Genomic DNA, 128,653 nt, shown 5'->3' on the forward strand with positions numbered 1-128,653 from the left:
TAAAACGTAATCGAATTCTAGCACCTAAATTCTTAATATGCATTAATAGACAATATTTTATTGTTTAAAAAACCTATTCTAAGATTAATTTGTTTAAATCACGATATCAATATATTAAAATCCTTACTTTTAAAAATGAACATTCTGGATCTTTCAATAAAACAGAACTAAAAAGAAGGATTTTTCATCTATTTCTTATTAGAAACTAAATAAAAATCATTACAAAAATATTTCTTTTTAAAATATACTTCGTATTTTTTCCTATTTTCATCAAAATTCAAAATAAAAACAAAAAGGCATTGTTTTGATTGTAAAAAACTCAAAATAAAATTCAGGTAGGCAGCAGGGTAAATATATTTACAAAAATTTTGAAAACAAAATAAAAATTTTGGATCTACTGCAGTTCACGGTAAAATATTGCTGGTAACGAATATTGCTAAAAATTTATGAATTTTAAAGGCTGCTAGCTGCCAAACGGCTGAAAGTACAGATCATGCCCGCACACTGTAATAAGCGGCATAAGAAGGCCTACAAATAATCTGGAATAGCCATAAATCAATAATGCATAATTATCTCGCAGTGCAGAGAAATGCGCGAAAAAGACCTATTTTACGCGGTTTTTCTTCAGTGAAGCTTTCCCTGTGCATCATTGGATCTTGGCTATTCAAGATTATTTGTAGGCCTTCTTAAGCCGCTTAAAATGTTGTGCGGGTATGATCTGTACGTTCAGCCGTTTGGCAGCTAGCAGCCTTTAAAATTCATAAATTTTTAGCAATATTCGTTACCAGCAATATTTTACCGTGAACTGCAGTAGATCCAAAATTTTAATACTTTTCTGTCTTTTGGATATTTTAAACTAAAATGGATCAAAAATTTATTTTAATAATAAATATTTTATATTAACCCCTGTTTTCTTTTTTAATAACAGGGGTAAAATAAAGATAGAAAAAATGACTTTTATTTCTTATTTACGCCTTTTATCGTAGAATAAGAAAAGAAAATTTGTAAAATAAATATTTTTATTGATATGTTTACCCCTGAATGTCCTAGCGCACAATGCCGCGCTACTTTTTATAAACTATTACTAAAGACAGAGGTGCCGTGTGTCAACAATTTTCATATTTCATATCAAATCAGATATTATCCATTTATAAAATATTAGAGTAAAACACTAGAGGGAGAACTGTATCTCCCCATCACAAACGCCATGTGTAACCTTTCTATTGGGTCGTTGAAAATCAACCATTGGCTTATATTAATACAGCGAAGTAGCAGAAAATAATTAAGAAACAGACGAAAGAGGTCTCTGAAAAAGGAAGGGAGGTAGTTAAGTCTGTATAAACATCTATACAATAGATCTATTCATAAAAGTTACAGGGTTTGTCTGTTTGTAGTACAAAAGTATCGTAACTACTGAACTGATATGGTTCTTCTTTACAATAAAGCTTCTCATAGGTCCTGGTTATGGTTCATAACTATTTTGGGGAGGGTCTTTTTATATAATAAAATTGAATACAGGGGGTCTGCATTTTTCCCCATCGAAAATGCCCTCAGAGGCTTCTAGGGAGCGGAGCTGCTAATTTAAAAAAATATTAATTCTTAACCCAGCTAACATTTTCATTAAAATTCATTTAATTTTCATCTTTTTCGCTTACATCTATTCATTTTAAATCATCATGCCAGAAAAATGAAAATCAGGGATATTTCAGAATCAACTCCCTTCTAAAATGGCACCGATTTTGATGATTATAGAAATGAATTTTAAATGACAATCATTTTTGTGGAGACCTGACTTTTAAATGACAGTCATGTTTGTAGAGAAATGAAATTTACATGCCAGGTCATCTTTTTACGGAAATAATATATAATGTAAAGCAGCATCCGAGGACTTGCCACATGTACCTAAGTATGATGGCCAGAGATATTACTATAATAAATGTGTTGTAGATGGCACTGAATTTAGTCGTTTATATGACTAATTGAAATTGTAATTCAAATAAGATTTCTTTATTTTAAATGAATGTTCAAAATTCCTTTCATGTTCAAAAATATTTCCGTTATATTTTCTAATAACATAATAATTACTCAATTTTAATTAAATTTATTTTTACTTAACTTTTCCCACTTTTAAAATTAAAATTTGAGACCTCTAGCGGGATTTTTTCTAACCATGTAATATAGAAAAAAAGAATGACATGAAAATCAAATGAAAGTCATTTAGATGAAAAAAAGATGACAGGAATGTTTTTTTCATCAAAAAAATGAAAAGTAAATGACCAGCATTTATTTTTCATCTCTTAATGATATGAAGATTCTTGGCATAATTTGGAAAAAGTCAAACATGAAAATTTAATGCCGGGTCATTTTTCGGAAAATTACAAAAATGAAAAATAAATGCTGGTCATTCATTTTTCATTTTCAATGAAAAAAATATTCTTTTCATCTTTCTGGCATTTGGGGGAAAATTACAAAAATGAAAAAAAAATGCTGGTCATTTATTTTTCATTTTCAATGAAAAAAAGATTCCTATCATTTCTATGAATTTGAAATTGTCATTTAATTTTTTTGGAGAGATGACGCATGTTTGACTGGGTAATTAAACGTATACTAATAAATCTAATCTGTTTTTTTCTGTAAAATGTGGCACCTCTGTTTTTAATTGAATGGTTAGCTGACTCCTAAATAGAAATAAAGAGGACACCTCTTGTAAGAATTACATGTATTATCAACATTTTTATCATTATTACTTCTTTGTGAACTATTTTTATATGTATATGATGGTTATTTTGATAAAAGAAACGTCTTTTTTACTTTAAACCCTCGTTTTTGCAAAAGAGAATCTTATTATATAGTTAATATGTACCTAATAATTTTTAATATATATGATTATTCATTTTGTATAAATTTCAACTTTCCGAAAATGTTGAAATCTTAATTGTTTGTCTAAATAAATTTTTGGGCCATAAATCTGTATTTTAATTTAAATTTTACATGGGTAGTTCTTTTAATTTGCTTTTTAATGAATTTAAAAAAATATTGGCTTAAAATACTATGTAATTTAAATAGGTATAAATCCTATTTATTTTTATTATTACTATGGGGGAGGTAGGTTGTGCTAAAATTCCGTACAGGTGTGAGTTTTAAGGCTTAAACATAGTAGTAGAACGATAATATTCGTTAAATATTTTTTAGCAGGTAATATTTTTGGACTATAGTTCTTTAATTTCAATAAGGAATACACATATTTAGTGAATATTATCATTCTATTACCTACTGTTTTTAAGCATAAAAGATCACAACTTTACGGAATTTAAGCACAACCTACCTCCCCCTCTATATTTAATTCAGGATTAGAAATATTAAATTTTTTTATGTACTTTAATTTCAGGAAAAAAATGAAAATGGGGAGGAGTTATATAACAGGCTAGTGTGAAAAAAAGCCTTAATTCAAATTAGTTGTGAAAAATTTCTGAATAAAATAATATATTCGATGCCAAAGAGAAATACAATTGTTGTACCAAAATTAAAGCACAACTCTTAACTTTTTCACTGCCAGTGACATTGTGAAACAGTTCATTTTATATCAAAATATACCATAACTAAGTGTACCAATTTAAAATGAAGGTTTCAGCTGTTTTTGGCCTATTGTTGTTGGCCCTAGTTTGCTTAACCACTGCTGACGAAATGCAGTCCGCAGGGGATGGCCCTGTTACGAGCACAAGTGAAAGTGTGCTTCATCATACAGTTATATATCAGTCTCTGCCTGCTACACCCAACTACAGGAATGTTTATTGATTATAAAGATACCCACGTTCTTCATGATTGTTTTATTCTAACCGTTCTTATTGATAGTCAGGAGAAATCTACTTTTAGATACCGCTAAAAATGTGTTTATTACTCTTAGAAACATCCCTGAAAGCTAAAGTATCATATAAACATTTCTTTAAACATGTAATCATTTGAAATTAACTCAAAGCTCGATTATTTGCCTAAAATTGTGTCCTGAGTGTCAAATTCTCATAGACTTTTTAAAGCATTTGTCGTTTAGCATATATGAATAAAAAAATACCTAGCGTTAAACACTTCAAATTAAGATTTTGATATTTTGTTTAAATGAGCTTCTTGTTACACTTTTATATTAATCTTTATTTAAACCTTTAACTTTCTTTTCGTACATTTTTTTCTATATGTATTAAACACTTTTATAATTTTCCACCTAAAATATATATATCTAATTTTCTAATAGTACAATGAATACTTGCAAGGTTAATTTAAAAAGTTTTAACCAATTACCATTTCTTCTGCAGGAGTGACTCGACCTTCAATCCCATGGGCATGGAGCACGTCTACATGATTGCCAACCTCTTTATTGATCTCATCCAACGCGAACATTTCTTACCGCCGAGCCTAAATATCTCCATCATTGATAAAGTCGCAAGACAGGGAGAAAAACCAACCCAACAGCTTTTTATTGATCATTGGCAGGTAAGATTTTAAAATTCTTTGGAATTTTAAAGATATGAAAACATCTTTAAAGCTAATGAGCTGTGCAATATAGATTTTATACCAATTTTGAATTAACGATGATACCTTCCAAAAATGTGCTCTGTATTACTGCAAAATGTTATAAATCTTATAACAATAACAAATTGACTCATTATTTTACGTCAGCAAATTAGGTATAAAGATGTTTTATGATTTATTAATAAATTGAAACACATTTTCATTGTATTACGATTTTACAACTCATTAATCTTTTCAAAGATAGATTTTAAATCATTTTTTAATATCATTTAATGTTTTTAATTTAGGTATTTTTAACGAATTTTTCTGTTTAGGATATTATGATGCAGCATATTGGCGTCCTCACCTTATCCATCTTTGGCGTTGTATTGGCTTTTCTGTTGCCCTGTATTGGTCTCTGGTTCTGCTGTTGTCGCTGCTGCGGCCGTTGCGGTGCCTACCCCGACACTCACTACGACAAGAAGTCAGACGCGTGCAAGAGAGCCACCCTGGGAGTCTTTGTATCAATTTTTGTCATGGCCTCGGTGTTTGCAGTTGTTTGTGCGCTAGCCACCAATTATTACTCCTATGAAGGCACCAAAGAGTTGTCACCACGTTTTGATGATGCTCTGGACGATACGGGAATGTATATTGAACACACAGGATCTTCAATCAACACACTTCTGGTCACTAACTACAAGGAATTGGAGGCTGTTGTGGGACAAATTCTGGATGAGTCCGGTGTTATTCTCAAAGACAATCTTGCCAAAGTAACTCAAGCTATTGCCATTAATAATCTGACTGACATTGTGTCAGGACTCGGAAGGATTCGTGGTAACCTTAAAGATATCCTTACAGATACAAGTATCCTCGAGGAAAGAGTTGCTCAGCTTAGAGATGGTCTTAGCGAGTCTCAGATAGCATTAGGTCTTGCTCTAGCCGATTGTAATTCTAATTCAAGATGTAGGGAGTTTCTCAGAGAATATGATCTTGAAAAGGACCTTGCGTTGGCCGAAGAATTTGTCAGCTTTGAATTTAAAATGCCTGATTTAGACAGCACACTGCAAGAAATATCCCAACTTATTCAAAATAATATTGAGGAGAAAGTAACCAGGGGGAAAGAACAGTTTGATAACATAGAACAGCTCATTGCAGATTCTATTGATGACATCAAGCCCAAAGTTAAACAGGAAATGCGCAAACGTGGCGAAGAATTAGAGAATAAAAACAGTGACATCCAAGAAGCTCTGAAATCCATCGACATAGGCACTCTTCACAAGGATGCTAAACTGATGAAACAAGGAGATATTATATTTGAAGTAAGATTCTACATTGGGTTAGGATTAGCCTGCCTCGTGGCTCTGATACTGCTTTGCTTTGTGTTTGGATTGTTTTACGGCATGTGTGGTCGACGACCAGGTGGATATTATGAGGATGAATGCTGCAACAAGGGCACCGGAGCTAACTGTCTCATAACAGGAGTATACTTTTTCTTCCTTTTCTCCTTTGTTGTCATCCTTGGCATAACTGCCCATTTTCTGCTGGGAACAACCGCGGAGAAAGTCATCTGTGAAACTGCCGGCAACCCCCGCGAATCTGATATTTTTAAGCAGCTCGATGATGTCTACTTCAAGCCACTACTCAGGGATATGATGACAAACGGTGGCATTGAGAAGAACAACTACTCCTCAATTGACCTACTTGAGCGTTGTCATGCAAATATGACCATGTTCAAGATTCTTGACCTGGAAAAGGTTTATAATCTTGATCAAATCACAAACTGGAGAGAATCCTATGGCATTGGCGAGTATATTGAAAACATGAAAAACAAAGTCAAACTTGATGACCTACAAAACATTAGATTGTTATCAACAGAAACTGAAAGATATCTTATGGATCTAGCAGAGTCTAAAATATCTGACATGGACTTCTCAAAGTTTACAAGTCTGCTTGAGGATGAAATAACAAAGATAGATTTACGTGGATTTATTGATAAACTAAGGCAATTAAAAGAAGTTTGGAAAGAAGTGGGCAGTACCAAATTGTTCACACAAATAGAAAATCAGGCCCTGTGGCTCGAGGGAATGAATAAAGTTGCCATGGACCTGAAGGTCACCCTGCGCCATTTGAAGGCCAGTGTCGTGGATCTTGAGAAAAATATGAAATTCAATCATTCGTCGTTAAGAGAAGCCATAACAGCCTTGATCACTCAGGCCAACAGTGCCACCAAATATCTTCAAACTCAAGGTAAACTTTTTACTTTTACTGACAACAGTCATAATTACGAAAAGAAAGAAAAAGGGGGAGGTAGGTTGTGCTAAAATTCCGTAAAGTTGAGTTATAAGGCTTAAAAATAGAATTGGAACAATAATATTTACGAAATATGCGTAGGTACTGTTTTTAAGCCCTAAAACTCACACATTACGGAATTTTAGCACAACATACTTTCCCCTTTAATCATTTTAGTAGGATAGCTTAATATAATAACTATTTATTTTATCAGAACCTATGTCTCACCGATCGTTTGTCAGTCAAAAATGTTTCAGAGTCCCTTTGAAACCTCTTTCTCGTAAATGTACAGTGATTTATTTTTATGCTGTTATATCTAATTTTCTTCCTATTTTGATAATAGATTTTCTCGTATTTATTCAAATCCGATGGATTAGAACCAGTTCTCATTCATACGAAAAAAATATGTCTAGCATCGTATTATACAAAGTTTTCTACGAATACAAAAATGTACATCGGCATCTCGAGGCTAATAAACTGGTTTTAATCTTATACTTGTACATTTTATATCCGCGGAAAGCTGTTTATAAAATTTTTCAATCTTATACTTACACATTTTATAACCGCGTTAAGCTGTTTATAATACGATGCGAGAAATAACTATTCTGATTTTTTCAGAAGAATACCGATTCCTTTACTGCTTTACAGTTTATTGTTCTTTTACTTATAACTTTTGTTTGCTTGTTTAATTTATTGTAGTTGCGCCTCTCATTGTCAATCTTTGAAAAAGAAAGCAAGCCTCAATTGTAAGAGAAAAGATTATGTTACACACTTCTATATTTGTTCAGGACCAACATTGATCACCGAACTATCTGAGCAATTTTCTGGTGAAATCCTGGACCTAGTGGACGAATATTCGGACAGAGTTCATAATAAGATCCTGCATGAGGTTGGGTACTGCGCCCCTATCTCTAACAGTATCAACGCTACTATTGTTGGCATCTGCAATCAGGTAACGTAAAGGGTGTGTAAAAAAATGTGTAGATTTTAAAAATTCAAATTGCGCGGCTTGTGTTAATAGTAGAAAAATGTTACGCATACCGTTAGAACTGCTAAGAAGTCTTGGTATTTCAAGTATATTGAAATAAATGGAAATTTTCTCTAATGTTTTGCAATGAACGCGTTATTTATAACTTTATATTTTTACCTTAGTTTTATCTAAAATTCATCTTTTTATTATTTTAAATCTCATTATATTTTCAGATTTTTTAATTTTCAATATAAAAAATATAAGAACGATTCCTTGGCTACGTATAGTTAGGAAGCTACGTGTTAAAATATACCAACTGACTTAAAACTTGACTTGCGAGTAAAGTTTGGGACATTTTACCACCTAGCTCCTAGATTATTTGCCGCACAGGAACCGTTCTTATATTTCCAAAAATTTGAGATTATAGCGGTTCTAACGGCATGCGTAACATTTTTGTACTATTAACACAAGCCGAGCAATTTGAAATTTAAAATCTACGCATTTTTTTTGCATACCGTACCTTTTAGTTTAAGTGTACCTATAGATCGACGATTGGATGGATATTGCCATTTTGAAATAAAATTGTAAATTTGGGGGTGGGGGGGGGGGGGGGGGTTTGTGGAAGTAGTTTTTCGTATGTTTATTACATTAGGTTAGGTTATGTTATATTTGGTTGCCCTGCGGGGTTAGAGCCCACCTGAGAGGGTTAGGCATAGGCAAAAAAAATACGCCTCTTATTTTTTATTTATTTTTAAAATAAGGTAAGGGAGTTTGAGGCAATTTAATGGAAAGCACATTTTAAAGAATAAAGATAATAGTTAGTTCTTCTTTATAGACAGTCAGTAAGTAGATTATGCTAAAATTCAAAATAAAATACAATACATTCATATCAGGTGGTTGATCCAATGAACGGGTTTTGGGCAGCACTGGGACTGTGTATGTTCCTGTACCTGCCCTGTGTTGTTCTCAGCGTGTCTCTGGTATCCCTCTACAGAAAATCTGAACCTTATCCAGGTGAGAAATACCAACAAAAAATACATAATATCTACTCTATTATAGATTTTCTTTTTTTTCCGAAAGCTGGTCATCTTTTTAAGCAAGTATTGAAATAGAAAAAACCTACTATTAATTTGTTATGCATAAAAGAAAAATATAGTATATGTTTTTTTTTTTGAGGCGGGAGAGGCGATTTACTCACAAGTAAATAGCAGGGAGTAAGGGAGGGGACAATGGGCAATTAATTCAATTTAAGAGGGTTCGCTGAAAAGCAACGAAAACCAGATTTTTCAAGAAAATTTTACCAAAATTGTAAGGGGATCATGGTAACCTAATTTAGAACAAAATTAGTTCTAAGAAAAAAATCATTTACTTGAAAATTAAATTATCAACACATCACAATGTAGTAAACATTCTGTAATTAATCACTAGAAAAATCTTGTTTAGAACTACCTGAACCCTTCTAATATATTTATAACTGACCCCAAAATTCAAGCGGTTCTTAGATTATTTAATACATAAATATCACAGTAGAGTTTCTATACATGAAAAGACATTTTCTTGGGAAAAAATATTTGTTAAAACCAGCGATAAAAAACAAACTTTTCTGTCTGCATATTCAAAACTAGCTCAGCTAGTTAGCGGGGCATTGATGCGCAAGTCCCCAAAATCAGTAAGAATCTGCTTTATTCGTGCACATTCCCTTTAAGCCAGTCCCCAAAGTCTGAGACTACTTAAAAATTGAATATTCGATCCATTGTCCCCTCCCTTACTCCCTGAGTAAATAGCCTAAAATCTTTAAAAACTTCTTGGTCATCAGTCTTATCGTTGGATACATTTACTTTTTGCACATTTGATTGCAAATTTGTTACTTTTAATTTGACTTGTGCTCTTTATAATTATCTATACCTTTGAATAAGTAATTTAAAAGTAAAAAAAAAACATCTTAGAATATATTTATAAAATATCAATAAAATAAAACATGAATTTATTAGGTACTCCAGGAAAAATGAACTTAAAAAGATATTCTGATAAATGAGGGTGTAGAATATTATTCATCTACAAATGATCTCTCCCTTTTGAAAAGTAGTTTGGACTAGTTTCTTGTTTGCAAATTTGGGCTTGATATGACAATTTTACAGAGATATTGGAACATTTAAATTGGCTAAAAAACATTTTTAAGTTTAAAACTGTTTTGGGCTTTCAAATTTTTTTATCCTATAATTAAGTTAAATGTCTGTCTGTACCAAAGGATCTCGCTAACCGCTTAACCGATATGGTTCTCCTTTACAGTGTAGCTTCTCATAGGTTCGGAGAAGGTTTATAACTATTTGGGGTAGGGTACCACTACCATCCCAAGTGAAATCGCCCTTAGAAAAAAAATTAGACGATTGAGAACTGTCTAATTTGGCGAAAAAAGGCAAAAAAAATCGGCGGGAAATAGCATTTTTCGGCGGGAGCGGCGGTTCCGCCGCCGTTTCTTCATAGTTCCATACTGTTCTTCACAAAAGCAATTGCTGGGCCGAATTTTATAGCTATAACTCTTTTATGGACGGAGATCATGCGCGTTTTACTTTTGGTTTCAAAAAAAGTGGCACATCAGCCTCCCCCCTTTGTATTTATTGACTTATTCCTTTTTTCCGTGCAATTTCCAATTTAATATTTTTGCACAGAAAGTGCAAGCGATACAATTTCGATAAAGATAAAACATTTACCAAAATTATGCAAGATATCCAAAGAATTAGATAGTGCAGCTGCTAAATAGTTATTTGTTTCCTTTTATTTGTTGTCTTAATTAATGGTTATGTCCGTCATATTTCGTTCAAAAAATTTATACAGCTAAGTATTACTATTAAAATTGCATTATTATGTTTAACATAAATGACAAATGTGTAATTAAAAGATAAGATTTCCTTAGAAAATGAGTAATTCGGCAATATTTTTCTTTTTTTTTACAATTGAACACACAAGTTTTAGACTTTAACCCCATTTTCTTAATTTGCATTGCGATTTTTTTTTGTCTAGCTCTTTTTTTAGACTTATAATTTCAAAAGTAGAGTAGGAATCACAATCTAACAATAGTTTATAAAGAACTAGCGGCTTTGCCCCTTACTCTCTAGGGGCTTTGCCCCAAGAGGTTTGATCAAACCAATTTTTTCGTATTTTAGATTTTTAAAAAAATTGGGGGGGTATTTTTCATTTTTTTTTTTGGGGGGGGGGGTGTCCCACCCCCCAAGAAAATAGTTATAAACCTTCCCAGGACCTATGAGAAGCTACCCTGTAAAGGAGAACCCGATCGGTTCAGCGGTTAGTGATATCCTTCGCTACAAACAAACAGACAGACAAACAGACAAACAAACAGACAGACATCGTTCTACTTTGTATTATAGATTATGAATGGTAGCTAGTATTTTACAGTGTTGTACAATATTTTAGAAACCTTATTAAGGTCAAGGGCAGGTTTTAGGCCATTAGGCATAGAACCCGCCCCTAAGAAAATTAATCAAGAAAAAAATTAAAACCTATTTTTTTCTCACGATAACAAGTGGATTTATAAATAACGACCCTTTATCCTTTATCCAGGCGCGAATCGATTAGAAAAATTCAACAAAATCTTACAGTAAAAACTCAATAGTTCTAATCAAGCATAAAAATTTTAAACAATAAATTCAAACAAACCAAAAAAATCTACCAAAATCTAGTTAACAAATCGTTGAAAATTTTGAAAGTGATTTGGTATATGAAGAAAAATATTTTAAGAATACTCGCTTGATTGGAAGTTTGGAACCGGTCTGATCTGTACTGAAAAATCGTGTATCGTATTACAGAAAATTTCCGAAGTGATAAATTCTATGATTTGCTCTAATTTTTTTTTAGTACTTTTCATACTCTTCATGATACAAGGAAATAAAAACAGCTATAATTCTAATACCAATTTAATTCTATTTTGACCAATTGAATTCTATTTTGTTTGTCAAATGTTGATAATTGTCCTGTTGTAGGTCCCCTTGTTGAAAGCCAGCCACTCGACCATACCCATGAGCAGCCACCCAAGAGTAAGAGGAAGGGCCACGCTAGGAACCCCTCATCTTTCCTACCAGAGTATACTCACTCCAGACCAACGCCAAATTCACAGCAGAGGTTTGTATATTTTTAACAATAAATTATGGATGGATAAACAATATGAGGATATACATATTTACTGTTTGATTGCCTTTAAAAGTAGATAGATAATGAAAGAGAAAGAAGAAGAAAGGGAAAAAAATAGAAAAAATAGAAAATCACTAAACCATTATAAAAAAAACACATGTATTTTGTGGCATGACCGACACAGACGTGCGGTCTACGTGAGTTGTATACCGAATGCTTTTTTCGGAGGACGGGTTTTTTCACACAAAATCAGCAGTAAATTAAAAAGCAACCTATAAAAAATCACATTTCCCGCATTGCTTAACGTAGTGACGGATCTACGGACAGACGAAGTGAATTATAGAGCAGCTTCACTACTAAAAATAAATGGTTGGTGGTTATTATTCTGTTAAAATAAAAGAGAATTTGGTGCTTTGAAACTTAATTTCAAAATAGATTCCTATGGCCCATTTGGCTCTCAATTAAACCCCTCCCACTTGCCCTGCTTTTGCTTTGGAATTTTTTTTTTTAAGAAATACCAGTTAGTTCAATACTTAAATAAATATTTTTAATTGAATTAAAACTTTAGGTACAGAGATATCGCCCCACGAAACTATGGCGGCGGAAACGATGAAGTGCAGCCACCCCGTTACTCAAGCCACCCAAACCTGCCGCCAGAGGCCATCCCGCCGTCTTCTGACTACGAAAGGCCGCCGCCCTACTACTACCCTGGCCCCCCAAACAACTAGATGATTAATTCTGAAGTTAAGGATTCCTTTGTAGTCGAAACATGAGTGAAAGGGTATTATTAATTTAGGAAAAATTTTACTATGAAACTAGCTGTTCATGATTTTTGGCTATAGTAATGAGTCTAAAATCTTCAAAGCTCTTATATGAAATATATATAATGATACCCAGTTCTAGTATTATTAATTTTTAAGGAGATAAGATCTCTTGTACATTTTATAGTATTAAGACTTATTAACTAAATGTTTTCATTATAAAGGAATTTAAGCAATATAGATAAAAAAACTTTATTCTTGGTCAAAAAAAAAATTTGGTATTTGAACCAATTTTCGATTTGATGAATAAAAATTCTTCTTTAAATTTGATTTGTAATGTAATTCTTAAGGGTTTACTACTTTGTACAAAATTCTCAATTAGATTTTACTGTATCATGTTGTACTGTTATGTACATTTAGCTACACAGTAATATTCACTGTATAAATTTTACACATTAAAGTACATATATTGTTTACCATATCTAGATTATAAGAAAGTTAAATATAAAAAAGTGAAGAAAATAATGTAACAAGTTTTGAATGTTTTGTATTTCAAGGTGAAGTTTAGATAATTCTTAAGTAATTCATAAGTGTACATATAGTAGGTATTATTCTTTTTATTGAATTTTGGCGTTCTTAAATATTATATGTATATATATTGATAATATTATATTAATAGATCAATAATGAAAATTTATCAAATAAGAATTATAGAATCTCTGTTTAGAAAAATTTTTATTAAAAATTATCAAAAATTAGATCATAATCGAAACAAATTATTGTGTTCAAAATAAAATTATTTTCCTTTGCTAAGATTTATAACCATTGAATTATGTCCAATAAGAGCAATATTAATCATGACAATATTACAAAGGGGGAAGTAGGTTGTGCTAAAAATCCGTAAAGGTTGTGAGTTTAAGTTAAAACAGTAGTAGAACGATAAAAATTTATGTTAACTTTAAAAAAATAATTTTCTATAGTTCTTTTTAATAAGAAATACACATATTTAGTGAATATTATCGTTCTACTATTCGTTTTTAAGCCTTAAAACTCACACCTTTACGGAATTTTAGCACAACCTACCTCTCCCTTTTTCCTATTGAAGTTAAATCTTATTGACAAAATAACATTGTTTATAGTTGGAAATATTCTTGCATAAAAAGACCAAACCAGTTTTTTCGTTTTATACCTATAAGTATAAAAAGTCTCAATGAGACATTTTATTTAAAATGGATCATATTTTTTATATTTATTATTTGTTTGCCTTAGGTAGCTAATGGTGAAAAGAATTATTTATCAAGGCACCAAATAAATATAGAAATATAATTCATTTGATTTAGTAGCTTACTATTATTAACTTGATAGACTTTTTTCAACCTTTTGTGATTTTTAGTCGATACACCTATTATCAAATATGTTTTTATTGTAAAAATCAACAAAATTTTAATATTTTGTTGAAATAATTATTTATCTGCTTCCAAAAAATCTTTCGGTCGTGAAAGAAAACTAAATTTTTATACTCATTATATTATTTTTGTTTTGTATTTTTCTTGTGAATTTGTGTTAGTTTAATACGTTATTTCAGTGCTTATGTTTTAATCAAAATACTTGATATTTTGTGTTTTTTTTTTCAATCTTTTCTATTACCTAACGCTTATTTTGATCAAATATTTTTTTATATAGAAAATTAAAGTTTTGAAAATCAAATTAGATAAAATATTGTGTTCTGAATTTTTATGATAATTTCTTAAATAGTATGTATATATAAATTAGTTCTTTCATTCATATTGTAGTCATTATTTACAGAGCATTAGTTTTCATTTATGTTTTATTGATTTCCTAGGTATTTTAAAATAGTATACAAAATAAAACCAATCCTTTTTTATGATATACAAATAAGATTTTTTTTCGAAGCCATAAAGAAATTTTAACAAAAGAGAAAATCGGCACTTGACCAGTTTATAAGATCTAAATTATTTTTAAAAGTCCAAAAGGAGAAAAAAAAACTTGTTATAAGTAGAATTTTTGTTTGTACTTAATAAAGAGTAAATCAGAGGTGAATTTTAAAAATATTAGGACCGCTGCCTCGCCAAAATTGAGTTGTGAAAAATCCTCCAAAATCAGATAAAAAATCTACAAAAATTAATAACCCTTCTATGATTTTATTTAATTTTTGTAATTTTTTTATGTGAATTTGGAGGATTTTACACAAAAACAATTTTGGTGAGGCAGTGATGCAGCTATCCTAGGTTTTTAAAAATAATCCAACTCTTTTCTTGAAAGCTTATTGCCAGATCACAAAATTTTATTTTGTACAAATTTATCTAAAAGGGGGGAGGCGGATGTGCCACTTTTTGAAACCAAAACTAAAAGTCAACAAAGGAACTCAACTAAAAAAAGAGTTACGGGTCTGAGATTTTGCATGGCAGTTGCTTTATAGAGGTACAATATGGAACTGTGAAGAAACGGCGGCGCAACCGCCGAAAACCGCCGTTTCCCGCCGATTTTTTTTTGCAATTTCTCGGCGGTTTTCGGCGGATTCGCCGCCGTTTCTTCACTGTTCCATATTGTAACCCTATAAAGCAACTGCCATGCAAAATCTCAGACCTGTAACTCTTTTTTTTAGTTGAGTTCCTTCGACTTTTAGTTTTGGTTTCAAAAAGTGGCACATCCGCCTCCCCCCTTTAATTTAAGTGTTTAAAATCACAGAAGGATTAGGTATAATCATAAGATTTTATTAAATTTTTTGTAGATTTTTATTTTTGGGGGATTTTTTACAAAAATAATTTTGGTGATCTGGTGACCATCGCCGATTTAGCGATTCAGATTTTTTTTTAAAGAATCCACCTCTGGTCAAGTGCGAGTCCCTCTTTCATATAAATAAATGTAAAGAAAGCCTTCATATATCTAAACACATTCCAATTTCCCCTTTTGATCTCAACTAATAATAGCAGACAGGATTTTTTTAGGCCTATTAAAATTCCATGTCTAAGATTGAAAATATTTTTCATGCATCTTCCAAAAAATGACAAAAAACTGCCCAACTTTTTTACTGATCTCTCTTGATGTCTCTTTATTATTCCTTTTTTGGAAAAAAAATAATATAATAAAATCCTTTTAGCTCTCTTTTACAATTTAGAATAAAATTGGCAATAATAGTGTAATGAATTAAAAGAATATCTTGCCAATTTTAATTTTGTAGCTCTGTTTAATTGTATTACATTATGTAGTATATTTGTTCAAATCATAGAAAAAAAGTATAAATTCCCCAAATTTTATACTCTTTTTCTTGACTTGAATTATATTATTGATTACTATAAAAAATAAAATCCAAAGTTAATTAATTGCATGAAATTAGTGTATTATATGTAAATATGTAAATGTTCATTAAAATACCTAGATTTAAAATGGTCAAAGCGCTTTTGCTTTTCATACTTAATAAAATAAGAATAGATTAATAATATTAGATAGATGAAATATACCCTATAATAATAATAACACAATTTAAAATATTAAAAATCTTGGAAATGCAATAACAACCCAATGCATTTAATATACCTTTCAATTTTACATTTAACATAAAGGGACACTTCATAGTTTGAAAGATGTTAATATTACTTAAAAACAAATGTTTTCGGACAATAAACTTAGGATTTAATAATATTCTGTATTCAAAAAAAGGGGGTTTAAACTTAATTTTTTTCGCAACCACTCCCCCCTCGTTTTCTGCCGAATTCTGGGCTTACACCCCTACATCTAAACAAACTAATGAAGTGTCCCCAAACTTTTTACTAACAAGCATAACAAACTACATGCAGCGCAGCAAGACCTAATTTTAACACACACACACACTCTTGTTCCTTAATTCTAGATGCTAAATTTTGCCCCCTATTTTGTAGATTCCGCTGCACGCCTATGCTTGCAGTATAATAATGTTGAAGAAGGAGGGGAACAAACCAACCTTCCAGGAGAGATGGCCCAGCCTAAGGCCGACCATACTCAAGCTTCTCAGACAGGAATCGGTTCCCAGGTTAGATTCACTCTTATTTATAGTAGCGAAGCTACTCTATATTCACTGTCTGTGAGTGTCCATCAGTCAGTTATTTCGAAACACTATCGGGGTAAATATAATTTTCTCCGATGATATTTTTTAGTGAAGATTCCTATGACATATTGCGCATATGATCTTTACCAGTTATAAGGTATAACCAACAAGCGAAATTAATCTAAAATAATATTTGGGGGGCAAATGGAGATGTCGTCAATTTTACAATTGCCCCCCCCCCCCCCCCCCCCAACGACAGCTGAAAAATACGTATAGGTTTAGTGATTTTTTCCCGAATTAATTTCGTTATTGGTATAAGCTGAATCTTTACATTGCTTTGTTCGTCTGTCTGTCGGTCATGCTTATGAAGATATAAACTTTATTTGTTAAATGTTACGTGTTTTTCTTTGAATTTTTGTTTATTTTCTCTCTTTTCGTTGTTATGAGAATTGAACATCTGCTTTTTAACTCATTTTGTCCTTTTGTGCTTCGCTAGGTACTTGTAGATGTTGTCATCCTTGTTTAAGTAATAAACAGTCAGTAGGATGGGTTTTTTCTGATTACACAAAAAAACTCGATCTGGACCAATTTTGTAAAAGAACGTTTATTTGGTATTAAAATCTCCTGTCGATATTTATGCAGTTATTTCATCAATGCTATAGATTTTATACAATCTTAAATGTTTTAGAGCTGAATGGCAAGATTTGTTTTGGTCTGTTCACAGTTTATGTAATTGGGACGAGAAAAGTCCGGCTAAGGTAATATTTTGTTGTTAAAGCTGCTCTAATAAAGGGCGGAGTAGGTTGCGCTTAAAATTCCGTAAAGGTGTGAGTTTTAAGGCTTAAAAATAGTAGTAGAACGATAATATTCACTAAATATGTGTATTTCTTATTGAATAGAACATTTTTTTAAAAAGTGAACATAAATTTTTATCGTTCTACTACTGTTTTTAACTTAAAACTCACAACCTTTACGGATTTTTAGCACAACCCGCCACCCCCTTAATAAGTATAGATTTATATTTCAGACGCTATAAACTGATATTATAAGACCCAATTGAAAGTCGGCACAGAGTCCTCACCCAACCGCAAACTTACACTTATTTAACCCCTCCCCCTCTATTCTTTTACATCAATGCTACTATACGTTGAGGCTTTTGGAAAACTTATGCATGAAATATATTTTTTAATGGATTTAGTACTCTAGATACATAGTCAGACACATTTATTCGTCCAACTTTAAAAGGAATTTTTAGCAAATTTTTGTTTATGTGTGATCTTATATGACTAAGGTATCCAATAATGTGTACACTTTCAAACCAATGAAAGGGTCTGATTATTCTTACAATATTTTCTATAGGTCCAAATAAGATTTTGGTAATCTAGACTTTTTATATTTATTATTATATTCATATTGTTATTAATGCAGATATTTGTAAATTTTAAATTAAAAAAACATACCTACTTATTATTTGTTTGAATCAGTATTTCGTGATTTGACTTAATAAAAACTCATTAAGCATAAACTCATTTTTATTTTTTATATTGCCCTACTTTCTAAAAGGAAAAAAAAATTACCTCGCCTAAAGAAATTAGCTTATTTTTCGTATTCATTCGAAACCGATTAATATCCGGTGTATTTTAAATACCGGTTCTCATCCATACAAAAAAACTATGTCTAGCATCGTATCATATTCACGAATATTAAGATTAAAAATGTACAATCATGAGATTAAAACCAGTTTTTTTAGCCCGTGCCTTCGGCATCTCGTGGCTAAAAAAATTGGTTTCTCAGAAGAAATTGTACATTGTAATATTTTTGTAGATTTTTGCTGGTTTGAGAGAGGATATCCTAGTCTTTATAAATCAAGCACAAGAACGAGTTCTTTCACATCAGGTCAGCCCAATGTTTGAAACCATTTTTACAATTAGTTTGATAATAATGACTTTGCATTAAGAATCTTGCGTACCTAAGCATTTAATAGCTAGGTGTGCGATTTTTAGTAATCTATAAAAGTTGCAAAGCTACGTGAAAAAAATATTATTAATTTGTAGTAAATTCATTTAATTAATTGGCCTAAAAATGTTAGGTGCTTTTATCCGATCTTGATTAGTTAATAGAACCCAGTAGTGTCTATTTGCTTTTCCACTCAAAAAATTCTCATCATCATTGTAATGTACATTATTACGTCTTATTCCTTAAGATTTCCGGATAACATTAAAACTGGGTAGTGTAAACAAATAATAATTGCAGTGAACGTTTAAGCTAACTGTTTGTTTTTGAGATAATATTAGTAACCATTTAAATACATTTTCTCCTTGTTTATTAAATCAATATCTTTTTTTTTTGTATTTAGGAAGATCAAGCCTTGTTAAAAGCCTACATAGCAGAATGGCGCAAATTTTTCACACAATGCAATTATCTGCCTATGCCATTTGGTCAGCTAGAGTCAGCTTTAAACGTAAGTTTTATTTAGAAACTGGATTTATTTACCTAAGGTTATTTTATAAGAGTACCTACCGATTCTGCAAAAAAATATTATGTATTCAAAACAAAAAAAATCCCCCAACCCCCTTGTTTTGTTTGTTTATGTGGAAGATAATTCTTCAAATAAAAATACTGGCAGCACCAGTAGTACCTAATTTTATATTTTTTTATAACTACCTCTTGGAGCAAAGCCCCTAGAGGCTAGGGGCGAAACCGCTAGTACTTCAATTACTACTAGCGGCTACGCCCCCTAGAGGCCTCTAGGGGCACTTGAGAAAGAGAAAGTCAAATTTAATAATTCAATTTCTTATTTTAAATTTACAAAAAAAAAAATTATTTTGGGGGGGGGCGAAATTTTTTTTTTCGGGAGGGGTTTTACCCCCCCCCCCCCCTATTTTTTATTTTAGTTAAAAAATTAAAAAAAAATTTTTTTTGGGGGGGAATTTTTCATTGTTTTGGGGGGTTGGGGGTGTCCCACCCCCCAAGAAAATAGTTATAAACCTTCCCGGGACCTATGAGAAGCTACCCTGTTAAGGAGAAACCTATCGGTTCAACGGTTAGCGAGATCCTTCGGTACAAACATACAAACACAAACACACAGACAAACACACATCCTGTTACTTTATTATAAGGACTAGCGGCTTCGCCCCTAGCCTCTAGGGGCTTTGCCCCAAGAGGTTTGATCAACTTAATTTTTCGTATTTTAGATTTAAAAAGAAAAAGTAAAAAAAAAAATTTTTTTTTGGGGGGGATATTTTCATTTTTTTGGGGGGGTTGGGGTGTCCCACCCCCCAAGAAAATAGCTTAAAACCATCACAGGACCAGTAGGTATATTCCCTGAAGAGTAGAGCCCAATCGGTTCAGTGGTTACTGAGATCTTAAGCTTCAGACGGACAGACAGACAGACGGACAGACGGACAGACAGACGGACAGACATCGTTCTACTTTGTATTATAGATAACAAGAAATGATTTTTTTATCGACTTATTTTGAAAATATTGTACTGTAACTTATTCTATTTTATTACTAGCGGCTGCACTGGCCCTAGCATCTACCTAAAGATTTTGTATTCAAGGGGGAATAGAAAAGTAGAAAAATAGCCTAAAAACTAACCCAAGATGAAATTTGAAAAATGAAATAGCCTAAAACCACCACAGACCCACCACCACAAACCCTCGAATGGAGAACCCAATCGGTTCAGTGGTTAACGAGATCTTAAACTAAAGACAAAAAAACCTTAATACTTTTTACTATACTAGCGGCTTCGCCCCTAGCCTCTAAGGGCTTTGCCCCAAGAGGTGATAAAAATTTTTTTTTTGGCGAAATACGTAAAAGGACCAAGGAAATCTTCTTCAAAAAAAAATGGGGGGGGATTTTTTGTTTTTTTGGGGGGGTGGGGGTGTCCCACCCCCCAAGAAAATAGCCTAAAACCACCACAGGACCAGTAGGTATATTCCCTGAAGAGTAGAATCCGATCGGTTCAGTGGTTACCGAGATCTTAAGGGACGGACGGACAGACAGACGGACGGACAGACGGACAGACATCGTTCTACTTTGTATTATAGACTAGCGGCTTCGCCCCTAGCCTCTAGGGGCTTTGCCCCAAGAGGTTTTTCGTGTTTTAGATTTTAAAGAAAATAAAAATAAAAAAATTTGGGGGGATATTTTTTTTGAGGGGGGAGGATAGTCGACCCCACTATTTTAATTTTAGTTTTAAAAAGAAAAAAAAATTTGTGGGGGGGATTTTTCATTTCTTGGGGGGGGTTAGGGGTGTCCCACCCCAAAGAAAATAGTATGAACCTTCCCGGGTTCTATGAGAGGCTACCCTGTAAAGGAGAACCCGATCGGTTCAGCGGTTAGCGAGATCCTTTGCTACAAACAAACAGACAGACATCGTTCTACTTTGTTTTATAGATGATAATGAAATGGAATAATTTTAGGGCAAAACGGCAACAAATTCTGTGGCTAAAAAGAATTCTGCTGAAGAAAGTGTTGTCAGAACTCTGATGCTGGACTCATGGAATCAAAGCATTTTCTCTAATATCAAACAAAGATTGCAGGTAAATTTTGATTTTAAAAATGTTTTTTTGATTGAGTTTGCCCACATCATTTTTTTTACAAATATGGTTCGAATATATGTAGCCAATATTATCCCTATTTAGATAAAGAAATAGTTGTATGAACATGAAGTTCATTTATATAGTTAAGAACTTAAGATACTTGGAGTGGTGAGCCTTAAAATATATTTTAGCAATTGTATAGACATTCCATAGATAAAGTACTTATAGCAGTTTGAGATGCACATAAAAATGTCTAATTTGTAATTGATAAGGTTACCATATTATAAAAATTATTGCAAGCGTATCTCACAAATTCTAGCTCAATATTTAGATCATTTTGCTCACGGTTTACGGTCAGATGACATTGCGCACCCCCACCCACCCCCCTAGTAAATAAATTAAGTGCATTTATGGGTGTAAATACGATATTTCATCCAAGACGCCATATTATACTACTCTTTTATTTTAAAGGATTCCGCCATGAAGCTTGTGCATGCAGAGAGAAACGGAGAGGCTTTTGATTCCCAGCTTGTTATTGGTGTCAGGGAGTCATATGTTAATCTGTGTAGTAGCTCAGAGGATAAACACAAGGTGATTGTTTTGATTCCCAGCTTGTTATTGGTGTCAGGGAGTCATATGTAAATCTGTGTAGTAGCTCAGAGGATAAACATAAGGTGATTGTTTTGATTCCCAGCTTGTTATTGGGGTCAGGGAGTCATATGTCAATCTGTGTAGTAGCTCAGAGGATAAACACAAGGTGATTATTTTGATTTTTTGATTCCCAGCTTGTTATTGGTGTCAGGGAGTCATATGTCAATCTGTGTAGTAACTCAGAGGATAAACATAAGGTGATTGTTTTGATTCCCAGCTTGTTATTGGGGTCAGGGAGTCATATGTCAATCTGTGTAGTAGCTCAGAGGATAAACATAAGGTGATTATTTCGATTCCCAGCTTGTTATTGGGGTCAGGGAGTCATATGTCAATCTGTGTAGTAACTCAGAGGATAAACACAAGGTGATTGTTTTGATTCCCAGCTTGTTATTGGGGTCAGGGAGTCATATGTCAATCTGTGTAGTAGCTCAGAGGATAAACACAAGGTGATTGTTTTGATTCCCAGCTTGTTATTGGGGTCAGGGAGTCATATGTCAATCTGTGTAGTAGCTCAGAGGATAAACACAAGGTGATTATTTTGATTTTTTGATTCCCAGCTTGTTATTGGTGTCAGGGAGTCATATGTCAATCTGTGTAGTAACTCAGAGGATAAACATAAGGTGATTGTTTTGATTCCCAGCTTGTTATTAGTGTTAGGGAGTCATATGTCAATCTGTGTAGTAGCTCAGAGGATAAACACAAGGTGATTATTTTGATTCCCAGCTTGTTATTGGTGTCAGGGAGTCATATGTCAATCTGTGTAGTAGCTCAGAGGATAAACACAAGGTGATTGTTTTGATTCCCAGCTTGTTATTGGTGTCAGGGAGTCATATGTAAATCTGTGTAGTAGCTCAGAGGATAAACATAAGGTGATTATTTCGATTCCCAGCTTGTTATTGGGGTCAGGGAGTCATATGTCAATCTGTGTAGTAGCTCAGAGGATAAACACAAGGTGATTATTTTGATTTTTTGATTCCCAGCTTGTTATTGGTGTCAGGGAGTCATATGTCAATCTGTGTAGTAGCTCAGAGGATAAACACAAGGTGATTATTTTGATTTTTTGATTCCCAGCTTGTTATTGGTGTCAGGGAGTCATATGTCAATCTGTGTAGTAACTCAGAGGATAAACATAAGGTGATTGTTTTGATTCCCAGCTTGTTATTGGGGTCAGGGAGTCATATGTTAATCTGTGTAGTAACTCAGAGGATAAACATAAGGTGATTGTTTTGATTCCCAGCTTGTTATTAGTGTTAGGGAGTCATATGTCAATCTGTGTAGTAGCTCAGAGGATAAACACAAGGTGATTATTTTGATTCCCAGCTTGTTATTGGTGTCAGGGAGTCATATGTCAATCTGTGTAGTAGCTCAGAGGATAAACACAAGGTGATTATTTTGATTCCCAGCTTGTTATTGGTGTCAGGGAGTCATATGTAAATCTGTGTAGTAGCTCAGAGGATAAACACAAGGTGATTGTTTTGATTCCCAGCTTGTTATTGGTGTCAGGGAGTCATATGTAAATCTGTGTAGTAGCTCAGAGGATAAACATAAGGTGATTATTTCGATTCCCAGCTTGTTATTGGGGTCAGGGAGTCATATGTCAATCTGTGTAGTAGCTCAGAGGATAAACACAAGGTGATTATTTTGATTTTTTGATTCCCAGCTTGTTATTGGTGTCAGGGAGTCATATGTCAATCTGTGTAGTAGCTCCGAGGATAAACACAAGGTGATTGTTTTGATTCCCAGCTTGTTATTAGTGTTAGGGAGTCATATGTCAATCTGTGTAGTAGCTCAGAGGATAAACATAAGGTGATTATTTTGATTCTCAGCTTGTTATTAGTGTTAGGGAGTCATATGTCAATCTGTGTAGTAGCTCCGAGGATAAACATAAGGTGATTGTTATGATTCTCAGCTTGTTATTGGTGTCAGGGAGTCATATGTAAATCTGTGTAGTAGCTCAGAGGATAAACATAAGGTGATTATTTTGATTCCCAGCTTGTTATTGGTGTCAGGGAGTCATATGTCAATCTGTGTAGTAGCTCAGAGGATAAACATAAGGTGATTGTTATGATTCTCAGCTTGTTATTGGTGTCAGGGAGTCATATGTAAATCTGTGTAGTAGCTCAGAGGATAAACACAAGGTGATTGTTTTGATTCCCAGCTTGTTATTGGGGTCAGGGAGTCATATGTCAATCTGTGTAGTAGCTCAGAGGATAAACACAAGGTGATTATTTTGATTCCCAGCTTGTTATTGGTGTCAGGGAGTCATATGTCAATCTGTGTAGTAGCTCAGAGGATAAACACAAGGTGATTGTTTTGATTCCCAGCTTGTTATTGGGGTCAGGGAGTCATATGTTATTCTGTGTAGTAGCTCAGAGGATAAACATAAGATTGTTTTGATTCTCAGCTTGTTATTGGGGTCAGGGAGTCATATGTCAATCTGTGTAGTAGCTCAGAGGATAAACATAAGGTGATTATTTTGATTCCCAGCTTGTTATTGGTGTCAGGGAGTCATATGTCAATCTATGTAGTAGCTCAGAGGATAAACATAAGGTGATTATTTTGATTCCCAGCTTGTTATTGGTGTCAGGGAGTCATATGTCAATCTGTGTAGTAGCTCAGAGGATAAACACAAGGTGATTGTTTTGATTCCCAGCTTGTTATTGGTGTCAGGGAGTCATATGTCAATCTGTGTAGTAGCTCAGAGGATAAACATAAGGTGATTGTTTTGTTAGTGAAGGTTTCTACGTTTAGGTTCGGTCCGTACGTCATTATATGTATTTGTATGTAATGTAGGTACCTATCAATCCTTTTCTACTTTATTTTTTATTTATGTTAGGTAATGTTGACTTAATTTCTGATCTGTTTAGCTTTGCTTTTATGGATATTGTTAATGTTATACTTGGTTACGTTAGGGGGTTGGAGGTGGATAATACTACGGTGATCATTAAAATCTTAAAATAGAAATTGACCTTTAATACTGGAGATAACCTATAAACTGTAATATATTTTGTGACCATAGGTCCTAAAATTACATTATGATTTTGTTTTAGATTTACAAAGAAAATTTTGAAAGAGCTTACATACTCGCCACAGAAGCCTTTTATAAAGTACAAGCTCCCGAGGAGGTTAGTAAACGTTTTATCGGATCATGGAAAGAAAACGAAGTGGCGGGTTTCATCGTATTTTCCCAGTACCTTTTCTCATATTTCTAGTCCTTGCGGGGTTAATTTCCTAACTCTGCGGGGCAATCATCAACATTGTATTTACCTAATATAAATTTTCTATTAAAAGCTATTGTGAAAATACGACTAAACCTGCTACTTTGTTTTCTTTCCACAATCCGTTTTATCCTTTAAATAGGGTATGGTAAGAAGATAGATATGTTATTACTTGGATGTTGCACCAGAATTCGACAATCCATTTTTTATTTTAGATTTTTAAAAGAAAAGTAAATTTTTTTGTGGGTGTTTTTTAGGTGCAATTTTATTTCTCTTTGTAGGCTGGGTGGTACACTAACCCAAAATAGTTATAGGACACAAGAGCGTCCAAGCTTTTTAATTTAATTTTTTTGGGGGGGGGGTAAAAATTCAAAATTCAAAATTTTGGGTACGACACCTCCAAATTAATTTGGAGGGGGGGGGGGGTAATCACCCCTTTACACCTCCCCCCCTCCTATTGGACGTCCTTGATAGGACCTATGAGAAGCTACATTGTAAATGATAACCATCTCTCTCTTGGTTGACCGGCTAGCGAAATCTTTCGGTACACACACACAGACAAACACAGATCCTGTTACTTTATTATTAGGATAGGTAGCTAATGATATTTTTGTTTGCTAGTTGAGCCAGAATGGGGTACACAGTTACATGAAGTATGCCCTATTACTTTATTATTAGGATAGGTAGCTAATGATATTTTTGTTTGCTAGTTGAGCCAGAATGGGGTACACAGTTACATGAAATATGCCGATACTAAACTCAGGAATATTTACTTTCATTATTATTTAATTTAAAAAAAACTCTGCTAAGGGGGGGGGGGGGTAAATAAAAAAATTAAGAGAAATGAAACTATTTTTATCCATTTTTCTCCTTGGTAAAAAAAAACTATAATGATTTGTGGGAGGGGGGATAATATAAATAGAATACAGAGTTCTGAAATTTTTTCTAATTTTCCCCCTTCCTTGCTGGAAAAAAAAACCATGAGGGGAAAAAAATGAAAATTTTGCAGGAGGGGGAAAAATGAATCTTTTGCAGAATATACACCCCTGAAAGAAGATACAATTTTATTTTCAAGAAGAAGATATTATTAATATGAAAAAAACGGCTCTAACAAGCTATTAATTATTTCACTTTGTTCATTGTTTTCTTTGTTTCGCTTCGTTACCTATAAATGTTGTAATCCTTATAATTCTCTATAATTCACTTTGTTCGTTTGTCAGTCCGTAATAATTTTTTTGCTTTGCTTGGCTACCTATTGTTATCCTGGTTAAAGGTTTTGATGTTTTTTTTTATATTTATTATGTTAACTCTTTTCCTTTTCCTAATTTTGACAACTTATGATATCTGCTCTATAATTCACTTTGTTCGTTTGTCTATCCGTGATTTTTTTCTTCTTCTCTGGATGTTGAATGTATGTATAATCAGAGAGGAGGAGGCCCGAGCAATCAAGTACCTGGAAACTTCTTCTGGCAGTGTTCAGAATCTCACAGAATCTTGTGTTAGGTAATTCTTTTTATTAAAAGCGAAGCTTTTCTTTAATTAGAGTCGGTCCGCCCGTACTAAACTATTTCTGATGATTTCTTTAACAGTTAGGTACAATTTGGGAAGCGTAGCAACTCACAATCGTTACTAGTAAGTTTGTACGTCTATTTAAAACATTTTAATTTTCTACTTTCATGGCATCAACTTATTGTTTTAATATACCTTATAATCTTATGGTTATGACTTGCGCCTGTTTAAGGCTAAGGCAATACCCCACTATCGCTTTTCTATTGTATTAGCAGTTTGTACAGTTATTAATGTCTTTTCTTCTGACGCAGTTGCGGCAGAGGTTTGTACCCCTAAATTAAGAAGACAAAATTTTCCCGGGAGGGAGGGGGCATTGGGCTTTTTAATTTTATTTCACTTATAATAACTTTTTCTTATTCGTTGGCCTAACAACCTTTGGACTTTTACCGAATTTTGGTTGGTTGGTTCATTAATTTGAATGTCCAAACGTTTCAACCACTTGTTGTAATCTACAGAAGGGGTAATTTTGTCATCATTGGGGGATAAACATCAATTTATCGGCCATTGTCTTATCCCTGATATTTTTAGTGTGTTAGTGACAGCCTTCAAGGATACAATACTAGCCGAGTGTGCTGACCTCATCAAGGACAATGAGACTGACAAACTACTTCAAATGTATAAGGTAACTTATTTTCTTGTATTTATTCGAATCCGGTGGATAAGAACCGGTTCTCTTCCATACGAAAAAACTATCATTGTCTAGCATCGTATTATATCCAGCTTTCTACGAATGTAAAAATGTACAATCATAAGATTAAAACCAGTTTTCAGTACCCTTTTAGGAAGGGAAGTCCAATACGTCACACAGTGGCGCCGCCTAGTATTTTTTGGCAATTTCACTCTGGAGGTTGGTGGTACCTTCCCCCAAATTTTAATAAAACTAAACAGGCCCAATGTCAGCTACATTGTAAAGGAGAACCCGATCGGTTCAGCGGTTAGGGAAATCATTCGTTGAACAGACAGACAGACACACACCACATCCTGTTTATTTATTACAATGATTGATAACAGCGTAACTACTATTTATTTTTTCTATTTTAGTTGATGGACCGAGTACCAAATGGTGAGGGTATAGATCCAATGTTGTCTGTCTTAGAAAATCATATTTATCAGGTGAGATAACTTCTGTCATGTAAGAATGGAGAAGGGGTAGTTTTTTTTGCTGTAAAGGTAGTTGTTCTTAGACTCATAACATGAGTAGAATGCCAATATTTGGCATTGCAAATAATTTCATGGCAGGGATGTAAAGGGATAATTCAATGGCCAATAAATTGATGTACATCCCAATGATGATACACAAAATTGCCGCTCCGGTAGATTACAATTAGTGGTTGAAACGTTTGGACATTTAACTTAATGTTCCAACCAATAAAAATTCAATGAAGGTCCCCAAAATTTCAAAACTAATAAGAAAACGTTTAATAAAAGTTTTGGGACTAGTGTAATAACCAACCCATTGTCCCTTTACTTCCTGCTTTCATGGGGTAAAATGTGGAACTGGGAAGAAATAATTTCCCTGTAATTTTCCAGGGAATAAGGGAGGGGACAATGGGCAATTAATTCAATTTAAGAGTTTTCAAAGAAAGGCCATGAAATCCAGATTTATCCAGAAAAGGGGACTATCCACGAACGAGAGCACATGATTCTAAGTACCTTCCAGCATTGATCCTAAGTATTTTCTTTCAGAATATAATAGGTCACCATATATCATTAATGTATTAACGAGAAAATTTATGTTTCACCATATTTTTTTTTAGGTATTTTAATTGATTTTGAAAACTTTGATGAAGCTAATTCTTTTAATAAAATGGATATTTGATGATACATATGCGAATACTCGTGTTATATTGATTGTAAATTAATCCATACTAGCATTAATTTAAACATACATATGAGATATAGTAAAATGTGCTTTTAACTTTTTTAATTTTTATCATTTGACATCATGGACAATTAAAGACACCCCGAACTCAACAAAACGTTTGATAGAATTTTGACTAAAAAACCTAAACATTTTTTTACTTTTCTTCAACTTGAAGTGGTGAAACATAAATTTTCTCGTCAATATATTAAGGGGGGGGGAAGTTTGTACACTTATAGGAAATGAAATTCAGTACCAAAGTTTGGGAGGGACGTATGGGCTTGTTTTTAAAGTTATCAACCTAATTCTTTTTGTAGGCTCTCTTATATGACTTGATATACACGGAAAACTTTGAAAATTGAATTTCGGTACTTTCCTTCTAGGGGCTTGTGGAGCAAAAGACCCCCCAAAACACTAAAAATATGAGTTCTGACCTTATTTTTAAAGATATCGACCTGATTTTTTCTTTATAATACTTTTTAAACATACCCGAATCAACGAACCATTACAGATTTCATTTTGGGACTTTCCTTCTAGGGGCTTGTGGAGCAAGAGACCCCCAAAACACAAAAATATGAGTACTGGGCTTATTTTTGAAGATATCGACCTGATTTTTTTATAATACTTTTTTAACTTAACCGAATTAACGAACCATTACAGATTTCATTTTGGGACTTTCCTCTTAGGGGCTTTTGGAGCAAGAGACCCCCAAAACACAAAAATATGAGTACTGAGCTTATTTTTGAAGATATCAACCTGCTTTTTTATATAAAAATAATATTTAAACATAACCGAATCTACGAACCATTATAGATTTCATTTTGGGACTTTCCTTCTAGGGGCTTGTGGAGCAAGAGACCCCCAAAAATCATAAAAATATGAGTTGTGGGCTTCTCTTTTAAGATATCAACCTTATTTTTTTATATAATAAAAAAATACTATTTTAACATAACCGAATCTACGAACCATTACAGATTTCATTTTGGGACTTTCCTTCTATGGGCTTGTGGAGCAAAAGACCCCAAAAACACTAAAAATATGAGTTCTAAGCTTATTTTTAAAGATATCAACCTGATTTTTTTTATAAAAATACTATTTTAACATAACCGAATCTACGAACCATTACAGATTTCATTTTGGGACTTTCCTTCTAGGGGCTTGTGGAGCAAAAGACCCCAAAAACACTTAAATATGAGTTCTGACCTTATTTTTAAATATATCAACCTGATTTTTTTAGGAACACTTTTTAACATAACCGAACTAAGAAACCATTACAGATTTCATTTTGGGACTTTCCTTCTAGAAGCTAGTGGGGCAAAAGACCCCCAAAAAATATTTTTAGAGATATTGAGCTGATTTTTTTCATGAAAACTTTTTTCACATGTTTGAACTAGGTAGCCACTAATAATTCATTTTGGCACTTTCCTTTTAGGGGAAAGTAGGGTAAAACACCTCCAAAACAAAATAAATTGAGTTCTCAGGCTATCTTAAAAAATAAGCTCAGAACTCATATTTTTAGTGTTTTGGGGGTCTTTTGCTCCACAAGCCCCTAGAAGGAAAGTCCCAAAATGAAATCCTTAATGGTTTCTTAGTTCGGTTATGTTAAAAAAGTATTATTATAAAAAGATCAGGTTGATATCTTTAAAAATAAGCTCAGAACTCAAATTTTTAGTGGTTTTGGAATCTTTGCTCCACTAGCCCCTAGAAGGAAAGTCCCAAAATGAAATCTGTAATGGTTCGTAGATTCGGTTATGTTAAAACAGTATTATTTTTTAAAAATCAGGTTGATATCTTAAAAAATAAGCTCAGAACTCATATTTTTAGTGTTTTTGCTCCACAAGCCCTTAGAATGAAAGTCTTAAAATGAAATCTGTAATGGTTCGTTGATTCGGGTATGTTAAAATAGTATTTTTATATAAAAAATCAGGTTGATATCTTAAAAAAGAAGCCCACAACTCATATTTTTATGATTTTTGGGGGTCTCTTGCTCCACAAGCCCCTAGGGCCTAGAAGGAAAGTCCCAAAATGAAATCTGTAATGGTTCGTAGATTCGGTTATGTTTAAATATTATTTTTATATAAAAAAGCAGGTTGATATCTTCAAAAATAAGCCCAGTACTCATATTTTTGTGTTTTTGGGGTCTCTTGCTCCACAAGCCCTTAGAATGAAAGTCCCAAAATGAAATCTGTAATGGTTCGTTGATTCGGGTATGTTAAAAAAGTATTATAAAGAAAAAATCAGGTCGATATCTTTAAAAATAAGGTCAGTACTCATATTTTTGTGTTTTGGGGGTCTCTTGCTCCACAAGCCCCTAGAAGGAAAGTCCCAAAATGAAATCTGTAATGGTTCGTTGATTCGGGTATGTTAAAAAAGTATTATAAAGAAAAAATTAGGTCGATATCTTTAAAAATAAGGTCAGAACTCATATTTTTAGTGTTTTGGGGGGTCTTTTGCTCCACAAGCCCCTAGAAGGAAAGTACCGAAATTCAATTTTCAAAGTTTTCCGTGTATATCAAGTCATATAAGAGAGCCTACAAAAAGAATTAGGTTGATAACTTTAAAAACAAGCCCATACGTCCCTCCCAAACTTTGGTACTGAATTTCATTTCCTATAAGTGTACAAACTTCCCCCCCCCTTATTAATAGTGACCTATTATATTTTGAAAGAAAATACTCAGGATCAATGCTGGAAGGTACTTAGAATCACGTGCTCTTGTTCGTGGATAGTCCTCTTTGGAGGAAATTGTAAAGAGTGTATTAATATAAATTAGAAAACTATGAAATAAGAAAAAAGTTCCAAGAAAAAAAAGCAATCATTTGAAAATCAGATTACCAGTATATCAGACTGACGTAGCCATTCTGTAAGGGGGGGGGGGGAAGTTCTGACACATTTGCGTAAACGGTGATTATTGGCTTTATCTTTGGACTGAGAGGATAGGTTATTAGGGATAAAATCATTCTTATATGATGAATTTCCCCCAGATTTAAGAATTTTTGGATAGGCCTCCAGGTTCCGGAGCTCCAGGCCTCCAGGTCCTCTCTGTACAGGTAAAAATTAAAAAAATAATTTTTTTTTTGAAGAGTTAGAAGTCAACCTATGAAACAAAATATGCATATTTTTGAATGTTATTCAGATATTTGAAGAAAAAAACGCATATTTTGTTTCATAAGTTGACTTCTAACTCTTCAAAAAAAAATTTTTTTTTTTCATTTTTACCTGTACAGAGAGGACCTGGAGGCCTGGAGCTCCGGAACCTGGAGGCCTATCCAAAAAATCTTAAATCTGGGGGAAATTCATCATATAAGAATGATTTTATCCCTAATAACCTATCCTCTCAGTCCAAAGATAAAGCCAATAATCACCGTTTACGCAAATGTGTCAGAACTTCCCCCCCCCCCTTAATGACATGAATAATCTCTCTGAAACTCGTTCAACCCAAATTCCTAGATTTTAAATGCTAGGTACTAAACACAAGAATTTTTAGGTTGTTAGTTTAGGGTTCTTAGATTTTATATTACACAAATATCATAATAAAGTTTTTATCTAGGTATGAAATGATATTTTTTGGAGAATTTTTTTTTTTAACCAGCCATATCAAAACAAATTCTTCCGTCTGCAATATTCAAAACTAACACAGAGAGTAGCGGCATTTTATGTGCAGAAACTGCTAAATTCTGCACATTCCCCTTAAGCCAGTACCCAAAGTCTAAGACTCCTAAAAATTGAATATTCGATCCATTGTCCCCTCCCTTACTCCCTGGTAATTTTCACTGAATTTTCTTGTGGATGATATCATCCTTGTCCATCTGTTTAGGCTGGCTTGGCTGACATGGTGGCAGCTGCCGAGGCCATCACAAATGACAGTGAAAAATATGTTGAACAGCTGCTATTGCTGTTCAGACGGTTCAGCTTGCTGGTTAATCAGGTTTGGTTTGATTTTTGATTTGCTTTCATAAGGGTCACCTAAAAAAAGCAAAAATCTTTTGTTCCCCACCCCCTATAACTACAAGCCTTAAGGAGTATTTCCTTCCAACCAGATCGAATGGATAAGATAATAGGCGATAAATTAATGTACATCGCAAATTATTATAAACAAAGTTTCCCATCTGTTTTTTTAATTTATTAGTTTGAAACCATCCAATCAAAGTTCGATAAAAGTACAAAAGGATTGTTTGAAAACGAATATAAACTTTAGCTACCCATTAAGTAGGTTTGTTTTCCAACTCACTGAAATTTCTCTGAATAAGTCACCCCTTCATAAAATAGCCTAAAAATTTAGGTCTAGGGGGATACTGTGACAAACACAAACAGACATCCTATTACTTAAACATTTCCAAATAATTTTTGTTTAGGGATTCCGAGATGACCCAAGATTCTTGACAGCAAGAGACAAAGCTTATAAACGGGTTGTCAATGATACTTCCATATTCAGAGTGAGTCATTTACTTTTTTAAATTCAGGACTATTCATTTGTTATTTTTACTCATATGTAGGAAAAAGGGAATGTGATTCTGACAAACAAATCTCCATCTATCTTTATGTCAATCTATCTAACTATCAATCTATCCAACTATTTATCTTTATATCCATTGTCCATCTATCTTTCTGTTTACTTGTATGAATCTTTAAGTAAATCTCTTGTCTAAAAGATAATCAGCCTGAATATAATATCAATATATTAATCTTAGTCTATCTGTCTATCCATAATAGTCCATTTAAATGTCCATTAATCCCCATTTAGATGGACCTGCCAAGTAAATCTGGTGTGTACAGCAAGTGCCAGCCAGAGTCCAAGTGTCCAGAACTACTTGCCAATTACTGTGATATGCTTCTCAGAAAAACTCCTCTCTCTAAGGTACTTCGTTCACTTCTAGTTGCCCCCACCCCTCATCCCTTAAAGGAGGAAGGGGGAGGGGGGGTCTTTATAATTGCCTGAAACTACTTCAAGAACCTCAAATAAAAAAATCTGAATTTTTTTGCCATTTACTATATTACCTATAGGAATAGGCTTATCTACAAAGTTTCAAGAATCTAGCTCAATATTTAGACCATTTTGCTTACTGTTTAAGTTCAGATGTCATTGTGCCCCCCTCCTCCCCCCCCCCCCCCCACTTTTGAATGGTTGGTTCATAAAGTTAAGTGTCCGAACGTTTCAACCATTTATTGTAATCCATAGATAGGGTAATTTTGTGTATCAACATTGGATATTTACAAAAAAATTTCGTCCATTGTTTTATCCCTGTAGCAACTATCTATAAAACCATGCTAAAATTGATAATTTTTCAGAGACTAACCAGTGATGAAGTTGAGTCCAAGTTGAAAGATGTTCTATTAGTCCTGAAATACGTACAGAATAAAGATGTGTTCATGAGATATCATAAGGTTAGTCCTAGGGTTGGGCCGGATATCCGGATGTTCTATTAGTCCTGAAATACGTACAGAATAAAGATGTGTTCATGAGATATCATAAGGTTAGTCCTAGGGTTGGGCCGGATATCCGGATGTTCTATTAGTCCTGAAATATGTACAGAATAAAGTTGTGTTCATGTGTTATCATAAGGTTAGTCCTAGGGTTGGGACGGATATCCGGATATAAGCCCTGAAATATGTACATAATAAAGATGTGTTTATGAGATATCATAAGGTTGGTGTAAGGGTTGGGCCGGATATCCGGATGTTCTATTAGTCATGAAATATTTACAGAATAAAGATGTGTTCATGAGATATCATAAGGTTGGTCCCATACAATATGTATTACACAGAGAGAGAGAGAAAGAGAGAGGGGACAATGGGCTGTTTATTACACTAGTTCCCAAAGTCTTATAATAACGTTTTCTTATTCGTTGAATTAACAACTTTGGGAACTTAAGTAAATTTTGATCGGTTTATTCATTAAGTTGAGTGTTTAAACGTTTCAACTACTAATTTTAAATAGTTTATAGCTGATTTACAATAAGGATGAACTGAAAAAAATAGACCTAATTGAACTTTCTACCTAACCAATAATGTGATTGGATTGTTCTTAATAGTACAATATATTGCAATACTTTGATTGTTCATCTTTATGTTTATTTGAATTATCTTCTCAAGAAAAAAGAATGAAAATTGAATATGGTTCGACACTAGAATATGTTATCTTTGAATGGTTATTGTTTTAATGTTATTATAGGAAAACTTTGGCATCAAACAACAGGTTGGTTGTCTGCTTAAACTTGACAACTAACACTCGATACAGACATATAAGACATCCTGTTACTTTTGTATAAGGTTTACTTAACAGATTTTGTTCTAGGCTCATTTAACTCGACGATTGATTCTTGACACCAGCGCAGATAGCGAGAAGGAAGAGAATATGGTCGAGTGGTTGAGAGAGGTATGTTCTATTTCTTTACCAGCGGCTATGCCCCTAGAGGACTCTAGTGACATTTGAGGATGGAGGGGTGGGCGAGTCGAACGCCATTTTCAATTGTGGTTTTATAAAAAAAAAGTCATTGTATTCTGGAGGAGATTTCTCTTGGGAGGTTGGTGGTACCCTCCCTTAAAAGAGTTATAAACCTTCCTATGACCTAGGAAAAGCTACCCTGTAAAGGAGACTCATATCGGTTCAGTGGTTAGCGAGAACCTTCTGTACACACTCACAAACAGATATCCTTTTACTTTATTATATAGATTTATTACTAGTTGCCTTGCCCCCTAGCTTGTAGGGGAGGTGCGAGGGAGGTCAGGAAAATCGCCTAAAACCCACCCATGATATTTATAAAGCTGTTCTGAAAAGAACAACTAATTATAAACAACGATTTCTGAGATCATTAGCTCCAGACAAATAACTTACTACTTAATTTTACGTTATAGTGTCCTCTTGTGTAGAAAAAATTAAAAACTACAATAGGCCAATTTTGGTAGGTATTAGATTTTATAATTAAACTACCTATCTAGAATATTGATATTATAATATTTAGGTTGGAATGCCTGCAGATTTTATAAATAAACTACCTACCTATCTAGAATATAATATTATAATATTTAGGTTGGTATGCCTGCAGATTTTATAAATAAACTACCTACCTATCTAGAATATAATATTTTGATATTTAGGTTGGTATGCCTGCAGATTTTATAAATAAACTATCCAGAATATTAATATTATAATATTTAGGTTGGTATGCCTGCAGATTTTATATATAAACTATCCAGAATATTAATATTATAATATTTAGGTTGGTATGCCTGCAGATTTTATATATAAACTATCCAGAATATTAATATTATAATATTTAGGTTGGTATGCCTGCAGATTTTATAAATAAACTATCTAGAATATTAATATTATAATATTTAGGTTGGTATGCCTGCAGATTTTATAAATAAACTATCTAGAACATTAATATTATAATATTTAGGTTGGTATGCCTGCAGATTTTATAAATAAACTGTCTAGAATATTAATATTATAATATTTAGGTTGGTATGCCTGTAGACTTTATAAATAAACTATCTAGAATATTAATATTATAATATTTAGGTTGGTATGCCTGCAGATTTTATAAATAAACTACCTACCTATCTAGAATATTAATATTATAATATTTAGGTTGGTATGCCTGCAGATTTTATAAGTAAACTATATAGAATATTAATATTATAATATTTAGGTTGGTATGCCTGCAGATTTTATAAATAAACTATCTAGAATATTAATATTATAATATTTAGGTTGGTATGCCCGCAGATTTTATAAATAAACTGTCCAGAATATTAATATTATAATATTTAGGTTGGTATGCCTGCAGATTTTATAAATAAACTGTCCAGAATGTTCCAAGATATAAAAGTCAGTGAAGATCTCAACACAGAATTCAAAGGAAAACAAAAAAAATTCTTATCTCGTATTCATTTGAAACCGATTAGCATCCGGTGGATTCGAACCAGTTTTCAGCCTTACGAAAAAACTATGTCTAGCATGTTCGGCATCTCGGGGCTAAAAAACTGGTTATTATCTTATAATTGTACATTTTATATTCGCGGAAGGCTGTTTATAATAGGATAATCAATTATTAAGTATTATCTTTATTATAAAAAAATTACCTATGCTCTCCTTATTTCATTACATTCTGTATATCAAAGCTTTTATTTTATGTTAATATCAAATCAACAAGAACAACTCGTTCGCAGCGCATCAATAACAAGCTTCAACATTTGATTGAAAAAAATGTTAAGTGTTTAAATATAAATCAATGATATTTTTGTAAAAATTTTTCCAGTATCATAGCAAGCTAGGACAAGAGGCAATTTCTTCGGAAAATATCCTTTTTGACCATGATTCTGTCGAATTATAACAACGTTGACTTAAGCAAATTTGTTTCTTATTACAATTGTCACAAAAAGTATAAAATGTGAAATGAAGACTACTTAAAAAAAAAACACGAAAAATATCCGATAATTGGACCCACTTACCCTAGTCTTTTTATTTTAAGAAGTCTTTCGGTCGGATGGAAATATTTTGTTTTGTACAGATTACAGAAAACAGAATAACAAGGACATTCCTGCGGATTCTTTATCTATTAAGGTAACAAAATTTAAACATTTAACACCTTTTTCTATCCTTCCGATCAGATCAATCTATCTATCTATGTGTACGTTCAGGTTTGCTTGATTTTTATTCACCTGTTTAATTTGTAAGGCTTTTTTATTAAGTTCTTAATATAACCATTGCTTCGTCCCGTCGAAATAAAAATGTTGTTAAAATTCTTACTCCCACCAAATTATGGTTTAAATAGGTCAAAAAAGCCATGCACAATATTTTTTGTCGTGCAAAAATTTTGACAATGACACTTAAAGTTTCAAACAACTGCACAGTGCAAAAAGACCGTTTTTTATCCATTTTTAAAGCAAATTTTGGAGACGGGACGGCGTAAATATCTATCTATCCAAATGTCTCTAGTAAACTCGTTTGTAATCTATCTATCCATCTATTTGTAATCTATTTATCTATCTATTTATAATCTATCTATCCATTTATAATCTATCTATCTATTTATAATCTATCAATCTATTTATAATCTATCAATCTATCTATCCATTTCTAACCTATCTATCTATCTATCTATCCATTTATAATCTATCTATCCATTTATAATCTATCTATCCATTTATAATCTATCCATCTATTCATTTTTAATCTATCTATCTATCCATTTATAATCTATCTATCTATCCATTTCTAATCTATTTATCTATCTATCCATTTTTAATCTATCTATCCATCTGTATCTAGATATTGAATATTGGTGCCTGGGCCCGTGGTAGTGAACGTGTACCTGTCAGTCTACCAAGAGAATTGGAGGATTTTATACCTGAGGTATGTATTTAGGGAGGGAGGACACACTGGACTGTAAATTACAATGGTTACCAAAGTTTTATAACCATGTTGCCTTTAAAACAAGCTCCACATTAAGGCACATTATGAAACTAATGATTAATGTTCTATTGAGAAAAGCTTAAGATAAGGGGGATATTGATAGTATGTTAATTTCCTTGTCCGCATTCTCATCCATGATTTTTTGTTCTTCGCTAATTATGGATGTTGAATTTTCATCCTTTTTATATTTTTTTCAAGTACGGCTTCTAAACTGAATGATATCCGATGGATTAGAACCGATTTTCAGCCTTACTGAAAATCATGTAAAGCATCATATTTCAGACAATTTTCCACGAATATTAAAATAAAAATCATTACTACCAGTTTTGTTAGCCTAGGCCTTAAAAATTTTGATTTTGTAGGTTGAAGAATTTTACAAGTCTAAGCACAGTGGAAGAAAATTACAATGGCACCATCACATGTCAAATGGAACTCTCACATTCGCCAATAAGTAAGTTTATTGACAGATAGATAGATAAACAAATAAATAGATATATAAATTATTTCTTGGATGTCGCACCAGATTTTCATGTATTCTGATAAGGTAATATTTGCAGCTGGCTACAATAACGATACCAACATCACCCCTATACCCCACTAGCTTACCTTATCTACTGGATGAACGAACTTACCATTAAATGAGGTCCATATTAACAACCTAATTGACGACAAAGGGAGGAGTAGGATGCTCTAAACATCCTTAAAGGTGTGAGTTTTTAGGCCTAAAAATAGTAGTAAAACGATAATATTCACTAAATATGTGTATTTCTTATTGAAAAGAACTATAAAAAAAATTTAAGTTAACATAAATTTTTATCGTTCTACTACTGTTTTTAACTCACAATCTTTACGGATTTTTAGCGCAACCTACTCCTACCTTTTTCCCTGTCATAATATTTACGTATTATATCCTAAATCCATGAGATAAATAGATGGGATAATAGATATTAGATAGAACACTTACAAAATTATGAACCCATACACTGCATACAAGCTGTATAAAAGTAACTTTAAGTTTGTGGGACAGACGTTAAGGACTATCCTTGTTATAGAATAGCTGTGCTTCTTTTAATTTCTTAAAAAATGTATCTTTAAAGTAGGGTTGGGCCGGATACCGGATATCCGGCTGATTTCTAGTGCCAGATATGCCGAAAAGATGGCCAACGCCGGTATCAGCCGGATATCTGGTATCCGGATAGTTTAAATATCCGGTGTTCAGATAGTTTCAATACCCGGTATCCAGATAGTTTCAATATCCGGAATCCGTCCGGATATTGAAAATGGCCGGATATCCGGCCATACTGGATATCCGGCCCAACCCTACTTTAAAGTCTTTCTTCTGGTATATGAAAATGTTATATTTTAGAATTGGGAAGTATGACCTGGAAGTTACAACCTTCCAGATGGCTGTGCTCTACTGTTGGGAGAAAAGAAGGCAGGATATTGTTCATTAAACAGATCTATAGTATAGATGTAAATACAGACAACTACCTCCCTTCCTTTTTCAAATACCTTTCGTTTGCTTCTAAATTATTTTTTGCTACTTGGCTGTGTTAATATAAGGAACACAATTGGTTGATTTTCAATGACCCAATAAAAAGGTTGCACAAGGCGGTTGGGATGGGGAGATACAGTTATTTAACATTCAGTTATAATAAAGAAATTTAATATACCGAGGTACTAAAAATTCTTTTTTAAATCACGAAAACTTTATAACTGTCGTCTAAAGGTTGGCCGATAGACTGACAGACCAAGTTGATTATACACTGGATGCTCGTTGATACAAGGAATTGTCAACAAAAATCTTAAATGGCAGAAAATCACAATTCCCTAAAAGCGTTACGGACAGACTAACTCACAGACAAAGGAAGCAAAGACAGGGTAAAGTTTCCTTGGGTTAATTTGTGAAAAAAATTAAATCTTTAAAAAAACATTTGTGCCTACTTAGTCTTACCTAATACATTATTCTTTTTTTTTGTTTTATTATTTTATCAGTACGATGGTTAAAATGTTAAGATTACAAATAGAATGAAGAATATCAATGTAGGGAGGACCGAATCTCTCTGGAGAATCTGCGACTGGCCACAGAGTTGCCAGATTCGGAGCTCAGGAAAACACTCTGGTCACTGGTTGCCTTCCCCAAACTAAAGAGACAGGTATGACACAGGCTGCAGGGAGGGGACATTAGACTGTTTATTACACAAGTCCCCAAAGTTTTATAATAACGTTTTCTTATACGTTGCATTAATTGTAATCTACAAAAGAAGTAATTTGGTGTATAATCGGCCATTGTCTAATCCCTTTATATCCCTGAGTATGTCAGGTTTTGATAAAAATGGACTTGATAAACTTAAAAGGGGCATTTGCACTGCACACGATAAAACAGAGTTACCAAATTATAATTAATTAAAAATCTCCCTTTTTTTGCTAACCCGAAGCCGTTTTTAACGAAAATAACGGCTCCAGCTCCGGCTCCACCATGCCCATGCAGGGATCTTAAGGGATATTACAGTGGGCATAAAATTGACAAACATTCCCATTTCAATGATGACAAACAAAATTATCCCTTCAGGAGAAATAATTATTGGTTGAAAAGTTTGGAACCAATATTAATGAAAATCCAATAAAAGTAACCAAAGTTTTTAATATAAGGAATAAGATTAAGTTGATTACCAGTGGAATTTACAGTCAAATGTCCCCTTCTTCCTTAGTGACATGGATGAAAGAAATTAAATCTTTAATTTTTAAAAGCGAAGCTTTTCTATAATTAGGGTCGGTCCGTCCGTACGTCCGTAACAGATAGCTTTTTTCGTTAATTTAGGCATGTTAGAATTGTCCTATCGATTTTAAACTTTGCACGATGATTCCTTTAGTAATTAGGTACGATTTAGAAAGTGTAGCAACTCTATAATCATTACAAAAATGTCCGTACGTCCACTTTAAACATGTTGATTTTTTTTACTTTTTTACAAACAAATTTTATGTGATCTAATCATCCGATTGATCTGAATTTTGGTATATTGATTCCTGGGACAACAAAGTATAAAGTTATAAGCGAAGCAACTCTATAATCAAGTCTTAAAAATGTTAGTATGTCCATAAACACTATCTTGTATCAAACAGTTTTTCAACCAATTTACTTACAATTTTGCTCTGACTCTTATACAAATTTATATTCTGACTATTCAGTTCTGACACTATACAAGTGTTATTGTCCGTTTGTCCTATGTTTCAGTGCTTCGCTTTTATGGATGTTGTCATCCTTGTTTAAAGTCAGCCTTTCGGCATCATAAACTCTACAGTCTCTGCGTTGTTACTCTTGTTAATTTTTTCTAAAACTAGTACATTTTTGTTGCCGCGCTACTTATCTATAATACAAAGTAGAACAATGTTAGTTTGTCTGTCTCTCTCATAGGTCCAGGGAAGGTTTATAACTATTTTCTTGGGGGGGGGGGAGCACCCACAACCCCCCAAAAAAATGAAAAATCCCCCCCCCCCAAAAAAAAAGAAAAAAAAATTCTTTTTAAAACTAAAATTAAAATAGTGGGATCGACAACCCCCCCCCAAAAAAAAAAAATTCCCCGCCTAAAGAAAATTTTTTTCTCACTTTTTTTCTTTTAAATCTAAAATACGAAAAATTGGTTTGATCAACCCTCTTGGGACAAAGCCTCTAGAGGCTAGGGGCGAAGCCGCTAGTGGTTAACATATTACTGTTGTTGCAGGTATTACATTTTTCCCCCGCGGGAACCAAGTACTCGGAATGGGATGAGAACACGGTCTTCTGGGTCAACCATGAGTTTGGTCTCATCAAGAATGGAAAGGCCCAGAAGCGGGGCAGGATTAATCTCATAGGTAAAATATAGTTTTACTGTCAGGTTCGAGTTTAGGCCATAAACGTTAAAATACGTTAATAGTTCTTTATTACATCGTATTATAGACAGCTTTCTGTGTATATTAAAATGAAAAATTATAAGATTAAAACCACTTTTGTTGCCATGCTTCAGTATTTTTTTTAGTTTGGCTGAGAACCGGTTCTAGTTCTAAATCCTGATATCCGGTTTTCGGCCGGATATCTGGCCAACCTTCGATATCCGGCAAATTACCGGTTATCCGGGCGGATATTCGGAATTAGAAATCAGCCGGATATCCGGTGTCCGGATAGTTTCAATATCCGGTAACCGACCCGAGATAGAAATGGCCGGATATCCGGATATCTAACCGTATGCATTTCTTACTTTAACTTCAAATCTATTGCAGGACGATTACAGTTGAGCACGGAGAAAGCTAGAGAAGAGGAGAACGAAGGAATTATTCAGCTCAGAATTCTGAGAACTCAGGAGGCCATCAGGAAGATTCTAAAAATGCGCAAGTGCATCTCAAATGCTCAACTTCAGGTTTGTTTTTCATAATACTAGGGTGGGCAATCCGGATCCGTAATCCGCCCAATTTTGGAATCCGGATCCGGAATCCGTTTTTAATAGCGGATTCCGGATTCTTAATTGGTAGGCTAAAATTAGAGTCTTTTTTCTTTCAACTCCCGCTTTTTGAAGGCAAAAATTATCATCATTATATATAAAGTCTGGTTCGATTCTCGGAAGTGAATTATAGAGAACACCAAGAACATTAATTTTTTCATATGTAGCACTTAATTTAAAAAAAAGCCCTTTTAAATATTGCTAGAATCCGGAACCCGTATCCGGAATCCGCCATTTTTGTTGACGGATTCTTGTAAGAATCCGAATCCGGTCCAAAAATTTGACGGATTGCCATCCCTAGTTTTTCATAATACTTCTAAGGACTACAGTATAGAGATACAACTGTAGGATGGCTAGAAAATAGTGTAGTATTCCATACGTTTTGTAATGAAATGTTTTTACGGTTAAGCAAATTTATCTATAGCATCGTATATTAAAATGAAAGATTTTAAAACCTATTTTGTTACCCCCCCGAGGGTCCGAAACTGGTGAAAATATTGTAAAAATTGTCTGTAATACGATATTATACATGATTTTTCAGTTTAACTGTAAACCGATTCTAATCCAGCGAATATTAAATTGGTTTCGAAGCCATACTGAAAAATAATTTGAAATAATTTTTTTTATATCTTTCAGACTGAATTAGTGGATATTTTGAAGAATATGTTTCTGCCCAGCAAAAAGTTGATTAAGGTAAAAAATGCTAATTTTTTAAAGAAGCTAAGATGATACCTATATATTTCCCCATTGTACATTTGTTTTGGTTGCACATATACATAAAAAAATATATATTTATATCACGACTGTTAATTAAACTTTTTCCGCTTTTATTTAATCTTGATTAGTATGTACCAACTAGTAGTGACTAAACTTTTCAACCAATAACTTAAATCTACAGAAGTTTTATTTTAATTTTTAGTACATCGTCTTAAGTAGCACATTTTTAACTTTTAATTGTACAAAAATTTTGAACTGTTGTATTAACAAGAATATATATAAGCGTTTAAAGGGGGGGGGGGGGGGTGAAGTGAGTGGGACTCGTGCCACGAAATACCAGCCATTTTATTTTGGGTGTTATTCCCTTAGTTTTAGAGATAATTAGGTGAAATCTTTTTGATTGTGTCACTAATTACCCTAAGTTTTGGTATCTTTCAAAAAAAACTGCAGCGTGACCGCCTCTACCGCCGTCCACCGTCGTTTTCCGCGGAGTTGCTTGTAGGGGGAAATTTTTTTTTGGCGGCGGCGGAAAATTGCGGTTAACTGCTGGATTTTAAAGATACCCTAGCTTGGTGTAAATAGTGATACAATCAAAAAGATTTTTACCCAATTATCTCTAAAACTAAGGGAGTAGCACCCACAATAAAATTGCTGGTATGCCGAGGCACGAGTCACCCCCCCCCCCCTTTTATTGAAATATTCTTTATTATTTTGTTTTCATTTTCAGGAGCAAATAGAGTGGCTGATAGAGAACAAATACATGAAGAGAGATGAAACAGACATTAACACATTCATTTACATTGCATAATTCATCCTTGTCAACTCTGAAGGGTTAAATTTCAATCAATCAATCAACAAATAAAGAAGAAGAGAGATGTTCTCAGCTACTTAGCTGATCAGCTGATCAAGTCAATATACAATGAATTTAACCAAGTATAAATCATATATTATTTAATCTTATTTTCTTATTTGACCATTTTGTAAACTTGTTTTATATTTTAAACTGTAATTAATAAGGAATTCAATTCAAACGGCAAACCAGAATTTAGTTCTATTTGAATTAGGTTTTTTTCAATGATAAAATGCTTGAAACTTTTTTACCCAAAGATATAAGCGAAAAGGGAGTGTGTTATAAAGAAATTTTGTGTAGTTGTCTTCTACGATAGATTACAGCTTTCTTAGATGGTTATAAGTCTATTTTAAAGTTACCTTATTTTATTCTATAGGTGGTTGTTTTCTCATCTGAAACTTAAACTGGTGAAAATTACATTTGTGTTGGGTTATTATGCTCAAGTTCTAATTTTCTCATTTTTCTCATGTTTATGTAGTAATTCACCCTCCCATTCTTGAAAAGGGGGGGGGGGGTTAACCATCCCCCTCCCCTAAAAAGAAATGGATAGTTGCATGAAGTGCATTTTACAATTTTGAATGCTAGCATAAGTTACAAGAATACCATCTACCTAACATATTAGGTAATATAATTCTTTATTTCAATAAATAGCAATCAATTAGGAACCACCTAAACAGTACAGCCATTTATGTTTCATATATCCAAAATTTAGGATCTTCAAGTTTTGATATTTTTAAAACTACCTGGTAGATAATTGAGATTCTTTCAAATATTATCCTATACCTAGATGTAGTTTAAACTATTGAACAGAAAAAAACTGTACGGTTCACTAAATTCCAGTTTAAATGCACTTCGTGCAACTACACCTTTAGCATCATTCTTAGTTTATATGAGTCCAAATTATCATAGACTAGAAAACTAACTAAATTATGATGTTGAAAAAAATGAAATTGTCATGTAAGAAAATCTTACCAGTATTTTATAATTATCAATTAAATGTGATATTCATGATAAACTCGTAATTTTCTGCTAATGTTTAGTAAATATGTATATGTAGTCTGTACTGCGTTGTTGTTATGGCTAGCTATGTGTATTTGTACAACGATTCAAGGGGGTTGGGGCATATGTCACAATTTTTGTCAAAGTTCTTAATCTATAGATCTAAAGATAAGTTTTCTAAAATCATAGGAGGGGATTAACATCAGATTTTATTTAATTTTTGTAGATTATTGTTACATGATTATGGAGGATTTAAAATAAAAGAATACACCTCAGTATGTAAAATTCTTTGCTATTTAAGTATCAAAGTATTAGGAAGTTTCTTACTCAATTCTAATTTGATTTAATAGCATATTTAATCTTAATGGTTTAACTCAATGGTTAAAAGCCCCCGCCCCCCTTCCTGTAATAACTTCTGCCCAGTGAAAAAGTATCATTTATTTATCTAAAACATTTTGATAGATTTTTTTATTAAATAAGGCTTTTTGGTGAATTTTATTTATATTTTTTTTTGCAGAATTTTACTTTACATTAGCATTCATATAAATAAATAGTAAAAATATGTAACATTTACCATACTGTACTTTTATTTGATATAAATGAAACTATATATTTATTGTACAAAGTACATAAATAACACCACAGAGTCCATTTTTTTTCATATATTTAAAAATGATTTATAACTAACTTTTGCAGATATGACAACTAAAAGATAAAAAAAAAATGAAGATAATTTTCTTTTCTGAGGTTCGGGAAGGTAAGGTTTTATTTTGACGAGATATTTTATAATTTTGAATAGCGAACAAATGTTGGTTTTGCGATAAAATAGTGGTATTATAGTTCTACCATTTGATGGAGTAGAATATTATTATACGTGGATATTATTACAGTAGAAAAATTGTCAATTAAGGTTACCCTTTCATTTATTGGTCAATTCGTTCTTCCAAGAGAAGGAGGTTTGTTTTGTCTGTAGTTACAGATTTCGATCACTACTTAACTAATTGGGTTCTCTAATTTAGAAAACATTTACATATCTACAAGGATGGGTTTAGGCTATTTAATTTCAAGATTTGAATCTTTGGATGGTTTGAGGCTTTTTTTTCTGCCCCTACCCTACATTTTTAATACAGAGCGTGTAGAATTCAGGGATGGCATATCGGGCACTTTTTTAGATTACGGGCCGCCCGATTTGGGCACCATTATGGGCAAATGTCGTAAAAAGCATAGAAAAAGGTTATAAAATAGCCTAAAACCATACCGAGACTTATTAGAAATAAAATAGCCAAGAACCATCTCAGGACCTCTAAAAGCTCTTCTGAAAAGGAGAACTATATCGGTTCAGCGGTCAGCGAAATCCTTCTGTAGATACAAAAAAGCTTACTAATTTATATAATAGTTAATATCACCCAAAAAATAGGCCCGCCCCCCCCTCTTTTTTTCACCCCTCCCTAAAAAAACGTGGGATGCCCCAATCTGCCCAAAGGGAAAGATAAAGGGCGGCTTAAAACCGCCCGCCCGATATGCCAACCCTGGTGTAGATGATTGTGGCACAGCCGCTAGTTTATTATAAGATGCATCACAAATTGATACACACACCTAGGTACCTACTTATTCTCAATTTAGGTACCTAGAGAAATATTTTTATACCAAAAATTAATTTACATTTTTTAACGTAGGGTTGGCTGGTTTGTTTGAAGGGTTGACAGACAAACAGAAATTGGGTATAGCTGCAGCCATAGGCAATACATGCATTCTAAATGTAAAATATTAGATCCTTTTCAAGAAGTCCTTTATTTCAAGAAGATGGATTAAATAAGGGGAGGTGGGTGTGACACTTTATGAAACCAAACCTAAAAGCTCAAGGAACTGAACTAAAAAAAAAGAGTTACAGCACTGAAATTTGGCATGGCAGTTGATCTAAATATGAATATGGAACTGTGAAGAAATGGCGGCAGAACCGCCGTTTTCCGCAGTAATTCTTTTTTGTCTTTTCTTGCCAAATCAGACAATTTTGAATCATCTGAGATAAACTCATTTTTTTTTATAAAAATTTCCCTCATTTCTTTAATAGACACTTAGTGAAAATATAGAAACGGTGGTTTCGGCAGGAGCGGCGATTTCGTCGCCGTTTCTTCTCAGTTCCATATTGTACTTCTTTAAATCAATTGCTTTATGTTATGGGTTTATAAAGAAAACTGAGTTTTAATGCATGTATGGATCTAAAGGTGCTGGAATATGTGTGGGAGCTGGTGGCATTATTGTTTATCAAAGACTTTCAGAAGTAAGTACCTACAGTACACACACATTGTTTGTATATTGATAATTGAATCTTAACTAAATTACTAAATATGGTAAACTTACCTTTTCAGAAAGAATTTTACCATATATTGTAATGTAATAGACATTGCCTCTTAATAAGAGTTTAGAGCATCTTAAATGTTTCCATAATGTATTTTAAGTTTTTTATTAAAATATGTCAATTTTTAAACTTACATTGAAACGATAAATTAGAGTTAGCGAAATTTTTCGATAGATGTTCAAAAGCCAACACAAACGTCTTTATTACTTTAGACGTTAGATTTATTTTATATGAGTCACATTAAGTGCAGAAGAATGTCGATCGCCCTGGGTATTATTTATAGACATATAGCTTACTTCCACATACCCAACTAGCAAAGGTCGTGTAAACAAATAATAATTGAAAAGCGCTACGATGAGATGATAGTTATAGTTGATTTCGATGTTAATAATCTGTTAAAACTATTTTTTTTATGTCGTGTTTTCAACAAAATATATTTTTAGAATGTTTCCCGTAGTGTTGGCAGCCATGTTATTAACAAACTATTTATTTAGAATGTATCCCGTAGTGTTGGCAACCATGCTATTGACAAACTATTTATTTAGAATGTATCCCGTAGTGTTGGCAACCATGTTATTAACAAACTATATATTTAGAATATATCCCGTAGTGTTGGCAACCATGTTATTGACAAACTATTTATTTAGAATGTATCCCGTAGTGTTGGCAACTATGATAGTGACAAACTATTTATGTAGAATGTATCGGTAGTGTTGGCAACCGTGATATTAACAAACTATTTATTTAGAATGTATCCCGTAGTGTTGGAAACCATGATATTGACAAACTATTTATTTAGAATGTATCTGTAGTGTTGGCAACCATGTTATTATCAAACTATTTATTTAGTATGTATCCCGTAGTGTTGGCAACCATGTTATCAACAAACTTTTTATTTAGAATGTATCCCGTAGTGTTGGCAACCATGTTATTAACAAACTATTTATTTAGAATGTATCCCGTAGTGTTGGCAACCATGTTATTATCAAACTATTTATTTAGTATGTATCCCGTAGTGTTGGCAAACATGTTATTAACAAACTTTTTATTTAGAATGTATCCCGTAGTGTTGGCAACCATGTTATTAACAAACTATTTATTTAGAATGTATCCCGTAGTGTTGGCAACCATGTTATTAACAAATTTTTTATTTAGAATGTATCCCGTAGTGTTGGCAACCGTGATATTGACAAACAATTGTCTTCCCTGTCCCAAACTATTGAATCACTAAGAAGAGATATAGAGAGCTTAAAACGTAAGTACCTACCTAACATATAGTTAAAGATTAATGATAAACAAAATTACCCTTTCTGTAGTCTATAGATTAGATTATTGGTGAAAAGTATGGATAGGTACTACGAGTTTAAAATCAATAAATCACAATTCATTATAGGAACTAAAAGTTTTTTAGCCAACGAATAAGATTATGAGGGGTATTTACCCCTCCCAACAGATTTCAAGAGGGGTAATTACCCCCCCCCCCCCCTAATCTAAAGAGGACTATCCACGAACATGAGCAAGTGATTTTAAGCACCTTCCAACATTGATCCATAGTATTTTTTAAGTGAAAATACTAGGTTTATGTTAAATATTTGGTTTATCGACTAAAAAATTTATTCTTCACCATGGTTTTAAATGAAAAACAACTTTAAAATGTATAGCATTTTTAGATACAATATCGTTAACTGCTTTGTTGAGTTCAAAGGACAAAATAAAATAAAAACACCAAATGCTGTAAATTGCAAAAGTACATTAATTAAACTGTTTAAAATATTACAAACTACCAACCCTTTTCTAAACATACATTTTTAATCAAAATGATATACTTTTGTGTCAAAGCTTTTAAACAACAGTTTGAACTCATCAAAACATTTGGTGAATTTGCACCAACCTATGCTTAACATTTCAAAGTTTTTTTTTCATATAAAACCATGGTGAAACCTAACTTTTTAGTCGATAAACCAAATAATAAACATAAACCTAGTATATTCACTAAAAAAAATGCCAAGGATCAATGCTGGAAGGTGCTTAGAATCACTTGCTCTTGTTCGTGGATAGTCCTCTTTTTATCCCCCCAAAATTAAAAAGCTTCGACATCCTTGTTTGAAATTAATCTTTTTAGGTAAACCTGAACCCCCCTTGAAATCCGTGTTGAAACAGACCTCCCGGTACAGAGGTCTTGAGCTGGACCAGGCTGGTTATGTTATTGGGGAAACCAAGGAAATACTCGATCTTTCAGCTATTGATAGACGAAGGTAATATTTGTGGTTCAGTAGCATTGCCACTCTCTAGGTTATCATGTCTATCTGTCTGTCCACAATTCCTTCCGTCCTTTAATGCTGCTCTCTCTTCGGTTCTCTCTAACGTATAGAAATACCATAAAACCTCAACATAATTCCATGTTATTGACTTCTGATGAGGGTTGACTTAGCAACGGCACCATGACTTATTAGTAGCGAAGCTACTCTATAATTCGAAATGTCCGTCCGTCTGTCCGTCTGAGACAAATAGGGGGAAACGTGATTTTCTCGGCTCCTATAAAAGATAGACAGCTGAAATTACATATGCCCATCTAATCTATTCATTGTTTTGTCCATCCGTCTGTTATTTGGGGTGCTAGATCGATTCCTACATTTCATGTTTTTCTGATTTTCTCAACTCCTTTTGAAGATAATGGGCTGAAATTTTCAGGGATTGCTTAAATTTACATTTTACATATTTTCCTTAAGTTTTATTACGATTTTTATATTAATAGGGGTGCTAGATCGATTCCTAGATTTTTAGGTTTTCTATTGTTTTCTCAATTCCTTTTCAGGATTTGCGGCTGAAATTATCAGGGATTGAATATGCTTATATTCTACATATTTCCATCAAGTTTCATTAAGATTTGTTTATAAATTGTGGTGCTAGATCGATTCTTAGATTTTTAATTTTACGTGATTTTTAAAGGTTGCGTGATTTTGAAGTTTTCGCCATTTCCCTATTTCATCAAACATATAGGATGACACTGGTATATTGTAAATATATTCATAATATACATTCATAATTTCTGAGCTTCGCTACTTATGGATGCTGTCATCCTTGTTTTAATCTAATACGTGGTTTAAAGTAATTATGTTATAACATAGGAGTGTATATTTTCCAACATAGTTTTATATATACCTACCCCCCGCCGTTCTCTATCCCCAATTTCTTCTTCACTACCGCTGGGGGCAGTGGGTGATTATAAAAAAAACACAACCCCCCTGTTAAAACATTTAAGACTTAAACAAAAATATTGTGTTTTTATTTTCAGAACTCTATCGCAATCTTCATCTTTTACAACTGAATCAAGCAGTGGTGGAAGCACCGCCTACTATTCACCTATTAATTCAGATGAGGTAATTTTATGTATTATTACTTGGATGTAACACCAGATTTTCAGGTTCTCTTGTAAAATGAAGCTCGTAGTTGGCTAAAATAACGATTACCCCCTACCACCCCCTTAACCCCATTCCCTCCTCTCTTCAGGATGAAAGATCTAAACAATAAATGATGCCCATGTTAGTAACCTAAAGGGGACTATCCACGAACATGAGCAAGTGATTTTAAGCACCTTCCAACATTGATCCATAGTATTTTTTTAGTGAATATACTAGGTTTATGTTAAATATTTGGTTTATCGACTAAAAAGTTAGGTTTCACCATGGTTTTGAATGAAAAAAATTTAAAATGTAAAGCATTTTTAGATACAATATCATCAACTGCTTTGTTGAGTTCAAAGGACAAAATAAAATAAAAGCATCAAATGCTTTAAATTGCAAAAGTACATTAATTAAACTGTTTAAAATATTACAAGCTACCAACCCTTTTTCTAAACATACATGTTTCATCAAAATAATATACTTTTGTGTCAAAGCTTTTAAACAACAGTTTGAACTCATCAAAACATTTGATGAATTTGCACCAAACTATGCTTAACATTTCAAAGTTTTTTTCATTTAAAACCATGGTGAAACCTAACTTTTTAGTCGATAAACTGAATCATAAACATGAACCTAGTAAAAAGACAAGGATCAATGCTGGAAGGTGCTTAGAATCACTTTCTCTTGTTCGTGGATAGTCCTCTTTACGACAATTTTTACCCTGTCATAATATCCACATATATCCATTGATGAGGTGCTTGAATATACACCTTTTTAGTAGCGAAGCAACTCTTTAACTAGAGCATGTTCGTGCGTCCCTGAACAACGCTTATCAAAATGGTACACCGACAAACGTGCTACTCCGACAAACGTCCTAATGCGACAAACGTCATAATGCGACAAACCTCCTAAACGACAAACGTCCTAAAGGACAAACCTCCTAATGCAACATCTCTTAAGTAAAACCTCCTAAAAAATTAGGCAAATCAAAATTAGGTAAGTAGCCTGTACGTACCTAAATATGAAGAAACAAATAATTCGTTTTACTGTGTTATAATTTACTGTTTAGGAAAGAGCAAATATAGAGGAAGATGATAGTGAGGGTGGATTATTACCAAGAGTTGATCTACTTATGGAAGGTATACAATTACGTCTGTTGATATCCTTATACTAAAGTAACAGGATGTTTGTCTGTGTATCTGTGTGTCTGTACCGAAGGATCTCGCTAACCGCTGAACCGATCGGGTTCTCCTTTACAGGGTAGCTTCTCATAAGTCCCAGGAAGGTTTATAACTGTTTTCTTGGTGGGTGGGACACCTCCAACCCCCCCAAAAATGAAAAATACCCCCCCCCCCCAAAAAAAAAAAAAATAGTGGGGTCGACTTCCCCCCCCCCAGAGAAATTTTTTAAAAAACTTTTCCTTTAAATCTAAAATACAAAAAATTGGTTTGATCAAACCTCTTGAGGCTAGAGGCGAAGCCGCTAGTCTATAATACAAAGTAGAACGATGTCTGTCTGTTTGTTTGTTAATTTGTAGCGAAGGATCTCGCTAACTGCTGAACCGATCGGGTTCTCCTTTACAGGGTAGCTTCTTATAGGTCCCGGGAAAGTTTATAACTATTTTCTTTGGGGGTGGGACAACCCCAACCCCCCAAAAAATGAAAAATACACCCCCCCCCCCCCCCAACAAAATTTTCTTTTTCTTTATAGAACTAAAATTAAAATAGTGGGGTCGACTATCCCCCCCCCCCCCAATTTCTTCTTTAAATCTAAAATACGAAAAATTGGTTTGATCAAACCTCTTGGGGCAAAGCCCCTAGAGGCTAGGGGCGAAGCCACTAATACTTTTTAAAAAGTAACAGTATGTCTTCTACGTGTGATTGTTAATGTGTGTGTCTGTAGCTTAAGATCTCGTAAACTTTTGGACAGACTCCTTTACAGTGAAGCTCCTTTAAGGTCCAGAGAAGGTTTTTAACTATATTCTTTTTACCCTCCCGAGAAAAATCGTCCCTCCACCTAAAAACTTTTTTACTTTTTCTTTTTTAGCCAAATTTAAAGTGCTGTAGACTAGAGGCCTCTAGGAGCGTAGCAACTAGTACATTTTATAGCTATGTGTGGAATGTGGATCGATAGATAAGCTAGATAAACTTCCTTAATGTAACACGATCAGAATCTTCCAATAAAATATCCTACCTAAAGTATTTCTTATGTAGTTCATATTTTTGACGTTAGATATCGCAATTAAACAAATCTTATTGTAATTAATTTTGCATATAATTTAGGCCAAGCAGAGCAGCAAGCCGAAGCTCTTAGTCTTCTATTAGAGAACAGAGTTAGTGCTGCAGATAATCCAAGTAAGTCTAAAGAGATCTATAAAACAGCTATGTGTCTCAATGAATATAGTTAAAATTAATGTTAGACCGTGAAATAGAAATCACTCTTACAAAAAAAATTTTTGTAAAAAAACTAAGAATACGTATTTAATCTCAAAATGTATACTTTCACCTAAATTTAATATTTGATGCTTAAATTAAAATAGGTATACCTTAGTTTGTAATTTTACTTGTATTTTTGATTTTCTAGTATGGCTACGAATCTGATTGATATCCGCTGAATTAGAACCGGTTCCCAGACATATTAGAAAAATCATGTATAGCATTGTACTAATTTTCCATGAATACCTATTACAATAAAAAATTATAAGATTAAAACCAGTTTTGTTTATCCCGAGGGGCCAAAGACCCAGGCTAACAAAACTGGTATTAATTTTATGATTTTTACTGTAGGTAATATTCGTGAAAATCATCAGATATCGATCGGTCTCGAAAAACTGGTTTTAATCTTTATTTATTTTTTAAATCCGCGGAAAGCTGTCTATGACACGATGCGATAAATAACTATTCGTTAGATAAAATATCCTTTGTTCATTTATAGTTGCTTGTTTTATTTTTGATTAAAATTATAATCTTTTATTTTAGATTTTCTGTGGAGGCTGTGTAAAGCACAACATTTGATGTCGTTGCTTGCTGCTAGGGTAAGTTTAATATTAGTCGCGCAGCTATTTAAAAAATATGGTCTTTCTGAGTACATAAAAAGTTTTAGTTATACTTATACCTACTTGATTAACTGTTGTTTTACTGTTTTTTAATACCTATACCTTAAGGTTTTCGTTATTTTTCTGTATGATATTTTACTGTTTTTTTTTAGTAGCAAAGCTACTCCATAATTTATGTTGTCTGTCCGTCAGTCACTTTATTAGTCCGTCCATAACACTTTTGGGGGATTGTGTTTTTTTCCCGCTGCTATTAAAGATAGACAGCTGAAACTTTTAGTGAAGATTCCTATGACATATCTAATATATACATTGTTTTGTCCGTCTGCCTGTTGGCCAGGCTTTAAAAGATGTAATAGTTATTTCTCGTATTATAAACAGCTTTCCGCGGATATAGAATGTCTAATCATACGATTAAAACTAGTATTTTTAGCCATGAGTACCGAAGGCACGGGCTAAAAATAACTGGTTTTAATCTTATGATTGTACATTTTTATATTCGTAGAAAGCTAGATATAATATGATGCTAGACATAGTTTTAGGTTTCGTGATTTTATTATTATTGCGTATTCTCCCTTATTATTTCTTTGATATGAGAAGCTAACATCTGCTTTATAACTCACTTTGTCTGTTTGTACATTCCATGATTAGTACTTCGCTACCTCTGGATGTTGTCATCCTTGTTTAACGGGGTAGTTTCACGAAATGCATTTGAACTTAATTTAGTGAACCGCATATTGTTTGCTAGTTAATTGGTTAAACTATATTTATAAGGCATATATTTGAAAGAATTTCAATTTTCTACCACGTAGTTTTGAAAATTCAAGACTTGAAAATTGTCTTTTTGTGATATATGAAATTTAAAAAGACGATTTTAAAGGTTTGATATTTTAAAAACTACGTTGTAGAAAATTGAAACTCTTTCAAATATAAGCTATATAAATGTAGTTTAACCAATTAACTAGGAAAAATTTTACGGTTCACTAAATTAAGTTCAAATGCATTTCGTGAAACTACCCCTTTAAAATAGTATTTGCTAGTTGTCGATGTACTTCTTACAAGTTTATATTTGTATTCATTCTTATTAGGATTGGGCCGGATATCCGACAATTTTCAATATCCTGCCGGATACCGGATATTGAAACTGTCCGGATACCTGATATCCGGCATTAGAAATCAGCCGGATATCCGGTATCCGGCCATAAATGTATCCGGCCCAACCCTAATTCTTATACTAGAATCTCTACCTGTAATAATATTTACATAATATTGGTAGGAAGGAGATAATAAAAGAAAACAAGATCTTGTAATGGCAGCCGTTGAAGATGGAAAAGAAGCTTTAAGGTAATAGTTATTTATCGCACTGTATTATAGACAGCTTTCCGCGTATAGTAAAATGTAAAATTAAGATTAATTCCAGTTTTGTTAGTCCCAAAGGGAAATTTATGATTTTATTTGATTATTCGAGGAAATTTTTTTTGTAAAACGATAGGTACTTTATTTTTTAGTATGTCTCAGAACTGGTTGTATTTTTATTATTGAATTTTGATTAGTTGATTCATTATGTGGAGTGTCCTAACGGAATGTGTAAAAATAAATCAGCAAGTGGCTTATCCCTTTAGATCCCTGTGTATTTTGTACTGCATGATTAGTGCTCTACCTTTATTTTTTAATGCCAATTGTATTGAAATGAATTAATATAAATGACGCTCACCGCAGAGGAGCTTAAGATAAGGGTAGTACTGATATTATGAAGTACGTGAATATTAAGTATCCAAACTTACTTGATAATCCCCTTCTTACACAACCAGGGGAAGTTGCGTGAATGTATTCAACTGAGAAATTCGGGTTGCCACATGGGGACTAGAACTCGAACTCACCGTAACTCAGTTCGTTACCATTGAGCGTCATTCATTACAGTGACTTAATTTGGGACACCTGCCATACTCGGCGAGAGTAAGGTAATAATGAGTAGCTCTCATGAGATAGCGGGTCAAGTCATAATGATCTTGAACGTGGAGCTTGATAGCCCTAGTGGCTATACAAAAGTGGATCAGCCTACTCCATGACTACTTAGGTCCAAACCCTAAGAGACTATGGCTAATCAATCAATCAATCAAAATGAATTAATATTGATTGCTTGATAAAAGGCTTGTTGGGATAAAACTTGATAGTTGAACCTTAAATCATTTTATACACATTTTTTAGATTGGACGAGCTTAATGGTGAGGCACACAAGTGGTTTGCTATTGCCTTGGGAAGCAGAGGGGAGTTTGGAGGTGTAAAGGTATTACACATTTTCTAAACAGCCGTTTCATTGCACGACCTTTGTCTAAACGTTAAATTTAACATGGCATTACTTTTGCTTGTATTGGCAATCCTTTACGATAACTTAACTTCGTCTGAAAAAGTAGAAGGAAATATTAAACGCTTTACACTGTAAGACAAATTATCTTGTAATCCTTAAAATGTCTGTATGCTTGTATGTTTGTACCGAAAGATCTCGCAAACCGTTGAACCTTATGGTTTTCCTTTACAGGGTGTAACGGGAAGGTTTATAACTATTCTCCCCAGAGAAATCGCCAAGAATAAAAAAAAACTCCGCCCCGCGAATATATACCTATCTGATTTTAACATATATTGAAACTAAAAATTTTTACGTGTCCCTAGATGCCTCTAGGGGCGTTGCCGCTAGTGTTGTGTATAGTATCAGTGCATGCTTCTTACTATAAAATATCAAATTCTGTTTTCTTTCAGGAGAAAATTATGGATGGGTATGAGTTTAAGAAGCATATTGATAGAGCTGCTGAGCTTAACCCTAGGTGAGTTTAACATTTTTCATTTTGTTTCATTTTTAAAAGCGAAGCTTTTCTATAATTAGGGTCGGTCCGTCCGTACGTCCGTCCGTCCGTCCTTCCGTCCGTAACGGATAGCTTTTTTCGTTAATTTAGACATGTTAGAATTGTCCTATCGATTTCAAATTTTGCATGGTGATTCCTGTGATAGTTAGGTACGGTTTAGAAAGCGTAGCAACTCTATAATCATTACCAAAATGTCCGTACGTCCATTTTAAACATGTTGATTTTTTAACTTTTTTAAATAGCTTTTTTCGTTAATTTAGGCATGTTATAATTGTCCTATCGATTTAAAATTTTGCATGGTGATTCCTGTAATAGTTAGGTACGATTTAGAAAGCGTAGCAACTCTATAATCATTACCAAAATGTCCGTACGTCCATTTTAAACATGTTGATTTTTTTACTTTTTTAAATAGCTTTTTTCGTTAATTTAGGCATGTTATAATTGTCCTATCGATTTCAAATTTTGCATGGTGATTCCTGTAATAGTTAGGTACGAGTTAGAAAGCGTAGCAACTCTATAATCATTACCAGAATGTCCGTACGTCCATTTTAAACATGTTGATTTTTTTACATTTTTAACAACAAATTTGTATGTGACCTAATTATCTGATTGGTCTGATTTTTGGTATACTGATTCCTAGGACAACAAAGTACAATACTAAAAGCGAAGCAACTCTATAATCAAGTCCTAAAAATGTAAGTATGTCCATAATCATTATCCTGTATCAAGCAGTTTTTCAACAAATTTACTTACAATTTTGCTTTGACTCTTATACATTCGCATTCTGATTATTCAGTTCTGACATTATACAAATTTAAATGTCCGTTTGTCCTACCGTTTCAGGGCTTTGCTTTTATGGATGTTGTCATCCTTGTTCTATAGGATTTAGGTTTATTGGATTGAATCTGTAAAACTCTTCTAAAAGAAAAGAATAATATAATATTTTTTCCTGTTTCGCTTCAAAACCGATTAATATCCGTTGGATTAGAATTGGTTCAAAGCCATACTGAAAAACTATGGCTAGCATCGTGTTATGTTCAGTTTTCTACTGATATAAAAAATATACAATCATAAGTTTAAAATTATTTCGGGGCTACAAAACTGGTTTTAATCTAAAAATTGTACATTTTATATCCGCGGAAAGCTATTTATAACACGATGCGAGAAATAACTATTCTCTTTTAATTGAAGTGCCTTGGTTTATAACATTTTATCATTAAAATTTAAGTTTTTATCAAAATTGTTATGAGCATATCATATGTTGTCATTCTTATTTTTCCTTTTCAGAGATTACATAATACACCATCTACTTGGCAGATTTTGTTATGAAGTTTCAAAGGTGGGTAATATAAATATTTTTTGTAGCACAGCCACTTTAGTTTAGAACATGTCTTAACGTCGTGCCAGTATAACCGTCAGTTCTTTCAGAATACAGTTTCTCGTATTCATTCGAATCCGGTGGATAGGAACCGGTTCTCATCCATACGAAAAAACAATGTCTAGCATCAAATTATATCCAGCTTTCTACGAATATAAAAATGTACAATCATGAGATTAAAACCAGTTTTTTAGCCTCGGGGCTAAAAAACTGGTTTTAATCTTATAATTGTACATTCTATATCCGCGGAAAGCTGTTTATAATACGATGCGAGAAATAACTATTATTATTCTAAAGTTTATATATACAAGCTCTAGAGAATCTTTTTAATGTTGAATTATTTATTAATCCTTTTTTTTGAAGACGGAGAAAGTCCCTAAAAAACAGCCTGTTACGTCATAAAAACGAGGGATTATCCATCTTTTAGTGGTTTTCTTTCCAACTCCTCCTCTCCTCATCCCTCATTTTTATGACGTCATTTTTTAGGGACTTTCTTAGTCTTCTTCTTTTTTAACTAAAATAAGTGCAAAAATATTTTGGTTTTCTATCGAAGCTTGTATTTAAAAAAAGCTTTCACACCCTAACGTCCTCCCCCCCCCCCCTCTATTGTTTTCAATAAATTGAAAATGGGGAGGATCAGGGGCGTCCAAGCTTTTTTTTTTGGGGGGGGGGTAAAATGGCGATTTTGTATATTCAGTTTTGACACTCTACAAGAGTCAATGTTCGTCTATCATACCGTTTCAGAGCTACGCTTTTATGGATGTTGTCTACTTGTCATCCTTGTTTATTTCTAAAAACAGGGGGAAAGTTTTTATTAGATCAACCAATTATTTTGTGTCAAGCGCCAAAAACTGCTAACTGTACTAATGTTAATATAATATTTTATTTATGTAAAGTTTAAGTTATTTAAACCTTGAGAATATTTTTCTTTTGTTGTAGAATATCTTTACTCCTAATAGAAGCTTAAATGTAAAGAACTGTTTATTTTTTATGTTTTCTTCTTTGCGTTGCTTGCTAGCAACGCATTTGCATCATCCCGTGCCGGTAAAGCATGATTTTGTGTGCGCACACTATTAATGCGTGACGGTACGGCGCACAGTTGTGTACGTGCCGTTCCAGTACCCGTACTATGGATATAGGATATACGTGGATATTATGACAGAGGAAAAATTGTTACGGATGCTAACAGGGACATCACTTATTGGTCAAGTTCGTTCATACAGTAAGAACAGAGTGGATGGGATAATGGGAGGTCACTAATTTAGCAAGTAACAAGTTTTACTTTATTACAGTACATGATAATCTGGTGTAGGATCCAAGTAATAATAAATCCAGTATCCGTACTTACAATTTCAACTCTGTAATATGTCTCTGCCTTGTGTACGGCCCGTGCCAGTCCGAATCTTAAATAAAACACTCACAAATGTGATGACAAACTCTCTCAACAGCTGTTTTAGTTGGATTTTAATTTTATTTTCTAAACTTCAAAAAGCAGATTATTTGTTATATATATTTACATTCTTATTCAATTAAAAAAATTAAATGTTTATTCTTTGTTACTACATATATGTTCAGATAGTACAATGTCAATAGGTGACATATTATTTGTTGTAATGAATTTATTATTACTTGGATCTTACACCAGATTTTAGTGTTCTATAATTAACTGAACTATGTAGCGAGCTAAAATAACGATTTCCCCCATCCCCTCCCTTCCTACTGGATAAACCGCCCGACCAATAAATACAAGGGGATTTTGCAACCTAAGCTGGATCTTTAAATCATTTTAGTGGTGAGCCAGATCGGGGTGAGCCAACTTTCCACCAATGAGAGCACAGCATTTTATGAAATGCCGCGCTGTGATTAGCTGAAATTCGGCTCACCCCGATCTGGCTCACCACTAAAATGATTTAAAGATCCAGCTCTAACTTACTTGACGACAATTTTTCTCCTGTCTACGTATATTCTACATCCAATATTTTTTGTTGTAGAACCTAATTAGTATCTGGAGCGCAGCTACTGAATAACATATAATAGTTATTTCTCGCATCGTAATATGAACGTCTTTCCGCGGATATAGAATGTACAATTATAAGATTATAACCAGTTTTTTAGCCCCTAGGTGACGTAGGCACGAGCTAAAAAACTGGTTTTAATCTTAAGATTGTACATTACTATATTCGTAGAAAGCTGGATATAATACGATGCTAGACATAGTTTTTTCGTATGGATAAGAACCGGTTTCTATTCAATTCACCGGATTCGAGTGAATACGAGATTATTGATTACTATTTGTTTAGTTATCATGGCTGGAAAGAAAGATGGCCGCAACTCTATTCGCAGAGCCACCCTCTGCCACTCTTGATGAAGCTGTTGAACACTTTCTTAATGGTAAGAAACATTCTATAATACAAAGTACCTTGATGTCTGTCTGTCTGTCCCTTAAGATTTCGGTAACCACAAAACCGATTGGATTCTACTCTTCAGGTAATACACCTACTGATACCACCACTCTCCCAAGAGAAATAGCATAAAAAAATAACTAACCCCACGAAGCGGCAAAAAAATATTTTTGGGAAAACAGCTGAGCTGAACAGATTGAAAAGTAAACATGTTACATGCCCCTAGAGGCCTCTATGGTGGGGGGTTGGGTATAGACGCTAGTAATGTATACCTATTATATTTATCTATTTTAGCTGAACGAATGAAACCAGAGGGATGGAAAGAAAACAGATTATTTCTTGGAAAATGTTATATAGGTAAGAAGACTAAGAACACATAACAAGGACAATAATTTCATGAAGCAGGGATAGGGGGAAGGGACAATTGGCAGTTAATTCAATTAAAACTTTCCAAGTATATATTTATCTAGGTGAATTACAACAATATCTAGCTTATGCATTGGGCTGTTGTTACACTAGTCCCAAAAGTCATATTATGATATAACAACGTTTTCTTATTCGTTGATTTAATACTTGGTACTCTTGGGGAATTCTGAGCTGGTTCTTTAAATGTGTAGACGTTGCCGTTGCCGCTGCCAGTGGCACAGTCATTAATCTAATAGCGATCTTTAATAATTCATTTCTTTGATAAAAATAATTTATTTTTTTTGGGTGAGCCAAAGAAGATTTTAGATATCCATATTTCTAGGATAGCTGGCATTGTACTGCTGCAAAATCTTTTTAAAATCCATGTTTTATTGGCAGCACAGGCAGTGGCGACGGCTACAGCTACGGCTACAGCAACAGCAACTGCAACGGCTAAACATTTAAAGATCCAACTCTGATTGGTTGGTTCAATAAGTTGAGTGTTCATTGTTCAAACGTGTAAAAAAATAATTGTAATCTTTAGAAGGGGAAATTTTATGCATCATCATTGGGGATGTACATCAATTGAATCTTAGGCCTTTGTCTTATCCTTTTAGATCTCTTCAGTGCTTGTCTATATTTACCTAACACTGTTGCTTGATTTTCAGGATTAGGAGATGTAACACAAGGTGTGGACTGGCTTGAAAAAGCAAATGAATTGCCCATTGTTCCACAGAGTTCTGGTATTCAGGTTGGTTCTTTCTATTATTGGATAGATTATTTATTTCATTTTATATCTTTTACTACCTTCCCTATTTTATTCCATTATGAATGACCACCCCTCCCCCAAACTCAGTTCCCATTAAACCGAAACCTAAAGTCAAAAAAATAAAGTTATTAATAGTTATTTTTCGCATCGTATTATAAACAGATTTCCGCGGATATAAAATGTACATGAATTGTAAACAGTTTTTTAGCCCCGAGATGCCGAAGGCATGGGCTAAAAAACTGCTTTTAGTCTTTATTATTTTACATATTCGTAGAAAACTGGATATAATACGATGTTAGACATAGTTTTTTGTATGGATGAGAACCGGTTCTTATTCACCGGATATTAATCGGTTTCGAATGAATACGAGAAAATAAATTTTTGTTCAAAAAAGTTTATCTAAGCACTTTTTATGTAGATAGAATCAAGGGCATTATTGTGCATGCGGTTATTTACGTAAAAATTATTTATAAATGTATTAGAAAATTGAGGTATACCTCTTTCGTGGCGTTTCTTCGTATTTTCACTGTGGCTTTTCTCCTATTTCTAACTATGCGGGGCCAATTGCCCAACCCTGCGTGGCAATCACCTAACCTAACCTGAAATAACCTATCAAAAGCCATTTTCAAAATACGACGAATCGCCCCTTAAGGGGCGTTGTCACGAAAGGGAGACTACCCGAAAATTATAAATTAAAAAGTCAAAAATTTTCAGTGTAAATTAAATCATGAGGGCACCATATCAACCTATTTTTATCCACTCTTTCTTCATTATTTTATCATTTATGATTCCCCATTAAACCATTACATATCTTGATATTGATAATTTTAAGTTTAGTAGGGTTGGAAGAGTATTTTAGAAATTTTGTCTATCATTATTGGGGATGTATACTATTTTATTGCCTATTGTCTTATCCCTTAGGATTACTGATAATATCATATTTAAGATTGTATGGTTTAATTAAGACATGAACAGGAATTCAGCCAATTAATTCAAGTTTTAATTGAAGAAAAAATTTTGGTTGAACATAAGTGAATCGATATATTATTACTTGGATGTTGCACCGGATTTTCATGTACTCTAATAAAGTGATACTTGCAGCTGGCTAAAAAAACGATAACCCTACATCCACCCCTTTTACCCCATCCCCTCCTGGGTACTGACCAATAAATGAGGACCATTGTAGCAACCTAAATTAACGACAAATTTTCCCCTGTCAATTGTCAATACATCCCCGTATTCTATATCCATTCCGTAGTGAAGGGCAGTGTTAAAGGGGAAAAATGAAAGAATTATAATAAATCCTTTAATTAAATAGCTGAAAAACCTGTTCCCGATTTTCACATTTTAAAAAGATTAAATAACCTCTATACTGACAAGTATACAAAACCTAATATTTTTTATTTATTTTTGCAGGACCTCATTGTAAGTAAAAGCAACAGAAATAACATTTTATTTTACTTTTTTATACACTATTGTTTGGTTAATGGATAAAGGGAATAGTAGCTTTCGCCATATTCTGTAAAATTATTAGCAAGCTTCCAGTCAAATGCGCTTATTAAGTCTAACTGTTCTTAATGTTGACCAAATGCATAGTGTAGTTAAACGCATATCTTAAAACAGCTTGACCTAATAAGTGCATTTGACTGAAATCTTACTCACAACTTGACTGAATTTTGCGAAAGCTACTATTCCCTCAGTTTGGTATTAGCATGGTTATCACTTCTGAGACCAGTTAGATGGATGGATTATTGTGTTTTGGTAGAGCTGAAGGACTTTTTTCATTCAAAGATCTTTGTTTTGTGATTTATGTCTTACAAAACAAAACAAAAAACTTTCAAAAATTGACTATTGAAGCACAATACTGTTGTTTTATAATTTGGTGCTTAAAAGTTTTAAAATTGATACATTTTATTTTCTGTGCTGTTATTGATTTATGAAAAATTATTTAATATTTCGATCAGTTTAGACTATTATATCACTGTTTAAAAAAGGAAATACATATATGTATATTCATAGTCAATTTTCTAGATTTTTACTAAACTAAAACTAATAAATATGAACCTATATAGTTATCTCTTCCAAAACACAGTAAAACATTTGTGTATCTAACTATATAAGAATATTTTTAAAAATTGGCATAAAAAAGTGTAATAAAATGTTATTTAAAGCATGATTAGTAGACTTAAAGTAAGGTGATCAAGTTTGACAAAAACATACTAATTAAACATACACATTACAAAAACAATTGTAACCTATAATGTTTTTTTTTATTTATGAAATTAACTCATGACTAGAAGTATTTTGAGTGTCTTATTTTTTCGTAGTTTATTGAACATTAAAATTGTAATGGATTGAAATATGCTAATACTTGACTTTATTTATTATTTATTTTATTTTTTAACCTCTGTACCTACTTGACAATATAGAGGTTGTGCTGTGCTTATTTTTAAAAGCGAAGCTTTTCTATAATTAGGGTTGGTACGTCCGTCCATAACGGCAAGCTCTTTTCGTTAATTTAGACATGTTAGAATTGTCCTATCGATTTCAAACTTTGCATGATGATAACTTTAACAGTTAGGTACGATTTAGGAAGCATAGCAACTCTATACTCGTTACCAGAAAGCCCGTACGTCCATTTAAACCATGCAGTTTTTTTACCTTTTATGACAACAGCTTTTTATATAATACCTATAACTATCAGATATATCTGATTTTAAAAATAATGATATCCAGAACGACACGGTACAATATTATAAGCAAGACATCTCTTGGCCTAATGGTAAAATAAAAGTTTATCTTTTTAATGCATCGTAATTTATTCAATTTTGCAACAAATTTATGTACCTAAAATTTTTTTTAGTCTTAAAAATTAATGTTCTGGTTTTAAGTTCTGACAGTCTGTAAAAGTTAGTGTTCGTTTGTCCTTCCTTCTGATTTTAGAGCTTCGCTTTTATGGATGTTGTCATCCTTGTTTTACCAGTTATGTACATAGGTATCACTAACACTTTCTTGTTTTTGAAGAAATTGAATATTTTTATTTACATATTTATGGATTTACTATGCTTTAAAAAGAATTCTAAGGGATAATTCCATTAAAAGGTTTGAAATTCTATTTTTGTGCGTTATCAACAAGAATTACATTTTTTAATTTGATCATTAAAAGAATTTTTTTGTCATGCAACATTAATATAAACTTCTGGCAGGGCTGTATATTCTGCACAAGATTTATTTTTTCCCCTGCCGCAAAGTTTTTATTTTTTCCCCCTCCTAGTTTAGGTATTCCAGCAAGGAAGGGGAAAAATATTTTAGAGCTCTATTTTTTTTCATATTATTCCTACTCTCTCATATTCTTTAAGTTTTTTCTTCAAATTTAGAATATTTTTACGGTAGGTTATGTAAAAGGTAATTTCATCTAAAGAACAACTATTGTAAAATTTTAAGATTGAAATTAACCAGCACCTTTTCAATAATACAACACATTTGTTTTGATTGTGAATCAAAAACACAATAGTTTTTCTTGAGATAAAAAAAAAATTTTTAGTTTAGGTATTCCAGCAAGGAAGGGGAAAAATATTTTAGAGCTCTATTTTTTTATATTATTCCTACTCTCTCATTTTTTCAACAAGAAGAGGAGAAAAATGAAAAGAAAAAAATATGTTCAATTCTCTTAATTTTTACATTTTTTCCCCCAACCACATATTTTTTATTCCCCCCCCCCCCCCTTTATCAGGGTCAATTATGCAGAATATACACCCCTGACTTCAGCACACTTTTTAATACTTGCCTATTTTTTGTACATGTAATCTGTGCATAAAATTAAAACATTTTTTTCAACTTGCCTATTTAAATTAGGTATCTAAACTATTTTATAGTCCTATAAACATTTATTGGAACACTATTTTGATGAAATAATTAAATGCCAGTTATGGAACTATCCCTTTCAGATTGTCATGGTATTAAAGAGTAGTTAAAAGTATTTCTTAAAAAATTAAACTTACATTTCTTGGCGAGGTAAGTATGTAAGTGTGCTTTGTAATAAGATCCTTACAGAAATGGATAGACTAATGGAAGTTAATCTAATCTTTTCCCAAATATTTTCAAACCAGTGGAAATTAAAATTATATTTTGTGATTTGGGAAGTTTTTCATTTCATTGGTCCATCTCTACACTTTTAAAAATGAAATTTTAAAGTTTGTATATTTCTAAAAAGTAGGTTATTTACTTAGGTTAAGGGTAATTTCATCTAAAGAAAAGCTATTGTAAAATTTCACCAGTGAAATTAACCAGCACCTTTTCAATAATACAACACATTTGTTTTGATTGTGAATCAAAAACACAATAGTTTTTCTTGAGATAAAAAAAAAATTTCCAAATAAATTCTCTTAATTTTGACAGATTTTTTTTTATTTAGGATCGGATATCACAAGAAGAAATAGATAAATTGCTCACAAAATACAGATAGAACAATATTTAATATTTACATTTTTCTATAGTTCTATTAAAAACCTTGTTTTTATGTCAGTTTTGTTAACATGGGATAGGACCACGGCGGCATAATTGTTCTCCCTAATACCTTACATATTAAGACATATGTAATTGGGGGAAGTTAAAGGACAAATTATCCTCCGTTGTCCTATCCCTGTTTTGTTTATTATTGTTAATCTTTACAGTCATAATAGTTAGGGTTCGGCCGGATATTAAAAATGGCCCGATATCCGGCAAATTACCGGATATCTGGCATTAGAAATCAGCTGGGTATTTGGTATCCGGATAGTTCCAATATCCTTTTTTCGGCCGGATATTGAAAATGGTCGAATATCCGGCCAAACTGGATATCCGGCCCAACCCTAAAAATAGTAAAATATCTTAAATTCAAGATTAAGACTAACATCAGATCTTTTTGTTTGCTTTGTAGACAAAAAATTAATATTCTTGACAAAAACTATAGTCAAAATGTTTGTATTTGATAAAACTCTTTTACTAAAATTACTGTTACTAAGTATATTATTTCATACTCAATAATACAATAACTTAGACAATAAAATTACAATGAATTCTTTTTATAATACAATTTAGCCCTATAATATTTTTCAGTAATCATTTTTTGTTAATTGACTTATGTATGTTCAACCAACTTTCTTCCTATTATTTACGGGTATTAATATTTAATTTTTTTAAGGCCTTATTATGTTACATTTTATTATTAATAGTACATTAACATTATTATGATTATGTTTAAAAAGTTTAGACTATTTTATCTAATATGTTTACTAGATGTGATTGTTTTATGCAAGTTTTAAAAAAAATTTGTTTTACATAATTTTTTTAATTCGTCCAATTTTCTTTTTTTACCATGTATTATAAAATATTTAATTAATTTTGTTAGATTCAAACTTTTGATTTCAGAATTTCATCTTCAATGAATAGTCCTCCTTGTTAAAATAAATATTTTGCATTTTTTAATTCATTCCATTGTTAATTAGAACCTAAATAGTTATACCATCTTCAATTCCCTTGGCACTTCATTATTTAAATGGAACTTGGATAAAATTGTATGAAATTTAGACCATAAAAATAAATTTGAAAATACAAACGAGGGTGGGGGGGAAGTTCTGACACATTTGCGTAAACAGTGATTATAGGCTTTATCTTTGGATTGAGAGGATAGGTTATTAGGGATAAAATTATTCATATATGATGAATTTCCCCCAGATTTAAGATTTTTTGGATAGGCCTCCAGTTTCCGGAACTCCAGGCCACTAGGTGGTCTCTGTACAGGTAAAAATGAAAAAAAAAATTTAAGAGTGAGATGTCAGCTTATGAGACAAAATATGTATGTTTTTTCTTTAAATATGTGAATATCTGGAGCTTCGGAACCTGGAGGCCTATCCAAAAAATCTTAAATCTGGGGGAAATTCATCATATAAGAATGATTTTATCCCTAATAACCTATCTTCTCAGTCCAAAGATAAAGCCTATACTCACTGTTTACGCAAATGTGTCAGAAACTAACCCCCCCCTTGATTCCTCCCCCCCCCCCCCTCACTTTATATTTCTCTTTATTGTTATTATTATTTTTTGATTACAGAATATTGTAAAAATGATGAACTGGACAGGATTTGAGTCAAGTGGCTACAGCTGTATTGATGATACAGGTATTCAGTGGTGTATATTCTGCACAAATTGTTTTCCCCTACTGCAACATTTTTCTCAAAAATACTTTTTAGATTGAAAAATAGTTTCTTTGTGAGAAGAAAATAGTAGGTATTAATGCGCTTTTTAAAAGCGAAGCTTTTCTATAATTGGGGTTTGTCCGTCCGAGATAGAATTAGGCATGTTAGAATTGTCCTATCGATTTCAAACTTTGCATGGTGATTCTTGTAGTAGTTAGGTACAATTTAGAAAGCGTAGCAACTCTAAAATCATTACTAGAATGTCCGTACGTCCATTTTATTCATGTTGATTTTTTTACTTCAACAACAATTTTCATGTGATCTAATTATCCGATTGATCTGATTTTTGGTATACTGATTCCTGGGACAACAAAATACAATACTATAAGGGAAGCAACTCTATAATCAAATCCTAAAAATGTAAGTATGTCCAAATAATATTATCCTGTGTCAAGAAGTTTTTCAACAAATTTACTTAGAATTTTGCTTTGACTCTTAAAAATTATATTCTGATTTTTCAGTTCTGCCACTATACAAGTGTTAATGTCCGTTTGTCCTACCGTTTTTAGAGCTTCGCTTTTATGAATGTTGTCACCCATGTTTAACTCTAAAGACGTACCTAAGTTTCATTAAATTCTATACAGCATTATTATTGGACAACATGTTTTTGTAGGATATGACCTCGAAGAAGAGGTTGAAGATGTACCACAACCCCATCAACAAGACGAACATTACGTACAGGTTGCAATGTTCAGTTTCCATATATAGGGGCGAAGTCCTAAGTTGGCAAAAATTGGAGGTCTCTGTCAAAGTTTATAGTCGCGCATAGAAACCCCCCAACTCACATTTTGAAGTAAATTAAAATTAAGGGTGACAAAAATATCTTTTCAATTTATTTTAGATAAAGGGAGAGGGGCTCGACAACCTTTTTGAGTGGAAGGACCTATAAAATCGAACAATTATCTCCTTCCATCTTTGTCTGAATTCAATTTATATTTCTAAAACTACATGATAGAAGATTGAAATTCTTTCAAATATATGCCCTATTAATGTAGTTTTAACCAATGAACAGGAGAAAATATAGGTATGATGTTGACTAAATTAAAGTTTAAATGCATTTCCTGCAACTATCCCTTTTGTTACAAGTATTTTTTTTAGAATTATGTGCAAGAAATAAAGCCAGCATATTCAGTTTACAAGTAAGTTTTTTTTTATTATAAGACGAATACTATAAGAATAACTGTTCATTTATTTTACTAACCTACGCCCCCTAGAGGTCTCTAGAAGCATATAAGGTGGGGGTTGAGTCGACCCTCCAAACTTTCAATTTTAATTTTTTAAATATTTCCTAGGGTCATTTTTTATTTGGGTAATTTTTTGGGAGGGTGGCGGTACCTTCCCCCAAAATAGTTGTAAACCTTCCAAAGACCTTTGAGAAGCTACAGTGTAAAGGAGGATTTTATTTATCTAGCAGTTAGCGAGATCCTTTGGTACAGACAGACACAAAGACCTGTTACTATTCAATAGATTCATAATTTTTTTTTATTCAGGAGAAAGTATGAATTGTTGAGTGAGAAATTAAGTTTGATTAAACATGACACTATAACTATGGCCCACAGAATATCAAAGGTTAGAATAGTTTGATTAAACATGACACTATAACTATGGCCCACAGAATATCAAAGGTTAGAATAGTTTGATTAAACATGACACTATAACTATGATCCACAGAATATCAAAGGTTAGAATAGTTTGATTAAACATGACACTATAACTATGGCCCACAGATTATTTATTATTTTTTCTCGATTATTTAAATTATTTTTTTTTGTGAACATCATGCCTTGAGATTAAAAAAATTATACCAAACTCATTATTATACCCAGTTAGGACATCCATCAGAAAATGGTCCTGCAATTAAAGGGTTGGTTGTGCTTAGGACGTCTGTCCGCGTAATCATGCAAGATTTGGTTCAGAGATACACTTGAGTAATATCTTTTTTGTGTATTCCATCTAGAGGTGGTTATCCCTTCCCTAATAATATACCCAGTTTTTTCTGTTATAAAACCAGTGGGAGGGGTTGACATTGGGCTGTTTATTAAACTTGTCCCCAAAGTTTTATCATAACGTTTCTTATTCGTTGACTTAACAACTTTCTTCAATTGTGATTGGGCAAGTGGAGTGTCCAAACGATTCAACTCATAATTGTAATATACAGTAGGGGTAATTTTATGTAACATCATTGGGGATGTATGTATGTAAATCAATTTATCGGCCATCGTCTTATCCATTTAAATTCTTGGATAAAACACATTTTACTTTTCCAGATTAAAAAGCTGATAAATAAATCTCTGAAAAACCGAAGCCTACTAATGGCAGAACTGGATAGCCTGGGAGATGATTATACAAATATTCCGGTCACATCACCTTTCCTGGTAAGTTTATTTAGATTATGTGAAAACAAGGATGACAACATCCATAAAAGCGAAGCACTGAAACGGTAGAACAAACGGACATGAACACTTATATAGTGTCAGAACTAAATAATCAGAATAAAAATATATAAGAGTCGAAGCAAAATTGTAAACAAATTTAATGAAACATTGCTTGATACCTACAGGATAATATTTATGGACATACTTACATTTTTAGGACTTGATTATAGAGTTGCTTCGCTTAGAACATTATACTTTGTTGTCCCAGGAATCAATATACCAAAAATCAGATCAATCGGATGATTAGATCACATAAAAATTTGTTGTTAAAAAAGAAAAAAATCTACATGTTTAAAATGGACGTAAAACGAAAAAAGCTATCCGTTACGGACGGACGGACGAACGGACGGACCGACCCTAATTATAGAAAAGCTTCGCTTTTAAAAATATTTAGTAAGACTAAGAAATGTTTATGTTAATTTTTTACATGGCTTAGAAAACGTAAATATGGTTTTAAAAATTAAAAAAATAACAGAAGAAAAATTTTTCTAATATGTCTTAGAAATCGATTAATATCAACTAGATTAAAACCGGTTTTTGGGCCTTCCCCAGAAAGATGTCTATAATACGATGCAATGAATAATTAGATTAGTAAAAAGATTTTTATGTATTATTATAAGAGTATTATGGTGGCTTTGGTACCGACATATAAACCATTTTACACAATTTTAAGCTAAAAATCGACACCAACCATCTTCATCAATTTAATTGGCCAAAAAATTTACTGTTTTAGGAACCTCATGTTAAACAAGAAGTAACCTCAGAACCAAAAGAGAAAAAATCTAAAAAGATAAAGGTATAGGTATATTAAAATTGAAAGTTTTTTTGAAATAAGACATTTCATAGTTTGAAACAAGACATTTTTCAATTATTTATTATTAGGTTGAAAGGGACCCATCAGGCCGGGATCCGAACCTGCCAAAACGGCCACAAAATCCATTTTTCCAGTTTTGTAAAGAACAGCGGGACAATGTTGCAGAACAAGTTTTTGCCGCGGAAGGAGTTCAATTAAGGTATTGAGTTTAGGTTTGAAAATTATCAGACAATTTTAACTACGCATGGATATTTTGTTAATATTTGTAAGTTACCTATTTTTTTCCAGGTTTATTTATTCGGGGAGGGAGTGGATAGAGAAATATAAAAGCCTATCGTATAAAATCTTTAGCTGTTTTGAAATTTTGATACAGTCATTTTTGAGATATTAGATAAGCCAATAAAACACCATTAAAATTTCTAATTATTTGTATCTTTTTAGTAAGAAAGAATTGACAAAATTATTGGCACAAAAATGGAATGAATTATCTTTAGACGAAAAACAGGTATGTATAATTGTAGTTTTATTATCATAACCGTATTTTTAACAAGAATGACATCCATAAAAGCGAAGCTCTGAAACTGTAGGACAAACAGACAACTCTTGTATAGTGTCAGAACTGGCAGAACTGAATAATCATAATTTAAATGTATAAGAGTCGAAGCAAAATTGTAAGAAATTTTGTTGAAAACTGCTTGATACAGGATAATTTTGTTGAAAACTGCTTGATACAGGATAATTTTTATGGACATACTTACATTTTTAGGACTTGATTATAGAGTTGCTTCGCTTATAATATTGTACTTTGTTATGACAGGAATCAGTATACCAAAAATCAGATCAATCGGATAATTAGATCACATACAAATTTGTTTTTTTTAAAGTAAAAAAATCAACATGTTTAAAATCGACTTACGGACATTCTGGTAGTGATTATAGAGTTGCTACGCTTTCTAAATCGTACCTAACTACTACTGGAATCACTATGCAAAGTTGTAATTCGATAGGATAATTCTAACATGCCTAAATTAACGAAAAAAGCTATCCGTAACGTACGGACAGACGGACCGACCCTAATCATAAAAAAGCTTCGCTTTTAACAATTATAATAACAATCATCAATATTATGAGTCATAGAATTAATTCTCTATAGTATGGCGAATCCTCAAAAGAACTATCTGAAGCCTATCTGATATAGCAGCTGAGTAAATAACATTTCCTCGTTAGTGTAAAAGATCATTTCCGTAGATACGGTCATTTGGAGTTTTCAAGAATATTTAAATTAATATGTTTCTTTTGTTAAGGTGTACAATGACAAATTTGAAGAAGAGAGAATTCATTACAATATAAAAATGGCCGACTATAAACGTAGAAAACAAGGTGGAGATCATCCACAACAGGCGTCTACATCTTGATGCCAAGTTACAAGGCGTAGAAAACAGGAGACAAAAAGACAGAAGAAGAAAATTGATACTTTGAGTATATAACTGATATTCTATGTTAATTGTGATGATATAAGATTTTTTGAATATGTTTTGTTTTGGATTGAGCATTTGCTTAATTAAAAAGGAAACTGGTATATTTCCTTAATTGCCTTGTTGAGCACAGTATCCCCCCTTCCTTATGTTGAAATAAATGGGGATGGGAGTAAATTTTTGATGGATTTTTGTCTTACTTCAGGTCAGATTATATTAGGTAATAGGAGGCCCGCAGGGTTTGGGTTCCGTAGATCAGTAGACAAAGGAAAAAACCTCCCCCCCCCCCCTTGCACCTTTATTTACAATTTATATCAAAAATGTTTTGCAGTCACTTTGTGAGAAAGCACCAGGAATTATTGTACTTTTATTCTTGTGCGAAAACCTTTTTACATTTAAATTTCAGGCGTAGACAACAGTACAAATAAAATAATAAAAATGTCTGAAGAAGTTGAAACTGAATATAATATCAAAACAGAGGCGGACGAAAATGATATAGGTTAGTTTTATTAGGTCTACTAATTTTGATGTCAATTAGAATCGCCCTATCGTTTTCAAATCAAAACTTGCACGCTTATTTCTGACAACTTTATAATCCTTGTCGAAAAAGGTCTACCTACTTAAAATTTATTGAAATGTTAAATTTTTACCTTTTTTATACACAAGAAATAAGCATTAACTTCCTTAAATTGGTAAATCCTGATATTAGATCACTATAACTACGTTTTAATTTAATTTAAATTCCATATTAACCTATATATTGAAAGTTATTTTATGACATATTAACATTTAATTTCTGTATAGATTTTTGTAAATAAATATGATGTTCGTTTGGCTGTCTGTTTAATTTGTTAAGCATTGTTTTTAGGGAAGGCAATCCGTCAAATTTTTGGACCGGATTCGGATTCTTACAAGAATCCGTCCAAAAAATGGCGGATTCCCACGGATTCCGGATTCTTAGTTTTGGCGGATTCCGGATTCTTATTTTTGGCAGATTTGGATTCCGGATTCTAGCAATATTTTAAAAGGCTTTTTTTTTAATTAAAAAATTTAAGTGCTTCAGAAAGGGGGAGTTGAAAGAAGGTAATTTTAGCTTACCAATTAAGAATCCGCTATTAAAAAACGGATTCCGGACTCGGATTCCAAAATTGGGCGGAATCGGACACGGATTGCCAACCCTAATTGTTTTATATTATAGATGATCCAGATAGTATGGATGATGGAGATGAAGAGAATGATGCTGTTACTGTCAAAGTTGAACCGGATTTTGTTCATCTAAGCACAGGAAAAGAGATAAACCTTTTTGGAAAAAAGACATGATTGGCCTATTAGAGTAAAACACTAGAGGGAGAAAGGGTTAAATAACTGTATCGCCCCATCACAATCTTCTTGTGCAACCTTCCTATTGGGCCAGTGAAAATCAACCAATGCAATGGTATCTCTTATATTAACACAGCTTAGTAGCAGAAAATTATTTAGAAGTAGACGAAAGATGTCTTTGAAAAATGAAGGGAGATAGTTGTCTGTATATACATCTATACTATAGATCTGTATTTGGCCTAACCTTCTTGGAATCAAAGTATCTATTAAATCTAAAAACTGCATTAAAGCTAAAAATTCCCATATAACTTGAAATAAATTGAAATGTTATTGAACAAAAACAATTAAAAATTTTTGTACAAATATCTGTTTCTAAGAAACTATGTATGAATTTTTAGGATGGTTCTAGTAAATTATGCTTGAATTACTGCTTCCCTTTAAGATTGTCAGTAGGGTTGGGCCGGATACTTTTTTGGCCGGATATCCGGCTGATTTTTAGTGCCGGATATCAGGTTCCGGTCGGATATCTGGCCAACGTTCGATATCCAACAATTTAACGGATATCCGGCCAGATAACCGGATATCCGGCGTCAAAAATCAGCCGGATATCATAGTTTTAATATCCGGTATCTGGCCGGATATCCGTTAAATTGCCGGATATCGAACGTTGGCCATAAGATTAAAACCAGTTTTTTTAGCCCCAAGATGCCGACTATAAACCCCTTGATTTTATAATTGTACATTTTATATACGCGGAAAGCTATTTTTTATACGATGCGAGAAATAAATATTACAAGAACAAAATTGTCCACTAGCACAGAAAAACGTTTATCCTTGTGTTGAAATATAGATGATGATGACACAACTGAAGATGTGAGTACCCGTGCTCCCAATATTGAAATAACACCCAGGAGTGATGCTCCACAACAGGGGGGCAACAGGAGTTCTTCTAACCAAGGACAACAACCAGTCTTGCCTAAGGTACCCTTTTTCAATTTTCGGCTATTTCCCTAAAAGTGACTAGTCGAGCGAAGAAGACTTTATTTTAAAATAAAGGGGGAGGTAGGTTGTGCTAAAATTCCGTAAAGGTGTGAGTTTTAAGGCTTTAAAACTGTAGTAGAACGATAATATTCACTAAATATGTGTATTCCTTAATGAACAGAACTACCTATAGACAAAAAATAGTGAATATTATCGTTCTATTACAGTTTTTAAGCCTTAAAACTCACACTTTTACGGAATTTTAGCACAACCTACTTCCCCCTATTTGAGTTGGGGTTCTTGATGTTGGAATTTTTGCCCCTTATTTTCTATTTTTGTCTCAAAAATAAAGTAGCATAGGTTTCTGCGCTCGCTAGACACTTTAATGGAAAACACCGATTTTTCCAATAGGTGGAAATATTTTTTTGCATATTAAGATAGCATTTAAACCAATACTTCATTTCTTAAGGTTATATCCAGTTTTTCTGCTGCATACCATAAGCCAACTGCCAAACTATTGGCGAAGGAGAGAAAATTAGAAGCGGAACAAAATGCAAGGTTAGTTAATTTGGATCATGGAAAGAAAACTAAGTAGCGGGTTTCATCGTACTTTCACAGTAGCTTTTCTCCTATTTCTAGCCCCTGCAGGGGGCTCTAACCCTGCATGGCAATTATTAACATTTACAACCTAATTTAAATAACCTATCAAAATCTACTGTGAAAATATGATGATACCCGCTACTTCCTTTTGTTTCCATGATCCAGTAATTTTAATCTTTGCTAGGTAAGTACCTACTCAATTTGTATTTTGGAAAAAAAGTTTTTTCATATGACAAATAATAATATTTTAGTAGAGCAGCTTCAATATGACTGTGCTATGTTCGTACTTACTGATCAAATATCATTTTTTTGTGTGCTAGTGCTAATGTTATCCTGAAAAGAGCCCATTCCCACTTCTTACTAAACTAGCTGCTTCGCCCCTAACATCTAGGGACTCTTTAATCAAAAGTCTAAAGAATGGCAGAATAGCCTAAAATCACCCCAAAACTTAAACCTGGAATAAAATTGACTAAAACTACCATGGGACCTGTCATGGGAAGTTTCATTAAAATGGAGAATTCAATCGGTTCAATAATTATTGAGATCTTATGCCCCAGACAAAAAAAAGCTTACTATTTTAAGGATATACTCAGTCCTACTTTTGTTAAACTCTTATCTCTTGTTCATGAAACTTGTTATAAAAAAAATTATTTTCCAAAAAGAGAGGGGTAGGTTTCTGGTAAAATCCTTAAAGGTGTGTGTTTTAAAGGTTAAAAATAGTAGGTAGTAGAACGTTAATATTCACTAAATATGTGTAGGTATTTCTTATTGATAACTATAGACAAAATTTTGTTTAAAAAAGTTAATATAAATTTTTATCGTTCTACTACTGTTTTTAACTTATAACACATAACCTTTACGGATTTTACCAGAAACCTTCCCCTCTATTTGTTAAAAAAATCTATTTAATTTTTGTTTATTTTCAGACCACTACCCAACATAACACTAGATGTATTGAAAGTAGAGAATCCATTAATATATGATTATCTCAATATTGCCAGCGGACTAGAATTTTCTCCCAGGAATACATCCAATACTTTTATTATAGACATATTTCATCTATTAAACCTCTAGGTCTTATTTTTGTTTATCATTGTACCAAACCTTTCTTATGGAGTGCATGGTTGGTTATACGGTTTAAAGTCCTATATACAACTAGCCCTTTGATTGCACGACCTTTGTCTAGTAGTCCCAACTGTGCATGGTAATGAGTTGCGCCTGTTTTGGGCCATACCATTCAACCAACATACCAAAACATTTGAATAGAGCCGTATGAACCCTTTTAAACGTCTCTAGTTATGACGTGGTTCAAACTTAAATATCTGTGTACAGTTGTACTCTAACTCTCGAACTGAGAAGGATTGAAACAAGCGAAATTCCATTTTTAAGTGCTAAACTTTATTTACAATAGGTAATGATTTTATTTCTTGGCCATAGGAAAATCTTAACTAAAAAGTAATTGAATGTATGTCTTCAGACTAAGATACCTTCTCAGCAAATCTGATGATGAAATCTTTCTCAGGAATATTTCAGTTTCAAAAATTCAAGAAAAGATTTAGGAATGAAGATAAGTTAGTTATGCAATTCGTTAGATAATTATTTTAGGTACCTACTATTGATCAAGCCCCTTGAGACAAACACATAAAATCAAATGGAAAATGAAATTACTAATGGCTTCTCCACTAGCCCCTTGATTACGGATACCCCCGGCTGGCACCCACACATCAATATTTATTTTTGTTTAAAACTTTTGAGGTTAAGTATTTGGATACTGTAGTGGTGTAATTTTGGCGTAAAACTTGTTTTGTGGTGTAACTGAAGGGAAGTGCGTAACAAGAGGGGAGATGTTTTAATTGTTTGTCAGAATCCTGGTCCCTTGTTCCTAGATTTAAGATATAAACTGAATAACTGAATGCTCACAGTGTATCAAATAAAGAACCCGACACTTATCTTCAGTACAGAACAAACCTCACTCTAATTGTCAGAAGCTCGGGTTAGTTACGTTTGAAAATTATTGAACTTTAATGGATTTATTATTACTTGGATGTTGCACAGAATTTTTACGTACTCTGATAAATTGTAGCTCGCAGCTGCTGGCTAAAATAGCGATGCTTTCAATCCCCTTCCCATCCTGTCGTTACTTATATTTGAATTTGGCGAGAAAAGGCAAAAACAATTAGGCTGGAAACGGCAGTTTTTGGTGGTAGCGGCAGCTCCACCGCCGTTTCTTCACAGTTCCTGTTGTACATTTTTAAAGCAACTGCCATGTCAAATCTCAGAGCTGTAATCTTTATATAGTTGAGTTCCTTTGACTTTTAGTTTTGATTTTAAAAAGTGTCACTTCCGCCTCCCCCCTTAGTGGATTATAACGCAACATCATTTCTAAAATGTAAATTTATTTATTTAGGGGAAGATTTGTTGTGTACCCTTTTTAATTTTAATCATCAAGTCTTCAAGAATATTGTAATACGGGTAAGGAAATTTTGTGTATAGTCCCTTTTGTGGCAACGCTCGAAATGTCCTATCTGATTTTTGGAATACTGATTCCTAGTACAACAAAGTACATTGTTATAGGCGAAGGATCTCTATAATCAAGTCCTAAAAATGTAAGTATGTCCCTCAACAATATCCTGTTTTTAAGCAGTTTTTTAACAGATTTAATTACAATTTTGTTTAGTTCGACTTTTATACATTTATATTCTGATTATTTAGTTTTGCCCTATACAATTGTTAATGTTCGTTTGTCTTACTGTTTCAGAGCTTTGCTTTCATGGATGTTGTCATCCTTGTAAAAATATATTTTTTGTAGGATTTTCAAAACTGCAAATCCTCGGTAACGACACGGACAGGCATTTTTCTGTTTCTAAAAGAGCTACAACGAAACCGGTACAGCGTTTGCTCTGGAGCATTTGCAGAGGTATGACATCAATATAAACAAGGACACCTATATTTAAAGTAGCGCTGTTAAGGTCTAGGACATGTATATAATAATATTCACAACAAAATTTCTCAATTAGTCAGCGAAACTTAAGTCTGTTAATTACACTAGTACACTTAGTTTTATATAACCACATTTTTTTTATTCTTTGGCTTAAAAACTTTGGGAACTTTTATTAAGTTTTTATTGGTTGGTTCATTAAGTTAAGTGTCCAATAGTTTTAACATATAGAAGGGGTTATTGTTTTTTTATCGTCATTGAATATATCCCCAATTCAAGTACCCCTTTGGTTAATATTTTTTTTTTCAGGACGAAATAAAGTTTCCTTACTCTGATGACTTTATAAGAATGGTTTTAATAGAAAAATTTGAAGGCTCAATAGTTTACAGGTTAAAATATTTGTTTTTTAGCACTGAAGTTACTCTATAATTCACTCTATCTGGAAGATCTCATGAAATTACAGTTTTTGTAGTGAATAATTATAGTTTTTTGTTTGATTGTTCATTACTTTAGGATATGCGGGGGTTGTTAGGCCGGTGAAAAAAATTACCCCTCTCTCTCATTTTCAATTTATTTTATAAAACGGATGGGGGGGGGGGGGGGGGGTATCCGTGCTCATTCTCAACCGAAACTTTGTGTGAAATGATTTACTTCTTTGACAATATTCAATTGTTCAGGCATCGAGACTGTTATATGATGGTGCCAAGACGTCGGTTGTCCCACCACCCTGGGGTGGGCACCAGCTCCTGTGAATCTTGTCTCAAACTCAAATCTGAACTTATATTAAGGTAAGAAGAAATAATTGGATTAGAATCAGGGGTGTATAATATATTCTCACAAGATTCATCTTTTTTCCCTGCTACAAAATTTCTTTTTTTATCCCTAGTTTTTTTCACCAAGGAGGAGGGGGGGGGGGAATTGGAAAAATATTTAAAGAACTCTATACCTACCTATTTAAAGAATTTTAAACCCCCTCCCACATATTGTTTTAGTTTTTTGTTTACCAAGTAGGGGGGGAAATGGAAAAAATGTTTACAGTTCTCTTATTTTTAACATTTTTTTCTTTCTCCCGATCACATATTTTTATTTACCCCCTCCCCCCTTCAGCAGGGTCAATTATGCACCCACAACATGGTTTCGTTTGTTTAAACTCAACTCTTGTCCCTAGCTTATTGGAAGCCAAAATGATAGCAGATCATAACTAATGCTTAGAGTTAACTTATTCATACAGAGCTTAAGGCTGCGGCCCTTTCTTATTGGAGGATCTGTATTTAAAGTGGGAGGGAAATAGCATAAAACCATCCGAAGACTTAAATTGCCCATGCACTTGCACATCCCTGGAACTATGTAAAGTTTTATTAAGAGGAAGTAATCTGTGGTTTATGAGATCTTAAAGACAAACAAAAAGACATTACTGCCATAGGCGTCCAAGGGGGGGGGTAATGGGCCATTTGGCACCCCCAAACGATTTTGGGGGTGCCTACGGCACCCCCAAAATTTTTTGAACAATACCCCCCCCAAAAAAAAATTACCCCTACCTTGGGGGTGCCGTAGGCACCCCCAACGATTTTGGGGGGGGTATTTACCCCCCCCACACCATTTTGGGGGGGGTAATTACCCCCCCCAAAATAAATGTTCTTTAAAAAAAAATTTTTGGGGGGGTATTTACCCCCCCCAAATTGAATGTTCTTAAAAAAAAAATTTTACTGAAAAATTTTTTTTGGGGGAGGGATCTATGATGTAATTGTAAAGCACTGAAGATTCCATAAAATAGATACCTAACTAAATAAAATATTTCATTATATAATGAAAAAGAATTTCTATAGGCGATTTCTTTTGGGAGGATGTCAGGGTGTCTCAAAACTAGTTATAAAACTTACCAGGACCTATAAGACGCTTCACTTTAAAGTATAATCATATTGGTTCATTGGTTAGTGAGTTAATTATTGTATTTTTATGTTCTAAAGAATGAGATACTACTATATATTTGAATAGTAGTGGCGCCCTTAGCATCTAAGAACTCGTGTTTTCTAAAGGGTAAAGAGGGAGGAGAAAAATAGCCTAAAACCACTCAAAGGATTGACCTATAATAGTGTGGAACCATCATGGGATCTATGTGAAGCTTTCCTAAAAAGGAGAACTCAGTATTAAAAGTAATGAAATCTGAAGCTATAGTCAAACAAACCTTACTCTTCTTTATGTTATAGGATAGTACTTATTAACTTAATAGATTAGGTAGGTGCTTTTTTTACATAATTAAATTACCCCCCCCAAAAATTTTACCCCCGGGGTAAATTAGTTTGGGGGGGGTAATTACCCCCCCCCAACAGATTTGGGGGGAGTATTTACCCCCCCCAACAGACTTTAGGGGGGGTAATTACCCCCCCCAATCAAATTTTACCCCCGGGGTAAAAATTTTGGGGGGGGTAAAAAAAAATTTCGGCGCGCTTCGCGCGCCATTTTACCCCCCCCAAACACGAATTACCCCCCCCCCAAAAAAAAAAGCTTGGACGCCCCTGATTACTGCTTTATCTATCAAGATTTATCAAAATTAACCTTTCTAATGTGTATTGTGGAAAATGTTCACAAGAATAAATATTTTCCAAACTTTTAGCTAGTACTTTATATTTTATCACATGAATTTGTAGAATGTAGAAACATTATTTTAGTAATTTTAATTGACATAATGATGAAAGGTTTTACTTGTAAATTAAATATTTAAAACAACATTTAAGGAAAGAACAACAGAAGACGGTTAAAAACGTACCTCCACGATTAGGTATAATTTTTCTTCATATAATTTTCATAATTGCCCATTTTCTACAATTAAATTATCATAAAGGGAATAGTAGCTTTCGCAATATTCCATAAAGTTGTGAGTAAGATTCCAGTCAAATGCACTTATTAGGTCAAACTGTTCTTAAATATGCGTTTAATTATACTATGCGTTTGGTCAATATTAAGAACAGTTAGAATTGATAAGCGCATTTGACTGAAAGCTTGCTTACAATTTTACGGAATATTGCGAAAGCTACAATTCCCAGTATCGATTTATTTAGTTTAAAAAAACATAAAAAATGTCCTAAACATTTATGGATAAAAATAATAACTATTTTAGTTGCTGAAGAAGATAAGAGAGAATCAAATATGGTAAGTTTTTCCTTTTATGTAATACTAGTTGCTTCGCCCCCAAGATGCCTCTAGGGGCCTTTGAGAGCGTGGGGGGGGTGTAGGGTGTCGACCCCCTTGACCAAAAAAAAATTGGTGGGTTTTTTTTCTAGGAGCGATTTCGCTGGGGAGGGCTGAGGATACCCTCCCTCAAAATAGTTATAAAACTTTTCTGGTCCTGTAAGAAGCTTCACTGTTAAGGAAAACTATATCGGTTTAGCAGTAAGGGAGATCCTTCTGTACACACAGAGATCATAAGAACTGATGTTTATTTCTGCACATAAAAGAGCAATTATCATTTCTTTATTCGAAAGGTGGAAGCTTTGAAAAAATTTGTATTGTTTTAGAACACCTCAGACGAAGTAGAAATCGACGTGGAAATTTTTACCTCAAATTCACCCAGGGTAATAATTTAATATACTTCCCAGTATGGCTTTGAAACTGATAAATATCTGCTGGATTAAAACCGGTTGTGAGCCATACTGAAGAATCATCTATCGCATCGTATTTTACTGCTGATAAAATAATAAAACAAAATTAAATTCTCCAGTTTTGCCAAACTAACAAACAGACAAAAAACTATTATACACATTAAAAAATAAGAAAACTGAGTGTATCGGAAATGTATTAAAAACCCAAAAAATCATTGTTATTAATATTTAGCTACTTTAATTCTTTTATTTCTGTGTAGGTACATAAAACCCGGACAACATACAAGAAGCTTATCTACTCGGCATTAAGTAGCTCTCCGGTTAGAAAACTTTCATTGCAAGAAATCAAAGATTGGATTTTAGTAAGGTATGGTAATTTTGTTTAAAATTAACAAGTTATAGCCCCCATACATGTTTTTCTATATTCAAAAGCAGCGTTGCGGAGCTGTTCGATTTTGTTGCGGCTCTGGCTCCGCAGAGCCGCGTGTTAATATAACGGCTCCAGTTCCGACTCTTTTACCCACTTTTTTTGCCGAGTTCTTTTTTTTTTACTTTTGAAGGTTTTAAGGTTTTTTGAAGGACTTAAAACAAACTGCAAAACTTAAAAGGGGCATTTGCACACGACACAACAGAGTTACCAAATTAAAATTGATAAAAGAATCTCTTATTTAAGATAACCCGGAGCCGGAGCCGTTTTTTAACTAAAATAACGGCTCCGGCTCCAGCAAAATATGGCGGCTCCGGCTCCACAACGCAAGTCAAAAAATGTAATTATGTGCTTTCTGTATTTACACAATTTTGCAATATTTTTGTTTAAGCCTTTAAATTATCAAATATACTGCTTATTAAGTTTTGACACTCTGTAGGTAATTATGTTCGTTTGTTTTACCGTTTGATTTAATAACTTCGCGTTCATTGATGTTGTCATCCTTGTTTTCTATGAATTATATTTTAAATTGTTTAGGTTTCCTCAATTCAAGCACAAACCCAATTTTTGTAATTCAATTCGCCATAATCTCAGTCTTTGCAACATTTTTACACAGTTGGTAAGTAGTTTATTATGTATCTTTTTAAAGGCGAAGCTTTTCTTTAATTAGGGTCGGTAAGTCCGTCATTCCGTCCGTAATGGATAGCTTTTTTCGTTAATTTAGGCATGTTAGAATTGTCTTATCGATTTCAAACTTTGCATGGTGATTCCTGTAGTAGTTAGGTACGATTTAGAAAGCGTAGCAACTCTATGATCGTTACCAAAATGTCTGTACGTCCATTTTAAACATGTTTTAAATTTTAAATGGCAGTAATTTTCTTATTTTTGAAGGTAAAAGAAACATATTTTTCAAAAAATGTTTTTTTATGAAAATTTTATACCTATTAGAATTCTCAAAACATGTTTTTTCTTGCGGCGGCAGCTATAGTTGCCGACAGTCGGCGGCTAAACGGCAGCCAAATTTTATGAAGAAATTTTTTTGCTACTTCCATATCCGGCATGAAAATTCAGCCGGATATCCGGCCAAAAAAGTATCCGGTTCAACCCTAATTTCTTTGCTGTACCACTTATACACATAATTGTCCTTGTCTTTAGGAACGAGATTGGCCGGGGAAGGGTAATTACTGGACAATAGATGCCTCGAAGAAAATGGAAATTAAAGCGCTGGAGGAAAGTCCGATGCCATTCACTGAAATCACGCCAAGGCCATCCCCCGTCAAGGTTGTGCCCATTGCCCCGAAACCTCTCCAGATTACTTCTGTTATTTCGGCCTCTTCTACAAAGGTAATTTCACTCAAAGTGCCTAGTCGACCCAATAACTCCCGTATCTATAAATTGAAAATAAGTTTTACTTGCATATTTGTTAGGTTACTAGCGGCTACGCCCCTAGAGGCCTCTAGTGGCTCTTTAAATATTTTTTAAAAAGTTACGTTACCTATCTATGTTGGGTTCAAGTTTCTACGAATATTTTTAAAAATTAGATTTTTTTGTAATTTCTCTTGGGAGGGTGGTGTTACCCTCCCACAAAATAGTTATAAACTTTCCTGGGATCTATGAGAAGCTACCCTGTTAATGAGATTCCGATCGGTTCAGCGGTTAGCGAGATCCTTCGGTACAGACAAACATCCTGTTACTTTATTATCGTTAGGTTGTATAATGTACATGGTAGTTCTGCAGGAAATAGGAATCATTTCTATAATTTTATTATTTTTATCCGCGAAAAGCTGTTCTATTCTAAAATACGATAAAAAAAATTAATATGTAATCTAACTTTTAAGTTAGTTCCCAGTATAGAATAATCTTACCAATTTCAGGCTAGTTCCCCAGTAACCAGCGGAGTTCATGGTATAAATCCTTTAAACAAAGATTTAGGTATGCAATTTTCTTTAAGGGTTTATTCAAACTAGCAGTGTTTAAGCTTTTCTTTGACTTTATTATATAAAGAAGTTAGGGCTTTTGTCTGTAGTCAAAGTTCTCAGAAAATGCTGGTCTGAATTTTTGTACTTTATTAATGCCTTGAGATGGTTTAAGGCTATTGTTCTGACAATAAATCTATAAATAAGATGTATAACCACACAACTACCTGGATCCTCTTGTTGGGGGACAAGTTTAGCTTTCTGCTTTTTTGTAGCGACTTTTCTGTGTTAATATTGCTATTGGTTGATTTCAAGGACCCAAGGATCATCGGGAAGGAGACATACAGTTATTTAACCCCTTTTCCCTTGTTTTACTCTGATGTTCTGATTTCCACAACCCTCCACTAGATGCAAGGGGCGCAGAAAAAAGTTAAATAAAAAGTAAATGGATCTACTGCAGTTCACGGTAAAATATTGCTGGTAACGAATATTGCCAAAAATCTATGAATTTTAAAGGCTGCTAGCTGCCAAACGGCTGAACGTACAGATCATGCCCGCACACTGTTTTAAGCGGCACAAGAAGGCCTACAAATAATCTGGAATAGCCATAAATCAATAATGAATAATTATCTCGCAGTGCAGAGAAATGCGCGAAAAAGGCCCATTTTACTCGTTTTTTCTTCAATGAAGCTTTCCCTGTGCATCATTGGATCTTGGCTATTCCAGATTATATGTAGGCCTTTATATACCGCTTAAAACGGTGTGCGGTTATGATCTGTACGTTCAGCCGTTTGGCAGCTAGCAGCCTTTAAAATTCATAGATTTTTGACAATATTCGTTACCAGCAATATTTTACCATGAACTGCAGTAGATCTAAAATTTAAATAAAAAGTAAATTTTAGATGTATCAGTATCAGATGCATTGAAAGCACTTCCTTCACAATATAAAGAACAACTTAAAAAAGGTAAAATAACTCTAATCTTTTTTAAAACCCTCGAAAGTTTTTGCTAAAGTGTACTATGCACGAACGAGAGCAAGTTATTCTTAGCACCTTCCAGCAGTGATTCTAAATATTTTTGTGAATATACTAGGGTTTTGTTTGATAAAGTTATACCAACTAGAAAAAATTAAGTTTCACCATGATTTTCTATGAATAAAATTTTGAAATGTCAATCATTTTTAATGAAATATCATCAAATGTTTTGTTGAGTTCAAAGGTTCAATAAAAACACACAAAAACATAATCAATTGCTATAAATTACAAAATTACTCTAATAAAACTGTTAACAATATTACAAGTTGCCATCCCTTTTTCTAAATTAACATTTTCATTTTAAAAAGTTGACTTTTGTGTCACAGCAGTTTGAACTCAACAAAACATTTGATGATATATTATCCAAAAATGCCTAACATTTCAAAGTTTTGTTCATATAAAATCATGATGAAACTTTTTTAAAAAAATTGATATAGCAATATTTAACATTTAGAATCACTATTGAAAAATGCTTAGAATCACTTGCTCTACTTCGTGCGTACTTCTCTTTCTTGTTATATTAAATATTTTTGTCAGTGTCAATAAAAGTAAAAAGTATAGATGTATAACCCAGACAACACAAAGGCATTAAAAAGATTTTGTTAAAATTCTTGACATATTGAATACTTTTTTCAGTGTCTATAAATGTATAACCCAGACAACTCCCTGGATCCAGTTGTAGGGATCTTTTTCGTCTGCTCTAAATTGCCTTTTGCTTAATTTTGCAGCGACTTGGATGTGTTAATATTTCCGTCGTTATTGATTGATATACAAAGATTACATTAAAAGTCGGCACAGAGTTATTTAACCCCCTCCCCCGGCTATTGTTTTATTTTAATCTTATGTCTACTTGGGCAGGCATGTCCTTAAGTCCATAAAAGCGGTTAAATTACAATCGTGTTTTTTGAAGGTTTGCCAGTAATTCTGCGGCCAGTTATTGCTGGAGGCGTGTCTACCGGTATTACTCCGCCTTCTATCAAAATTATTAACCAGGTTAGTATATAGAAAACAGAAACTTGACGGGGTAATGGGTTCGAATCTTGGCCCCAAATGCGTCATGACTGAACACGTTTAAAGTTGTTACTTTTGCTGTAATTGACAAAGGTCCCGTTCCCAAGGGTATTACTGAGGACCCGGGGAGTGTGTACCATGTGAGTAATTTGAAAGCTTACCTTAAAAGCACAACAACTACCAGTGAAACAATTGTTGATCAAATTGGATATACATTAGGTATGTATTGTGCAGTATGCATAGAAAAAAATGGGTTAATTTTTCTTCGGGAAAGAAATTAATTAGATATCATTAAATATTTTTATCTTGGGGGAAAAAATCTTTGACTTTTTTCTGTTTTTGACTTCAACTACTATTTAGTATTCTTGATTTTAATATGATTTTTCAGGGAAGCTTAGCTCAATCATCAACCATTCTAACCTCATCAATAAATACCTCCTCAATTTCAATATCTGGCCCTATTATAGCAGGTTTATTATTTTTGTATCCTTATAATAAAATAACAGGATGTCTGTTTGTTTGTTTGTCTGTCTGTCTGTACCGAAGGATCTCGCTAACCGCGGAACCGATCGGGTTCTCCTTAACTGGGTAGCTTCTAATAGGTCCCGGAAAGATTTATAACTATTATGGGGGAGGGTACCACCACCCTCCCCAGAGAAATCGACAAAAATAAAAAATAAACGCCGCTCTGCGGACATTTTTGCAATTAGCTAAAAACATTCATAACACCATCTATGGGCGAAAAAAACATTTTTTGTAAATAGCTGATTTTAAAATAGATTTAAAAGAAACAATTTTACCTGTCCCTAGAGGCCTCTAGAGGCGTAGCCGCTAGTTTTTAAATTAGTGTTAATAAAATTTAGAAAACTATAAAATAAGAAAATTTTCCAAGAAAAAGAGCATTCATTTGAAAACTAAATTACCAGCACATCAGACTGACGTTACCATTCTGTAATTAATTACTAGAAAAATCTCCCTGGAACCCGTTCAACCCCATAACCCCAAATTGTTAGGGTTCTTAGATTGTTTATTACAAAAGTATCACAATAAAGTTTTTATCTATGAAATGATATTTTCTGGGGGAAAAAATTGTTAAAACCAGCCATCTCATAACAAATTAAGTTTATTGATACTCGTCTGCTATATTCAAAACTAACGTTGCGAAATAGCGGCATTCGATGCCCTAGTACCCAAAGTCTGTCAGAACCTGCTAAATTCTTGCACATTCCCTTTAAGCTAGTACCCAAAGTCTGAGACCCCTAAAAATTGAATATTCGATCCATTGTCCCTTCCCTTACTCCCTGAAAACTCTCCTGTTTGAAAAAAATTAAGGGTTTTAATCTCCTTATAACAAACTTATTGCATTGTTTGAACTATTTTTAAAATATTTGTTTTATTTTACTTTTAATGTACAAATCAAATGTTAATATTAATTTAGGTGTCCAGGGCAGTAAACCAGTCTCAAAAATATTAGGACAATCTGTTATTAAACCCAGGTAGTCATTGCTTTATGATCTAGTGCTCACTTCTTCCACCAATTCTAAAGAAAAAATTACGTTGTTCTACTGTTAACACAAGCCGCGCAATTTGATTTTTAAATTGTACATATTTTTTTATATTCTTTAATCTTTAATGATTTACTCGCAAGTCAAGTTTTAAGGCAGTTGGGACATTTTACCACATCGCTCCTAAACTATGCGTAGCACAGGAATCATTTTTATATTTCCAAAAAATAGACTTCATAACGGTTCTAATGGTATGCATAACGTTTTTCTACTATTAACACAAGCCGCGCAATCTAAATTTTAAAAAGGTCCGCATTTTTTTTGCACACCCTTTACATTGCATTTATTATTGTTCGTTTTTCTTACTATCTAATTTTTCTAGCTTCGTTTACATGAATTATTTTCATCCTTGTTTATTGTCTAGAAATGAAACCAAGTTAATTCTGCATCCGAATGTGATACCTCAAACAAGACAAAATGGGGAAGGTAATAGTTATTTATCGCATTGTATTACAGACAGCTTTCCGCGTATATTAAAATAAAAACTTATAAGATTTAAACCTTCGGCACCTCGGGGCTAACAAAATTATTTTAAAATTAGTAGAAAATTTTCTGTATTGCGATACTTCACAAGATTTCTCGGCATGCATGACTGAGAACCATTTCTAATCCAGCGGATATTAATAGGTTTCGAAGCCATATGGGAAATTGATTTATCATATCAATGTAAATTTTTTGAGTTTATTTTCATAGAAAGGATTGAATTGCACCTAACATCTTGACTTTATTTTTAAAGTGCTTTGAGGAAAATGGGGTTCAACATCTCAACAAGGGGGTTAATTAAAGGGTTTTTTTCGGTGTGGGGGGACCCCTTTGTACCCCCATTGGACGTTCCAGGCCTTCATGAAATAACCTCTATTTCAAAATTATTAAGGAAGTGGACGAATCCTAATACCTGGCAGTACAAGTACACTCGGCATTGCCACAGTAAGCCAACACAAGCTACTTGCCTCTCCGAGTCCCAGCGGTAAGAAATTCAGCTATTAAGACTTGAGGTGGATTCTTGAAAAGTTTTAGGGTCGCTACATCACACAAAAATCTACAAAAATAAAATAAAATCTTATGTTAATAACCCTTCTATGATTTTATTTAATTTTTGTAGATTTTTATGCGATTTTGGAGGATTTTTCACAAAAATAATTTTGGTGAGGCAGCACTGCAGCGATCTAATTTTGATAAGAATCAACCTCAGAACAGAACAGTAAATTGTTATGTAGAAATAATCCTTAAGATCTTATCCGACACAAGCTTCTTGCCTCTCCTAGTCCCAGCGGTAAGAATGTAATTTTTAAGACAAGAACAGTAAATTTTTATACAGAAATAACCCTCGAAATCTTAATTATCCGCGTCCCGCTGCATTAGAAATTTGGACTGGTAACAAGAGTTATCTTATTTGTTGGCTTAAAAACTTTGGGGACAATTATCAGATCTTGATTGTTTGATTTAAAATTGCGAATCTTTTAATTTTGATTTACAGAGCAGGTTATTTTGTCTATCATTAAAAGGTACGCACATCAATTTATCGTTCATTGTCTAATCCCTGAAGATGTCTGTATTTAGGTAATGCTGGAGTGATAGTATCTCCTGCTTCTTCTGTGAAAACCATCACCCTGGATAGTTCACAAGATTCAGGTAAAGCCTGACAAACGCACGTGACTTTTAAAGAAGGATTTCTATGAATACTTCAAAGAAAGTTTTGTAATTATAAAAGATTTTGTCGATGAAAAACAATATACTAATTCTTATCTTATCATATAAAACCAGTAATGCTCGCTTAAATATAAGCTCGTTTTGAGTTATAGCAACTCATTAATCTTGACCGGAAAGTTCATTTAAAACATGCTGATATTTTTAAAGATACGATTATAGTATCCATATGATTTTTTTGGAATAATGACTCCTAGAACAACAAGCAAAAAGAAGTATGTCCTTAAACTTAATATTCTGCTTGTTAAGTTCTAACATTACAAAAGTGTTTATGTCCGTTTGTCCTACCATCTTTTATGACTGTTGACATCTTTGATTTAGATGATATCCACATAGTACCTGGCCCTGGTGGCTCCATTCCCCACCAGGATACTGGCACAGGAGGAGGAGGAGAGTCCATAATCCACGTCAACACCAACACTGCCAGTAAAGAGTTGTCTGGGGTGAAGAAGGACTTCCCCATGCCCCCCTTCTCCATGGTTGAACTTATCATGATTAGGTTGGTCATGGTCATTTTATTGTTTGGCGTCGAAATCGATTCATTCATACTTAAACCTTAATGAAAAATCATGTAACGTATCAAATTACAAAGAATTTTCCACGGAAAATAAAATAATAATCCCTACTTAGACCTCGAGCAAACACATTTATATTAGGGTTGTGTAAAAATTGTCCACAGAAAGAAAATGAAAAGTAATAGCATTAATCCCTTTCTTATTTTCTTATCCGAGGGCAACTGTTTTTAGATTTCATAGAAATATTATTTCATTACGATTCCAAATTCGATTAATTTCCTCTGGATAAAAACCAGTTTTGAATTGAGATATAAAAATACCAAGGTTTTATATAAAAAAATATATCAAACAAAATTACCCCTTTATCATACTTCAAACACTATTTCTCAGCAACCTTAAAGGTTAAGACAATGGACGATAAATTACAATGCATACCGAATTATGCTACATAAGATTATTGGTTGAAATGTTTAAACACTGCCAGATATGAACAAACAAATTTAAATTGAATAAAAGTTTCCAAAGTTTTAGAGTCAACGAATAAGATAACGTGGTTATAAAACTTTGGGTACTAGTGTAATTTACAGTTCAATGCCCCTTCCCTCCCTATCATATTGCCTCACTTCAGTGGCTGTTGCAACATTTAATAATGTTTTTTTTAGTATTTTTTACTCGCGAGAGAGGCAGATTGGAATCCAACAAATCAGTGAATACATCCGACTATTTTTCCCATTCTACAGAAAGCCTGGATTCTCAAGAGAGTAAGTTTACTAAAAGTGAAGCTTTTCTATAATTAGGGTTGGTCCGTATGGAACGGATTGCTTTTTTTGTTCCTTTAGGCATGTTAGAATTTTCCTATCAATTTCAAACTTTGCATGGTGATTCCTGTAGTAGTTAGGTGGGATTTAGAAAGCTTAGCAACTCTATGATCGTAACCAGAAAGTTCGTGCGTCCATTTTAAACATGTTGATTTTAAAACTTTTTAAAAACAATTTTTATGTGATAAAATCATCCAATTGTTCTGATTTTTGAAATATTGATTCCTAGGACAACAAAGTACAATGTTAAAAGCGAAGTCCTAAAAATTATGTCCTTAAACATTATCCTGTATTTAAGCAGTTTAAATTGCAACAAATTTACTTACAATTTTGTTTATACTTATACATTTATATTCTGATTATCGAGTTTTGACACTATACAAGTATTAATGTGTTTTTGTCCTACCGTTTCCGAGCTTCGCTTTTATGGATGTAAGATGTAAAAAAAATAAAATATGGTATGTTTTTTTTTTCAGAGAACTGAGCGTGAAAATTAAAGACATAATCACAGCTGAAAATAGAATATTTTACATGGTTATTAAACCGGTAAGTTCCTCTTTATAGTAGCAAAGCTACTTTATAATTTACTTTGTCCGTAACGCTATGAAGGGAAATATGGTTTTCTCGTATGCTATTTGAGATAGTCTGCTCAAATGGCCTGTTCGTTTCTAGTCTATACTTTTAAAAGCGAAGCTTTTCTATAATTAGGGTCGGTCCGTCCGTAACGGATAGCTTTTTTCGTTAATTTAGGCATGTTAGAATTGTCCTATAGATTTCAAACTTTGCATGGTGATTCCTGTAGTAGTTAGGTACGATTTAGTAAGCGTAGCAACTCTATAACCATTACCAGAATGTCCGTACGTCCATTTTAAACAAGTTGATTTTATAACTTTTTTAACAACAAATTTTTATGTGATCTAATTATCCGATTGATCTGATTTTTGGTATACTGATTCCTGGGATAACAAAGTATAATATTATAAGCGAAGCAACTCTATAATCAAGTCCTTAAAGATGTAAGTATGACCATAAACATTATCCAGTATCAAGCAGTTTTTCAACAAATTTCAACAAATACATTTTTTTATGTCCTGATGCTATACACGTGTTAATGTCCGTTTGTCCTACCGTTTCAGTGCTTTGCTTTTATGGATGTTGTCATCCTTGTTTTTCTTCTGTCCAGGCCTAGCTATTGTAACAATCAATTCTACAAAAAAAAAGTCACGAAGCCTTTGGAAGTTAACTAGGGGTATATCTTGTTTTGTCATATAACTGAAGAGGGATGGGTAAGAAGGGGAGGAAAAGGGGAAGGGGGCTGTGGGGAAATTATCCTTTAGAATTGTTTGTCAGAATATCATTCCCTTTTACCAGCTTCTGTCTGTCGTTCGTGCTTTTAAATAATTTATTTGTATTTCGTTTTCTTTTGCAACTCAACATCTACTCTATAACTCAAATTGTCCGTTTGTACTTTATTTGTATTTCATTTTCTTTTGCAACTTAACATCTACTCTATAACTCACTTTGTCCGTTTGTACTTCCCATTATTTTTTGGGGTCTACTTTACCCCCCACCCATTAGAGTAAAACACTAGTGGGAGAAAGGGTTAAATAACTTTATCTCCCCATCGCAACCACCTTGTGCAATCCTTCTATTGGGTCATTGATACTCAACCAATGTTGTCGCTTATATTAACACAGCCAAGTAGCAGAAAATAATTTAGTAGCAGACGAAAGAGGTCTTTGAAAAAGAAAGGGAAGTAGTTGTCTGTATATACATCTATACTATAGATTTGTTTCCCAACCTTCATCCTATTTTACCCTGCTCCTGCCTTTAGCCTTTTTTTTGTTTCCTGATAAATCGTTACTTCTCTCTTAACTTTTACTCATAGAGGCATGTAATTTAAGATTTTATGAATAAAAATAATGACTACTTCATTTAATCTTTAAGTGTTATGACCGCATGCGTTCTTGTTTCTAATAAGATTAACCTTATAGTAAAGGTAAAGGATCTTTGTTTGTGTGTGTGTATCGAAAGATCTTGCCAACCACTAAACCGATATGGTTCTCCTTTACAGGCCGGTTTTTTCATAGGTTCAGGGAATGGTTATATCTCTTTTTGGGGAGGTTACCACCACCCTCCCAAGAGACTACAACTAAACCCATCTGGTAGCAGATAAAGATAATTTTGTTAAACAGCTGATGATATCCTTTTTTTTTCAGGGAACAACATTGCTATATTCATTTGACGAGTCTGTTGATGAATGGAAGAATTTGGTCGTTTCAGACAAATGGTTCAAAACTCCTGTAGATGCAGACCTATTTCATCATATGTCCACTAAGTGTCCAGAATTTATGAAGGTAAGGTGTCTTAAGTCACAAAACTCCTGTAGATGCAGACCTGTTTCATCATATGTCCACTAAGTGTCCAGAATTTATGAAGGTAAGGTGTCTTAAGTCACAAAACTCCTGTAGATGCAGACCTGTTTCATCATATGTCCACTAAGTGTCAAGAATTCATGAAGGTAAGGTGTCTTAAGTCACAAAACTCCTGTAGATGCAGACCTATTTCATCATATGTCCACTAAGTGTCCAGAATTTATGAAGGTAAGGTGTCTTAAGTCACAAAACTCATGTAGATGCAGACCTATTTCATCATATGTCCACTAAGTGTCCAGAATTTATGAAGGTAAGGTGTCTTAAGTCACAAAACTCTTGTAGATGCAGACCTGTTTCATCATATGTCCACTAAGTGTCCAGAATTTATGAAGGTAAGGTGTCTTAAGTCACAAAACTCTTGTAGATGCAGACCTGTTTCATCATATGTCCACTAAGTGTCCAGAATTTATGAAGGTAAGGTGTCTTAAGTCACAAAACTCCTGTAGATGCAGACCTGTTTCATCATATGTCCACTAAGTGTCCAGAATTTATGAAGGTAAGGTGTCTTAAGTCACAAAACTCCTGTAGATGCAGACCTGTTTCATCATATGTCCACTAAGTGTCAAGAATTCATGAAGGTAAGGTGTCTTAAGTCACAAAACTCCTGTAGATGCAGACCTATTTCATCATATGTCCACTAAGTGTCCAGAATTTATGAAGGTAAGGTGTCTTAAGTCACAAAACTCATGTAGATGCAGACCTATTTCATCATATGTCCACTAAGTGTCCAGAATTTATGAAGGTAAGGTGTCTTAAGTCACAAAACTCTTGTAGATGCAGACCTGTTTCATCATATGTCCACTAAGTGTCCAGAATTTATGAAGGTAAGGTGTCTTAAGTCACAAAACTCATGTAGATGCAGACCTATTTCATCATATGTCCACTAAGTGTCCAGAATTAATGAAGGTATGATGTCTTAAGTCACAAAACTCCTGTAAATGCAGACTTATTTCATCATATGTCCACTAAGTGTCCAGAATTTATGAAGGTAAGGTGTCTTAAGTCACAAAACTCTTGTAGATGCAGACCTATTTCATCATATGTCCACTAAGTGTCCAGAATTTATGAAGGTAAGGTGTCTTAAGTCACAAAACTCTTGTAGATGCAGACCTGTTTCATCATATGTCCACTAAGTGTCCAGAATTTATGAAGGTAAGGTGTCTTAAGTCACAAAACTCATGTAGATGCAGACCTATTTCATCATATGTCCACTAAGTGTCCAGAATTAATGAAGGTATGATGTCTTAAGTCACAAAACTCCTGTAAATGCAGACTTATTTCATCATATGTCCACTAAGTGTCCAGAATTTATGAAGGTAAGGTGTCTTAAGTCACAAAACTCTTGTAGATGCAGACCTATTTCATCATATGTCCACTAAGTGTCCAGAATTTATGAAGGTAAGGTGTCTTAAGTCACAAAACTCTTGTAGATGCAGACCTGTTTCATCATATGTCTACTAAGTGTCCAGAATTTATAAAGGTAAGGCGTCTTAAGTGGGACAACCCACCCTTCTCTTAAGGTGTCTTAAGTGTCCAGAATTTATGAAGGTAAGGTGTCTTAAGTCACAAAACTCTTGTAGATGCAGACCTGTTTCATCATATGTCCACTAAGTGTCCAGAATTTATGAAGGTAAGGTGTCTTAAGTCACAAAACTCTTGTAGATGCAGACTTATTTCATCATATGTCCACTAAGTGTCCAGAATTTATGAAGGTAAGGTGTCTTAAGTCACAAAACTCCTGTAAATGCAGACCTATTTCATCATATGTCCACTAAGTGTACAGAATTTATGAAGGTAAGGTGTCTTAAGTCACAAAACTCCTGTAAATGCAGACCTATTTCATCATATGTCCACTAAGTGTCCAGAATTTATGAAGGTAAGGTGTCTTAAGTAACAAAACTCTTGTAACTAAATGTCCAGAATTTATGTAGGTAAGATGTCTTAAGTCACAAAACTCTTGAAACTAAATGTCCAGAATTTATGAAGGTAAGGCGTCTTAAGTGGGACAATCCACCCTTCTCTTACATTAGGAATCTTAAGGGATAAGACAACGGGCGATAGATAAAATTATTGTTGATCACCAATAATGATAAAAACAATATACACCTGGATTAAAACTATCTGTTGAATAGTTTGGACACTTCTAGTTTAAACCTATCATACCCAAAAACATTAAGGAAAGAAATTTTCTATCGAATTATCCTCATAAATTTTCGGTATTTCAGTTAAATTTCCTTGTTAAGCACAAAAAACTTCATTTATTTTTCAATAGTTTTAAAAAAAAACTTTTATTCCCCCTCTCCTCTGCTTACAAATTATTTTAAAAAAACTGGGGAGGGGTTCAGTGCTTGATAGAGACTTTAAGGGAAAGCACCAAATTTATAATTGTTTAATGTTAAAATGGAAATATTTTCAGAAAGTCCAATCTATCCGAACGAAACTGGTACCAGTGAAATACACCCTGAATACAGACACCACAGTAAAGAAACCTCTGCTTGCTGACAAGATAGCTGAGGCTGCTGCCAATGCTAGTAACAGAGCTGCTGCTGATACTCTTGACAGCTCTCTGGTCGACAATCATAACAGGAATTTTTCTCTTTCTTTTAATTGCAGTAACTAATGATTATGAGAATAGTTAGAAGAACAAAATTAATTACATTTTTACCCTTATATTTGCATTAAAAACACACGACCGTGGCTCAACACTGTATGTATGTATGTAGCCTTGATTCTCTGAAGTTAGGATTCAGATGCACAAGGAGATTGGAGGTAAGAATCCTTTGGCCAATCCTAGATTGGTAAGCTTCGCGCATAGCTTAGTGTATTCTATGTTACATTACAAGCTGACCCGAAAATCTCGTGGAAGCTACTCAATTATTAAATCACCCTGGCCTTGAGTTTTGGCAGGTGTTCCATATTAAGCCACCCTAATTAATGGCACTCTTATATGAATAAGGAGCATGGACGAGGGAAAGCACGATACAGTTGCTTGATAGGTAGGATCCTAACTTTCTACAAATCTCCCTCCTTACAACCTAAGGGCATCTCAGGGAAGGTTGCGTGATTATATTCTGACAAATTGCAACAGCATTTTTTCATCCAAGTGCAATATCTATGAGGGGAATTGAACTCGGATTTTCCCAACCAGAGCATAGTGTGCTAACAACTACTCTATGGGACACCCTCAACACGTAGCGCACTCGCTCGTCGTCGTGGAGGTGATAGGTTCGAATCTCGGCTTAACACCATGTCATAACTAATAACGTTAAAAATTGTTCCTACTGCTACTATGTCAGGTGCGCGACATTAATAGTTAGATTAGAGGGGGAATGCCTTTGCCCAAAACAGGCGCAACTCATTAGCATGCACAGTTAGGACTTCTCAGACAAAGATCGTGCAATCAAAGGGTTGGTTGTCTGTTAGGTGTTACATAACCTAATACCCCGGGTGTTTGGACAGAAAAGCAGATATTTGGCTCCCCTTGGTTATCCTGGGTTGTTGGACCATGGCGTTTGAAATGTCATGTACAGCATCTCCGCCCGTCTGAGGTAATTAACGAGGTATATTTCCATGTCTTTAATTAAATAACATTTTAGATAATTTTTAATGTACATAGAATCTTCTTCACAAAGGAAATTTGAATGCGTCTTTCTGAAAGTCTGTCATCAAAGGATGGTGGTTAGGTTTACAATCTACAGTCTCTACGCATTATCTGATGGGATTCAATCCTCATAAACTGTCTCACTTACTTTTAGAATAGATTCAGAATAGAATGATGTAAGACAATGTCTGATAAATTAAAGAAATCCCCAATATTGATATATAAAATTACCCCTTTTAAGATTACACTTAGTGGTTGAAACGTTGAGCCACTGAACTTACGGATCCAACCAAACGAAATTTAATAAGTCCCCAAAAGTTGTTAAGCCAACGAATCAGAAAATGTTATTATAAATCTGTACCAATTATGAACAAATTACCCATAAAGCTAAAAAAAATTAATTTTTGTAATAAAAAGAGAAATAATGAAAATAGAAATGATATGTTGGATGATGTGACGGAATTGATTGATGATCAGGACCAGAGTGATATTGACGAAGAGGCGGAAATTATTGAGGTATGTATCTTTCTTCTGGGTAATAATTAAGAGGTGGGGGGGCGTCATGTAGAACTCAACACAATGTCAAATTTATATTTTATTTAGAGTTTTTCTCACATAGTTTTAAAAATAATAGGCACGAAGTTTTCCTCAAAGTGCTACGCTGTTTAAATTGTACCATATTGGATTAGGAATCATTATGTTAAGTTTGAAATTAATAGTTCAATTCTAACATGCTTTTAAAACACCCTTTAGATAATTTGCCGCCACTTTTTAACCCATAAGTAAAAACTAACCAAAAGAATGAAAATTACACACAAAATTGTTTCACAGTCTATTTGATAGATCAAAGTTCAAATGAAGTTCATATTTGTCTGCTAGATTTGGGGTCTTTTCAATTTAGGGGAGGTAGTTAGTTGTCTAGAATAAAAATGTGTAAATACACATTTGTTTAAAGTCCGTTAGTTCTTTATATGTTCGATATTTGACCATAACTCTTGTCAAAAATGCATACAAATCAGACTCTTTTCGACCTAAGATACTGAAACAGTTTCTATACAAGCCCAAGTACCTAATCAGTTTTGAAATATTCTATTTCATGAAAAAATACTAAAAAATATAAAAAAAAGTGTATAAGTTTTTATATGTTTAGATACTATAAAAATTAAAATTAATAAAAAAAAATACATATCCTTATACTAAAGTAACAGGATGTTTGTGTGTTTGTATGTTTGTACAGAAGGATCTCGCTAACCGCTTAACCGATCTGGTTCTCCTTAACAGGGTAGCTTCTCATAGGTCCCGGGAAGGTTTATAACTATTATGGGGGAGAGTACCATCACCCTCCCAAGAGAATTCACAAAAAAAATCAAAAACATTTTACGTATAGAGACTTGAACGCAACATAAATAGGTAACGTAATATTTTTTAAAAGATATATAAAGTACCACTAGAGGCATCTAGGGGTGTAGCTGCTAGTAATATAATAAAAACTAAAGGACTCCATGTATTTAGGGAGACCTGGAGGACGATGAAGATTCTGAAAAACCATCTAAAGAGGCTGAATCAGGTAACAGCCAGGAATCTTAAGTGATAAGACAATGGACGATAAATTTATATAGTAATAGTTTCCCAGAGATGATTAACAAAATTGCCCCCTCTGTAACATAATTGACTGAAACCAACCAATAATGTTAATAAAATTATTAACAAATAAAATTACGTTCCCATAAAACTTTGGGTACCAGTGTAATTTACAGTTCATTGTCCCCTCTCTTTTTTTTGTGTAACATCAATGAAACAACTGTAGCTACTATTTATGTAAAAGGGATAGTTCTACGAAGTGTATTTAAAGAGTTAAGGTACTTAGAGTAGTGAACTTTTATATGTCTTAGTAGAATATATTAGGCATTGGATAGATATGATTATATGTTAAAGAATTTTTAACATTGACCAGACCAAACTTTTTTTATTTGACAATATCTAAAAAAAGTCCAAAGTGATTTGCCACATAAATTACATGAGAATGGTCCATTTTTTCCAAATATGTATAGCCAAAACACCAATATCAGAGAATCTTTTTCCACATATTTCACAAGAGTTATAAAAAAATTGAACAGGGGTTTCCCTTGGGACAAGTTACTACTCTAAGTACTATAGTAAATATTTTATTGGTCATTCTTTGTTGTTATGTGTATTTTGTTGTATAAAAAGCTTGAAGTTCTATTAACTAGTAAATGCTATCTAAGGTTGTATTTATGACAAAAAAGTTTTTGCCATATATAACATGCAACGAAGTTGAAAATAAAAATGATAAACTCATTTTTTAAGGAAAATCCCTGGTCAAATCTTTTAATTTTAATCAATAACTTTATATTATGAACTACTACGTTATTTAAAATAGAAAAAACTTACAGTTCACTATTTTTTTAAAAAATGTACTTCGTGAAACTATCCCTTTATGTGTTAATCCATATGAAAATGCCTACCTATCCTTGTAATAAAGTAACAGATTCTCTGTCTGTTTGTTTGTCTGTACCAAATGATCTCTCTAAGCACTAGGGGCGTAGCCGCTAATAATTGCTATTCTATTATTCTTATGTAAAAGTTTTTTTTTGTGTTTTTGTCTGTCTTTACCGAAGGATATTGCTAATCGCTAATTGTCCTTTACAATTTGGCTTCTTATAGGTCCTGGGAAGGTCTAAACTTATTTGGAGGAGGGTACTACCACTCTCCAAAGAGAAATCCCTCCGAGAAAAAAAATTTCCCACCCACCCCCCCCCCCCCCCAATTAAAAAATGCTCCCCCTCAAAATATTTATAAAAAAAAAACTAAAATAAAGATGTGTTTCGCATTCTTCTCCACCCTTTCCCCCTTTTCTAGTCCCCTTAGATAATTCTAGAGGCGGTGCCGCTAGTTCTATTTAAAAAAAAAAAATTTTTTTTACTGAAAGGGGACTATCCACGAACAAGAGCAAATGATTCTCAGCACCTTCCAGCATTGATCCATAGTAATTTTTTAGTGAATATACTAGGTTTATGTGTAATATTTGGTTTGATTAATGTACTTTTGCAATTTACATCACTTGATGCTTTTTTTCTGTCGTATTATTTTGTTTTGTTCTTTGAACTCAACAAAGAATTTGATGACAATGCATCAAAAAATGATTTACATTTCAAAGTTTTTCTCATATAAAACCATGGTGAAACCTAACTTTTTAGTCGATAAACCAAATATTACACTTAAACCTAGTACATTCACTAAAAATTACTATGGATCAATGCTGGAAGGTGCTTAGAATCACATGCCCTCGTTCGTGGATAGTCCCCTTTGTTTTTCTTTCTTGTTTTTAGCTCATATTTTATATAAATCTTCCACTTTTCCAGAAGCTGTGATGAATGAAGAGCTGACGTGCAGGAATGATTTGTACAACATATTGAAGACAGCTCACCAGATGAAAGTGATAAAATCTATGGTGCACAGTGAGGCTAACAAACTCCTGGTCGACCAACACGGATATGATGAGAAAGTTGTTAATAGTTTTATGCAAGTGTTTAAAAGGAGATTTTTAAAGGTAATTAAATTTGCAGTATGGCTTCGAAAAACGACTGATATCCACTGGATTAGAAACGGTTCTCAGCTATAATGTAAAATCATGTAGATCATCGTATTACAGACAATTTTCAATTTTCCACAAATAGTAAAATAAGAAACATAAAATTGGTTTAAATCTTAATTTATTTCATTTTTTAAAATACGCGAAAACTGTCTATAATTCGATGCGATAAAGCTCTATTGGAGTATTAAACCTTTATTTTGTTTTCGGCTTTTTGCTAAAGTAGGAGGTGAATTGCAATAATGAATTTTTCTCGTATAATTATTTATTCGAAACCGATTAATATCCGGTGGATTTGAACCTGTTCTCATCCATACGAAAAAAATTACGAGGTTTTATAACTTTATAAAATATGATCCTAACAATGAAACGAAAAATACTTAATTCAATATAAATGTATCACACTAGATGGTCAATCAGACACAAAAAATCGTCCAATTTAAAAAGGAATTTTTATCAGACAAAGATTTTTTTACAATTATCCGTGAAATACGATTGATTCAATAGGGGCGTTGAAATGATTCAAATTCCCATAAGCAAAGTAGAACTATTTATAGTTTGCTTATCATATCTTAAAAATCAAAAAAATAACTGCTCCCTCATACCAATAATATGGTCAGATTGTTCGTACTCTATTTTCCTAATGGTCCAATTAAGGGGTTGATGATCTAGAATTTTATATTTATTGATTTAATTCAGGTAAACAGAAATACTAAAAAGTTTGAGAAGAATAATGAAGACTGGTTAGAAAAAGTTCTCGGTGGAGGTACATTTTTAGTAGCGAAGCTACTCTATAATTCGAAATGTCCGTCCGTCCGTTTGTCCGTCTGAGACAGAAAGGGGGAAACGTGATTTTCTCGGCTTCTATAAAAGATGGAAGGCTGAAATTTTCAGGGATTAAATATGTTAACATTCTTTATATGTTCACAACGTTTCATTAAGATTCGTAAATTAACTGGGGTGCTAGATCGATTCCTACATTTTTAACTTTTCATTATTTTCTCAACACCCATTCAAGATAAACGGCTGAAATTTTTAGGGATTGAATTCTTTTATATTCTGCATACTTTTATTAAGTTTCATTGAGATTCGTCAATTGGTTGGGGTGGTAGTTCGATTCCTAGATTTTTTGAGTTTTCAAGATTTTCTTTTCTCCTATTCAAGATAGACAGCTGATATTTTTAGGGATTAAACAAGTTCATAATTTAATTATATCCACAAAGTCTCATTAAGATTTGCTTATTGGTTGAGTTGCTAGATCGATTCCTAGATTTTCTCGTTATTAATCTTACAAGGTTTCGTGATTTTTTTAGTTTAATGTTTGTCATGAAACTGCTCTATAGTAAATTTTTTACGGATGTCCATCCATAATTTTTGAGCTTTGCTACTTAAGGATATTGTCATCCTTGTTTGATTCACCTTTTTACTTCCCAATTTAATTTTTAAATTTTTCTTAATCCTTAAAAAATTGTTATGGAATAAATTTCATTGTCATTTTTTTATTCTAATGCAATAGAAGACAAAACGAGGTTTGAGTAGTGGATGTATGTCTGTATATTGTGTATGATCTTGCTGACTGCTGGACCGATATGGTTCGCCTTTTCAGTGAAGGTTCCTAAGGTCCATGGAAGGATTATAACTATTTTTCGGGAGGGTACCTCTATCCTTCCAAGCAGGGTTTCGAATCCGCATTGTTTTTTTGCGGATCCGGATCCGGATCCTCAAAATTTGGTCAGTGCGGATCCGGATCCTTGACAATGAAAATAAAATCACCAAACCTTTCAAAAATATTTATTCTTTAATTCGAAGTCAAAAATACTTTTAATTTTCAAGTCTGACCCTAAACCTAAAAGATTGGCTCTCATCAAGAGTATGTCTGAGATTGTATATAAATTTAGGTAGATTTTTCCCTTTTTTCTGCATTTTTTTGAGTCCAAGGATCCGGATCCGGATCCTTGGACTCGAAAATATGCGGATCCTTGCGGATCCGGATCCGAAACCCTGCTTCCAAGAGATATCCCCCTAGAAAAATAAACACCCACCTATTATATTTTATACTTTGTTACAGACCCATTTAATGACTTAACTTAAAAAGTAGTTACGCTCTTAAAATTGGTATTTTAAGTTCTCTATGAATATAAAAATGTACAATCATCTCGGGGCATTTTATATCCGCGGAAAGCTGTTTATAATACGATGCAAAACATAACTATTTCAATATTTTAGAGCCTCCAAGAAAATCTCCGGCAAAAATACCGACACCAACTATTTGTGAGCCAGCGAGCAAGAAGCAAAAGTTATCGGAGCCAGCAGAGGCGCAAAATACCGCTGAAAACATTGTCGACATTAAGGAGGAAGCTTTTCATTTGGTAAGTTTGGAAGGAAACCAAGGCCAGGATGACAACATCCCTAAAAGCGAAGCTCTTTATTTAGATGGTATGACAAAGAATCAGAGTATTAAATTAGAAGTCTTAAACAAAAATGGGATCTACTGCAGTTGACGGTAAAATATTGCTGGTAACGAATATTGCTAAAAATCTATGAATTTTAAAGGCTGCTAGCCACACACCATTTTAAGCGGCATAAGAAGGCCTACAAATAATCTAGAATAGCCAAGATCCAATGAAGTACAGGGTAAGCTTCACTGAAGAAAAAACGCGTAAATAGGCCTTTTTCGCGCATTTCTCTGCACTGCGAGATAAGTATACATTATTAATTTATGGCTAATCCAGATTATTTGTAGGCCTTCTTAGGCCGCTTAAAACAGTGTGTGGGCATGATCTGTACGTTCAGCCGTTTGGCAGCTAGCAGCCTTTAAAATTCATAGATTTTTGGCAATATTCGTTACCAGCAATATTTTACCGTGAACTGCAGTAGATCCCAAAAATGTAATGAAAATAGATTAAATACAAGAATCTCATACAAGAACCATCAGGCAAAATTTGAAGTCGAGAGGACAATTCTAACAATTAGATCTAACCATACATACGGACTAAGATCGTACTTGCGGACAGGCCGAAATTTAATTATAGAAAAGCTTAGCTTTTAAAAATAGATAAACACCTCAGCATTCAGTTTAACGGGTCCTCCATTTGTCAAGATTATCTTGACGGGTCCTCCAGTTGTAAAGAATGGTTCCTTCCCGCACCGCGTCATAATTAAAGAAGCTAATAATTGTACTTTCTGATTTATATGTTTGTCATGTGACAGTAAGAAAAATTGGATCAACTGCAGTTCACGGTAAAATAATCCTGGAAACGAATATTTCCAAAAATCTATGAATTTTAAAGGCTGCTAGCAACCAAACGGCTGAACGTACAGATTATGCCCGCACACTGTTTAAGCGGCATAAGAAGGCCTGCAAATAATATGGAATAGCCATAAATCAATAATGCATATTTGTACTACAACCCACTAGTTAGAGATGTAGCAGTGCGGCAGGTGTCCCAGAATGAACAACTGCCATTAAAACAATCAATGAAGCTTTCAATACTCGTTTATTCAGGTAGAATACAGCGGTTTTAAACAACCTAAAATAAAATCACAGAATTAGGTTGTTATAAATGAACTACAAATAGAACAATAAAGTATAATACAGAGTTAAAATACTAAAAATTGCATTGCTTTCTTAGTTTCTTTTAAAAGTCTTTTATTTTGATTTCGGGCTTTTCAGAATAGTGCATTTCAATAAAACAATCCAATGGTTCATTAGTCAAAGAATGTAAAACTTACTTCTCGAATCCAGCTCTTTCCACTTAATAATTTCCAGAACTACAGGCTTATCAGATCATCTCATCAACATAACCACCAGCAAATATCCACAGCAGCAATCAATACAGAACAATTCCACGGCAGTCAAGGACTTAATACTTCAGACCACAAGCCAGATTTGAGGATAACTCCATATGAATCGGTGTTACAGTGGCAGAATTTCAGTCTAAAAACATCAATCATATACTTTATGTTAGAAGGAGCACCATTTATAGAATAATCAAGGGTAACTCTGTGTTTTTAAGCTTTGACTTTGAGGCTTTCTAATTAATTTGAAGGAATTAATATAAAGGTGAGTATTCTGTACCTTAATTTTAGCGAAGGATCTCCTTTTTCGCTATTGGTTCCAAGTTCTTTGTTCCACTTGGTGAATCCTGTAACGAAAAACCATAATTAGGTGATATTTGGATAGGCAGCAATCTACACTATAACTTTGATTCCAAATTTCATTAGGTAGTTATTCAATCAACAACATTTTACCTATGGTTCTTTGTGCTCAAGCTTTCCCTCTGATCCGTCACGAGGGGCACCAACAAGCTTCTCCACTAGAGATAAAAAGAGGGCAGATCCACTCTCAACAGGCTCAGCTAATTCCAGGCCTTAATAATATCAAATTAAGCCCAAACTTTTAATGGACTACAATGCTTTTAAAGTTAACTTGGAGGCCGTTACGGTACTCATTTATTGGTTCTTTACAATTAGATAGGGGCAGTGAATTCAATAGATTTATATCTTCAACTTTGGTTTAAATGAAATCTTTGCATATACGGCTTCGCTGGGTGAATGAATTGACTATTTTTAATATTTGTTTTACCTTGTATCTCAGCAGAGACAATTTATTATTACATTTTGAGAACTTTTTCACTCGTTAGCACTTTCTGAAATGGATTAGCCCATATTATTTGATGTAGATATAGGTTTCTTTATCACTTTTTACATATATATATAATACAATTTTAACGATAGTAAATTTAACCAATTTTCGCTTAAAAGAAACAAAATAAGTTGTTAAAAACTAATAAACTTGGAAGTAAAAAGCTCAAATTAATTTTATAAATGCTTTGAATTGATTTAAATGTGTATTTTGTACCAAAATAACAATTTTCTTTAAACTTTTAGATAGACTATTTTTCCTTGCTTATATTAAGATGGCTGACGTTAGACTGATACAACGAATATAGAGATTTGAACGCTTGCGCGTCATAGATTAATCACATACATAGGTTGGATAATATTTCATATTATTTTTTACAAAATTAAACATTCTTTGCTAAAAATGAATTTGAAAATAAAAATGGCTTTTGCATTAAACAATTACAATTTAATATAAATTTAAGTTTTGTAAGTAATTAGCATTATTTCCGATACATATTTTTTGCTCTATGGTGAAGAAATAGGTTGCGTGAATTTACTTTAACATATTTTAAATTACTAAACTTTGGCCTTGTTATGGAAGCCTTCTCTTAGTCTTCGTGGGGTGATTTGACTGGATTCCTTCTAAATATAAAACACTCCCCCAGGCAAAAAATCCACGAAAATCATCCCAGGTGTCTTCAGTTCCGGCCCTTACGGAGCTCACAGAACCAGTTTGAACTTTGAACTTTGAACTTTGACAAATATTATTTGAACTTTTACTTTGAACTTTGACAGAAATAAATCTTTGAACTTTTACTTTGAACTTTGACAGAAATAAATCTTTGAACTTTTATTTTGAACTGTAGTTTTAACTTTGAACTTTTAACTTTGACAGAAAATAAAATTTTTGAACTTTTACTTTGAACTATAGTTTTAACTGAACATTACATAATTTTAAAATCAGGTAAAACTTTGTACTTTACTAAAACTTTGATAAAATTTGGCATTGTTTAATTAATAACACAGAGCAATTGTCTTATGTTTTACTTTGGTCACGGAGCACTTGTCGCGTGATTTTACAATTTAATAGATTGATAAATTGATAGATTGAGAGTTTGAAAATTTGAAAACATGATAAATTGAAAGATTGAGAGAAAGGATAGAACTATGTGCTGTACTTACGGACCCATTGGAGATGGACTGCCTCAACATCTGCCTCCGCCAGCTGTCCTCCAAGCTCTAACTCGTGCTCCTGGTGCACCACCGCCAGGCCTCTCACCGCTCGCTTGGTTGTCCTCATATCCTTCTCCCCGTGGTTTCTATACTCTATCGTCACCTCTCGTACGTGCCCATCCCTAGATATGTGCACTTCTCTGGCTCTGCCAATCCTCCATATACACGTACCTAGGGGGCTACTGCCATCTCTACGGAACAGGACTATGTCTCCTGCCCCAACCTCTCCAACATTTTTACTCCACTTCTTGGGCTTTGGTACATACTCACCAACTTTCAACTCTTTCCACGCTTCCCACCAGGATCTTTCCACATCCTCCATGGCTTCCAACATCTTGCCAGGCCTTTCCACCGTTAACTGGCCCCCAGGTGCTCTGTTATTATTCCTGCCCAACAATAACCTGGATGGAGTTATCAAATCCAGTTGATCAATGTTCTGATACCTCGATCCTAAACACAAAGGCATCGAGTTCAAATCGTTACAACAGAACGACAACGCTGTCTCAAACTCCAACGGCGTGAACTTCAGCCCCTTGAACGCCACATTGAGAATCTCCTTGATGGACCGTATCGACCTCTCTACCACTCCTTGGTAATTCGAACTCTTAACGGGAGCAAGCTCAACCGTTAATTTGGCGCCCTTCTCCTGGTTCAACAGGTTCTGCACACTGGCTACACATATGTCAGCTGTCTCGAAAGCTCTCACTAGCTGGGTGCCATTATCTATCTTGACTAGACATGGGATGCCATACCGATTAATGTGGCGGGTAAGGGTTAACAAAAAACTTTCTGTGTCATACCCAGTCATACTATACGCCGCCACAGCCAGCGTCGCCGGACACTTGTACACCGCCGCCCACAATTTCATCGGAAATCTATGTGTGCCATAACTGCATCTTCCTTCTACAGGCCCAAACAAGTCAATCATACAAGTTGTGTATGCCGGCGCTATCTTCAACCGGCACGGGTCTACAGCACCAAACTCTCTCTCTATCTCCTTGGCCTTGTATCGCCGACAAAAGAAACAGTTCTTTTTTACCTCAATCGCCAAAGAGTTGCCCTCTAAGATAAAGGCGTGTTCTCTGCTCCTTCTCAATGTTGCAATGGATCCTCCATGGTGCGTCACATTCTCATGGCAGTGACGCATGATACTGTACGCCACCGGACTGTACCTGTCCAGCACAGGCTTGGCAAAGGCCAACTTCTCTAGATCCAGCATATTTTCCGCCAATGCATCGTTGCCTCCCGGTAAGATCCTCCCATGGTGGTACATAATGCCATCCTTAACTGTGCCAATGCTTTTTAACTTGTCTCGACTGTTGAATTTAGTTACCTCTGCCGTAGTCTTGCTAAAAACATATTTTTCCGCTCTCTTCAAAACATGCTCATCAACATCCACCAACACAGTGCCAGACACAACATTAAACTTGTTGCTGCTCCTCCGCCGCCAAATATCAACAATCTTCAAACATACAGCAATCAGCCGGACATACCTATCCCACGGGACCTTACTCGGGTTAACCAAGTAATGTGAAAACTCGTACCTCTCAACCATCCTCGCCGAAAAATTAGCCAGCACCAGCCCACGGCTTTCTTTGTTCCTCATCTCCTTCAGCGCCGCAACTTTCGTGTCCTGGTCAAGGGTAATCTCATCAATACTTCTCGTTGGCCACTCTGACTCTGGCCTGCTCATCCAAGCCTTTCCATCCTGCCACTCCGATCCAGGCCCAATCTCTGGGGATCCATCAGGTCTAGTCAATATATCAGCTATGTTCTGTGCTGACTCAACGTGGCGCCAACTCGTCACGTCACAGAATCGCCTTACCTCAATCGCCAGGTTGCGGATGCCAGTCTGCAGTGGTCGTGTATCACAGTGGATCCAGTATAGCGCAACCATTGAATCTGTAACATAGGTGATCTTCTTGACATAATTCTCAAAATTAAGTTTAACTAGGTGAGCCAATACACATCCCATGGCACATGCTGTCATCTCAGCTTTGGGGATGGTTAGTTTGGTGGTCAGCTTTGACTTGGACGCCACCATTCTGGTTACAAACCCGCCTGACAACAACTTCATTCTTGCGTGGACGACGCTACCAGCTAGCACCTGACTTGCATCTGTAGACACAATCAATTCAACCCCATGCTCTACATCCACAGGGTTACAGAACACACTACGTGTGAATCGTATGTTTCTTAGTTGCTGGACCATCATCAAATTTTCCACCCAAGTGTCTAGGTAGTTGTCCGGCAGGATCTCGTCCCACTCTGTCCCCAGTGAACAGATGGAACACATGTCAATTTTTAGTTTATTGGACCTCGGTGACACTAACCCGAGAGGGTCCCAGCACTCCATGGTTTTGCCCAACAGAATCCTTTTTGTGAACATGACCCGCAGCGCTTCCTTCAGGTCACCGGTCACTTCTTCTGGCACTTTACCTCGCTTCTTTTTGCCCAGGAACAAAGGTTTCACCTCGAGGGATATTGTGTCTTCCTTCGGCCGCCAACAATACCCAACGAGCCCAACACTTTCTCCATCTACAGACACTTGTTCATCCGGGTCGTGACCACTCCTCGTGACCGCTTTGACCGACTGCTGGCCCATTTCTAATACCTTTACCAGCTGCTCTCCTGCTAAGTCGCGTGTCTTCTCATCACGGTGGGCAGAAACAATATCATCCATGTAGGCTTTCTTTCGGATCACAGCTGCTCCAATCCGAAGCTCTGGTTGTTTGGCTTCAGCTATGTCCGCAACCATCTTAAAACCGTGGATGGTTTGGTTTCCTGAGCTCTTGATCCCATAAATAATTGTTCTGACCACGTAAACAATGACTGCTCCAAGCAGGGACAATCCATCAATCCACAGGAACTTGTGATATCTATAATGCTGCGGCTGCAAGAACACGGAATTGTATGCCATCCGGATGTCGGCGCTAAGGGCAGCCCCTCCGCATCTGAATCCAATCAACAAGTGCAACAAATTAGCCAGCTGGTTACTTCCCTTACATAATATGTCATTTAGGCTCTTGCCTGTCTTGGTCTTGGAACTGCCGTCAAACACAAGCCGAACCGGGGTAGATATACTGTGGCTGTTATGGACAATGCGCCACGGAATCACATATCCAGCTTTTCTGGCCTCCACCTGTTCCTCTGGCGGCAGCGCCGCTAATGGTGCTACAAACCCATTATCCGCCAACTTGTTAAAACTCCGCAGGATCTCCTCTCTGGCAACTTCACTCTTGTTGGCTAACTTGACCTGAGTGCCCAATATCTTTTCGGCAACGTAGGTATTATCTGCCAAAGCTGATTCAGGATTCTCAGTAAATGGCAGGTAAGCAAATAACCTCCTCTGCTCGGCATCATAGCTGACACTTTGCTCTATATCATGTTGTTCACGTTCTTCCAACAATGATTCTTTCTCCACTCGCTCACCTTTCTTGCACTCGGAACAGACGCGGCACTTGACACAACGGTATGACATATCTGCACCTATCTGGTCTATCATCTGGTATTCCTTGAGCATCTTACTTGGTCCGGCGGCAAAAACGTGGTGGACAAACACATCATCCTCATCCATTAAGGGGTTCTCGGCTCCAGCATAATGCGAACATACCTCATGATGGTGATCAATGGTTGTGGCACTTTCATGAATCATCCCATTGTTGGAAAACAAACAGTCTCTCTGATATCTATATGCTTTAAACTCTGCAGTTAAAAATGCAGCAGGTCCCATCAGATGAGCGCGGCTCATAACATCTTTCCAAACTTCATGTGGTCCAGCTAATATCCCGTTGTGGCCTCCATATCCAGCCAACCTGGATTTCATAATGCAGAGTCCACCTGGTAAGGTAAGTACCACCTGTGGGTAATATAAGTTGTATTGAATGCCAATCATGATATCAACCGGCTGTCCTCCAATTTCAGGTTCAGTTGTCGGCATCTTTGCGGCAGGATGGCTCTTAGTAAAGACGGCATTAAGTTCTTCCCATACCTGTTTCAGCGGCCACTCTGGGAAACGTGTGCTAACTTTGTCCATTTGCAGGCCTTCAATGGTCGCAACCCGTCTTTTACCATCTTCACTTACCATCGGCAGCCAGAAACGCTCAATGCCATAGGGGATCTCAACCCTCTGGCCGCCAGCTACCTCAAGGGCGGTGGGGCCAGGCCGCTGCGTCTCTGTATCCAACGACGCACATGCCCGTGTGCTCAGGCAGGCTCCATAGCAACCGTTGTCGTAAAACAGGAGCAGCTTCTCACCGTTGGTTCCTTTTACATATTGCAACATGTATATGGGCTGGTTCTGTATACTTGGCTCCACTATGACGTCGTCAACTTTACCTCGGCCGCCGCTGGCGGCGAAACTCGCGTATACATCTCTGTCACCTTTGTCGGGCAAAGCATGATAACTGGCAAAGAAAAACCTGACATCGGTTGGTAGCAGCTTCTCGTCCAGGGAACGTTTAAATTCTGCCTCCTTCTCCATGTTGGCTTCCAGGTGATAGGTGCAGATGGCGATATGGTTCTTCCACACATCTGGCTTGTCCTTACAGGTTCCTTCATTGCATATCCACTTGCTGTCACAGTACGGTTCGTGTTCTTTGAACCAGGCCTCCCTATTCTTCATGTCAAACTTGGCATCTAATCTCAGACATCTGTAGCATGCCTCTGCTTTCACCGTCCTACCGAACCTTCTCTTGACACGAGTTTCTTGGAACACTTCACAATACGCCAGGGATGTATGTGAACCTGGGCACAATCTACACTTAACTTGTTTCGCCTGTCTGCTTTTGTTCATCATAATGGCGGCAGCAGCATCTCCACTTGTCTTCTTGTCTTTATCTTTAGCCTTCTTCTTTTCTTTGTTGTTGGCGTGGGACACGGACCCGTTGTTGGCCGCAGCCGGATCGGCACCAGCTGAACTTGCTTCAGCGGTAACGTAGCTTTTTGCGGAACCGGCGGAACTTTCAATAGCTTGGGCGGCCGTATTAACAACTCCTTCTCCATCACTGCTCAACTCACAATCTGCTGGCATCACACTGTACTTGGATGTGACTTGTTTCCTTGACTTGCTGCTGTCATAGTAACGTGTGCCAGACGTCACCATGATATCTATTTTAGCCGTGACCTCCCACAACATGGTCTGCAGAAATTGTGTCAGGGTCTTGATCATCATAGACTTGGTCTGTCTGGTACCAGGGTCAGTTCTTTTCTCAGCCAACAGAATCTTGTGAAATTCAATGAGGTCATCTTTCAACAACGCACCTGACAGGACAGCCAATACCGGTGACGACTCATACATATCCAGGATCTTATGTTGTGTAGCTAGCTTGGTGAGTGCTACAAGCTTCTGCTCAACTTTTATCAGCCAGCTGCGTTTTTCAAACAAGTTATCCGGGCAGGATCCACAGGCTTTGATTTCGCTTGATTTCGCGGAAAATAACAGTTCAGGCTTGCCGTACACTACCTTCAGGTGATCCATGGCTTCCTTGTACGTCTCTAGGTTGAGGATACAGTCCTTTGCGATACCAACCACGCATTCAAATTTAAGCTTTAGGTATTTCTCGTGCTCGTTGAATCCACCCATTGTTTCAAAGAATAGCTCCATCTGTGTTTGGAAGCTATAAAAGTCGAGGTTGCCGTGACCCGACTCGCCACTAAAAGTGGGAGGTTTGAGCTTGACCTTGTTGACACCAGCATCGTTAGTTCCAGGCGCAAGTCCAGCTTCGTCATACAGCACATCAAGGTGGGCTCTGGCCATTCGTTGGGCATTTATGCAGCTCTGCTCAGCTTCGTCCAACATCTCTACGGCACTGCAATCTCCGCAACTCGTTGCACACTTCAACAGGTCACTTATCTTCTTTTGGAAGTCTCTGTGTTGCTCCGAAGCCTGCTTGAACAAGGTTTCCCCTCCTTTGATCTCATTGGTGGCCCTCGTCTTTAACTTCATCAGCTGTTTGTATGCGCTGGTCACATACATAGTGTTGTCACTCAAATTCTTCAAACCATAATCTAAGCGTTGCCGGTGTACAGAGGACGCCTGATTTCCCGCGGCGGCACTCTCAGATGGCGGCGGCGGCTGGGGCGGCTGTATCCTTGCTTCCTCCTTCCTCCTTAACTCCTGGGCTTCCCACAGTTGCTTCCTGAGGCCGTTTAAGTGTGCCAGACATTCGCTTGAATTGATACTGTCATCCTCGGTGAACTCATCACAAGGGTTGCTTTTGAAGAACACTACAGCATTTGATAACTCATTCACTAATGTATGAACTTCACTGTTTATTGTTTCAGCCTGGGCTGTTGGGACATGAGCTGGGTTTATAAACACCAGATTATTGTCCCAGGTGAAAGTCACTCTTTCAATAACATCAATATGTTTCTTTATTTGAGCCTTTGCCATTTTACTGCGGCGTTTATCACTGGCTTTCGGCGGCGGCTGTTGCTGCTCCGGCGGCGGCAAAGGTTGCAGGCCTGCCTGCAGCTGTACCGGCGGTGGTGGCTCTCTAGCTGGCGATGTCGGCACTCTAACCGGCGGTGTCGGCACTCTTGGCGGCGGGGTTGGCGTCCTTGGTGGCACCAACGGCTGTGTTGGGTCACACGCCGCTACAACAGTTGCTTGACTTATACGTGACTCCGGCCGTTCCTCGTCACCAGTCGCAAACACCTCGCAGTCACAGGCTTGTCCTGGCGGGCACTGACATTCGCTGGTTCTTCGAAGGTTGTGGTGCTGACTAAACACCGTTGCCAAACTGTCGTTTCTAAACACTGATTGCTCTGTGGAAGTTCGCAGCTGTTGAATACCAGCCACACTCAGGTCTCCATAACTCCAATTCGTGTCTCTATCAACATCGTTCTGGTGGCGTTGGTCAGTATATGATCTTCTGTCCCTGATCCCGTTGATCAAATCGTTTACTCTGGAGTCTGTCTCCTCGTACACTCCCTCAGCTCGTGCTATACTCGAACTGCGGTAACCATGGAATTCCGGCGGCGATGAGGAGGCTTCTCTGGGGCTCGTGTAGCTCATAGGTTGCTCTGGGTAGCGAACTCTTGTTTAAAACTGTACTACAACCCACTAGTTAGAGATGTAGCAGTGCGGCAGGTGTCCCAGAATGAACAACTGCCATTAAAACAATCAATGAAGCTTTCAATACTCGTTTATTCAGGTAGAATACAGCGGTTTTAAACAACCTAAAATAAAATCACAGAATTAGGTTGTTATAAATGAACTACAAATAGAACAATAAAGTATAATACAGAGTTAAAATACTAAAAATTGCATTGCTTTCTTAGTTTCTTTTAAAAGTCTTTTATTTTGATTTCGGGCTTTTCAGAATAGTGCATTTCAATAAAACAATCCAATGGTTCATTAGTCAAAGAATGTAAAACTTACTTCTCGAATCCAGCTCTTTCCACTTAATAATTTCCAGAACTACAGGCTTATCAGATCATCTCATCAACATAACCACCAGCAAATATCCACAGCAGCAATCAATACAGAACAATTCCACGGCAGTCAAGGACTTAATACTTCAGACCACAAGCCAGATTTGAGGATAACTCCATATGAATCGGTGTTACAGTGGCAGAATTTCAGTCTAAAAACATCAATCATATACTTTATGTTAGAAGGAGCACCATTTATAGAATAATCAAGGGTAACTCTGTGTTTTTAAGCTTTGACTTTGAGGCTTTCTAATTAATTTGAAGGAATTAATATAAAGGTGAGTATTCTGTACCTTAATTTTAGCGAAGGATCTCCTTTTTCGCTATTGGTTCCAAGTTCTTTGTTCCACTTGGTGAATCCTGTAACGAAAAACCATAATTAGGTGATATTTGGATAGGCAGCAATCTACACTATAACTTTGATTCCAAATTTCATTAGGTAGTTATTCAATCAACAACATTTTACCTATGGTTCTTTGTGCTCAAGCTTTCCCTCTGATCCGTCACGAGGGGCACCAACAAGCTTCTCCACTAGAGATAAAAAGAGGGCAGATCCACTCTCAACAGGCTCAGCTAATTCCAGGCCTTAATAATATCAAATTAAGCCCAAACTTTTAATGGACTACAATGCTTTTAAAGTTAACTTGGAGGCCGTTACGGTACTCATTTATTGGTTCTTTACAATTAGATAGGGGCAGTGAATTCAATAGATTTATATCTTCAACTTTGGTTTAAATGAAATCTTTGCATATACGGCTTCGCTGGGTGAATGAATTGACTATTTTTAATATTTGTTTTACCTTGTATCTCAGCAGAGACAATTTATTATTACATTTTGAGAACTTTTTCACTCGTTAGCACTTTCTGAAATGGATTAGCCCATATTATTTGATGTAGATATAGGTTTCTTTATCACTTTTTACATATATATATAATACAATTTTAACGATAGTAAATTTAACCAATTTTCGCTTAAAAGAAACAAAATAAGTTGTTAAAAACTAATAAACTTGGAAGTAAAAAGCTCAAATTAATTTTATAAATGCTTTGAATTGATTTAAATGTGTATTTTGTACCAAAATAACAATTTTCTTTAAACTTTTAGATAGACTATTTTTCCTTGCTTATATTAAGATGGCTGACGTTAGACTGATACAACGAATATAGAGATTTGAACGCTTGCGCGTCATAGATTAATCACATACATAGGTTGGATAATATTTCATATTATTTTTTACAAAATTAAACATTCTTTGCTAAAAATGAATTTGAAAATAAAAATGGCTTTTGCATTAAACAATTACAATTTAATATAAATTTAAGTTTTGTAAGTAATTAGCATTATTTCCGATACATATTTTTTGCTCTATGGTGAAGAAATAGGTTGCGTGAATTTACTTTAACATATTTTAAATTACTAAACTTTGGCCTTGTTATGGAAGCCTTCTCTTAGTCTTCGTGGGGTGATTTGACTGGATTCCTTCTAAATATAAAACAATATTCATAATCTCGCAGTGCAGAGAAATGAGCAAAAAAGAACTATTTTACGCATTTTTTCTTCAGTGAAGCTTTCCCTGTGTATAATTTGATCTTGGCTATTCCAGATTATTTGTAGGCTTGCTTATGCCGCTTAAAATGGTGTGCGGGTATTATCTGTACATTTAGCCGTTTGGCAGCTAGCAGCCTTTAAAATTCATAGATTTTTTGAAATATTCCTTACCAGGAATATTTTACCGTGAACTGCAGTTGATTCTGAAAATGTTTTGGCTTATAAACGGGCGGTAAACCAAAGGTCCAATTAAAAAAAAACTGAAATTCTGATGTACCTGTGACCTCCCATCTAAAACCCAGGGAGCTAGGTAGGAGGAAGGGACATTGGACTGAAAATTACCTGGGTATCCAAAATTTTACAATCACGTTCTATTATTCGTAGGCTCAAGAATAGTTATTTTTCGCATCGTATCATAAACCGCTTTCCGCGGATATAGAATGTACAATTATAAGATTAAAACCAGTTTCTTTAGCCCCTAGGTACTGAAGGCACAGGCAAAATCAACAGGTTTTAATGTTTTAATTTTACATTTTTATATTCGTAGAAAGCTGGATATAATAAGATGCTAGACATAGTTTTTTCGTATGGATGAGAACCGGTTCCTATCCACCGGATTCGAATGGATACGAGAAAATTGGTTACATTTATTGAATTTTGATTGGTTGGTATCAAACATTTATGTCTAAACTTTTCTACCAATAATCTTGTTTATCATCATTGGGGAAGTTTATGACTTTTTATTAAAACAAATTTTACATACTAAATAAAAAAACCGCTACTATTTCAGGATTTGGACAATTTATTGACTGCACCGTCAGACGCGTTTGATGATATTGATACAGATATTGTAGAGGAAGATCCGCTGGCCTCGTGACAACTATAAGCTTTATGAGTTTTCATCGCTGGAATTATTCATCATCGTATCATTGAACAATGACAAGTAATCATGGAAAACTTCGGGTGGTTAATCTTTAGTATATATCAATTAGGGATGGCAATCTGTAAAATTTTTGGACCGGATTCGGATTCTTACAAGAATCCGTCAAAAAAAATGGCGGATTCCGGATTCTTAAACATAAACATTATTTTTGGCGGATTCCGGATTCTAGCAATATTTTAAAAGGCTTTTTTTAAATTAAAAAATTTAAGTGCTACATATGTCCTAAAAACTAATGTTCTTGGTGTTCTCTATAATTCACTTCCGAGAATCGAACCAGATTTTAAAAGATTTTATATATAGTCATGATGATCTTTGCATTCAAAAAGGGGGAGTTGAAAGAAAAAACTCAAGACGCTAATTTTAGCCTACCAATTAAGAATCCAATCCGCTATTAAAAAACGGATTCAGGATTAGGATTCCAAAATTAGCCAAAAAATAAGCGGATCCCGGATTTGGATACGGATTGCCAACCCTAATATCAATATACTTTATTTTACGAGGAATTCATTTTAAAGTAGTATGCTAATAGGGAGTTTTAAAATCATGTTTATTTGTTTATTAATTTAAGTTATACCTTTCTCTTTTTATATTATTTTTTGCATGATTTAATGTCAATAATAGAAAATTGCATTTTTGTATATAGATTTTAAAAAATTAAATAGATACATTAATTTCATTGTTTTACATGTGATTGTTTTTCCACAAATGTATTTAAATAACCAGCTTTTATGTAATCATCATAATTCCAAGAAGAAAATTAAGAAGAAAGGGAGGAGTAGGTTGCGCTAAAGATCAGTCAAGGTGTGAGTTTTAAGGCTTAAAAATAGTAGTAGAACGGTAATATTCACTAAATATGAGTATTTCTTATTGAAAAGAACTATAGACAAAAAACCTACTCCTCCCTTTATCGTAGTTTCCATGTATTTCCATTATTTAAATACTTGTAGTTGCCGTCCAAAATTCAATTTTTCTTGAATTTTAAACCAACCAATCAATTTTAAAGTTTACTAAGTTTTTGAGATAACGAGTAAGATATTGTAGTTATTAAGCTATGGGTACCAGTGTAATTTACTGTTTAATGCCCCCCCTCCCTTGAAATTGATATGATTAAAACTAGGGTTGGTCCGGATATCCGGTATCCGGATAGTTTCAATATCCGGTATCCGGATAGTTTCAATGTCCGGTATCCGGCCGGATATCTGGCCAACGCTCGATATCCGGCAAATTACCGGATACCCGGCAGTAAAAATCAGCCGGATATCCGGTATCCGGATAGTTTCAATATTCGGTAACCGGCCGGATATCCGGCAAAACCAGATATCCGGCCAAACCGGATATCCGGCCCAACCCTAATTAAAACTAATTAAATGAAGCAAGTGTGATCTCAAGCATTGTTGTGTAACGTGTCAAGGCTCGGCAGCAGCGCGGTAGCCGCCGCGATTAAGCATCAAATTTTAACTCGTATGCATTGCAATGATTGTATGGTTGCCATATTTGGGTCAGGTTTAGAATTCCAACTGATTTCTTAAATTGTATAAGGTTGATTTCCCTTAAGCTTTCGGGCGGCTGCCGAGCCTTGTAACATACAATATATATATATATATATACATTATACATGTTGTACTAGTGGTCTTTATATCAAAAATATATTTTCTTATTCTATGAAAAAGTGTTATTGATTATAATTTTCATATTTAAAAACTGGTAAAGGCTCCAACAATTTTGGTAAGACTAAAACTATTGAAATAATTTTGCGCTAAAATATTAACGTGTCAATTTTTTCAAAAGTATTTTTGGAATAAACTTAAAATAAGGGGTGGTTGTTCGTATGCCTACTCCCCTGCAGGTGCTCTGACCTTGCTCAATATAACCTAACTAAACGTATATTTGTGAAGTATAAAAATCGTTGGTGCCTTTATAGATGGTTTTAGAAATAATTCTCAGTGATGATTGGAAGAGAAATCTCCACTAGAAAAATATGCCCCCCCCCCCCCCCCCAAGTCCGGCAGAAAAAAAACAGCTTATTACTTTTAAAACTAAAATGGAAGGTGGAGAGTCGACTTACCTACTTTCCCTCCACCAAATGCCCCTAGAGGCTTCTCAGAGCGTAGCCATGATATATAATGTACCTTTTATTTAACCTGTGTTAAAGTTTACTATGCTTTTGTTGTATTTATAAATAACTAAAGAAATCTGATTACTTATTTGTAATAATAGAAATAATAGCGCTTATGGATCTTTAATACATTTCTTATTAATTGAAGTGCGTCAATAGTTAGTAATAAAGTGAAGCTTTTCTTAAAGTCATATGATGCGTTTGATTGGTGGATATGTATCAAGCCTTATGCAAAAGTAACAGGATCTCAGTGTGTGTATACTAGGGTTGGGCCGGATATCCGGTCATTTTCAATATCCGACCGGATATTAAAACTATCCGGTTACATGATATGCCCAACCCTTGTGTATACCCAAGGATATCACTAACCGCTGGGCAGATATGTTTCTCCTTTACAGTATAGTTTCTCATAGGTCCTGGGAAGGTTAATAGCTATATTTGGGGGAACGGTACCACTACCCTCCCTAGAGAAATGATTTTTAACCTCTTTAAATTTAAGAGGGGTGTGCAGGGAGTAAGGGAGGGGACAATGGGCAATTAAATCAATATAAGAGTTATCAAAGAAAGGGCATGAAATCCAGTTTAATCCAATAAATTGGTAGGAAATTATAAAGGGATTATTAATTGAATAATAGATTTCCATAGCGTCATGTAAAGTGAAATCACAACTTGTTTTTGATGAAATATATTGAGGTTTTTTGGTGTAATTTTTATATTAAAAGATTATTGGACCCGGCCAGCTGCTAGCAAGAATATGACTGCCCCTTTTTATTCTGTTTATTTCCCTTGCCCCCCTCCCTTCTCCCCGTCTGCTACATTACAAACTAACACAACGAGTGTTTATTTCCCTTCCCCCCACTTCCCTTATCCCTTCTCCCCGTCTGCAATATTCAAAACATACATAACGAGTAGCGGCATTCTATGCGCAAGTCCCCAAACTCAGTCAGAAACTGCTAAATTCTTGCAATTCCCTTTAAGCCAGTCCCCAAAGTCTGAGACTCATAAAAATTGAATATTCGATCCATTGTCCCCTCCCTTACTCCCTGGGGGTGTGACTTTTAAGTAAAATTTTTATTCTTTATTTACGAAAATTTTATTTACTGATTTACACAATGCGAATTCGTTACAATTTACAAAGTAAACATCAATAGAAATTATACTATTGTAGACAAAATTTTCCTGGGTGTATATAATGATATACTTACATTTTCAGGACTTGATTATAGAGATTCTTCAATTATAGTACCAATTGTTATAGTAATCAGTGAACCAAAAATCAGATGAATTGAATTATTTTATGATATAAAAATTTGTTGTTAAAGTAAAAAATCAACATGTTTTAATGAACGTATGTACTTTCTGTTAACGATTATAGAGATGCTGCGCTTTCTAAGTCGTATCTAACTATTATAGGAATCATCATGCAAAGTTTGAAATCGATAGGGCAATTCTAACTTGTTTAAATTAATGCAAAGAGCTAATCGTTATGGACGGACCGACCCTAATTATAGAAAAGCGAAGAAATACATATAGATTTTTATGAATAAACTTTTCATAAAAAAAATAACCTATTTATATCTTTAAAAAACCTGCGACTATAGCAAAATACTAGGTGCGTAGGTGATAGGTTCGAATCTCAGCTCAATACAACGTCTTAACTAAAGACGTTAAAAAGGTGAGCAATATATACGAGTAGAGAAGGGGAAAATGCATTGGCCCGAAACTGATTACCGTGCACTTTAAATCCTTTCAGACAAAGGTCGTGCAATCAAAGTGTTGGTTGTCTTAGGGGCTTCGACCATTTATTTATGCACTGCACATTATTAAACAAGATTTAGTTTTACAAACGTAGTGCTATTAGCATCACAAAAGGTATAGGATATACGTGAATATATTGACAGGAGAAAATTTGTCGTCAATTTAGCTTGCTAATATGGACCTTTTTTATTGGTTAGTTCATTCATCCAATAGGAATTGATGGGGTATTGGATGGTATCGTTGTTTAGTCAGCTACGAGCAACACTTTATCAGAGTACATGAAAATCTGGTGCAAAATCCAAGTAATAATACATCGAGAGTATCACTTACATAGTTTTTAGACGTACAAAGAAATAAGGGGCTTCTTTTCTGCAAAATTTATGGCTTGATAAGAAATAAAGTGAATATATTTCTTGTTTAATTTTTTTAAAATCTAAATTTAAAAAATGTGTTTTGGGATTTAACTCCTCCCTCCTCAAGTGCCCCTAGAGGCCTATAGGGGCGTAGCCGCTAGTATATATTTATTTTGCTGAATCAATAAATTTATAAATATAGGTAAAAAGACAACTACCTGCCCCATGTGACAAAGACCCTAATGATCTGCTAACAAATTGCTTCCTGTTGTTTTGTAGGGACTCGGCTGTGTTTATATTTCAACGCTATTTGCTGATTTCAAAATGCTGAATCACAAACCTTTAACAAATATCTATAAATAATTATACAACTTTTTTTAACGGGGCTTGGCAGATCTAGCTATGGTCGCAACCACAGCTGCCATTATATAGCCTCACCGATAGCTACTGTCAGTTGCGCGGCTGCGAAAACCAACCAATCAGCCCCACTGTCAGTTGCGCGTCTTACTCAGCCACCACATGCCTCATAGTCAACGTCATTTTTATCCCCAGCTACCCTAAATAAAGATGCTTTTAGCAGTTGTAGTTGCTGTAATGTTCATTAAAACAGCTTAATGAATATTCTGAAGTATCTAACCAAGCGGATTTGGCTTTGAGGAAGACTCAGCCCTTCAATCTTCAGCCACCCGAAGCCAACAAACTTTAATTCAGCATCCCCCAGTCGAAACCCTGAATTTAGTGCGGTTGATGACACCCGTGCTTTTCAAGATGTAATATAAAGCGGCTACAAAAGCCGCCATAAATGGATATAAGATAGATATACGAGGATATATTGATAGGGGAAAAGTTTTGTTAATTTAGCTTGCTAATAATTACCTCATTAATTTAGCTTCATAATAACTACCTCATTAATTTAGCTTGATAATAATTACCTCATTAATTTAGCTTGATAATATCTACCTCATTATTTTGGCTTGATAATAACTACCTCATTAATTTAGCTTGATAATATCTACCTCATTAATTTAGCTTGATAATATCTACCTTATAAATTTAGCTTGATAATATCTACCTCATTAATTTAGTTTGATAATATCTACCTTATAAATTTAGCTTGATAATATCTACCTCATTAATTTAGCTTGCTATTATTTACCTCATTAATTGGTCAGTACGATTAACTAGTAGGAGGGGTAAGGGGTAAAGGCGATGGATATGTGGTATCGTTATTTTAGCCAGCTGTGAGTATCACTTTTATCAAAATACATGAATATCTGATTCTGGTTCAACATCTGAGGAATAATATAATATTGATTATTCTATTAACAGATCTATAGTATAGACGTATGTATATATATACAGAGTACAGACAACTACCTCCCTTCCTTTTTCAAATGCCTCTTTTGTCTGCTTTTAAATTATTTTCTGCTACTTGGCTGTGTTAATATAAGTGACACCATTGGTTGATTTTCAATGTCTTAATAGAAAGGTTGCACAAGGTGGGGAGATACAGTTATTTAACCCTTTCTCCCTCTAGTGTTTCACTCTAATATTCTATATCAATTTATCTCTGAAAAATTATATAAATTTAATTGTGCTCTTATAAAAGTATGTTTTATGTAAAATTTGAAGGGGTTTCCATTGAAGCATTCTATGAAGCTGTAAAATTTCATAGGTTTCATACATAATTATCCCTTTTAGACAGCATTAAGCTTTTGTTTTTAATAAAAAGATAGGAGAAAGATGTCTGTCTGAAGCTTAAGATCTTGGTAACCGCTGAACCGATATTGGGCTGTACTCTAAGTTTTAAGCTAATTTGCGATGAGGTGGGACAACCTCCCTAAAAAAAATTAAAAATACCCCCCCCCCTCCATAAAAAACATGTTGATTTTTCCTTTTGTAGAGCGAGGCGAAAATTATAATGGGGGGAGGGGAAATGAACCCCCAAGATTTTCACTTTTTTTAAAGTAAAGAAATTGGTGGTAAGGTTTTTTCCTATCTGTGATTTCTCTTGGAGGGTGGTGTTACAAATACACACCCTCCCAATAGTTATAAACTTTCACAGGACCTATAAGAAGCTACAATGTAAAGGAGAACCATATCAGTTCAGCGGTTAGTAAGATCATACGGTACACGCAGACAGACTTAAAGACATCCTGTAACTTTTATGATGTCACAAAAGTATTAAAGAAACAAGAATGATAACATCCATAAAAGCGAAGCTCTGAAACGTTCGTACAAACGAACATTAACACTTGTAGAGTGTCAGAATTGAATAATCAGAATATAATGTATAAAATTCGAAACAAAATTGTAAGTAAATTTGTTGAAAAACAGCTTAAATACAGGGTATTGTTTAAGGACATACTTACATTTTATGACTTGATTACAGAGATGCTTCGCATATGACATTGTAAATTGTTGTCTTAGGAATCAGTATTCCAAAAATCAGATCAATTGGATAATTATATCACAGTAAAATTTGTTGTTAAAAAACTTTAAAATCAACATGTTTAAATGAACGTACGGACATTCTGGTAATGATTATAGAGTTGCTACGCTTTCTAAATAGTACTTATTTACTACAGGATTCACCATGCAAAGTGTGGACTCAATAAGAAAATTCTAACCTGTTCAAATTAACGAAACTGTCTGTGACTTACGGAAGGACCGACCCTAATTATAGTAAAGCTTTAAAAATGAATAAAACATTTCATGTTGCTAAAATACTTATTCTAAAAAGGGTTAAATACATACTTATTAAGAGTAAATGGGAGATCAATTATCATGAAAACAAGGAGAATTATATCAATAGGCAGCGAAGCATGGAATGGATTAATAACATTCAAAAAAGAAGAACAATAAAGAGAGATAAAGATAGAAAGAGATAGAAAAATAGAGAGAGAGAGAGAGAAAAATAAAGAGAGAGACGATTAAAGTGTCTATAAATGTGAGTGTAGAAAAAGAATGTCTAAATATAGATGTATAATCCAGTTAACTACCTGGTTCAAGTTGTGGGGACCTATTTTGTTTCCTAGCAAATTGCTTTCTGTTCTGTTGTATCGACTCGGCGGCTCTGTTCATATTTCTGACACCATTGGCTGTTATTCATAGACCCAATTAAAAGTTAGCAAAGGGTCACCTCCCCCTGGGTAGAGTTACTTATAGCTCATGCCCCCTCTGTTCTTATAATTTAATGTGTAGGATATAAAAGAGAGAAAGAGGGATATTAGAGTAAAACACTAGAGGGAGAAAGGGTTAAATCACTGTATCTCCCCATAGCAACTGCCTTGTGCAACCTCTCCGTTGGGTCATTGAAAACCAACCAATGGTGTCGCTTACATTAACACAGCCAAGTAGCAGAAAATAATTTAGAAGCAGACGAAAGAGGTCTTTGAAAAAGGAAGGCAGGTATATACATCTCTAATAATCAGGAATAACATTATAACGTTAGATCAAACGCACAGACATGGGCTATTTCTAGAGTAGCCTCGCTGATAAAAAGATGTGATTATATAAGATTCAAACTTTCTGTTCTCTTCACAGTTTTAGTTTCACATCCATTGTAAGCAGAAATAACAAGTTTGATATTTCCAGTATGGCTTCGCAACCGCTTAATATCCGCTGGATTAGAATTGGTTCTCAGCCATACTGACAAATCAAGTATAGCATCGTTTTACAGACAATTTTTCAATAATATTAAAATAGTAAAATTATTACCAGTTTTAATTTTGATATCCGCAGAAAGCTGTCTATAATACGAAACGATAAATAACTATTATTGTTTGGTTTTATTTCGTGTACAAAAGGGTGTAATTTTAAAAGCGAAGCTTTTCTCTAATTAGGGTCGGTCCGTCCGAACGTCCGTAACGGATAGCTTTTTTTGTTAATTTAGGCATGTTAGAATTGTCCTATCGATTTTAAATTTTGCATGGTGATTCCTTTAATAGTTAGGTACGATTTTGAAAGCATAGCAACTCTATAATCATCACCAAAATGACCGTACGTCCATTTTAAACATGTTGATTTTTTTACTTTTTTAACAACAGATTTTTATGTGATCTAATCATCCGATTGATCTGATTTTTAATAGTATAATATAATAAGCGAAGCAACTCTATAATTAAGTCCTAAAAATGTAAGTATGTCCATAAACATTATCCTGAATCAAGCTGTTTTTCAAAAAATTTACTTACAATTTTGCTTCAACTCTTATACATTTATATTATGATTATTCAGTTCTGACACTATACGAGTGTTGAAGTTCGTTTGTCCTACCGTTTCAGTGCTTCGCTTTTATGTATGTTGTCATACTTGTTTCCGCATATTTTGTGTGTTACTGTTCAGTCAAATGCGCTTATAATGTCAAACTGTTCTTGATTTAGATCAAATATATATATTACTAGCGGCTTCGCCCCTAGCCTCTAGTGACTTTGCCCCAATTTTTCGTAATTTAGATTTAAAGAAATAAATCAAAAAAATATTTCTTGTGGAGGGGAGGAAATTTTTTTTTTTTATGGGGGGGGGGTTAGTCGACTATTTTAATTTTAGTTTTAAAAAGAAAAAGAAAAATTTTCTTGGGGGGTACTTTTAATTTTTTGAGGGGGTTGGGGGTGTCCCATCCCCCAATAAAATAGTTAAAAGCTACCCTGTAAAGAAGAACCCGATCGGTTGAGCGGTTACCGAAATCCTTCGCTCCAGACAAACAAACAGACAGACATCGTTCTACTTTGTATTAAAAATATATACATAAAATGGTCAAAGTTAAGAATAGGTATTATGATTAATTAATTATACATTGTTTATAATATGATCTGATTTTCTAAGTATGGTCCAGAACTGGTTAAATCTAGTGGGAATGAATCAGTTTCGAATAAAAAATTACCTTTTTAAGTAGTTTTTTTTCTTCTCATAAATAATTAGATTAATAAAAAGCTTTTTACTTTAATATTTTTTTTGCAAAGAGTTAACAAGAACACTAATATAACAATTAATAATTGAGACTTCGGGGCAAACAAAACTGCTTTTAATCATAGATTATATTTCTGCTTTTATAAAAATGGTTTCGACCTCCTAACTTTCATATACAATTAATCCTTATAATAAAGTAACAGGATGTGTGTTTGCCTGTTTATCTGTCTGTACCGAAGGATCTCGCTAACCGCTGAACCGATCGGGTTCTCCTTAACAGGGTAGCTTCTCATAGGTCCTGGGAAGGATTATAAGTATTTTGGGGGAGGGTACCACCACCCTCCCAAGAGAAATCACAAAAATATCGAGAGAAAAAAATTAAATATTCGTAGAGACTTGAACTCAACATAGAAATCGGACAATTTTTTAAAAAAATTTCTTTTAAAAAGCCTCCCTCTTCTCAAATTCCCCTAGAGGCCCCTATGGGCGTAGCCGCTGGTGTTATTATAAAAGAAGATGACAACATCCATAAAAGCATAGCTCTAAAATTAGAAGTAAGGACAGATTAACAATAACTCTTGTAGAGTGTTAGAACTTAATAAGATCTTTAAGTCTAAACAAAATTGTACATAAATTTGTTGCAATTTTTCTTAATAGAGAATGCTGTTCAGAAACATACTTATATTTTTAGATCTTGATTATAGAGATGCTTTGCTTATATTATTGTAACTTATTTTCCTAGGAATCATGATTCCAAAATTTAGATCAATAGGATATTTATAAGATACAAAAATTGGTATAAAAAAAAAATTTAAAAAGACGTACGGACTTTCTGACAACGATTATAGTGTTGTTATGCTTTCAAAAACATAAATAACTTTTACAGGCTTCATCATGCTAAGTTTGAAATTGATGGGACAATTTTGACTTGTCTAAATAATAAGAGCTATTCGTTACAGTCGGATGTATATATGTGCCGACCCTAATTATAGAAAACTTTGCTTTTTAAAAGTGAAGATGATTAAAGTACCGGTCTACAGATTGTAACGTCATACGATAAAATAACCAATGAGAGGCCAGCATAAATTTTACCATTGGTCAATTACAATGTATACTGTATGACGTCATAATCTGTGGAGAGACTTTAATCATCTTCATTAACCAACAGACGCTTTTAGAATAGAATTGCAAACAGAAGTACTTTTTTTGCATATAAAACTTGCTTCCTCTATTTTCTGAAAAAAGTATTGTGTTTTTTGCAGTCACTTGTGTAATATTCTTTGTAATAATTTAATTCAATATCTATAAAATTTTTCTTTTTGAAATTTCTAAAAAAAATCCTTATACATATAATAAAGTAACAGGATGTCTATTTGTTCGCTAACCGCTGAACCGATCGGACTCTCCTTAACAGGGTAGCTTCTTATAGGTCCCGGGAAGGTTAATAACTATTTTAGGGGAGGTTACCACAACCCTCCCAAGAGAAATCACAAAAAATTACGTATAAAGACTTGAACGCAACATAAATAGATAGGTAACGTATTATTTTAAAACACACATTTAAAATGCCACTAGAGGCCTTTAGTGGGGAATAATAGAATCGTAATATAGCATCGTATTGTAGACAATTGTCCACGAATAGAAACCTCCCTAAATGTTGCTAGAGTGGTGAATATAACCCCCTAAAACCTCTTTTTTACACGTCTTTTCACCACTATAGTGTAACATTGATTCTATTGGTTAAAAATGCCCTTGTTGTAATTATAATTTTAAAAAATTATTTTGAGATAGATAAAAATGAAAAACTTGGTTTTATTTGTAAGCTTTGTATGTTACGGTGGTGGTTTGACCATGGGGGTACTAGGGGACCCAGAAAGAAATCAACCTGGTTTTGGGGTGAGTATTTTTTTTTAGGGGGGGGGGGCGGTTGGTGCTCTTGCGTTTTGAAGTTTGTAGTGCCCCAACCCCCGCTTCCCCTTTTACAATAGATTAAAAAATCAGGGATTTAAAGGGATAAGACAACGGCCTATAAATTAATGTACATCCCTAATGATGATACACAAAATTACCCCTTTTGTAGATAACAATTAGTTTCTGAAACGTTGAGATCAATGTAAGGTTTTTGCAGGAATCTAAAGGGATAAGACAATGGCCAATAAATTGATGTACATCCCCAATAATGATATAGAAAATTACCCCTTCCGTAGATTACAATTAGTGGCTAGTTAAAATGTTCCGATAATTAACTCAATGATTCACCAATCAAAATTCAAGAAAATTCCCCAAAGTAGTTAAGCCATGGAATGAGAAAACTTTGTTTAAAACTTTGGGGACTAGTTTAATAAAAAGCCCAATGTCCCCTCCCTCCCTGCGTTTATTGTTGTTTCAATATGAAGAAATGGGATATTTTTTTTTTGATTTAGTTCTCAAAATTTCCTAATTTGTTTTCTCGTATTCATTCGAATCCGGTGGATAGGAACCAGTTCTCATCCATACGAAAAAACTATGTCTAGCATCGTATCATATCCAGCTTTCTACGAATATAAAAATGTACAATCATAAGATTAAAACCAGTTTTTTAGCCGGTGCCTTCGGCACCTTGGTGCTAAAAAACTAGTTTTAATCTCATAATTGTACGTTCTATATCCGCGGAAAGCTATTTATAATACGATGCGAGAAATAACTATTATATTACTGCAGGCAGGGCGTATGACGGATACCGGTGATGATTTGCTGGAGGCTCTGTCCATGCTGGAAGATCTACAGGATTGTCCTCATACAATATATATTCTCAAGCTCTTTACAGTCAGGGATCTAAAGGGATAAGACAAGGAACTATAAATTGAATAGTTCATTATTCTAAAAAAACGTAATTTGGGATTTTTTTTATCTTAGTTTATATATATTGTATGAACAACCTCTCCTGGTGAATAGGCCAGAATTGACGAGCTAGACCTGAATGGTGTAGAACCTGCCCCTCTGCATCGTGTTGAGTCACGTGACCTACATAATACAGGTAAAATCAAATACTGGCGAG

General features: G+C 34.1%; 5 protein-coding genes and 2 long non-coding RNA genes across 26 annotated transcripts; 5 read left to right on the top strand and 2 right to left on the bottom strand.

Moving 5' to 3' along the window:
- Positions 1 to 3,392: 3,392 nt before the first annotated feature.
- On the top strand, positions 3,393 to 12,657 carry promL (prominin-like). The gene is made up of 7 exons (XM_080168891.1): positions 3,393 to 3,779; positions 4,305 to 4,485; positions 4,839 to 6,750; positions 7,581 to 7,744; positions 8,656 to 8,776; positions 11,761 to 11,899; positions 12,477 to 12,657. Exons 1-7 carry the CDS (start codon positions 3,619 to 3,621, stop codon positions 12,634 to 12,636), a joined length of 2,838 nt encoding a protein of 945 aa, XP_080025017.1. The 5' UTR covers positions 3,393 to 3,618; the 3' UTR covers positions 12,637 to 12,657.
- Positions 12,658 to 15,217: 2,560 nt separating this feature from the next.
- Positions 15,218 to 45,717, top strand: Cul5 (cullin 5). 4 transcript variants are annotated; one of them, XR_013881654.1, is made up of 28 exons: positions 15,218 to 16,699; positions 17,403 to 17,472; positions 18,539 to 18,610; positions 19,071 to 19,175; positions 21,142 to 21,261; positions 21,733 to 21,852; positions 24,963 to 25,037; positions 25,841 to 25,889; positions 26,552 to 26,633; positions 27,228 to 27,321; positions 27,741 to 27,812; positions 32,376 to 32,486; positions 32,914 to 32,994; positions 33,303 to 33,416; positions 33,848 to 33,943; positions 34,854 to 34,934; positions 36,336 to 36,421; positions 37,073 to 37,127; positions 37,836 to 37,919; positions 38,342 to 38,430; positions 39,346 to 39,414; positions 40,027 to 40,135; positions 41,702 to 41,831; positions 42,237 to 42,373; positions 43,091 to 43,147; positions 43,899 to 44,235; positions 44,984 to 45,039; positions 45,575 to 45,717. XR_013881654.1 is itself a non-coding variant. In XM_080168892.1 (27 exons), the coding sequence occupies exons 2-27, from the start codon at positions 16,602 to 16,604 to the stop codon at positions 43,977 to 43,979; spliced, it is 2,337 nt and encodes a 778-aa protein (XP_080025018.1). In that variant the 5' UTR covers positions 15,451 to 16,079; positions 16,488 to 16,601; the 3' UTR covers positions 43,980 to 44,034. The 4 variants fall into 4 exon arrangements, 1 of the variants encoding a protein (XP_080025018.1); XR_013881655.1 differs by having other exon boundaries at positions 43,899 to 44,151; XR_013881653.1 differs by having other exon boundaries at positions 43,899 to 45,039.
- LOC145325896 (regulator of microtubule dynamics protein 1-like) lies at positions 45,686 to 67,743 on the top strand. The gene is made up of 17 exons (XM_080168895.1): positions 45,686 to 45,777; positions 46,697 to 46,759; positions 47,246 to 47,301; positions 48,535 to 48,634; positions 49,502 to 49,634; positions 50,675 to 50,759; positions 51,853 to 51,922; positions 53,066 to 53,137; positions 53,762 to 53,817; positions 55,112 to 55,179; positions 56,044 to 56,122; positions 56,593 to 56,657; positions 57,984 to 58,035; positions 60,375 to 60,465; positions 60,771 to 60,833; positions 61,550 to 61,632; positions 66,065 to 67,743. Exons 1-17 carry the CDS (start codon positions 45,744 to 45,746, stop codon positions 66,113 to 66,115), a joined length of 1,221 nt encoding a protein of 406 aa, XP_080025021.1. The 5' UTR covers positions 45,686 to 45,743; the 3' UTR covers positions 66,116 to 67,743.
- LOC145325897 (uncharacterized) lies at positions 67,740 to 73,016 on the top strand. The gene is made up of 9 exons (XM_080168896.1): positions 67,740 to 67,808; positions 68,500 to 68,567; positions 68,985 to 69,025; positions 69,377 to 69,455; positions 70,154 to 70,261; positions 71,055 to 71,117; positions 71,204 to 71,334; positions 71,577 to 71,640; positions 72,440 to 73,016. The coding sequence occupies exons 1-9, from the start codon at positions 67,754 to 67,756 to the stop codon at positions 72,548 to 72,550; spliced, it is 720 nt and encodes a 239-aa protein (XP_080025022.1). The 5' UTR covers positions 67,740 to 67,753; the 3' UTR covers positions 72,551 to 73,016.
- On the top strand, positions 72,986 to 118,147 carry LOC145325892 (uncharacterized). 17 transcript variants are annotated; one of them, XM_080168883.1, is made up of 39 exons: positions 72,986 to 73,109; positions 73,809 to 73,893; positions 74,779 to 74,911; positions 75,381 to 75,469; positions 76,438 to 76,530; positions 76,986 to 77,030; positions 77,431 to 77,504; positions 77,919 to 77,983; positions 78,321 to 78,428; positions 78,759 to 78,838; positions 79,127 to 79,237; positions 81,185 to 81,228; positions 81,568 to 81,599; positions 81,965 to 82,021; positions 82,309 to 82,415; positions 83,013 to 83,094; positions 83,631 to 83,819; positions 84,350 to 84,407; positions 85,294 to 85,356; positions 86,336 to 86,418; positions 86,825 to 86,906; positions 87,875 to 87,932; positions 88,366 to 88,427; positions 88,876 to 88,968; positions 89,562 to 89,633; positions 90,030 to 90,207; positions 90,886 to 90,984; positions 91,518 to 91,587; positions 93,261 to 93,398; positions 95,893 to 96,060; positions 97,510 to 97,593; positions 98,590 to 98,644; positions 100,461 to 100,648; positions 101,390 to 101,456; positions 102,917 to 103,059; positions 116,326 to 116,498; positions 116,979 to 117,596; positions 117,796 to 117,905; positions 118,034 to 118,147. In XM_080168883.1, the coding sequence occupies exons 1-36, from the start codon at positions 73,049 to 73,051 to the stop codon at positions 116,410 to 116,412; spliced, it is 3,303 nt and encodes a 1,100-aa protein (XP_080025009.1). In that variant the 5' UTR covers positions 72,986 to 73,048; the 3' UTR covers positions 116,413 to 116,498; positions 116,979 to 117,596; positions 117,796 to 117,905; positions 118,034 to 118,147. The 17 variants fall into 17 exon arrangements, with proteins under 17 accessions (XP_080025009.1, XP_080025010.1, XP_080025011.1 ...); XM_080168884.1 differs by having other exon boundaries at positions 118,053 to 118,147; XM_080168885.1 differs by having other exon boundaries at positions 117,852 to 117,905.
- Positions 104,490 to 105,409, bottom strand: LOC145325890 (uncharacterized). The gene is made up of 4 exons (XR_013881651.1): positions 105,276 to 105,409; positions 104,942 to 105,060; positions 104,769 to 104,835; positions 104,490 to 104,627 (listed from the first exon to the last, which is right to left on the bottom strand). It is a non-coding gene; the product is annotated as an uncharacterized LOC145325890 (long non-coding RNA).
- Positions 114,001 to 114,920, bottom strand: LOC145325891 (uncharacterized). Its single transcript, XR_013881652.1, has 4 exons — positions 114,787 to 114,920; positions 114,453 to 114,571; positions 114,280 to 114,346; positions 114,001 to 114,138 (listed from the first exon to the last, which is right to left on the bottom strand). It is a non-coding gene; the product is annotated as an uncharacterized LOC145325891 (long non-coding RNA).
- Positions 118,148 to 128,653: the final 10,506 nt, after the last annotated feature.

The sequence above is a fragment of the Acartia tonsa genome, chromosome 8 (assembly GCF_053477335.1).
Source record: "Acartia tonsa isolate MP-2025a chromosome 8, ASM5347733v1, whole genome shotgun sequence".
NCBI lineage: Eukaryota > Metazoa > Arthropoda > Copepoda > Calanoida > Acartiidae > Acartia > Acartia tonsa.

Excerpts from the sequence above, each read along its gene's own strand:
- LOC145325892 (XM_080168873.1), top strand. The coding sequence starts at position 73,049 with ATGTCTGAAGAAGTTGAAACTGAATATAATATCAAAACAGAGGCGGAC. Across the intron at positions 77,031-77,430 it reads TCTGATGATGAAATCTTTCT|CAGTGTATCAAATAAAGAAC; the intron begins CAGGAATATTTC and ends ACTGAATGCTCA. Across the intron at positions 103,060-116,325 it reads AGGAGGAAGCTTTTCATTTG|GATTTGGACAATTTATTGAC; the intron begins GTAAGTTTGGAA and ends CTACTATTTCAG.
- promL (XM_080168891.1), top strand. The coding sequence starts at position 3,619 with ATGAAGGTTTCAGCTGTTTTTGGCCTATTGTTGTTGGCCCTAGTTTGC. Across the intron at positions 7,745-8,655 it reads TTGTTGGCATCTGCAATCAG|GTGGTTGATCCAATGAACGG; the intron begins GTAACGTAAAGG and ends CATTCATATCAG. Across the intron at positions 11,900-12,476 it reads ACGCCAAATTCACAGCAGAG|GTACAGAGATATCGCCCCAC; the intron begins GTTTGTATATTT and ends TTAAAACTTTAG.
- Cul5 (XM_080168892.1), top strand. The coding sequence starts at position 16,602 with ATGTTGAAGAAGGAGGGGAACAAACCAACCTTCCAGGAGAGATGGCCC. Across the intron at positions 17,473-18,538 it reads ACGAGAAAAGTCCGGCTAAG|ATTTTTGCTGGTTTGAGAGA; the intron begins GTAATATTTTGT and ends ATATTTTTGTAG. Across the intron at positions 34,935-36,335 it reads TGGTCGAGTGGTTGAGAGAG|GTTGGTATGCCTGCAGATTT; the intron begins GTATGTTCTATT and ends TATAATATTTAG.
- LOC145325896 (XM_080168895.1), top strand. The coding sequence starts at position 45,744 with ATGAAGATAATTTTCTTTTCTGAGGTTCGGGAAG. Across the intron at positions 53,138-53,761 it reads TAGTGCTGCAGATAATCCAA|ATTTTCTGTGGAGGCTGTGT; the intron begins GTAAGTCTAAAG and ends CTTTTATTTTAG. Across the intron at positions 60,834-61,549 it reads TCTTGGAAAATGTTATATAG|GATTAGGAGATGTAACACAA; the intron begins GTAAGAAGACTA and ends CTTGATTTTCAG.
- LOC145325897 (XM_080168896.1), top strand. The coding sequence starts at position 67,754 with ATGATGAACTGGACAGGATTTGAGTCAAGTGGCTACAGCTGTATTGAT. Across the intron at positions 68,568-68,984 it reads AAGACGAACATTACGTACAG|AATTATGTGCAAGAAATAAA; the intron begins GTTGCAATGTTC and ends TATTTTTTTTAG. Across the intron at positions 71,641-72,439 it reads TATCTTTAGACGAAAAACAG|GTGTACAATGACAAATTTGA; the intron begins GTATGTATAATT and ends TCTTTTGTTAAG.